Genomic DNA, 140063 nt, shown 5'->3' with positions numbered 1-140063 from the left:
GGAAATACTGACACTTTTAAATATATCTTAAATTAAAGCTTATGTAATATACTTTAATGTGAAAAAAAAAAATTTGACCTCTGGATTTGTCTTCATGGTAAAAATGACTACCGTATGCAAAAATATGCTATTTTTGTGTTAAAATTCTGGGTTTTGTATTTTATTTTATTTTAAAATACCTGACAAGGGGAGTACAGATTTTCATAAATATTATATAAATTAAAATTGATATAGTATAGATAGTTAAACTTATTTAAATATGTTTGTTTCTTTTAAGTCGAGAAAAATAACTTTGAAATTTGAACTAGCTTAAATAGCCAATTTTTCAACCGCCGGAAGCAACGTACGGTTGCCGAGTTGGTAAAATTTATGTTTTACACGCTTGGGGTACGAGGTTCCTATCCGCTTGTGGCAATGAATTTTTTGCATTTTTTCTTAATTCTTTTTAAGTTAGTATAAATTTTAACTCGTTTGATTTTTATCACATTTAGATTCAATAACTTCAATAAAGATCAAGGATCCCATCACTTTAGTCGCCCCTTGCAAGAAGAAATTTCTTATTCGTATTAAAATTATTTTACTATATTTTAAGTTTTCGCTTCGATGCAAAGCCGAGAAGATATTTTTTTGTGACTATCATTTATTTTCTCTGCTCTAACTTGACCTACTTTTTTCAACAATACGTCAAATTACTACAATTCGTATCTAGTTGAAGATATTACTCTCAAAAATTGAAAAAAAAATTTTAATTTATCAATTAAACAGTTAGTTATTCCATGTTCTCCATAAAGACAATTAAAATCATTAATTTCTAATGTTTTCAAATTATTTATTGACGAATTAAGTTTGATATGATAGGTTTCAACTACAAAATTAAATCATTTTACTTTGTAATTTAATCATTTTTTTACTCTATTTGTGTGTGCTACTACTAGACTATAATATTACAAATTTTTTTATAACATGATGCTATATAAAACATTTCTAAAAAAAANTGTTGCTATATAAATCATTTCTAAAAAAAATGATTGTTTTTTCTCCTGAATTAACAATTGATTTTTACAAATATAATCAAATTTTATAATACGCTCAATTGAGTAAATCTTTTTAACTTTGTTTTGATTGGTTCATTTAGTTAAAGTAAATCATTAAAATTAATTAAAATCTCAATATTTCAATTGTAGAATCTTTTCAAACAACAAAAGTTACTAGGAAATTATTACTATAACTTCTATTTAGGTATCTATTAACATAAAAACGCAAAAAAATATTGAGCTTTTCTGATAAATTTACAATAAATAGTAATTATAAAACTTTCTGACTGCATATTGATCTTAACGATACAATTTTTTTAATTGTCATAAAATTTTCTATTTAATTATGTCAATGTCAAACTTACCAATTGAGCTAAAAGTTATGGTAAAATAAATTATTTTTTTTTATTATAAACATTTACAACAATCTACTTTAAACGATTAAAAAAATAATTAAATATGTCATTTTCCTTATTTTTAACTTATTAATAATCAAATTAATATTAAATATATATTAAATATTATATCAAATCAGTATTAATTTAAAACAATTTTTTTTGTTCTTAATTATTTTTTTTTATATGTAAAAACTATTTTTTAATAATATTAAAACTTAGAAGTTATAGAAAAAGTCTAATTGCACATTTTAAAACATCGCGAAAAGTTGATTTAGAATAGTATATTTTTGTTTCTGATGGAAGTTCCTTGTAGTCCAGTGTATAAAACTTATAACTTTGTTAACTGTTAAACTTTATCAAAAATGACCAAATCAGTATATTTTTTTTTTATTTAGATGCATGTCTTTATCTATAATTTGTTTTTTTTTTTTATAAATCTAACCCTTTACCCNCTTTACCTGCCCACAAGAGGGATTTCAAAATAAAAACTTTTTTTTTTTAGTTAAAGTAAATCATTAAAATTAATTCAGTTCTGGATATTTCAATTGTAGAATTTTTTTAAATACCAAAAGTTACTTTGAAATNGAAGCTTTGTGTGAATCGCTGATATTTTGTGGTAGGCAATCTATTGCTTTGCGAGGTCATGACGAATCTACAGATTCGAAGAATAGAGGAAAATTTTTGGAGCTTATGAAGCTTCGTTCTATAGATAACTATGTAATAAAAAAATTCTTCATGAATAATCAAAAAAAAACGGTAGCACAGTGGGGTCGAGGCACAGTGTAGACAAAGCATAAATGGGACAAGTATAGATGATATTTGACAGTGATTAAAGTCACTATCATAAGAAACGCTTCGATGCAAATCTGTAGATAGTGTTTTATTTAGAGAAATTGGTGGATTATTCTANGATAGTGTTTCATTTAGAGAAATTGGTGGATTATTCCAAAAGCAACATCAACTCTTATTTCTTTAATTATATCCTGATTAGTAGTTCTTTGATTTTAAAATATAATATATGAATAAATACTAATTATAATTATTAAATTTAGTATGAAATTGATATTCAATAATTTAATATTGTAATTTAAACGGAGAAATCATAAAAATAATAAAGAAGTTGTATTTTGCTTTATTTTTACATGTATAAAAATTTAATTTTTTGATACAATAATTATCAATAAAAACTGTTTGTTACTATAAATAAATGCACTGAACTACAAGGAACTTTCATCAGTAACAAAAATATACCATTCTAAATCAACTTTTCGCGATGTTTTCAAATCTGCAATTAGACTTTTTCTATCACTTCTAAGTTTTAATATTATTAAAAATTAGTATTTACATATAAAAAATTCGCATCGAAGCTAAAAAATTGGCTATTTAAGCTAACTCAAATTTAAAAATTACTTTTTCGACTTTAAAAAAGTAAAAAAAATTTAATAAGTTTAATTTCTTATGTCATATGAACTTTATTCTATGTCAATTAAATTAAATAATATTCATGAAAGTCAATACANGTCAATGAAATTATATAATATTCATGAAAGTCAGTTTATTCCCCTAATAAAATATTTTAAAATAAAATAAAATACAAAACCTAGAATTTTAATAGAAAAATAGCATATTTTTGAATACGGTAGCCATTTGCGCATAGAAGATAGGTCGTCGGGACAAATTTTTTTATTTTTATTTTATAGTACATGAAATAAGCTTTAATTTGATATATGTTTAAAAGACGCAGTATTTCCGGAACATTTTCAAAAATTAAGTTGAAAAAGTTAGTTTTTGTAAAAAAGTTGCTATTTTAAATCCCCCCCGTGAGCAGAATAAGTGTTAGATTTTCAAAAAAAAATGATATCAAATGAAAGAAAATTACCTAAGGTTTCAATATAAAGAAATATTATTTTGATTAGTTAATATTTGAAAAAGTTATGGCAGTTTTAAGTACAAAAAACATCGTTATAAAAGGTGATTTTTATCGCAAATATTACATTTTTTTTATAATTTCGACAGCCATTTGCACATAGAAGATAAGGTGTCGGGACAAATTTTTTTTTTTCATTTTATAGTACATAAAATAAGCTTTAATTTGATATATGTTTAAAAGACGCAGTATTTCCGGAACATTTTCAAAAATTAAGTTGAAAAAGTTAGTTTTTGTAAAAAAGTTAAGTAATATATGAATAAATACTAAGTATAGTTTTTAAATTTAGTATGAAATTGATATTTAATAATTTAATATTGTAATTTAAACGGAAAAATTATAAAAATAACANATTGTAATTTAAACGGAGAAATTATAAAAATAATAAAGAAGTTATATTTTGCTTTACTTTTACGTGTATAAAAATTTAAAGGGCTTGATACAATAATTATCAATAAAAACTGTTTATTACTATAAATTAATGCACTAGACTTCAAGGAACTTTCATCAGAAACAAAAATATACTTTTCTAAATCAAATTTTCGCGTTGTTTTCAAATCTGCAATTAGACTTTATCTATCAGTTCTATTTTTTTATATTATTACTAATTACATATAAAATAATAATAAAAAGAAAAAAAAATTGTTTTCAAATTATTACTGATTTGATTTTTAATATGTTAAAAATAATCAGTCCAAATTTTCAATTTTAACCTATTTTTTTGGTTCTTTAAAGTTGATGAAAAATTTTTGATAAAGATTTATGAAAGTTTATAGTAAAATAAATTGAATATATTACCATAACTTTTAGCTCAATTACAAGTTTAAAATTGACATCTAGGCCAGTCAACAAAGGAAAAATTTCTTAAAAAATTCCCAACCAAATTTTGTTTTAGTAATAGTTGAATTAAAATATGTATAATTACATACTAATAGTCCTCATTGATTGAAATTGAGCTTTTTTTTTTACAGCCTCGCAAAAGTTCAAAATTATGAGCTTTTTTAATTTTCTCAAAAAATATTTAACTTACAAAAAAAAGTTTCGTACAAAAGTTGTTTAAAAGACAATTATAAACAAAAAAATTATCTTATATTTTTTCATTTAAACAAATATTTTTCGAGTTACATTACATTTAATATGAGTACTAAAATTTATATTCCATTTTTTTCATTTTACGGTTACTTTTTATCATGTTATACTTACATTAGACACAATGTTATAAATGCATATGTGTGTATGTGTGAGTTTATTTATTTATAGTATCATTTAAGTGTAGTGTATATTAAGATACAACCGATAGATTAGGTAATTGATTTGACACTATATTGTTTAAACCCAACTAAATGCTAAATTGTACATTTCCAAACAACAATCATATTATGTCAATTGCCACCGGAATTTCTGGTAATCTTTTTCTTTTTCTTTGCCTTAATCCCAACTACTTGGGGTCGGGCACCCTTATCCTAAGCTACCACTTGACACGATCTCCCACATCTTCTACGCTCACATCAGCTGTCCTCAAATCGCATTCAATAGCATCCCTCCATCTCTTTTTTGGTCTTCCTCTATCTCTTCTTCCTTCAACATTCATTTCTATAACTGTTCTTACAGCTTTCGATTCTTCTTTCCTCATACCATGACTAAACAATCTAAGTCTATTTTCTGTCATCTTATCCACGATTGACGCAACACCTATACTTCCTCTTATATGCTCGTTCCTTATCCTATCTTCTCTAGTCACTCCACTCATCCAACTAAGCATTCTCATCTCTGCTACACTTATTCTCTGCTCTACTTTCTTATCAACCGCCCAACACTATGAACCATACATCATAGCTGGCCTCACAATTTCATACTAAATTTAAAAACTATAATTAGTATTTATTCATATATTATATTTTAAAATCAAAGAACTACTAATCAGGATATAATTAAAGAAATAAGAGTTCATGTTGCTTTTAAAATATTTCACCAATTTCTCTAAAGGAAACACTATCTACAGATTTGCATCGAAGCGTTTCTTATGATAGTGATTTTAATCACTGTCAGATATCATCTATACTTGTCCCATCTATGCCTCGTCCACACTGTGCCTCGATTCCACTGTGCTACCGTTTTTTTATTTGACCCTGATTACTAGGTTTTACTACACTTATGAGGGTCTGGGGTAACACATACATGATAACATAGTCCAGTAAACACATATAGTCTATGGTACGTCATTTTTAGGTTTTCATAGATCTATTGATAGATCTTTCACGTCTACAATCAATTTCTAGCCGTGTATTAGACATCTTATGGATATTAATATTTAACGTCTTCCTAGCGTATGCAATGTATCTTATAGATTATTATAGATATCTACGAATAAAGTACCCTTATTGGAAATTAAGAGATTCTAAAGGGAGTGTGACCCTAGAAACGCTTAGTATTTATAAACATGCTAACCTATAATAAAAATTAATTTTTTTTAATCATGCAGTTTTTAAATGTAGTATTTTTATGAATTATTACAACGATGAGGCAAAATTAACGATTATCATTTTTACTATATATGAGTTTGTATATCTATTATATGAAAGTTGGTCTACTTCAAATAGACGGAATAAAGACGAAGAAAAAGAAGACTGTATATGAAAGTCAAAAAAAGTATGATTTATATGTAGAAATTATTTTTAGCTAAATTTCAAATTATTCTTTTTCTTATCTCGGTGGCATATCAAATGACATAATTTCTAGCATTATATCAAGAATAGTGTTAAATTATTTTATTTTATACTTTAAAATTATACTTAACTTATAAAACATTATATATTTTTATTCATTAATAATATAATAGCAAATGTATATAAATTATAATAATAAAAAGTAATTGATGTCAAACAATATTAATTTGAAAATTTAATGTATTAATGACTAAAATTTAACAATTTTGTATATTGATTGTTATAATAATTATTCATATATAGTAAGAACTGCATGGACCTCTTGAAAATCTTGTTACAATAATACATTATCTGACAGATTTAATGTCTGAATAAGATAGCCAAGTTTAATAAAATTCATAATTTTATAAAAAGTATAGAAATGTTTTGTAGTCTATTTAAACCATTTTAAGAGTAAAGAAATATTTAAGGAAGAATCTTAAAGTAGTAAATATTTATCATCTAGATGCTGGACTTACGTTGAGTGATAATTTCAAAATGTTAGTACTGCGTGGAACTCTAACTTGCATAATATTGGTACGTCAATATAATTATAATTTTTAATATATATCGGTAACAATAATACAAAATTGTGTAATGAAAATTGCTAAAAAATAATATTTTACAATTTATTTTTTTATTCTCAATCTATTTTTAAAAAACGGTAGCACAGTGGGGTCGAGGCACAGTGTAGACAAGGTATAGATGGGATAAGTATACATGATATTTGACAGTGATTAAAATCACTATCATAAGAAACGCTTCGATATCAAACGAAAGGAAATTACCTAAGGTTTCAATATAAAAAAACATTATTTTGATTTGTTAATATTTAAGTTATGACAGTTTTATGTACAAAAAACATTTTTATAGAAGGTTATTTTAATCGCAAATATTACATTTTTTTTTTAATTTTGACAGCAATTTGCCCATGGTAGATAAGGTGTCGGGACAAATTTTTTTTTTTATTTTATAGTACATAAAATAAGCTTTAATTTTATATATTTTTAAAGGACGCAGTATTTCCGGGACATTTTCAAAAGTTTAGTTGAAAAAGATCTATGTTTTTTACAATATTTCAAGTTTTGAACGCCCCCTATTAATGGGGAAATTGTCCAATTTTAATAAAAAGTATGTCAAATGAAATATGTACTTATAATTTATTTAGAAAAAAAAAATTTGTGCTGATAATTACATTTTTCGAATAGTTATAGCACATTTAAGTTGAAAATCGAAAATTTTAACACAAAATTAGCGTTTTTTAACTACGGCAGCCGTTTACATGCAGAAGATAAAGTGTCGGGACAAATTTCCTTTTTTTATTTTATAGTAAAATAAAATAAAATAAGCTTTAATTTGATATATGTTTAAAGGACGCAGTATTTACGAAACATTTTCAAAAATTGAGTTGAAAAAGTTATTTTTTGTAAAAAAGTTACTATTTTAAATCCCCCCAGTGAGCAGGTTAAGTGTTAGATTTTCAAAAAAATGATATCAAATGAAAGGGAAATATCTAAGATTTTAGTATAAAAAAAATTATGTTGATTTGTTTATTTTTGAAAATGTTATGGAAGTTTTAAGAAAAAAAGTGAAAAAAATGACAAAATTTATCGATTTTTAAATTTGTAATTTTTGCTGGGAACGAGGGAAAATTTTTCAATTTTTAAGGGTAATGTCTTCAATTAGATACGACTTGTGATCTTTTGGTTTTGGTTTTGGTGATGTTATATTTACTAATTTATGATATTACTTTATAGTTTCAATAAAAATGAATAAATAGCCAAATTTGTATTTATTTGCATACATAAAACAAAATAAAATATACACAAAATAGTGTTGATGTAATTTTTTTATTTAATTACTTCTATAAATAACAAACCCCAAAAAATTTAATATTGTACAATATTTTGTGAAAATATTTAACCTATAATAACTCTAAGAATTATTAATGAGCAAATTTGAATCATTTTGAATTCAATATTATTTATAATATAATATATAATTTTCAATATTATGAACAAGACCTTATTTTTTTAAAAAATCTGTTCAATACCTTTTTGTTAATTTATTACTAATAGTTAGCTATAAATAGCTAACATGCACCAAATTACGTTTACTATTCCATTTTATTTATAATGTACCATTTTAACGATACTATTACAGAAAAGTAACTTTTAACAGATGTATTTAATATATATACTTAGACTCTGAAAATATGTTTTACATAGACATTTACCCATACTTCAATCGCTAAGTGAATAGAATAGTATCTTAAGTATTCATTAATAAATCTATGAAAAATAATACATCGGCAAATATTCTTTTTAAAGTAAATTTACTGAAACTTTTAATATTTATTAGTTTGAAATTGATTAAATAGTGCTATTGATACTGTTAACACTATCTGCTATTTTCAAAATCTTACAATAATATAGTTTTATAAAAAAAGTTGACAAAATTTATCATAACATATTAATGTATGAGTTCTCTAGTCAGAATTCAAGGAGACTTACTTTAAATACATCTCATAGCTATTAACGGATACCTCCTTTAATATTTATATGAAAAATTAGTATAGTAATATGAAATTCTCAAAATGGTATAGATAATAATACCCTTAACTCTCTATCGCATCTATTCATTATGCTCAATTTGAAGTAAATTATGTTCTTTCTTATTTAAAATACTTTTGTAAAAATAAAATATATCTATCAAAGTTTCTTTAATAGATGTTGCTAATTAATCATTTTTTAAACTAATTTAATGTTGTACTTTGTAATAATCTGATTAGTGTGAGAACAAATTAGGTAAGATTGGTTTCATTAAGTTACTAAAAATGATAGTTTTGAATTCTATAAAATGATTTCAGTATTATAACAAGCTTGTATCTAAAATGACAAATATTTGTATCAACTCGTGGGAAATAAAAACGATGATAATATGTTTTTCCATCTACCCTACTTTGTTAAATACTATAAAAATTATAAAATACGACATTATTGAAAATTTGAATTGCAAATCACTTATTTGGTACAGCTCACAATGTGACCATATTATTAATCAATTTAAGCTCTTTATTTAAGACAAACGTTGGAAAAAAACAATTATTGAATACTTATATTAATTAAATATTAACGTTTCGTTAAGATATCCATATATGCCAATTGAAATAATTATAAATCTGAAGATCTAAGTTTTGTTGATTTGTATTTTAATGTTTATCGACCTTGTATGGCAAGTTAATTCTATTTGTAATTTAAGTGTATGTCTTTAAAACAAGCGTTTTTATAGTACATATCCATGTTGTACTTCATAAGGTAATGTTGTAATAGACCTTGAGTCACAAAATATGTGAAAGTGTAAGACATGTCTTTCTTTAACACTAAAAGTTGCTAATTAATCATTTTTTAAACTACTTTAATGTTGTACTTCTAACTATCATTAAAAATTGTACATACATTCTATTAACAGCAATATTATTAATATTAGAAATTAACTAATATTAAAAAGTTCTAAAAATCATGTTTAGCATAAACATTTTTTATTCTATGACAATAGTAAAAAAAATATAAAAATGTACAATTAAATAGTTCAGTAATAACATATATAGTATAGTTCATATAGTTTCATAGTTAAATAATACATCGAATTTATTCAAAGTAAATTCAGTCTTTAAATATTTGGTTATATGGTGCTCGCTGGAAAAATTGCTTGGAAACACCTGTAAAAGCAGCAGCAAAAGCAGTTTCAAAGTTGGGTTGCAATTCTCCTAAGATTTCTTTCCAATTATCATTTAAGAATGTATTCATATTGGCGCCTATAAAAAAACATTTATGAATACACTGTAAGAAATGTTTAAACAATTCTTGCGTTTTGATATACTTTATATATTTTAAAATATACTTAAATTTTACAAACAAATAATGTAAGTTTGACATAATGTATTATAAATTTGTACACAAGTATAACATTTTTATCACTATTTTCCTTTACATTGTATGCGTTAAAAACTTCCAGTACGTTTATGTAAAAATTCAGACATTTTTTTTAAGAGTGTAATAATCTAACAAGATTTTTTATTCTTGTTTTACCTAAAACTTTATCTCCTTTGAATAGATTGTCTAACTTCAGGCGCATAAGTGTTGTTGAAAATCGGAATACTAAATCTGTGATTTCTAAGTACACTTGTCCATTTTTCGTTATAGTTTTAAGATAAATATTAATTTTAGCTTTGAAATTTTCTGTAAATCACATTATTTTTGGTTATAAATTAGGTACTTAAAATGTGTAGCGTGTTACGTGTCGCAAAATTAAAAATTGAGTTAATCTCAGAAAGATGTTTTAGGTAGCCTAATAACATATATAACATATCAGGAGAAAATGTGTAAAGGATGTCCCAGTAGACATTTTAAACTTAGATTTCAGAAAATAATGAATAACTCAAAATCAACTTGACACTTACCACGATATCATTTCAAGTCTTTAAGTAATGAATATTAACTTTTAAAACATATTTACCAAGAACAATTTTACTTAAACCATTTCCAGTAATAGGTAGTATAATTACTTTGCCTTTAATGTCATAATTGCCATCTAAAACCATTGGTTTATCAAAATTAATATCTAATGTGATATTGAATTTATCCAAATCGACACTATTGACATATTATTTCGTAAATACAAAATCATAAATACTTCAATAATTTAAAAATCAAATAATAATTACTTGACATTTTGAATTTTAGCAGTTCCTATATTAGATATATCTAAATCCTTAAAGTTTAATTTAATACTAACAGGTCCAGAACCTTGATCAATACCTAATGATGAAATTCTAAGAGGATCTACAGAGATTAAACCAAGACTAGGAACACCTGAAAGAATAGACAAATTACACTATAAAAATAACATTTATTTTTCATTAAAAAAACTAGAAGTAAAACAAAGTTATAAAAAATATTGAATTATTCTAAAATGCAAATTTATTAAAAAAAAATCGTTAAAAATACATATAAAAAACCCAGCACAATAGGGTCGCGGGACAGTGGTGACGTGGCAGTTGGATAAAGTATAATGATATCTGACAGTGATTAAAATCACTATCATAAAAAACGCTTCGATGCAAATCTTTCGATAGTGTTTAATTTAAAAAAATTGATGGATTATTCCAAAAGCTACAGATCTCCTATTTCCTTATTTATATCTTGATTACAAGTTTTATGATTTATAAGTGTAATATATGAATATAAATATATAAAAAGGGGAAATGATGTTATTTAAAAAAAAGTATGTCGAATGAAAGAGGGATATAAATATTATTTCTCATAAAAAAATTGTGTTGATCCATACACTTTTCAATAAGTTATAGCATAATAAAATTAAAAATGTAAAATATAAAATCGAGAATTTTCATACAAAAATAGCAATCCGGTAGCCATTTTAATCGTGAAGACTAAATAAAGTTCGAAATTTTTTTTTTCCATAATAAATTATATTACATTAGCTTTAATTTAAGATAAAAGTGTCAGTATTTCTAGAACACTTTCAAAAGTTAAGTTGACAAAATTGTTATTTGTGCGCAGGTAATGGGTCAAATTTATAAAAAAAATATATAAAATGATAGGTAAATACCTGATGAAAATAAATTATATTGACTCAGTCATTTTTAAAAAAGTAATGACAGTTTTAAGTAAAAAAAATTGAAAAATTTTCAAGAATTAGCAATTTTTAAATTTGTAATTTTTTTGGAAATTTCCTCTATTTACGGGGAACGAGGGAAATTTTTTCAATTTTTGAGGGTATTGTCTTCGACAAGATACGATTTGTGTTCTTTTGACGTATCGTTTAAAGAAATCGGTTCTGTTAGAGCTGAGAAAAAGTGGTAACAAACAAAAAAAAAAACACATCATAGTAAAATTAATACCTTCTTAGCTTCTCATCGAAGCTAAAAACAATGTTTTTCATTTCGTAATGTTAATTTTGTTCTTTTCATATTTGAAATAAAAAGAAATATGCACAATAATATAGCTAATAAATGATAAATACTACTCATCAATGTGTACAATTTAGGGGAGAGAGTCGCACATTAGTCTTATTTGAATAACTCCTAAAATTATCAAAAAAAAAATTCAAAATCGAGATAGTATATAACACGTATAAAATCTTGATTTTGAATTTTTTATTTTGTGTAACTTACTGTTAAACAAAACTCACTTAAATTGTTTCAATTATAGTGTACTATTCATAACTCATTAGCTATATTATTATGAATTTTTTTTTCATTTCAATTTTGAAAATAAAAAGTATAAGTTTGAAAATACAACATTGTCTCCTAATAATCAACACTTGCCTTTAACTAAATGAGGTAGAGCACTTTGAAGAGAATCTTTAACACATTCGTTGAATTTTGGATCACTTTTCTTACATTGTACAAATCCTTTAGCTAAAATAAAAAAAAACAAAAGATTAGTTATTTAATTTTCTAATACAAGTACAGAATGTTCGTAAAAGAATCTGCCTTATTACATAAAACTGTATTAATATTAAACAAGTTTAACAATATAGGTAGAAATTGGATGTACTAGCCCATCCAAAATCTAGAAAAACTATACATATTATTGTATTTAAATGAACTTATAAAAAGGAAAATTAGAAAAACTCTACCTCTACTCTACTTATCAATTAAAAATCTAATTATGTAGGAGGTATTGTTTCATGTTTTTTTACGATACAGTTGCTAATATATTTTGAGGTAGCTAACCTCATGTTAAACAATGTTTCCATTAATATAGAGAGTTTACAATGACATTTCTTTATTGAGCTTCCATTCCGTTGTTTCATTATTAAATTAGTTATCGAGAAAATTTTTTTCTTGGACTAAAAAATTTCAATTATTGTAATCACACCGTTAAAGTTTTAAATTTATTTTTGTTCTCATAATACATTGCTAAAAATTATTTATCAGTTTTTGAAAAATGCTACGGAATTATACTTGGAAATTTTGTTTCATTAATTTTTGTTAAAAGTATAATATTTTTACTAAGATATTTTAGTCTGTACATGGTTTATAAAAACAGCTATTGTATAAAAAAAATTGTGCACAATTCGGTAGTACTTTTCAAGACGATTAAAAATTTAAATAGATTATCGAAATTTTAAAACTCTAATTAAATCGAATTAAATTTAATTAAAGTGACATTTTTAGTCAAAACTAAAATAATATTTGTTCATTTAACGATTTACCTAACAAATCTTAATTAGTAAAAAAGAAGATAAATTGCCCAACCTTGAGAATTGGCACACTGTGTGTTGAAATTTTCATTTCTATTACATTAAGCATAGTTTTGCATTAAAAAATACTTTATGTAAGTGTTCAGACCACTTTCAAATTAAATAATGAATTTAATATAATATATTTTATTCATAAAAATAAACATTTTGAACATTTTACTATGTAATAATAATTTGATAGTATAGCTATAGTTTAATTTAGTTAAAAACACAGTTTGATGTAAACATACATAAAACTTAATTAGATTTTTTGATTTAATATAGCTTTATTTACCTCAAAAAATATTATAAAAAGCGAAATTTTCATATGAATTAGCTATTATTTAGAATTCAATGTTAGGGAAAATTAAGTCTTTCGCATTATTACATTTTTTATGAATATTCAAATTTATAAATAAAAATTAAGGAATACTTATAAATTATTAAATTATTTTTAAATCCATATTTTAAATGTGTATAAAATAATAGATTTAAATAATTTTTTTTTACACATTTTCTTTTCCATTAACTATTTCCCTTCATTAACTATCCGCAACTTACTCTCTTCTTTAAAGAAGTTTCTTAACCTTTTAATTTGTTTCAGGCAATTAATTTACCAAATATTTACGTAACCATTGGCTTTATATTCCTACAACTATTTTAAGAGTTATAAAAATATTTCAATACATGTTTATTCATACATTATTGTTGCTCAATTTTTTATATGATATCAATAATTTAATAATTTAATGCAATATAATTTATAAATATTGTAATAAATAAATAATGAATACATATTTTTGTTAAATGCTTTTATTGTTTTCTAAGTATTTATATAAAAGATATTATTTTATTATTTCATTAAAATATTTAAAAATTTTATTCTATACACATTGTCTAATTTTTCAATTAACTCATACAAAACAAATATTAGCTTATCATATTATTACTTAAAATTTTTAATTGTTTGGTCACAACATACTTTTTTGTCTAAAAGGTTTCAAAAAATTCGGATGAGCTAAATCTTTTCCTGTTCATTGACATTGACTTTAAAAATATTTATATTTATTGAAATTCTACATGATTTTTCATTTATTAATATTTTACTTAAAATATGATGTAAGAACAAGTTTGTTTCATTTATTATGAATAAATACAGGTCTACTAAGATTTTCGAGGTGCATAATATCTACCGGTTAGTATCGTACACAAAAATAGTTAACTTCAATTAATCATTTATGTTTAATCAGAGCACCTTTAATACACAAATAAAATCTAATAAAATTATATTTTGGTATTGAGTATAATTTTTGTTAGTCAAAAGTAGTTAATTTAACTATTTCTTAATTTTATCTATTATTCTACATTATAATTTTAATTTACATGTATATTTCGAGTAAAAATATATATTAATTAGAAAAAGAGAAAAATTTGCTTCCGTATCAAATAACTATCGTTTAAGTTTCTTCAAATTTACTTATTTGTAATTTTTTTTTTTCATTTAAGTGTAATTTCCTGTTTTTTTTAACCTTTGAAGCGTATTCCATCTTAACATAAAAGTTCTGACGCGATTGCAATATCAATTTTGGAATTCAAAATATTTGGGATAACATCTGTATATAAGACGTTCGTATCAAGATACGGTAACTATAAACTAGATTCGTTCGGATGGAATAGTCAATATTGCCAAAGTATGGGTCATTGCAAACGACCTTCTGTAAAAAGTGAACACTAAAATACTTATTAAAAAGCGTCCAACAAGTAAAACATTACCAATTTTATTTAAATAAATGAACCAAAGAGCAATACTCAAATTTAAATGAGCCTAAATTAAATTGGCTTCCTTGTTATAATAAATTTATTTATCGAATTAAATTTCTTAAATAATTGAAATGTTTTTAATCATTTAAATTATCTATATAATTATTTGACAATTCTAGAATTAACTAATCAAAATGTTTAAACTGTCAATTGTTTTCGAATGAATGATATATATTTTTTAAAAGTATTTAAATGTATAGAATTATCAAAGTTTATATTTTAATTTTAGAACTCCATGGTATTTAATAAATTAATCTTATAAATATTTAAGATGTATCATTAATAACAAAAACTAAATTTTCTTTATTAATGATTTGTAGTTATATAAAACCAATTTAAATGTAAAAACGTCAACATGATTTCAAAATAAAATGGTTACTATTTTAACGATATATTTATTTTAATCTATTTATTATATCTAAGATATTTATATATATTTTAACTAAACCATATAATGTTGCCATATATATTTAGAAGAACTTACGCAATTTGAATGTTGAGGGTGCAGCAAAAGCAACACTGGAAATGCATACTAGATAGCAAGTGATCTTTAAAGTATCGATAATCATTTTTGTCTTATTTGAAATTACTGAATAAATGTCCTTTGGTAGCGAAAACTCAAACGTTGAGCTATGAATGATACAATGGACAGACAAACATTGACCATACGACTTGAGTGATGCGCTTTATTTATTTGATTTAATGAAGTATTACGCCCCTCTTCAGTAATATTATTCAATGCACGAGATCTTCATGGTCAACGCACAAGTGACCATTGACAAGTTGGATATAATATGCTCACCGGACTCATTAAGTCGAAAAAATACATGATATTAACTTTTTTTTTATAATTAACCTTGGACATTTTGTCTCATTCGTCAAATATGCCTAGACAATAGTAAATATTTTGTTATTTATTTATGATTAAGGACAATAAACAACGTTTAAATGCTTATAATATGAATTGCAATTCAATTAAATGTTTTGCGTCAGTAATTTCTCGTTTCATCAATACCCAAGTAATTATTACACGGAAATATTGGGCAGATTATTAGACTAGTATTTTTTTAATACAGATGGTTCGGTAGTTGTTAGTAATGAATTTTTCTTGAGGGTTTAAGAAGAATCTCGAGAAACTTCGTCACCATGGCCATTAATTGTTAGCTCTTATAAGAGCTAACAACTAATGTGTTGTCACACTCAATAGTCAATAATTTTAAATTAGGATTATGGAAATTATATAGCTTTTGTTAATTTATAGATAAATACAACTTTTAATTTATCCAATGAAATGAAGTATTTGAGAAATATTAATCATCTAGTTTCAAATATAAAACATTTTCATCTATTTTTTATAATAATAACGTTCCGGGCTGAAAGATTAGTTATGAACAAAAAATTATCAAAAATGTTATTCACAAAACGCTTATAATATATACTGAAATGAACCAAGTTTAATAATTTTCTTATGTTATGAAAAATGTTACAGACAGAGTCTGTAATTAATTAATATTTATTATTTAAGAATTAAAGTAAATAACCAAACCTTGTAATTAGTATTTTCATATAGAATTTAACAACCATATATAAATAACAAATTATTAAATAAGTAAAAGAATCCTAATAAATTTATGCTACTACTCTAAATTACATATTAATATTTTTTTTACGAACAATGAACATGTGCGTTTTGCGGGGGATATAAGGATAGATGCCCTCTAGTTTTTAGTTTTAGATTTTGTTATTAAAAAGGTCAATAATGTTGTATAGTTTGGTAATAAAGTAACTGCTTATGTTCTCAGGTTTTTGTAGTCTATTGTGCTCACCCCATACTGAATTTTATGATAAAAACTCGTTCATCATCGAAGTATAATTAGTTTAGCTTTATGGTCTATGGTGTTTTCACATTTATTTTTATAGGATTCTTTAATTATATCCCTACTTTCACAAGATAATTCTGAATATTTGCAGTTTGGTCAGCAACAATACCAGTAGGTATTGTTGATTATTTGGTATTATGACTCCTAATTCTGTTTGTTGACTTCACATTAATCTTTTTCATAGTTTATGATTCATCATAAATTGTTTCATTGTTAGTATGGTTCATCATTAATGTCCCACCACTAACATGGTTTATCATTAGATATCTCATTTCTAGCATCAAGTTTTTAAATAATCCAACGGTTTTCTAAAGAGCTTCGCTATTTTAATATTTATGTTTGTACAGGTTTTCTTTAATTAATTCAATGTGATAAGGTTATATACTCTATGGTGCACCCGGTGCCAAATATCAACGTCACCTTTTGATATAATACCCCCCAGACAAGTTTTTCACACTTAATATTAAGGATTGGGGGCCCTATATAAGAGGTATTACTATTTTAATAAGTGGATTTTTTTGGGAGGCAGGAGGTTAAATCTTGGCCTTTTTTTAAAGTTAGGGTGCTCTCAAAAAACACTTTTGTCTGTAAGACTATTTACTTTGAGAAAATAACAATTTTTAGATTTTTCCCTTTACTTACACTAAAAATCTACCCTTTAAGCTAAATTTTACGTTTATATTTTGAAATGATTTAATATAAAGATCTAAGACCTAATAACAAGGTTTTAAGCTACTATAGCCTAATTTATATTTAAAATTCAAAGCTCTATCTTAAGAGGAAACTGATATATGGGTATTATAAAACCGGGGAAATTGTTTTGTGTAAAGATATACTAATATTACAAGAGCTTTGTTCTTTACATTGCCGCGCCCTCAAATGTTAGTTTTTAACTTAAATAACTGCAGATAACAACATTTTTCGTTATGTTTTTATTAATGATGGGCATTTTCAAATATTTTAAACTATCAAATATTTTTATTATTCGAATATTTTTTGAATGACTATTGAATAGTTCGATAGTTATTATTCGATATTTTTCATCACTAGTTTTGATTTGTGTTTGAATATGACGAAGTTACTTACATTATATATATATATAATATATATATTCATCGTTAATTAAAACCAAAGTTTAACAGTTATAATAGGATAATAATCACTGTGAAATATTCAAATAAATGATTACAATCGGGACATATTTTCATTTCCATTTTTAACTTGTGCATGAAGTTCCTTAAACTTCCTGGAATAATTAATGCCTTATAAAAAATAAACTTCAAATGTCTTAATAAGAAAAACAATCACAGTTGCATTGTCGAGACAAGTATAGATGATATCTGACAATGATTAAAATTACTATCACAAAATACGCTTCGATGCGAATTCGTTAATTTTTTTGTTGACATAGTGTATTTTAAAGTCAAATAATTCATAGAAAAATTATCGTCCAGAAGTTTTTATTTTTGAACATAAAGTATTCTTAAAAATATTTAATTTGATATAGGTTACGGTTTGTCAGACATACAGGAAACATTTTCAAAAATTGAAATTAAAGTAATTTTTATGTAAAGATTGCGAATATTTTTACGTTGATAGCTAATTCTCAAATAGAGCAATTTTCGGACAAAAGTGTTTTTAATATTGTATATTTGTACACTTCAAAGGCTTTATATTTATATAGGTTAAAAATGGGTAGATTTTGGAAAAATTAAAAAATTTGTGTTAGAAATAAATTTTTTTTCTTGAGTGGATGGTTTTTTTAAATTATTTCTGTGTTTAGTTTTTTGTATTAGCTTTATATAAAAAGTATACCAAAAAAAAGCTTGTAATTTCTAGTATTTCATTTAAATTTCATTAAGATCAGTATTTTTAAAAAAGTTATGAAATTTTTAAAATATAGAAAATACCATTTTTAAGATAGCGTAATTTATAGACTTTTTTTTTTTATTTTTAAAATTGAAATTTTCGATTACAATTTGTTTAAATAAATGAAAAATTGAATCTTTTACGAATAGACTAACGATATCGCTGAGAATTTTTATGAACAAAAACAAACACACGCACCATCACAAAATCAATATTTTTTTTTAGCTTGGTATAAAAATTCAAATAAAATCTCATTCATATTTTAATTAAATAAGTTATTAATACAATATTGGCAAACTGAGAGGTTATATCCGATATCTCAGTGCCATTTCATTATAAACCAAACCACTTATTTCAATAACTAGTAATTTCATTAATCTACACAAATATTTTAAGCTTTACAATAAGAAATTAAATACTTATAAAATATTTAACAGATGATATAATTTCACTATTATCATTAATTTTTTTAATTTACCATACATATTCGTAATAGTATTTGAACAGATATTTAAATAGGACACTTACATTGTTTAATATTATAATTTAAAATAACAAATTAACTAAAAAAAAAAATAATAAATAGTAATCAATGCCAAAGTGTTCTCTATTGGATACGATCAAACGTGTATGGCATCGATATTAATTAAGTGTAAGTAATTTTCTATAATATGAAATTAAATATACAGAACGATGCATTTATCAAACCTCAATTAATCGTAAAGTAAATATAATATAAAAAAAAGAAATTTGAATTTTTTGTAGTTACTTATATTTCTTGAATTATCAGTTATTAATTACTTTTCAGAATTATCCCCTATAGGGATGTTAAATTATTTTTTGTAATGGTAACAGACGCATTTATAATTAATTTATAAAGTAGGAAATAATTTAATTAAAAAAATGTTTATAACAACTTTTGTACTTGTACTATGGAATTTATAAACATTTTTATGCTTTGGTGGAAGGAGTGCGGCTGAAAATTTTCTAATGATTGAAATATTCATATCCGCGCTTTTCTAGCAGTATAGATTTAAAAGTTGTTATTATTTCCGAAGTACTAGTCTGAAATTTGTTGACAATCCGCCATTTTTTTGATTGTCTATTTTTTAAGTTAGTTAAATATCAGAAATCAGTTCAGATCTTAGAAATATGGCTCTATCCGACTCGAAAATAAATTAAGCTTAATCCAATTTATTCAAAAAATAGATGCATACGATCTAATATTAATGACCCGATCAATTTTAAATTGGTCCAACGGCTCAACACATGTGATTAATATTATAAAATAGCACAAATTATTGACAGGGATAAATTCAGATTGGTTCGGATTAACCAGTCACGACTGATCTCTGTTAAATAAGTATATTACTATTAAAAATAATAAAGTTGACATCCCAATAAGTTGTAAAAGACATTGCTAAAAAGTAACTAATAACTGATAAATCAAGATATACAATATATAGTCTGATATAACATTTTTCTTAAATATTGTATTTATGTTACGTTTAATTAAGTGTGTCATAATAAAAGAATCATTCTGTATACAATTAATACAATAATAATAATAATAATAATACAATGAGTCACCATTCTAGTCATAGACAGGAAACAAAATAAATGTTCTATATTCTAGTTATAAATTCTTGAAATAAACTTGAGTTTAAAAACATATTATATAAAATGATCAGTAAGTAAAATATATTTATTAATTATTTATAATAAAATAAGTTTATTATTTATAGGTTTGTTGTAAACAAACCTAATACGTGGGACTTTGTTAAACCAGTTGATTTTTTTTGTATTTAATTAATAGTGTGTGAATTATAACATTGATTTATAATAAAAACAACTTTACTACTAATACAATCCAGAACGAATTTATACTCATTTACACAAAATTGAATATCTATGTAGATCCTGATTAAAGAGATAGGAGAGGAATACAGGTCATATAAATTTAAAGATCCAACTTAAAAGTTTACTAGCCTATCAAGATACATTTTTAATAAAAATTACGTTTATCACATTATCATAGAAGCAATATTTTATTGAAATGAAGGTTGATCACAAGCAAAGACTTATTATTCTTTTAAATAAACATATTTGAACTTGGTATGTTTTATGAGTTATACGTGACCAAATACATATATAGGATTATTGAATAGTATGCTAGTGGTAAATTTAACTACATGCAGGTCTCTTTCCTTAATAATTAATGATCGGGTGAACAAAAAGGGGATATGTTTATTACATGTTTACGATTTATTTATCATAAAATTAATACTATTTAAACTATGAAAAATTAAATCAATGTTACAATTATTACGAGTACTTAACATTCGACTGATGCGCTCATTTTGTACATTTTCAATTATGGCTACTAGTTCTAAATGCGATGTATTCTATAAAATGCTATCATACTCTAATATAAAACGCAATGAATTACAGTGTAATATTTTAATAATAGTTCATATTACGTTTTAGTAACGTTTAAACTATATTTCACCAATAAATTAAGACGGTTGTTGAACTGCTGAATTTATGAATTTTGAGAATAATAAAAGGCACAAATATCTTTCTTGAAGAACACCAGAAGCAGCAAAAACCTCAAAAGATTATGTATTTTTGATTTTAACTTGCTGTGTATTGTTTCATAAATAGGATTTAATCCAAGATAGTAAAGGATATTGAATATCATAAAATTTAAGCTTTTGTATTAGTAAATGTTATCATTAACTTTGTCAAATTATTTTTTCTAGTCAGAATAAATTACATATACTTTCATCAATTTTTTGGAATTTTTTCCAAAATAAATATCAGATCTGTTTTGTTTAAAATCTGTTTTATAGTCTCTCAAAATGTCCTCTGTCCATGGCATAATTTAGTTTAATATACACTTTAGTAGAACTTTTCAAGTAACTTTTAATAGAGCGATACCTTTGAGGTTATCATATAACTGCTTATTGTTCTTTTTTTTTGTATAGTATAAATCAGTGCTTTTCCTCGATCCTTTGGGAATACTTCTTTTACTTATATTCATTTTATTAGTTTAGTGACAAAATCTAACAAAAATTGGATACCATACTTTTAAGTAATTCTTAAGGTTATTTAGATTTTTTATTTGTTTCTAAATTTCTAGCTTTAATATCATAAACCAGGTTATTTCTTTCCCAATTGATTTTGATATAGCATTATATCATTTTCCACATCTGTTCCACTTCTTTACTGACATACTTTTTCGCATCACTCATAATTTTTCTTGTATATATTTTTGGAATCTTTAACTTCCACTGATTTTTTAAGGTTTTTATTATGTAGTAATGCATATAAGAATTGCTATTGTAAAACTTATAACTTAAAACTATAATCGATGTTAACAATTTTTTGATTACTGCAAAACCACTGTCGGCTCGTCTTCTTTCGTCACATACACTAAAAAATATCGTTGTATTACTCATTTGCATTGAACCCTATAATTAAATATTTATAGAAAATTAAATGTTATTTTAACCTTTAAAGAACAGCTTTTTAACACTATTGAATCTTTAAAATCAAAAAATACCATTTGAAAAACAATAAAATACATCTTAATAAATAATATTTACATACATACATTTCGTTTTTATTTAATTAAACTTTTTTATTTGAAAAATGTGATATTATTTTATGTAATCTTAATGTTCAATATTAATTGTTAAATTTTAATCTTTCATGTGCTCTATATTCAATTTTGAAATACACAGGACAACAAATTCTTTGGATTTTTAATTATGATTTTAAATTTGGTTTCAGATTTTTTTATCACATCTAATTTTTGAGATACTAATTAGTAATTAAGTAATAATTATAATTTATTAATTATAATTAAACAATTAAGTCATTATATAAAACTCAAAAATACATTGTTTTAATTTTTCTAATATACGTAGTTCAATGATTTAAAAAAGTTAGTATACATTTTGGGGCTTATCCGTTAAGTTCAAGCGTTTGTATAAACTAATGAATTAAGTTTGATAAACATTTTCCAGAAAAAAACTGAACATTCGATTATAATTATTTTTGGATAAATTTCATAATTATGGAATTGCTATCAATAGACAGATAATATTACAGGTATTTATATTTGTTAGTTCTACAAATTGGTAAATATTGTTCATTTATTGTAATACGTGTAGTGGATTTACAATTGTAATTCATATTCTTAAAAGTTGAATTTATTGTGATAGTTTTTAACTATGGGCCATAAGTAATTAGATCTGAGTTATCTCAAATGTCGAGTAGTATTTTGTCATTGTTTTGTAGTGCTGTGGGTATGCAAAATTATATTACATGACGATACTGCTAAAATTTAAATATCTGATGTTAATTATTAAAAATATATGCAAAGAGATAATAAAATACTTTTCAATTTTTATCTTTTTATTCAAAATTCATAATAATTAAGGGTTTTTATTTAAGGAACATTTATTGTTCGACAATTACACCAGTTACACTACAAAATTGTTATGAACTACTGTAATTTTTTGCTTACAATAATTTGAGTTTATCCATGCGTGTGATATGTGATTAATGGCGTTAACAAAGCATGCCCTAAACAAAGTATTAAATAGAATATTATGAAGGAAACTTTCAATATATCTTACATGTTGTTATATTTCTACAAAGAAAATAAAATAAAATTATGATATGCAATTCACATTAAATGCCAATAGCTTATTATTGTTTCAAACTTTTTTCATTTTTAAAATTATTTTATATTTTAGCTTCGATGCGAAGCTGAGAAGGTATTAATTCTACTATGATGTGTTTTTTTTTTTTTTTTTTTATGTCTGTTGCCACTTTTTCTCAGCTCTCACTGGACCGATTTCTTTCAAAAATACGTCAAAAGATCACAAATCGTATCTAGTTGGAGACATTACCCTTAAAATTTGAAAAAAATTCCCTCGTTTCCCGAAAATGGGGGAAAATCCAAAAAAATTACAAATTTAAAAATCGACAAATTTTGTCATTTTTTTCACTTTTTTTTCTTAAAACTTCCATAACTTTTTCAAAAATCAACAAATCAACATAATTTTTTTTTATACTAAATCCTTAGATATTTTCCTTTCGTTTGATATCATTTTTTTGAAAATCTATCACTTAACTTGCTCATTGGGAGGGATTTAAAATAGCAACTTTTTTACAAAAATTAACTTTTCAACTTAATTTTTGAAAATGTTCCGGAAATACTGCGTCCTTTAAACATATATCAAATTAAAGCTTATTTTATGTACTATAAAATGAAAAACAAAATTTGTCTCGACGACCTATCTTCTATGCGCAAAAGGCCACCGTATTCAAAAATATGCTATTTTAACAAATTTTTTTTTTATAAATTAAACACTATCTACAGATTTGCATCGAGGCGTTTTTTATGATAGTGATTTTAATCACTGTCAGATATCATCTATACTGGACCCAACTATGTCAAGACCCCACTGTGCTGGGTTTTTGTTGACATGATATCTTACTAATAAAATGTTTCACTGCTGACAAGAAATTTTATTTGATACTAAAATTGTCTGCTAAATAATTTTAAGAATAAAATCCTATTATTTTTTTATCCATTTAGTTAAACATTTTTTTTAATTAAAATTTTTTCTGAAAGACGACCATTAATCTAAAATTTTTAGATCTATAAAAAGGTTTAACTTGACGGACAAGCCCTTCATTTTACACAAATCTTTTTTGACGTCATCAAATTATAGAAGAAAAGTTAAAAATATATATTTTTTTCAGTTTTTATAATGATTTAATTCTTTAAATAATTATTAATTAATAATTATTTTAAATACTAGATGTGATAGAAAAAAACTGAAGTCAGATTCGAAATCGATGTCAGAATATACTTAAATACAATAGACTATGTAAAATGGCTATGTAATTATATAATCAAACCGTAGTCGAATTTTCTTAGTATTTTGTCGGTCGTCAGTACAATGATCACCAAACTATTGTACTGAGCGCAGTAGCACAGTGAGCAACATTGTGTTTGAATATCAGAGTTTAGAACCTTAGTTTTTTATAGATATATTCTTTCATAAAATTTAAATCCGGTTCTTAAAAATAAAGGTTCGAGCCCCAATTGATAAGAGTTAATATAATGGAATTCTTACAGGGGGTATATTGGAGATAGTACCCCGTGAAGAAAATAAATATATGGTAAAGAAACATTCAAGTGTGGTAAAAAATGTATGTTTTATATAGCCACCACGAAAAATTCTATGAACGTTTCTGACTAAGGATTATGTCTTAGAAAGGGTGAGTGATATATGTTAGACATTTTTTTTACTATTCTCTCAAAAACTTTACCATATATTTATTTTCATAATAGAGGAAGCTCTATTCCATATATATTTTTATAATAACATTCCCATCCAAAGTGTTTTATATGAAATTAATAAGGAAAGATGGAAAGAGGATTGTGCGCTCCTTTAAAATTAAAAAAAAAACATTTATATTAGTACTTAAAAATATTTTTTAAAGAGAACAGTAAATGAAATTTAACCTCAATAGACATTTTTTTTCTAGAAAGGGATGGTAAAAAAATTTAATGATACGATTCAAGTATTGTACGAATTGTTAAAAAAATGGTTTTGGTTGATTTTTCTGAAAATAAAAATATTTAGTCCAGATTTGTATGTAAGTACTAAAAAGATATTAGTTTAGAATCAAACAGTTTTTTAAGTTTTGTTCCAGTCTAAATAGTGATAAATATTTCTGTAAATACTGTTTTATTATTGTTTAGCTAGTACGAATACTAATTAACAAAAAATTCTTACGACAGCATAATAAATGATCTCTTCAATTTTTTTTATGACCAGAATCATTTTTTCTAATTATTACATTTTTTATATATGCAATATATATAAACAGTAGGTTCATTAAATACATTATTTGTAATAGTAAAAACTAAAAATAATAAATAAATTATATATATTCTATTATATACAGATTAAAAGTTTGATCAAATTGATTAAAGGACATAGATTATAAAACGTTATTTATTTTTAAAGTAGGTAAAATTGAATATAATAATTTTAAAATATCATATAAAACATTCAAACAATAAAAAAAAAGTAGAATATATATAAATACAATCTTATGGGGAGGATATGTATAAGGAAATTTTTCGTATATATATATTTTTTAATATTGTCTGAAATTGTGTGCTGGAATTTGATTTTAGCAATTTTAGGTCTACATAATAATTGTGACTATGTTATTTCGTTATGCCTAGCTCTATCTAGTGTGTTAATAGTGAAATGAAAAGAGAAAAATATTCGGGATGATTATAATCATTATTTACGTATTTTTCATCACCAGATTGTACCACAAAAAAACATATGATATTAATTAAAAGGATTTTTATGTTTAGTATCCTCTATCAATATAACATAGAAATAGGTGTAGATATTTAATATTAATAGTGGTGAATCTAGAGGTATATTACACCAATCGAGATCTTCCCTTAGAAAAATTTTACATGATAATTACAGCAGGGACATTGTAATAATTACATTTGTTTGGATTAATAACAATTAGCTATATCGTTTTCACCGTATCAAATACCAATTTTTTTACACATTCAGAAATTTAAAAAATAGGTCTCATAATTGCATACTGTGAAATGACCCTTTTTAAAAAGGTCAAGATCTATACTTGATAGTACAGTTTTATTTATGTAAAACTCATAAGGTTATTAGTAATTTAAATTAAAAATATTATTTAAAAAAATATTAATGCAAAACAAACAAATATTAAAAATACTTAATTCTAGAAGTTAAAAAAATATTTTAATATAGAGTGTATGCGTATTTTCGAACAATGTTATCATACTCAGCCCTAAACACATACTGAAAACCAATAATACTTTTTGTTAGTTAGTTATTTGTTTTAAAATTGTTTAAACTACATATTTTCATGACAACTATTTTTACCACAATAACTATAAAGTTTGTATAATCAAGTTATAGACATAATACTAAGTAACCCTCGATAAATTTCAGGTCCCTGCCGAACAAATTACACTGTTTAATGTCAATTGGGTCGCATTCTATGTCTAGACTTTTACAATGAGCCATAACCTTCTATGTAATCAATGTTTTAAAGTAAAAATTCTTGTGAGAAAATAAATCAGATAAGATACTTTGGCTATTGGACATCGCTGTTCGATTATTTATACTACACAAGTGAACAATAACCGATTACACAAGTAAAATGTAATGTAGTTACTTTAAGGTGTGCACTTAAATGTGAAAAGTAAAAAATATTTAGTAACATCACGTCGATTTTACTTTTTAAAAGCACTTGTAATTTTGGTTTACCCGTATAATAAAAAATTAAAATATACATAATATGTAGATATTAGTTGTTTTTTAAACCATTACTTATTCAATCTTTTTCAGATTTTAATGTTAACTAAAACATAAACTGAATTTAAAAAATAATATGAAAGAAAATATTTTACATTTCACTGTTGTATGAACAGTTATGCATTTATTATTATTTAAAATATGAGTGTAGATGTAAATATAAGAGTCAATGTTAACCGAGCTACAATATTCTTTGACTGTTGTCAAATGACAGAAAACATGTGTACATAATTATTTAGTAATAGGTTTTGCTCTAAAGAAATAAAGTTTCCAATATTTTTTTATAATTTTTATATATGATGTGTTGTAAATGCATTAATAAGTTTAATTATTTAAACAAATAAAACTAATCCCATTTTTAAAAAACGTGCGCCATTATGAAAAGTACAAAAAGCAAACAAATACAAGTCAAAACAACAAATTAAACATTTACTTTGAATTAAACATATTTTATTTCATATATATATTATCTATAACACATTTATATTATATTTTTGAAAACTTAGGTGTAATGGCTGTTAGAAAATCTGAAACTTAGGAAAAACTATGCTAGAAGACTGGAGATATCAAACCCAGATCTTTCGCTATCCAGGCGAAAGTTTTCCACTAAGCTACCCAGCGGTCATACCTAATCCTTAACTCCCGACCTTATTCAGTGGTTGATAACATATCTAAGATAAATTTTGTTTTTAACAAGCTCGTATAACTTAATGTTAGATTGTGGCAGATGACTTCTCGACTTCACCTATAAAAACATCCCAATTTTACAAAAATGTTATATTCACTTGTATCTAACATATACATTAATTCTGTTACTGTATTGAACATTGTAAATCATATACTAAATAGTATACAGTATTTACAATGTATAAAACTTGTATGGTATCAACATGCAGATTTCAGAGAGGAAATATTAATGATATATACCTCACGGGATGTGTTGCGATGTTTGTGTACAGGTACATAACGGCAGACAATGAGAATTATAATTATGATAATTATTAGTACAAAATAAAAGCCTAAAACTATTCAGTGATTTCCAAGGTGAATGATGATCTGAAAAGATATGCATATTCTAATAAAGTTTAAAACACTACGGGAGTACAACAAAAAAACTACATGAGATGGAAAGATTGCGTAACAAACTAGATAAGAGACAAATGAACTGACAGTTGGCTATATTAGCAGGTAATTAACCGTTAAAGTCCAAAAAGTTAGATAATCCCTAGGATAAAAAATAGTATTGTTACAATAACCAGGGTATCGTGTGCAAATTTACTAATTTTTCAAATGCGCTCTCTAATTTTCTTTTTACTAAATAATACAATAACAGTTCACAGAATGTACACGTATAGTCATTTAGTCGGTTACAATTTCTCTATTTTCATTTTTATGGTATTTCACGAAACAAAAGTATTGCTAGCATATGGCGCATGTAAATACTAATTACGTTATTTTAGTAATTTTTTAAAAGTGTTTAATAGAGATATTTACTTAAAATTAAATTGATAACCATAATTTAAAATTTTAGGGTGTATCTGTATCATTGATTTTGAAAATGAATTATCCGACGGCTATTAACAAGTGACACAAGTAATATGATTTATGTCTATACTCGAACGTGATCCAAATTGTCTGCAAGGAATAATAATTTATTCTTAGTCACAAAAGTATATTTTTAAGAAAATTAAATTGTCCTTATTTTATATTTACATTAGAGTTCATATATAAAAATTTGAATATTTCAAATAAATTAAATGTTTGTTGAGTATTTTATGAGAAAAAATTAATGTTTTTATCACCCCAATAAGCTTACTTTAATATTTAATTTTGTATTTCGAGTAATATTTTTCAGAGGATCTTTATTTTATCTTGAATTATTCGTTTTCTATTTGATTTTTCTTTTTGACATCATAAAACTTTCAAGTCAATTTAGTTTGGAGGCACTTGCCGAGTACATTATCAATCATTTTGGTTACTGCAGCACAATGCTATTTCATGTGTCCAGTCGGCTGTACTTGGGTACTTCTGAAAACCGTAATAATAATCGATTAGCGTAATACATATTTTTGGACAATCTCATAGCACTGACAAAAAACCAACAATCGGACGGAGTATCAGTCCTTCGTCGTCGATATCATTGTATTGAAAACAATAAACATAATTGACGTGTAAGGTCGCCGAGCGTTATACTTGGGGTTCCATTATCACATGTTTTTGGAGGGAAAACACGCCATCTTAGTTCTTGACCTCGGCAGTCTTACCAGTGTTTACTAGTGTTCAAAAACACGAGTGTATAAAAATACCTCCTCTCTCTTTTTCCCTTGGCAGTTAATTTGATGTACGAAATTCTAGGAGCTCGCGAGACGGTCGGAACGCCGCCACATAGATGACCTACAACGACAGCGACACAAACACGAACCTGTAGATAACGACCGAGAATATAATTTTATGATGATGTCGATGGTAATCGAACGACAAGTGCGGTGGCGGTGGCAGTTACCATATGTTCGTGTGGTATCTGCAGGAGTAGTGGTGGGATTGTCGAGTAGAAAACGCGGACCAACCGGTTGCGCGACGTTGCCGGGTCGTGCGCCCAGCGACGTTTTCGACCGTAACGCGTTTACCGGCGTGCCGGGGACGTCCTCCTACCCGTCCGGCACAGTGCGTGTGTGAAACGTTGTATCTCTCTCGTTCTCACTAACCACCGCCGCCGAAGTCTCTCGTCCTCCTCCACCGACAACATCACTGTGTTATTATTATGATACCTGTGTGCCGTGCGCGTTTGCCTGTTGCGGTGTGCGGAGAGCGTGCGCGCTCAGTACGGTAACGTGGCATCCCCGTGATAGGTACTCGCCGACCCGGTGCTCCGTCAGAGAAGTGTTTTGAATTTTTTTTTTGCTCCCCAACGGGTCAATTGTTATACACATCTCGTACGTCGTGCGGTGTTTTATTAGTGCAGTGCTCTGCCCGTTGGTAAATCGTTAAATAAATTTTTCGCTTTGGGTAAAGTGGTGGCATTAGTGCGGGCGAACGGTGTTATTTTGGCGCGTCGAGTGTGACATCAAGTGTTTTCCCCGTAGGAATTCGCTTACCTAGTGTCGTGGATCGTGTACCAAAGTACTGTGACGATGAAGAACCTTCAGTGTTGATAATATTATCAATATAGTGTTATTAAGAAGTATCACGCGTTACGCGCCGCATCGGTGTCAATAACCGACAAGTGGGACACCGGCCGCGCGCGTCGTCCAGCAAAGAAGTTTCTCCTTTTAAACGGATAACCGTCTCGGAGGAGAAAGACGCAGCTCACATTCTACGGACGCCGTTTGCGTGTACCGGTCTGCTAAACGGTCAGTTGAAACAAAATGTTTAATTGGTTTAACTGCTAGTTCGCAGAGCACCTGCAGCTTAACGAGGTATGACCCTGGGCCGGCGGTAGACCGGTAATTTCCCTTAAATTTGTCGACCACATTTTAAGAGATATCAATGACCGTCTGGCATGTCACCGATAACATCGTCATTTGTTAATACTTTTCATGGCTATAGAGAAATTCACTGACAATATTAAAGAAACGCCGAAAGAGTGTCCTATTATAGTTGGCGAAATATTTTCTACTGTAACCATAACTACCGCTTGCTTTATACATATTATGATATTGTGTGTGCACGTTTATATGAGAGGAGAGTATGTATACAATGACATTATTGTCACGATGTCATAGCGATGTAAAATTAGTCTTACTCTTCTAGAAAATAGTTGTATGAAATTCCATAGCGCTAGGTATCTGACAGACATTATCACAAGCGAATTTGTCTATCAAAAGAAATTCTAGAGATGAAATCTGTCAAATTACTAAAAATACTGCCGCATATTGTTTGGATATTTTGAGAAGTAGTTGAATTTATCGCTATCACCACTATCAGTCTGTCTGTTGAATTTTGTCAACTATAATTTCTTTGACGGTTATAATAATCGTTCTTTGGAATTATTAGTCTATTATTGGATTATCATATAGAATGTAATCGTTGATTAAGCTTATCTACTTATACTACTTGTTATTAGTCAATACAAAATTTTACTGACTTTTTTTTTTGTATCTTTTTTTTTACGATTTCAATATTTAGTGAAAAACATTACTATAATTCCATTAAAAACAGCTAAACACATTTTTTAGCAAATTTTTCTGTTCTTTAATCCATCTTAGGCTAGATTTTTGTGTCCGAGAAAAAAATGGTACATAATTAAAAAAAAATATAGGTTTTGAATATTAATCTAGTTACAAGATATCTACGATAGATAGTAGTGAATTCGCTGTATTGATGAATTAAACCGACATCGGAGTACGTATGTGTCATGACGTGTTTATGAAAAAATTAATTGTTGTGAAAATATTTTATTTGTAATGTAATTATTATTTGTATGACTCATACGGCTTTACGTTACCGCAGCTACCCTGACGCGGTTAGTGGTTTGTACCCATAACTATTATTATATACCTTTTTTTACAGTATGTACATAAAAACTTATGAAAAGGGTGACCGTTTTAGGTACTCAGTATAACCTTTACTGACCGAACGTTCAAATGCACGCACACAATCGTTTTTGTTGTCAATACACACAAAGAGAGTTCTTTTTTAACGGTTTTTTTTTCATTTCACTTTTTTTTTAACAATTTTTGCGTTCTCCAAAAGCTGAATCCATTGTCTTGTTCGCATATTGCGTAAGATTTTCTTTTGTGGGTAAATAACTGCTTGAACTTTATGCGGAGGTCTATAAGTATTTATTGTTTTCAGTGCTTTACGAAGGACCACTTTACCATGTTAGCTTTCAGAAGGTGACTATACCTGCAGAAAGCTAACATTTTTCAGAATAAAACAGCTTCTTCATATCAAACAGATAAATGCGATTTAGAGTTCGATGTTAATCTCTCGTTGCTATGAAGAAGTAATAATCTATTTCTTTCACGTCTCATATTTTCCCAGATAAATATTTCACGTTGTATTAACAACAGTTATATTCCACCGAAAAATGATATTTATGTATTACATTTCCATAATATTATTTGTTTAATTCTGATTTATGTTTAAAACTATTGTAACACCACATTGTACCCTTAAGACGTTTTTTTACTATTTAATCTTTTTCATCGGCTCACCTGTTTTGCTGCGTACCACCAACGTCTTTCATATGTTAATTTCGACTTATTACAACAAGGGTAGTCAATTACACAAGAAATTATTATCATATAACATAATAGTTTATATCTTTAGCGCTAATATATAACGCTTATTATTATATTTTTAAAAACATTTTTTTAGAATCCAGGGCGTGTCTCGAGTTTTTTAGCCCCTTTATTCGTGTTTGCGTGCCAGGAAGTCATCAACTCGTATTGATTGTGTCCATTGGGTTACCGCCACTAGTATTGAAGTTAACCTAAAATTTCTACATTCACCTCGATGTCCTCTGTTGAACACCCCTGTTATTTTTTGAGTAACCCGAGGGCGTAACACGCTTCATGAGTGGTTTTATATAATAATTCCCTGACCTTGTTTTTATAAATATTTTTAATTTGTTTTTGTCTTCATTTGCATTGTCTATAATCAAAAAAAAAAAAAAAAAAAAACGTCCTAAATAATGGACTCGATTGTGTAAGGTTATTTATACGTCAGATTTTTGCGTTTCATTCGCGTAAATGTTACCCCATTTTACAGTCTCCCCTTATCGAAGCCCATTATTACTAACCCCCTCTAAATAATGTATGTGATACGATCGGCAGTGTAGCACATGTACGATATACCTCAGGATGATTTACAGGTTGTGCTGTAATGCATATTATTGATATTATTATGGTAGCTAAACTATTAAGGTGTCTTAAATTCCGCCTACTGTCTATTATTATCTAATATATGTATCTCACCCCAAAGCTATAAATTAAATCGAATGCGTATTAACAATACGTTGTTAAACCAATTGTTGGTCGCATGCCACACGTCATGCTTACTCGATTATTTACATATATTTTTCAAATTGTGTAGAACTTATGTAAATTAATCGACACTAAATTTTTTCTCCGAATTCTTCTAGGAACGTGTAATTATAAAAGGCGCTCGTAGAAAGTAAAATGAATTTCTTATTTTTTTAAATGTTCACCAAAAACTTGTTTTAAAAATATGTCATATACGAGACGACTAGAAACCGCGTTCACAAAATGGCACCTACTTTTCATAATAAACTTATTTTTAATCCATTTATTTATTTTTAGTTGAACATATTATTACTTACATTGTACGACACGTTTGTTTCGTTAGAGAAGTATTTGATCACGAAAAATGTAATTTCCAGTCAGCCTAAAACTTGTTTACTTTTAATAAATATCATTATGAAGTTTTTATCTTAGCGAATTAGTCTTCACGACGCAGTTAAAATCAAGTTGCCAAGTTAATTTAATTGAAAAATATATTTTTCGTTGTACTCAGTACTTTTTAAATTATTGGTTTAACGAAAAATTACTATTAAATTACATCCGTCGTTAACTCATCGGTTTAAATTATTCTGGTCCAACTAGTGAAATATCAATGGTACTATTTTATCTGCGCTACAAAACACCATATTGATTTTTTATAAATAGACATGACTTGAATTTAACCACTGACCTGTAATACAAGGTACAGATATATTATACTTGGCGCACAAGGAATGTTATATAGTCGACTCCGAAAAAAAAAAAAATACAAATGAGTTAGTACGCTAACCAAGACTACTTTATTAAAAAAAAAATATAACTATAAAAATCACCTCGGGCTTCTCCTGTGCTAAAGCACCACACCAGACGGACACATACCGGCTTATCAATCATAGGCCAACTACGTAGGTTATCATAGATGTTGACATAACAGGAATTAATGAATGTTTGTTGGGATAAACATTTGAGTTCACAATTTTATACATTTTTTGCGCGTAGAATACAATGCCATAATAGCCAAGGTAAACATTTTTTACTTACATCCAGACAACTAAATAAAATTAAAAAACTTGATGTAACATACAAATTATGTATTATTTCATTGATGAGTGTGCCAAAGTTTTAATTATATATTATTACTTCCTGATTAACTGAGTTTTTTTATTTTTGCATGATTTTGGGCGTTATAAAAAAAATTAATCGTTGAATATTGCAAATTATGTTTTAACAAAATATTGTATTTGTGCCAATGATATACTTGATGATGATGCCTTACATTGAGAATGTCATGTTTTTCTATTCCTAGAGTGACACGTTCAGACCAAGAGTGCCATTCAGTTTACCTGTATTTTAAATTTGTTACAATATCAGTTTTGTTAGGGTTTGTTATAACTCAAAGTTTTACTTCAAATCGTTATCATGTGTCTCGAAAGAATTGGTAAAACTAGAAAAGTTTTTTCTGTTAGTTCTAATTTTCTTTATTGAATGTGTAACATAAACCTTTTTTTAAATTTATTTGTTTAACCTTTTTCTGTAGTGTTGTGTCTAGTGTGTATTTTATGTGTTACTTTCTGTCTACCCTATTTTCCCACACCATTCTGAGATTTTACTTATATATATATATACATATATTAGGGATAGTAACAATATTTGAAGATTGGTTAATTATACAATTATTTTGTCATAAAGAAACATGGAACAAAACCTTTTCTGGTGCAGTAATAGTTTCTTTACATTATTTTGTTATTCACAAAATATTTACATTTAAAATTATTTATGCTAAGTTTCTACAAATACTTTTAATGGTTAAAATAAACTTACTTACTTACGGATTTTTTGTTCATAATTAACTAAATTTATGTATCATTATTTAAAATAATAATAGTAATCGTTAATTTCTAATTTTAACTAACTACAAAAATACATATTTTTAAAAAATAATGAAATAAAATTAAACATCGTATTTAAAAATGAAATTTTTGTAAAATAAATATTACGATCAAACGTTTCTTAACTTATTTAATTGATGAAATGAGTGTATTGTAGTGTTTATGTTTTTATTTCCTTCAAGACGTGTTAGTAGTATATGATTTTTTTTTTTTTTTGCATGCTTGATTGGTAACCATGATTATTGATTAAATAGAATAACTGGTTTCTTTACATTGATTTTTTACGGTTCCTTTTTTTGTTCTCTCTTCAATTAAATAGCAACTATCTTAATATAATTCAGTTCGACATATTTTGTTTCTTTTATGATCTCACAATATTCAGTGTAAATGTTTAGTGATCCCATACCATGTTCTAGCTTATCTAATTGTTTTAATGTTTTACATTTCATTTTCTTCGATATTTTATCTTCAAAGACTTTAGTAGACATTTTGAAGTGTACCGTAAACTTGAAATAGTACATTGATGTAATTACTTAATGGACAAATCTGTAATGGGTTAACTTAAAATCACCTTAAACAAATCAACTTAAAATGATTTGTCACTGTTTTGTATCATGTTTGTTTGATGAACGAATTTTCTTCTTCGGCAGGGAAATAGTGTAGTAGATTTTTTTAAATATGGCTATTAATTTAGAAATACCAGTTGCGATTAATCGTTACGTTTAATGTTTTTGATTAGAGAATCGATTGCTGCTTTCATTGGTCGTTAGATTTTAATGAGAAGTTCGTTTTATCGAGAATCGTTATATTTGAGAGTAAAAATAATATGGTCATAGTAATAACAAACGAGTGACGACTGGTCATACACATAGGAATTCGCAGGGCTAAATAATAAATCATTTCGTGTACACAGTCACATGTATCATGTGTGTACATACTGTTACAGTACTTAAGGCATACACGTGTACATGTAGATACGAACGTGAATAATGATGGCCGCAAACGCGCGTGGGTGGACTTAGGAACGGTAGCAGTGTGTTAAGTTTTAAGGGAACAAATGTTGGAGAAAAACGACCTAGGTCGACGCGTGTCACTATCGCGTCAGATGTCAATGATTAGTATAAAAAATTGAATACCCATCCAATAATCTCATGTGTGAAAAATGTCGCGACTATTGTTGTTGTACTAACCCGTGTTGGTGCGACTGAAAACGCGTGCCATGCGTGTAAAAAACTAAAAAACCGTTGTTATATTTTCGTGAAACTCTTGTACGCGTAAACTATTTTTTACTGTGTAAAGAATCCAGTACGATTATCCGATTGGAGGCCACACTGTGTTCGCGATCGTGTAATCTATAGATTGTTTGTATTTCAATGACCACTATTTTCTGTATGTGTAAGAGGAGTGGAACTGTTGAATGTGAATTTCCAATCCTACTCTGTTAGAAGCCGCCTTGCCCGTTCGCTCTGTGTGTAATTGACATTCTCTACCGGTCGACCTTGGCATTTGCTGGGCCCCCGTCACATTTACTATTATTGTCTGCGGCCTCATTCCGCACGAAACTTTACCCGACTGAAATCATCGCCATGTATCCTCAGATTCTTCGGTGCTGACTTGTAGAGTTTGCGAGCCGTATTGGATACATAGCGTACTTGCATGGGGCCGAACTGGTTAATTAGTAATTTGACTAGACGTTCCTAGTACAACAACAACGACCGGTATCTCCTCGGTTGTTGTTAAGTGATTTATTTTAATGTGCCCACCATCGAGTTGTGTATACAACAAAGCTCCGATTTTATAATTTAATTCGAGTTTCTGGTACAATATGGACTGTATTAAACGCCTCATTAATTATTCGATAAGCTACCCACAAACATCATAATATGGTAATAACACACAGATAAATACATACACATATACATGTTATAACAATGTCCCATTATGTTTCCTGTACATATGTATTAGTGCTGCGTACAACCTACTGCTTGGTCTTCATTCATATTTTTTTATTTATTATCATTGCAGCACACGAGTAATCCTTTCAAAAATCGGTTAATACACATTTTTTGAAACCGCCAGATACGCACTGTATTGTTTCGGTCTGGTTTATAGTTATAACACGTGAACGAGTCGAATATAATGAAAAAAGTATGTAAATTTCTTATTAACAATGACAATTTTAGAATATAGTCCCAGATTAATGTTAATTTGAAATTTCCTGTAAAGTGTTTCACTATGCTTAATAAAACCTTGTCGCCATTTATATTCGAAACAAGTAAAAAAACTTTTACTTCAAATTTCAGTACGAAATTAAAACTTTTTTGGAAGGTATTTTAACTAGTTTCCGAATTAGTTGGAAAAAACAATATGCTTATTGAGCTAACAAAGCCCAACACTTTGTGAAAAAAAAAAAAAAGAAACATTTAACTTAAAGATTTAACACTTTCACTTTTCCTTTTGTTATTTTTCTCGGTAATCCCTTAGAATACCCCTCGGGAGACTCCGCTTTGCATCGAAAACGCTATTTCAGATTACTCACTGACCTTTGCCGTTAAGCTCTATTGTCATATAGTGTGCGCATTAAAAAAAACATGACTATACTCGATCAATTATTGCAGGACTCCAACGGTAGCTATGCCGTTATGTTTTTTCTACGCCGATCACGTGGGGCGTCAAGAATGTGATGACTTTGAAATGAAAATCGCGTTGCCGACAGATTATAAAAAACATGCGCTCTGTGCAGTTTGTACTCCGGATAGATTGTACTCGTATTTGCGCATTATTTAAACTAATCATTTATTATTCTTAACTCGTAACGCCACGTGTTTATTTTCAACGTTGTTTTGGTCTTTTCCATTTTTTTTTTTTTTTGGAAGATTTTTGAATTTGTCATGACGAAATTGTACGTGAGACAGTAAGCTGCATGTTCCACGTGGTCTTTAGCGATATCTTTTTCTCTATCGTTTCGGTCTTTTGTCATCACTCCGGCAACTGTTATATTTCTTGTTGAGATCTCCTTACTGGATACTATCTGACTTGGATCCAATTATTGACATTTATATATTTATCATTGCATATGTACAGGTCAATAAACAGAATGTTTGTCTATACCCAAATTTCTTTTTGTAATCCGTACAAAATTAAATTCAACCTTTATGAAGTACGCCCATGTAGTTCAAATGTCAATACACATCCATTTGCCTTTCTTAGATCGTATTATTCTTAATAACCTTTTTTCTTTTGTCTGGATGTTACTTTTGCGCTGAATTTATCTAAGAAAAATGTTTATTCACATGGATTAGAAATAATTGTTAACGAAAATTTTCAAACGCAATTTCGATGTACATTGAAAAAAAAAGTTCTCCTGAGAAATGTTAACCACAATGAAATCCTCATTGTGAATAAACAAATATCATACTACAGTTAGTGTCAGTATAAAAGATGTGTTGCAATTAAATAGAACAAGGTTGTTGTAGCACTTTGGCGCGAGACAATTATCAAAATCCGTCTGGATTCGTGAAAATTATCTCAACAATTCTACTATCTAGATTTTTTTTGCCGTTTAATAATAATTATTGTCATTATACACCAAGTTTAAACGTATAATAGCAAAATCATGATTCCGTGATTATTAGTTGCGTTATAAAACGTGTTCGTATAATGCATTTAAAAAAAATACGAGTGGTAACGATTGCTGACGCAGTCGTCGCTTATACCAAGTAAAAAATATAGATGTTTGATAAAAATATTAAAGCGGTGGTGGAATTAATGTAATGGATAATTTTAAGCCGTCCGCGGTATTAATGTCGATTCCGTTGAATGACGTCTCTGTTAAGGTTCTCTAAGGACACAGAGGTGAAATGGATTTTAAATCGTATTCGAATTAAATACTCACAAGTTGAATCTGTTTCAACGAAATTTTACTAGTCAGTAGTCGCGTCCTTAGTATTTATATTTAACTGAACATTTTCTTTAGAATTTCTAAACCTGCCACAGTACTGTCAGTTATTTTTACAAACGATTTGGCTTTTGTAATTACAGAATATCGAGCGCTGGGAAAAATTAACCTCTCGGATACGATTGAATGTAATGACACTAATTAGTTATCAACTCAACAAAGTGAATTCGTGTTTAAACATTTAAACCATAAATAGTTAATAGATTCCTATTTAATTATGTAATAATTTCATATTTGTCAATAAATTAAGATTATATTGCTCTAAATAATATTCGCTTGAAACATCTTATTAACTTTAAGGTTTTACATAAATTCAAATGGCGAATTCTCGAGAAGTCACGTTATTGTAATAAAACAATATCTGTTTAAAACAGATCAGAGATTCACTCATCTTCTAATTATTTTAGTTTCCCTTGTTCTTGGATGGTGTTTGGTTAGCTGATTAATTTTGTAGCTTTGAATTAGAATAATTAACTGTGTTCAATATTCTAGAATATTAAAAAATAGAATATATATTCATTCGATATTGTTACGTATCGTTAACAGATTAGAGTAAATAAATTACTACACAAATAAATAAAAGGTGTTAAACTTTTAACTATCTGAATTTCATCATTTTTAGAATAGTACTTTTTAGTAGTCGTTATTTAATTTTTATTTTTTGGTAATGAAATCCATTTTAGATTTTGGTTTCATAATTATACTTTGAGCAAAACATTCGAACAATAGCTTGACTTGGCCTTGACAACCTGTATAGATATTTGATGTTAGTAAAAGAAATAGAGTTAATGAGTCTACCTATAATCTAAGGTGAAATTATGCTTAATTGGTGTTCAACAAATAAATGGAATACGAGATCCTATTTAAATAATTGTGCTTTGCTTTTTTGTTTCTCAAGGTAATATAAAATTAATATGAAAATCCCTTCGTTAGTTATATTTTGTTTATTTCTCAATCTCTAGAGTATTGAAGTTGGTTAATGTTTTATCTTATTTGATAATTAAAAAAAAAACAGTTCGCCAATATCAAATTATATAATTATTCTATTACTTTTTCTGTAATTATTAAAAGTTAAACTAATGTTAAAATTAGGACCATTTTTTCAATAAATTAATAATCAACAAATAGAACTTGCTTAACTCATCTGCATCAGACAGTGTATCCGCTATTTAAACTTGTGTCGGTTTGGTTGATTAACATGAATATAGTTCTTTATTTACTACTATTTTATGGTGGCAATGAATAATATTTTGACTGCATTGCCATGTTTTTATTATAAATTATCAATGGCGATTAATTAAACCTGCGGGGCATTACAGAACACGTCGTCCAATTCCATTTTACTGCATCCAAACAATTAGCAGTCGTGATACGCATAAAGAAATTCCAAAAACAACTGTTTGATTTCACTTGTTGCACTAGAAATAATAAAAAAAAACTGTTAACGATGCTAATTGTTAATTTGTTTTTAGGGAGTAAGTTTACTCATTAAAACTATTTTACTGAATAATAGTAATATGTTTCGATTAGTGTTTTTTATTGTATTGTATGTTTATTATTATTATTATTATTATAATCGTCAGTGATTAACGCCGAGTTGTAAAATTAATTTTATTATTTAAATTCGTATTCATTGTTTGTTGTGTCTTTTTAAATGGTTAACACTACTTTAATATCTCAGCCGTTAGGCCTAAGTACTGTTCGAGTGCTTTTCAAAAGCACTTGAATAATAAAACAAAGAGTATTCAACAACAAAACAGTGTAAAATGTATAATTCTATTTCAATTATCTTTTATCGGTTTAAGAATTTAATCAAACTGTATGTAAATTAATCTATTAAACTTGACACATGACAGTATTCCAGCATAACATTGGTAAATGTATATTTTATTTGTTGAAGAATTTTCGTTATTCCAATATAGAAATGACTGAGTGCAGAGTACATATTTTTTTTTTTTATCTTGTAATCGTATTGATTTCTTGATATAGTTGTGTGTGTACATATTATATAGGTAATCGTGATGCCGAAACTTTAGAAATATGTGTCTGTTTGAGTGTTTTCCAATATAGTATATTGTTATGTATATTATACTTTAAGACAACATTTTATTTATGAAAGAATTGCCTTTTAGTCATATTTTATCATTCATATATTTTCTCTTATATTTTATAGAATGTAGAATGACACATACAGGTAATTCTTTTTAATTAATCAAAAAATGAAAATAATATTGAGATATTTTTTTTGTCTCTTTAGGTATATGTTATTTTTAATTTATCAATCATAAAGTATTTTTTATGTTTATCCTTTATACTTTATAAAGGTGTCAACTTTATTTTTTTAAACGACGACATACATTATTAACTAGCGTATTTAATAGATAATGATATAATTAAGAAAATTTCTGATCGATAACAGCTTTTGGACCAGCATTTCAGAAGTTTTTGACACATTAAACCGAAGTGGGACTAAGAGTACGGCCAGGAAACGACGAATAATGATAACAATAATAAAATAATAATGATAACAACACCTCGCGTCTTGCCGATCACATAAAATGTCAATAACTTGAACCGAAATACTAGTCCAAAAGTTATTGTCGACGACTATATATTATTTATATTTTTAGACATATTAAAAGGTAAATGATAAATTATTTGTATTCATAATAAATGAAATCATGGTGTATTATTGAATGATATTACTGTGTGGGTAGGTGATTTTAAACGTTAATAATTCATCGCAAATGTAATTTCTGAATGTAAAAAAAACGCAGCTACTAGTTTTTGAATTGATCAATTAAGCTAAAAAACACGAGAACGTAATTCGCTAAGATGCAGTTATTTAAATTTCATCATTATCATTTTAAACGTCTGTCTTAATATTCAAAATAACATAATATGATAATTGTTTTTGTTACGAGAAAATCAATTTTACAGCATGTTCAATTGCTTCTTATATATAGTTCAGCATTTTTTTAATTAAGACGTGATTTGTCAAGGATTTTCTGGCGATGAAATCATTTGTATTGACTTGATTGTTCGATAGAATTTCTTTTCTGTGAGAACGCCAAAGAAATGTTTTTTGATGTATGCCCTCTGGTCTTGTGGTTGCGCTCGTATTAAAAAATTATTTATTTTTTTGTACCCATAAGCTGCTAAAGAAACTATTCGACAGTGGTGATCTTGTAAACTCGTCATGTTAATTGTATAAACGTTAATGCTATTTTTGTACTAAAATTCTTTAATTCTCAACCAAAAGTAGTTTCTATCTGAAATGTCAAAGTTTTCGTTTTCATGACGCTAATACGCAAATTAACGAGCACTTTCAAAACTAACGAAACGCTCATTACATTTTATTGAATTATAACGGAGTGGTTAAAGTAACACCCAACAACAGTATGATGACGATTGTTGACCAACATTGTTATTTTTATTGGTTTTAGTCACGAGGTCGACGATTAATTGTCGTAACCTAAGCCTACGCGCTTGCCACGTACAGTGAGCATTGTGCTTCAGAAACTTTTTGTTTTTATTACTCTTAACAACTATATTAACAGGTACTTGACTTCTCGCTTTCTCTTTAATGCCTGCCGGATTTTTTTTTTTACTTTTATTTGTTCTCTGCCGAGTGTCTTCAATTATTTAGTTTGTCGGCGAGTACTGTGTAATTAATTATAATGTTATCGTAATGGCTAAGTAATCAAATAGCTGTTAAAGATTCCTCGGACCGTTTAGCCGGATAGTTTTTCGGCGTTGAGTGATTAGAAAGCAACGAAGGGTAACAGCGAAATGACAACCTAAGAGAAAAAAGTGAAAACTATTAGTAGGTCGTTTTTTATCGCTTTGTTTTTATCGATACCAATTTTATCAAGACTTGTGTGTAACCAATGACTAACATTATAATGAAATTATCATTTGTTTTTCGACCGATTCCCAGCCCAATTATTCATGCAGACATTTTTTTTAACAATATGAGATATCCGCTTTACCTGTTACCATATAATAACGAGCTAGTGATCATACGTGTCTTCCTATTCTCGTTTGTTCATTACCACCGAGTACGTGTCGTCGAGAGTTTAAAAAATATGAAACACATTTCCGGGTAATGACATAGTTTAATTGTTTCGATAATACTGCTGAAATTAGATTGCGCATAAAAAAACAATCTAACGATAATAAGGTTGTCTATGTTTGTTGTACACTGTCCGCGGCGGTAGTATTGCTCAGACTCTAAACGGCGTTGCAGATCGAGCAACGTGTAATTAACGTCCGAGAGTGTTAACTAATTATTATTATTGTTGTTAAGTACTTTGTGGGTGTCAACAGTTTGACGGCATTCGACACAACGCTAATTGGGTGTCCGCAGTAGGTTTTCCTTTTGCCACCTCTAGTTCCGCCTGACGATTTCTACACAATTTATTTTGCGTCCGGTACCGCCTCCCTCAGAATCAACTACAGGACTCGTTAATAATTTCATTGTTGTTATTATTCCATGGTAAAATATACGGGCCTTTGGCCAACTTGGCTCCGGTTCAGTACGTTTAATATTAATGTCATTTAACGACTTTGCCGTATAATAACGCATGTACATTGCACGGCGCTCACGATAAGGGGCGGTCAATCAATTTGGTTTATGACGCGTAAAAATAACAAGACCCGCTCTGTACTTTTTGAAAACATTTATATCGTGTGAAATAATCATTTTTTATCTGTTTCAGGAGTCATGAAGTGACAACACTCTCGGGCCTGAATGGAATGAAGGAATCCACAGGCTTATTCGGCGACCCGGTAAGTGTTTTACGATATTCATTTTCTATTCTCTGACGCCCAAATACATTTTATCACTTTTTCGGCATTTCCTGCGAGGCGGCAGTTAGATTTTGTTCAACTCCGGTAATCGCCATTAACAATGTTGAATCGCACTAAACTGGTTTTTCAGTTAAAATACTATAAAAAAAAAAAAAAAAAATACTCTCACAAAAAACTGGTTTATTAACATTATTTTCCCGCCAATACCTTTGATACACATATTATTTCAAACATGAGTGTGTGATGGTCCTGTCGTTTTTAAATTGGTCAATGTTTTGTTTTTTATCTTATACGCCTTTCACACCTATTAAGGTACGCGCATAATCTATAATCGTAGAGGTCCAACGATATAAGAGAAAAAAATCCCTAGTCCTGAAACTTTACGAATAAAATGTTTTTGAAATTTACTTCGAACACAGGAGTAGTTAAAAAAAAATAAATCATAGTAAAAGAGTGGAATGATAAGTAAAATGGCCTATTGACATTTTTCAAGCGTTGGGAAAATGTTGTCAACTACTTAGCATCTTTGATTTACCTATAAAATAAAACTTTAATTTGTATAAGTATATTTTTATCGACCCATGTAATTAAATATATAAAAGCAATAAAATGTCAAGTTTTAAATGGAACTTGCATCTATTCATTGACTTTGGTTTACCTGTAATTACTATATTTCAGTGGAATGATGTATTGATTTTACCCAGTAAAACAACGTGCGGTTATAAATAATATTTATGTAGTAAATTATGTTATTCACAGCGGCATTCCTATTAGTTGGCAGCTATTGAAATTGCTTCAGCAATCACAATGGCAATTAAAAAGCGAATTTCATCAGTGAGCACCGTAGACATTCGGTTCTACATGCAAATACGATTTTTTTAATTTAAAGGTTATCTCGAATTTTATTTAATTGGTCAACGTTGTGCGTATTGTTTTATTGGAGGTAAAAAAAAAACACGATAACGCAGAAACACGAGACATACCGTGTGAAATTCTACCGATGNGCAAATACGATTTTTTTAATTTAAAGGTTATCTCGAATTTTATTTAATTGGTCAACGTTGTGCGTATTGTTTTATTGGAGGTCAAAAAAAAACACGATAACGCAGAAACACGAGACATACCGTGTGAAATTCTACCGATGGCGGCGCCTATTTTTCTAATTTTTTACTCATCCGACCTAATTTTGGTGCACCGTTTTATTATTCACGTGAATACGGTTCATTTTTTTCGAAACCAACTGACGTGTTGCGTCTCGGACACAACTCTCTTTCCGTTGACTTGCCACTTGCTCTCCATGCGACACGCACGTTCACTTTTTGCCCCTCTTTGTCAACGTTCTACAAGGAAAAAAATGCACCTGCGTTGTGTTTCGCCGTTCAAACAATCATAATCAAGCGGTCGTTTTGTATTGGCAATAAATTCATCATCGCATTAATTTGGGCTGAACTCGACCGCGGTTCTGTTTCACATACCAGTGATTATCCGGTGTATTGTACAGGTATAGTTCGACTTCTTCCGAAGTACACGATCGTGCAGTCCGAATGAAACTCTGGTCGGTGTGTATTGTTTGGATACGTTTAATTCCGTCGGTGTTATTACCGAGAGGGGAAATTCGTGAACCGAATCAACGAACGCCGCGTGTGTGTTGTCTTCAACAATACCACCCCCACCGCCACCATCACCACACCGGAAAATAGACAATATCATCGCGGACCAAGCGTTAATTACTCCCCTTCCCCCTCCCCTATTACGATTAATTTACTCGTGCGCGCATCCTTGTTTCGTCGCTCCAAGGAAAAACCACCGCAAATACCAACACTCGAGTAAACATAATATTATAATTTGAAAAACAGTGTTCTCGGAGAAAACCGGCAATTACCCACGTCGTGGGTCAATCTCATTGGAATCGTTTGTATTACTAACTCGTAGTGCACGTTTCCCGAATCTCGTCTGCTGTGTACACCAGTTATAAAAAACACCGTCTCCCGGAAACCTACACGGAATATGATGTGTACAACGAGTTTTCGGGCAACCGTTCAAAACGTGCGTAGTTTATGTTACCTGAACACTGTTGGCGCATATTGTAGTGGAGAAAGATGAGTAGATACGACTTTTTCCTTAATCGCTCAGTATCCGTGTGAATTTCTTAATGGTCCAACTCTCGTTCAACACACAACGACTATTGTTTACTGTTAGTTTATACCTTTTATCTCGTAGTATCGCCTTGAAAATAACTTCGGGTGCCGCCGTTCGCGCCAAGACGAGTCTGTCGATAATAACGTTTTTTAATCGAAACAATGAATCGCGTGTCATCCGCCAACTAGTCGAAATCGCTCTTTTGTGCTCGGCACACTATGACAGCGTGTTGGCTGTGCCGGTAAGTTTCATTGTTTAGTAATTATCTATCGGAAACGTGACGTTTTGCAAAATAATCTGCCCATAATTTCCCCCCTCCCAAATATAAACAAACGATGATCTGTACTGGGTGTATGTTTTTAGATAATTGCGAAACGTTTCCGCGAAATCAAGAACATTTCCAAGACCATTCGTGATGGCAGTAGTAACATGTGTTTTTTTTTTTCGTTGTAATTGCCCTTGAACAATGGAAAAAGCGTACGCGAGGAGGGCGTTTAGTCGGCGGCCGACTCGGTGTTTTCAAGTGTTCCCAAACTTATATTTATTACTGTTGTGTGTTTAACCAGCGTCGCCGTATAACAATATAAATTGTATTGTGTTGGACAAATTGGACAGAAGAACGTGTACGGAGTAGTTTCGCTTTGTTTGGGCTAATTGAGTTTTTAACCGAAAAGTACATTGACCCCCCGCGTTTTTGTGCCCGTTCGCGTCTCTCGTGTAATATTTCATATGTCCTTATTGTTGCGCTTTTCGAATAATGTGTTTCAAAAAGCAATTATTAGGTAAATGGAAACGTGATGTACGCGCTTTGCTCTGTATCGGAAGACTTGTCCTCCCACGCGGCGCTGTTCGACCTGACAAGTCGGGCCACGACAGTCATAAATCATTTGTCGATACGAACGCCGTTAATTGTGATTTATCGCAAAAACATACATAATATATTTGAAAAAATTATAATAAACACAATAAGTCGTGTGCCAATTTAACGGGTTGACCGATGATTTTTTTTGTTTATTCGCTGGGCGATTGTGTTTTTTAACGAGGGGTGGTCACCCAACAGCCTAAAACACAATACACACGGCGATGCGAGTGGACCGCATTACGAAAACGAGTTAAAAACGTCCGTGGCCTTGGATAATGATAATATATATATATATAGGGTGTTGAGTAAGTTAGGAAACAGTTAAATTGTTACAAACAATGAGTACAATAGAAATTCGTTTCCTTATTTACTGAACACTCTGTATATACACACACCATTTGCATGTTATCCGACCAAAGAAGCGAAATCAAGAATGGGATTGTTGTGACGAAATTATTAACGAATTTACCGATTTCGTATAGTTTTTTTTAAGTATAAACAACTCGATGAAATAGTTTGCCGGTGAGTGTTGGACGTGGAAAAAATAAATAAATAGTCGTCGCCAGGAACCAGTATTTTATTGGTATATGAATGACTCGCCGGTAGTCACGAAATTCACTATGCATAGCCGTCGGTGGTTTTGCCCGTTTTTTAATGTGTTTTTCTGGTGGATTTCCGAGAATAATATATTTTTATTATGGTAGATTTTTATTTCTAGACTGCCGCCTCCGAGTTTGACAGGAATATTAGGAGTGAATGTAATATTTCATATTGGAAACTTTTTATGGCGGTTGGTTTCGGTGTTGGGGGCCCCTATGGAGAATCCGTCAAACGAAGAAATCCATAGAGTCGTTCTCTCGGTAACTGGGCTGTTTCGAAAGAAATAATTAATCGCTGCGGTTTTGCCAAGTCGAAAGTCCACACGATCTGTTGTGTATGGAAAAATAACAATAAAACAGTCGTTGAACTTGCGACAAGCCGGTGGCGTTTGATTTATAATGCCAACAGGCAATGATAATAATTATAATAGACGCGTTTGAATGAATTACACGGTCGTCAGGTGTGTGACGACCTCTCCTCCGGTAACCGTAACAGTTCATACGGTTGTCGAAGAGGAGAGACGCACCGCAGTCTATGGTATTTGTCGTTTTTGCTTAATTTCCTACCGTTTGCTGGTTCGGTCGTGTTGCGGCTCTCAGCAATAATAACGTCGTGTACGTCGAGGTCCGACTCCGCCCAAATGTGTGTCGATTAAATGATTTTCGTTGATTTTTTACCCGGCGCTACGGCGGTTTCTCGTCAGTAAAAAAACATCTTTACACCCAACTCATTATCATAAACAGCGGACGAGGCGCCTTGTCCGTTGTGATTCCGTGTAGTATTTGCACAGTGCCTTCTGTGTTTTCCGTCGGGCGCGTTCAATTATCGGATTCCGTGCACACTAATAGCGTTTAGATGTTTTTTTAGGAATCGGTGCATCCAAATCACAGTGATCGAGTCGTTTTTAACTCTCCAAATAACGTCTCGTGTGTCCAGTGCCGCTCGAGCAACGCGACGGCGTTGTAAATTTGCAATATTTTACTGTAATCGGCGCAAGACAACAAGTTACTGTACAATTCTAATAAATTGCCGACTACGCAAATTATCGCCACGTGTTGTTCGATATTTTTTTTTTACAAAATCATGTCGGTACTCGGTGAAATTTTACAGAAAATCGTACGTTGTGTCGAGGCGCTCGGTATTGCCGTGGAAAATGTTTTTTTTATTGAAAAAGTATAGTCTTGAAATAAAATTAAAAGAGTTCTATGAGGTCAAGGCCGTGTCGAACACGTTTTTTTGTTTTCGTGAAATCGCTACTCCGTTCCACAGGCACCGCAATAACAACAGGCGGTTAAAAAATAACTATTATCTTTTAGTTGTCTTAACACGGTTATTATTGATACGGACGTTATTTTATCACTCGCTGGAGTGTCCAGTGCTGTTCGGTTAATTTTACCAGACAGCGTAAGTGACCATTAAACACACTTTTCGGCCAATAATTACATAGAAACACACACAGTCCATTGAAACGGCCTAACGGATCTTTACTCGCTAATCAAATGGTTAACGAGCACATCAGACAGGTCGCGGTACTGTTACGAAAAGCCGCCGATAGGTTCTCATGCGTCACAATGGTTTCGCCCGCACAGATTTCGGTCGGTGCGATACTTCTGACGCATAGTATTTTTCTACGCTTTTACCGGTGCAACGAATTGCCGGCCGTTATGATCTCCAGTACGGGTCGCCGCATTGCCGAGGAAATGTAGGTAACCAAAGTACACGGTGGCCATGGCGATGTCCTCTGAGCGGACCGGTAGGACGCGCGAAAAGGGTAGAACCGGTTGTGGGGTAATCTGTTATGTATACAAACAGTACACCGTCGCGTTGGACGCGGTGCGGCCGTCGACTAGCCATTCGCGTCCTCCAACCTTGCTCTACAGATGACCCTCGTCCGCGCGCGCACATTCTTGCCGGATTATTGGAATTCCACACACCTGTACGCCCTACCCGTCGTAATACGCGGCGGTGGTGGGGAGTAACTCAGTCTGTTCTCCGTCCGCCGTCGCGGTCGTGGTCGTCGTCATCGTCGGCGGGAATTTTCGAAGCGGTGGTGGTGGCGGCGGCGGCGGCAGCAACGTACACGGCGGACAGTACAATCCATAGTCGTGCGTCGCGTACCGGTTATCCGACGTGCGCGTGTGTGTGTGTGTTCATTCGTATGTGTTTTTGCGCGCGTTCGTTTTGCTCGGTGGTCTCAGCAAAATCATATTTTTAAATATTATCGAGTACGTGACTTGATGACACCGCTGTGTGGTTTACGACGCGTCGAACGTGTTTTTGAAAAGTGATTTTCGCGTGTGTGTGTTTGAATGCCGTCGCCGCCGACGGTCGTCCGTCGACGGTTAGCGGTCAGTGCGTACCGCGAACCGCCGCCGTCGATACCGCTGTTCGGTTCAAAAGTCCGGCGATGGGCATATTCCGCTGTCCGTTGATCAGGTTCAGCCAACGTCGATCAGGCGGCGGTGGTGACGGCAGACGTTCGTCGCGACAACAGCTGCCGGAGGTAAGCACGACCGTGCGGACACAACCGTCGTCTCCGTCACCGCCGCTGAACCTGTCGCATCAACGGCCACAGACGTCGCCGACAGTGGCGCAGAGCGTCGCGTCTAATCAGCAACATCACGTTTGCCGCACCTTCGGACGGATCGCGCCAAAAGTCAGTATTTTTTTTTAATATTTCTAGAGGCTAAATAAGTCCAAACTCAATACGTGATTAGCATTGACGCGTTCGTATCAGTAAACCCTAAAAAATTGTACACGGCCCGGGTAGGATTTGACGTCGTAAGTAATATAACATTCGAAAACGGATTTCTAATAAACATGGACGACATAAACGAGTGAAAAAGCGTTTTTTTTTCTTTTTCCGTCGACCATAAAGAAGTTCTTTCAACGGGGTAATCCTCGTAGGAACATAAGACGCGGTAAAAAAACATTACAACGAATCTCATTGATATGCGTTTTTATATCAACACACCGAATACTTCCGGGTGTGGCCTCTGATGATAATAGTTGTCGTTCGATGAGAATCGCTGATTTTCCCGGAGCGCTACTCAAGTAATAAATAATTGATCGAACGCAGTCATTATTGGCACACACAGTTACGGTCATAAGATTTCGCGTAACGCGTTAGTTTTGGTGCGAAAAGAAGAAGGGGAGGGTCAGAACGCATGGAGTGCATTCTTATTAAATATTCGGAGAAATATAAAACACATTAAGTGTTTTGTACGGGCGATTGGTCGCGGCCACGTTTTTGGAATTCGAATGTGTTTTACGGGGCTTGTAATTGGAATTCGGGTGGACGTTTTATTTTTTTTATGACCGGAGCACTTAACGTGGGCTACCGGGAGAGGGTTGACGCGCATATAAAAATGGTGCAAAAATAAATTCCACGTAAAATACACGCAGCCAATTATCTTTTAATATCTGTTAATAATTCAATTTTATTCAAATTTATTCTCGAAAAAAATAACAACAGGTTATTATGTGCGACACAGTGAAATTTTAATCCGATCGAAAAAATCTATAATGGAAATTTCAAGTAAAAATTTACTTGTCAGCCTTATGCTTTAGGCGGAGCGGCGGTGACACATGAACCGCATTCGTTTTGGGCGTCGGAAAAAAAATCATTATTTTGATAATATCAAACGCATTCGAGTTATCTCAGCGGTTAGGTATTTCGGGCACCGGTTGTGATTACATTTGTTCTATTTGCAATGAATAATTAACGTTATTCAAGGCGATCCGAGTACAAACTGAGTGACGATTGTTTTTTTTTTCGCTCGGCTAACAACATCTCGTACACTAACTACTACTATTATTATTATTATTATTATTATTATTAAATAAGGCGGTGTGTTTACCTGTGCGCACAACACGCACTAGGATTGGAATTTCACGTTACTCTCCAGCACCTCCACCTGATACCGGCGGGTCTTGCCCACCCCGTGCCGCGGTCCGTTTAAATAATATCCCACACAATGTACTTGGGCCCTAAACCTGTTTCAACACGTGGTCTCTTAGCCGGCGACCATATGAGCCGCCTTTCCGTAGCGGTTATTTTTCCACTGAATCGCGCGACCGACCTTTTTATTTCCCCTACTACTCTACTCTCGGGATTCGATTTTTTTTTTTTTTCACCGATTTTGGCGCCACCACCCGACCCACCGGAACCGTTTTCTCCATTATGAAATAGCCAACCGATCCGAACACTCGGCGCGTTGCTGCGACGCCGCCGGAAACAGATTTATTGTTTTCATTTTACAGTTGTTCACACGACCCGGTGGGCTTTGGAAATTCAAATATATCATTATACGCAGTCACCGGCCATGACCGTTTAACGTCAGTGTTGTGCTTGCATTGCGTCATTGTAATGTATCATTTAAAAGTATCATTCATAATTCGTTCATGAAATGTCACCGTGTACTGGTTTTCTGTGGTGTAGATAATGGAAAAACAGGTAGCCAGTTTCTTATGTTGGTCGACCGAGAAATGTTACCTGAACTATACCAATTAGAATGTAACGTATAATACACATTAGCACTGTAAATAGATGCGTTTGTTTTTTCAGAACTACAAGCCAACCGAATTTTTACCGCTCAACAATTAGCACTAAAAGAGCGTGTGTCCTATTCTATTGTCGTGTTTTCTGTCGGAATAAATATTGTCACAATTGTATTTCGTAGTTATCTCTTGTTAAACCTCTTTCTTTTCACCTCCCCATAACGAAGGCGATTAGAAAATATTGCTTGTACTTTTTTCCCTTTTGATAACCGATTTCACCGGAAGTGACTGTATTATTTGAAAATGAATAAATCAATGCTATTTGATATTTATACGTACAATATTGCCACAAGTACACGCGGCCTTAGGATCTAGAAAAGAAAGCGCGACTCGTATTCATCTTCGCATACGATTAGTTTTTGCTATTGTTCTCTTTGTAAGCGTTTTCGTTTTGACGACCACTGCGATTATAAAGCGCTAACAGGCAGGACGACACCTAATGGTTTCCAACGCATGTTCTCGGAAATTGTGTGTACATACTTAATTGCCAACGTTAATTTTGTACTGCAAAACATATGTGTTTGCGCACGTCACGAGGCTCATCAAAGGCCAAATTAGTTGGCGTTTTCGAAATCATCGCCGTTCATTAAACCAACGTGGAGTCCAGTCGATTTCTTAGAAATTCTTCAAGAGCACTCGTATGATATAATTTTATTTGAGTTCAAATGTTTTTACATTTTTTTTTTTTTTTGTCTTCTCATCCATTTGTTTTCAGTTGAATAAATCGGTTTTTTTTTTTTTTTTTTTACAACAGTCGACATTAATCGAATTGTGAACTTTGAAGTCTCGACCCGAAAAAATGTATTGACAAAATAACCAAACATTGTTTTATAATAAAATAAAACGATCGGTTGGGCAGAAAGGATTGTCGCCATTTGAGTTGCAATTTTTTTGGCTGCCCAACAATTTTTTTAATTGGTTTTTCCACTTCCTTCCTTTTCGTGCACCGTTGTTCCGTTTAAACAATAAACAACACGGTCGTCTGTCACGGGGCACTTCCGGTTACAATGCAGTCCGAAATATCGGTCGGTCATTAATCAGACCGGAAACAGTTTTCACACCCGGCGAATTGACCAAATGAGCCGATCCACAACGAAACGAAATCGTTCGGAGGACGAGTCTTGAAATTGAAACTTAAAAACTTGAAAATTAGCCTTTTAGTGAACGAAAAGTCATTGGAATGCGTTTTTATTTTTTTTTTTTTGATGTTTTAGAATAATAAACAACTGTCGTTCATGTGCTATAAAACGTAAGCGACTTGAATAAAGTCGAAACGAACGATTTCAGAAAACATTTAGAACAATATTAAACGGCCATGTCGCCTAGTTAAGTTCAATTTGTATTCGGTGAAAAAAAAAACGGTTACTAGGGAAAAGTAGAGGAGCAACGATCACACCCATAACTGCAGTCGTGCACAGTTTGTGCTGCTCTGGGAATATTAATTCTTAATCAATCGCATAGTTTGAATAAAACATAAGCACTCGACGGTATTGGTCACGACCGACGTGCACACGAGTGTTGGTTTGTCTAATTTTTCACGTGTGTCTTGGTGGGCCATCTCGCAGTAATCGTCATTCCGTTTTCCGTAATTAATTACAACATGTTGTGAGTAACATGTTTTCTTCCCGGCAACGTCGTCTGTGCAGCCTCACGAGTTACTTCCGGCAGTCGCCTCTACTTTTTAACGCCAATTAACATTAGATATACCGAGCGCGGATTTCCATCACGTTCGGTCGAATTAATTAGCGATTTCTCCTAACGGCGGAGAAAATCGTGTCAAAGCCAAATCTGAGCTCGTCTCCGAGCCGACGGCCGAATCGTTCGTTTTTAATTACTTGTTACGATTTTCAGCTCGTAAATTATCTCCTCTGCGACTGCACAGCGCCGAGCCGTTTAATCCGACCCGGAGCTTAGCCGATGGAAAATATATAAAAAAAAAATCGTTCGCTCGTAATCCGAGTGGAACGTCGAAATGTATTGAGATATTAATATTCCGACGAGAGCGATTGCCGCCGCCGTCTACGTGAAACGACGGGGCTCCTTGAGGCGGTCATTTTTTAAATGTGCTAATTAATTAGATTAATTAATTTCAATAGGGAGCGATCGTCAACGCGGATGACGTTGGGACAGTGCACGGAAAGCATATTAATGAAACGGAGTGGCGCTTATTTTTAGTGTCGTCGTTGTGAGCGGAGGTGGTGTTGTTGACATTTACAAGTGGACAAAATTAGACGCGCCGCCTTCGTGCCCTCCATACTTATGATTAGCTCTTCTTCGAGGCAGCATCACTTGCACAGTGTATCTTTCCGTCGTAAGCGACCCGTCGGTGCCCACCAAGTTTTTTATCCGCTCCGTTTGCGAGATAGCGCATTGTCAACTCGTCTCTTTGAAACGCCTTTAATTTATTTCCGCGTAAAACACAAGACTTACTACGGTCCGAGTTTACAATTTATCATTACCGGTGTTCTGTAATCCCTTTTGAACGGCTTTTTAAATCCCTGCCCCGGTTTGGTGAACGCTGCCTGTTGTATATCGTCGTCATGGCCGGCTAGGAAGTTGTCCATTGTTCAATATATATATATATATATTTTCCATTATATTAGTTTAAATTGTAAAACAAAAGAGAGTATTTTATTTCAAAACTATTATGTCCCATGGTCTGTGTCTGCCGGATACATGAGATTACCAACTACAGCCGACGAGCGTTATACATTTTTTTAATTCTCTCGGGACCAGATAACGTTCGGCATATTTGTTGTGTCGATGTTCAATGTTTTTAGCGGCACTCGTCTACCATTGCGTTTTTTATTATCGATTATAGATCTTTGAATAAATCCCAACAGTTACTCTGTTGTTCGAGGCTTTAGGCACAGACAGACGCCCACTCGAAATCCAATGGCACGGACTAAGTATCAATAACAATTAAATTTTTCTAATGGACTCGTAGCGATATTTTCCAGCAACCGTGTTATTAGTTTTTTTAATGTAAATACGACTGGACCGTTTGTAATAAGTGCGGACAAAAGTCTCTGCCCGTTCGATTGGGTTTTTTAATTGAACGGCACGGCGGTCGAATTATCGATAGGTTTTCATCGTTGGCGCCATCAAAATGTCGTGTGCGGCAATGGCTGAATCGCTGGCAGCAGAAGTCGGTCGGATGAAGCGCACGCTGAAATGGTCCGGTTACAAACACGTGAGTTACTCGACAAACGGTAAAAAAAGGGACTGGAAAAACTGGGTAGAAGATTAATTTATTGTCGAGAAAGTTTATGACACGGACATAATGAATTTTTATGGTGGCGAAACATCGGCCAGGCGGCAATTGGTTTTGCTTTGCCTAATTATTTACGACGACGACGGTGGCAATTACTTTTTTGTTGTTGTGTGCAACTTCCACTCGGTTTTCTTTTCGAGTTTATTAATTTTGAATAACAGCGCTCGGAAAACTACCATGCCGGGCAAGCACATTATCATCCGATGGACCGGCCGGCGCTAGTCGCACAAACAAAAAACGATTAGCAATAAAAATAAACGACCTTTTATGATAATCGCCGCTAACGTGTGTCGTTTCCGTTTGTCGCACTAGTAATAACGCCGGCGTAATTAATTAATTATTTTATTCATTGCGCTCGCAAATTAATTATTAATAAGCGGACATTTGACGGTATCCGAACTGCGGATATTCTTTTTGTCAAAGGTCGCAACGCGCGTCACGTTGTTTAATGAACGTGGGGCCGAATCGAGCTCAGCCCGTCGAGGTCGTTTTGGTGTTATTTTATTCATCGACCGTGTAATTTTTATTTTTCGTATTGTGCGTTACCGGACGGGTTATTTTTGTTTGCACAAAAACGTCGTTTTCATAGTTCGTGTTTTACGGTCGTTCGGTCGTTGCGTTTATTTATTTTTTAATTACCGCGCGCGTATGATGAGAGCGCGTTGCCAACGTTTTGTACACATGTCTCGTCAGTTAATCTTGTATTTTTTTCATCGTAAAACCCAACCGATAATATTTCGCTACTGCTGTTTGTCGTCGTTATTGGCAATAGTTATTTTCAACGCGCTCATAAAAATCTGTCTCGTTTTACCAACTCCGTGTAAACTGACCTGCATATCAAAAAGTGCAACTTTACTCATTCCGTTAAATCACCGCACTCTTAAACTCACATCAGTTTTCCGGTACTCGACGTTTATCTTCGCTGGCAGCTGTTGACTTGCAACGCCTTCGGAAGAAAAACCGTTCCCATTGTGGTGTCGTTCATAAGTCAGTTTAAACACTACTCGGCGCCCGTTAAATAGATAATGACATTGTCGTTAGGTTATTATGTGAGACATAAATTCAATCGGTCTGATTTGAACTTCTGAACTTCTTTAGCAGCTTAAGAGCGCCGATTGAGAGTCTTATGCAAATAAAACCGAGTTGCCAGTAATTAATGATTATTATTCCATTTTTATTAAATACTCTATAGCGAGCTCGCCTTTTCGGCAAGTAATTCACCAGAAAGTTTAAATGCGGCCGAGGAAAATCGACGAATAATGGAAAAAAGTAAACTTTTTTTTTTTTTTCGGACACTTACCGTCGAGTATCATCTCGACTCGTGATGAAACGGAATTATGACGAAATTGCAGTCGGCCCGTCACGGTTGACAATTTTTATCGCGTGTACTGCTCAGTTTTGAGTGCGTACGACGAATTTTCGAGCACGCAAAGTGTGTTTTTTTTTATGAATTTTCATACCGCCCCTTACGGCAACGATAGGCCCACGGGAAGCGGAGGTCATACGCGGCTAAGCGGATTAATTGATAATGCTATTGCCGTGTGTCTGGATAAAAAACACGAGACCGTGAAACGAATAGGCCGTTTGCGCAGAGAAGACGGTCGGGGGCTAGACGTTCGATAAGCTTACTCGCATCTGTAATAACAATAATAATAAGAGCGTAGGCAATTGAACGGGGTCATAGTTTAATTTGTTATTAGGTTTCAAGTGGGGAGCCGGTTAAAAAGAACACGAAACCGCCATTAGATGTACTGGAAACGGATTTCGCAATGAACTTAAAACGAAAAATCCGGCGGCCAGGTTTCGAAAAATATATTCTCTTGTTTTTTTATCGTCGTGTAGTGATTTGAAATTGCAGTTACCAATATATTACAAGATGTTTTTATGTGCCGCCATAACTCACGAACGACTTTAATGGAGACGCTACGACTTTATGCCGACCGTATCTAACCTGAAATAAAAGTTTATACTCGCGCTGCCAACCAACGCGATTGCTCGAAGCATTTTTTTGTCACTCGTAACGCGCGGCAGACGTCACGTACGCGACGGTCGGCATTTTTTTCATGTAAAGTATACCCCAAAGGCAGGCGGCCACTATTAGTGTCAACACACAAACTCATAAGTGTTGATGCGCATCGGCAATGTTGCCGACGACTAGGATTGAGTTTTTTTCCGGTTTCATAAATGCCTGTCGCCTTCTGTGTAGCGTTGCATAACCCTTTCTAGGATTGCGACATGACAATGTCGTGTAGCATATGAGCTTGTGGGTGCGCCGCCGTCATCGTTGATTTCTGCTGAAGCCAAACGTGCGTTGCCCTCATCTCCTACGCGTCTAGTGTGACACATGCACCGTACAACAGATATTCCATTACAATATACAATGGACATTAAAAAAAATGCCGGATACAATTCCGTAGCAACCCGAGTAGGTTTGTTTGTTTGGAATTCATCGGGCGCACGCCCTAACACATAAACATTTCATGTCTGTTTTTTTATTCATCTCTTCTCATGCACACCGGACGAATCTTTGATGTTGTTATTGTGTCAGTGTTCCACCGATATTTACATGTTGTCGGTGACGTTATTAACGTTCAACCGATTCCGTTTCCAGATGACTTCTATAGACTGAACTGTTTCTAAACGATACAAATGACTTACACGAATAGAGTAAAAAATACAAGACAATTAGCCGGTTCTAGAGATTTTGATTTTATTATGTTTCTGTCGCATATTGAGTCCAAATAGTCTCCCGGAGTTGGGCTGTACTTTTAAGTATTGTTTGAAAGAGTTTGCCCGTGACAATTTTCCCGCGTTCAGTGCATTTTCAATGGAATTCGCTCTTATGCACTTTTAAAAATAACTTTGTTTTGCGCTGACAACGTCTGTCGTTTTAAATGTTTTCCCGTGTAATATTGTTATAATTCATTTTAGGCGTCGTTTGAGAATGTCTTCGCATAGAACACCTCTCACGCTGCTTTGTGGTGCCGGATGTTGGGCAGAAACTTCCTCCGAGTTGGAAATGGAATTTACCGTACAGCCGATGGGATTAATGACAATTTAAGTCGGCGGCTCAGCTAAATGCAATAAAATTCATTTGTTAGTTTTTGCATAGACCGTTTCATCTTCACTCGTGTTGCGAACTTACCCCACTCTCGCTATACGCAGGCATCTCGTGTTTTTAATTGTTTTGTCAATTACATCATAATCGTCCGTATTTTTATTTTATTTGTACAATGTTTTTAATTGCTGTAAAGTGAATCTACAATTGTTGTGGCCGTATGATACAGGGCAATTGTGGTGTTTTTTAGTATCGTGTAATAGGTATTTATCTAACGGCAACATTATCTTTTAATTACTTTTTGTTGTTTATGAATTTTAAAGTCGTTAAAAACGTATATCCATGTTACGTTTGGTTGATTATTTTAATTACCAAATACTCGAACGAAAATTAATGACATGGCAGTACCTTTGGTATTTGATGATTTATGTACGACCCTTCATTTATCTTTATTAGCTGCCAAAGTTTAAATCGGATAAACTCGCTCATAAACGATGTGTTCTCTGCGTCGCCGTTTGATATTTTATGGTTTACTTAAAAATAAGAACACGGCGTTTTTACTGTTATTAAATATTGTTACACGTCCTACTTGTAGAAGAGAAACCGACTGATGATGAATACACATTACTACATACTTACAGTTCATTGATGGGAACATGTCTTGTGCACCCAGAGCCGAAAACATTCACAATTGTAGGACGTTATTAGTTGGCATGACAGAATTCCACCTTGGGGCTAACAATTGATTACTCACACATGACATAATATACTTGTCTTTTATGTTTTCACAGTCAGAACAATCACTTTCGATCTTGAGCATTCTCCCAATACCGCATTTTCACTGAGTTTACTGTGATTAGTCGAATATATAAATTTCAAAATAAAACACTTTATACAATTCGAACTGTTGTTTTATACGCGGCCGCCATTCTCATTTGGTATTCTTTTTGGCCGGCCCAAATATTTTAATCTCGGTTTGTTCTTCTGCGTAGATATGTTATAAATTACACTCCCAATGGGTAATAAAATTTAATTAAAACCCGTGTAGCATCTATGACGGACAAATATAGATGAGACGAGCCGTAGGTGTAGGATGTTTGGCGAATTCCTAAGTCAAATAATGCGCGTAGGAACTGAACGGGGTATATAAAATGTCGTAGAGACGGAAAAACAATGAGAAAATTCCAGTGAAACAAAATATCATGTATAACGTGTCATGCAGGGAAGAAAAAGTACAGAAATGTCGCATTTATTAATTAATTGCAGAGTATTAATGGGAGACGTTAAACGTTTTGCCATACTGAATAAATTTTATTCGGTCGTACAACTATTATCATTTATTACTAAAAACTTTTTTGGGTATTGAAACTTAATAGTATGTTATCGCACAATATCTTGAAATATTTAAATAGATATGTGTCCATATACTAATATGTTTTATTTCGATTGTTTTTCAGGTATGTATTATCATTGTGAAGTTTATATATAATCGAGCAATATCGGAAATCCGTAAGTTGTTAGTTTTAAGTGAATTCGATCCATGAAAATCATTTTTATATAAACAACTACTATAAAAAAAAAAAAAACGAGCAAAACCGCAACAATTTATATATTTGACATATTGTTATTGGCATTTAATTGTAAAAGGCACGTGCACATATGTGACTGGCGGTCAGCACTCGCGTTGGCACCTCATTTTCGTTCGAGTCCCTCTTCGGCGATTGCGTAATAAATGCCTGTTATTCTTTTCCAATACACGCCATGTTGTGTATTGAGTTACACGGTATTATGCCTCCCCCTTTTGCACCACCCCTAAGGAAACCATATCGAACTTTGTTATCACGTGTCGTCTCTCGTGAGCTTTTGTCACGGCACTACGTTTATAGAAACTCGTTAGGTTTCCGTCATGATTAGCGTTGGTCGCCTATTGTTTATGGTCTTAATTTAATTGTCAGTCGTTTGCGTCGTGTACGTTTAATAGGCAAAGGTCAAAAAGCCGTGTCGTCGTTTCTGCACTTGCACATTATTGGCGCCGCCTACGTTACACATTTTACTCTGCAACACGTCCCGAATAGTTGGTTTTTTTAAATCATAATTGATTTTAATTAGTAACCGTACAGTGACGTGCTGCGAGGACGTTGCACCCGCGTAATATGATGCTGTTGTGCGCCTGTGTTCTACTCATACGAGTTATGTTTTAATGGAGAAACGTGACTCGATGGCAATTGTACTTTTTTACTCGGTGCCTCTGACGCACTGTACAATAGCGTCGTACGTTTTGACGATTTTTAGCGCTTCAGCGATCTGCTCACCGAGGAGAGCGTATGAAACTGTCGTTGTTGTTCGCCGATCCAATCCCGTTAAACTTTAATAAGACCTCCTTTGTCCATTGTTTTGCGCGTTTGTTTTTTGAAGAAACTTTCAGCTCCGGGAAAACTCTCCTCCTGTCGATGGCAGTCTTGTCTCACCTGCCGCCTGTGCGTTTCTATTCGGCGCACGTGGTACATCAATTAATCTGCCGTGCCGTGTCAAAACGTGTAACGTGCCGCCCTTATTAATTGGCCAGTGCACGCACATAAATTATTATTGTTCTCATCGAGTAAAACAACGTTTGTCCGACCGCCTGAGATACCATTAATTGTATGGGGCCGAATGGGATTTAGTACATTGGCTTCCGTCGTTCATGTTCACGGTAAACGAGTAAAAATTGAAGCGAAATGGATAGTAAGAATGTGCTGTTATTCTGCACGACGAAACAATGCAGCAATCAAAAACAACGGTGGCATTGCGTTTGATTTAATTTGTTAATAATGCCTACTGCTGGGGGAGGGGAGAGGGATATAAAAAAACTCGTTACCATAATATTGTTTTGTCGTTAACTTCGATATTGTCGATAAACGCTATTGCCAGCGGTAATAACAATAACAATTAAACACATTGTGCTAATGTCGATATTTTCTGAAATGGCGATAAGTATATTATTACGGTCTGATAAGAATGGAAGGAGGTTTGTTGTGAACCGTTGAGTATTTCGGTGGTGCATAATTTCTACACGTCGCTTGTGTATTATTGTTGTGCGTATCGGTTTCCACAATCGTTTTAATATTATTACTATTATGTTTGCTCAAAGATAAACGTCGAACACATCATTACCATAACACGGTCGGTTAAGTTTTATGGTATTCATGAGTAGTGTAATGGCATCATCATTTATGCGATTCCTCTGCGTTTGCTGCCTTACCATAATGAATAAACGAACGACTTTTTTTTTTCTACAGTAGGACTGCGTATGAAATTCACTTATGACACTATGAAAAAAATACTCGACAATTAACCGATTGCTCGAAAAACTGTTATCGCTAAAGACGCGTATGACTTGGTGAGCGGCGGCCGTTTATTTGACCGCATCGACCGATTGGTAATAATTCTGTTGTGTTTTGGGTAGAGTAGATAAAAAGAAATTGTTTTTCAATGGGACTCACCAAAAATGATTACACATACATAGAAAAACGGGGCGTATTAATTTTGCACGTTAAATAATGTAACTATAAGTGTTTTTTTTTTGTTACAATCTACACTAGAGTCGAGTAACGAAATTTTTTATCGATTTGTGTGTTATTCTCCAGTGACTTTTGACAGTGTGTAATTTCTCTTGAAATGCGTGTGACTTCGGACGGAAGTTGAACGCACGTGCACATGGAGATAGTACCTACGGGCTAAGGTCGTTAGTTATTCTGTCGAAAAAATAATGTGACGTCTACATAAAAAGAGACTCGAGGGAAGAAATTGTGGCTTAAGCGTCGGGAACAATCAGTTTAAGGGTGACGTTTTCTGGACTGTTGTCTGTGTGTGTGTGTGTGTCGATAAGTACGTTTTAAGGATGTATAGGGAAGCGACCGCGGAGATAAGAAGAAGAAGATAAATGATAATGATGGCGACGTATATAAGCGTAAAAAGAGTATAGTCTACCAGTGGGAGAGGGGGACGCTGAAATTTATTTTCTATCGACATACGTTCTATGTCCACTTGTCTAGTTTGCCCGTTGAACTTTTTTTTATGTAACAGTGTTATAATCTCGAGAATAGAGTCGTGAAGATTTGGCTTGTCACAATAGACGTAAATTAACGATTTAGAAAATGGCATTAGACCGGAGAAATTAATGTATTTACGGCCGTGTTCACAATAGAATTATTTAGAAAATTCCAATTGAAATGTATTCTATAAACTCTCGCTGACTATCTATTACCAGATTTTCCCAACAGATTAATGAATTATAGAGAAAATAGGTCGTCCCGAGTTTTCTACGAAACTACACAACTGTTGTTGTTATGTATGAAATCATTTTTATTTCTATTTGTACCGGCGGATTGTGAATTATTGATGTTGTTGTTATACCTTGTTTGGACAAATTGCACCGAGATGATTTAAGTTGGGTCATATTTTATTCTCATTATTTATTCAGTACAATTTTATTATTTTTCATGTTTCTTTCAGAGTAAACCATTAATTGAGAATATTTATAGTTATGTCCGACGTTTGGAATATTTCCAAATTCCACGTACGACTGGTGATGACAACTTTAGTCTTGAAGTGTTGAATAATGTTTATAGGTTTAAAACGTCATTGATTGCAAGCGAAAACAAAAATAAACACACGTTTTATAGATAATACATTATTAACTCTTTACATTGTTATGTTTAAGTTTTCATTCGGAAGTTTGCTCATCCGATTTGTCGAGGAGTTAAAAGCGTTTTGGTTTTTCATCTGTTTTAATAATAGTAATACTATTAGATTAAAGTGTACGTTATTAACATTAACTAAAAAAAAAACTGAAACCGTTCTGGAACCATGCTTACTTAAAATTTAAATATCGTTTTCTCTTTTTTTTTTCAAAAAAAAAACAATAGACTCTCAATGAGTATCAATGATATCCTCGCAGTTCAATTACGTTTGCTTGTATCGATATTGTATGTAAAATCGACTGTTGTGCAACTATAACTGGTACTCTAAACTGAATTCTGTTAGATTTTACGGTTCCATGAACACTGAGAATATGTTAAAAAGCCGTTCGTTTTCCGTTATTTTCTTTTGCGGCTAATTGAGATGCATGTTTAATGTACTGGGTAGAGAATCTGGACTGGTGTTATCCGTAAGGTTAAATGGGCTTCCTGATGAACGACCCCGGTGAGTGTTCTTATCTAGTCGCCGACTGTGTACATTGGGTCGTGTTTTCTAGACGTACAACTGTCGTCATTACTGTTGTTATTAGCAGGCGTGTATAATATTTTTTACTCTGGGGAAACACTGTCTTACGTCATGAACTATGCAATATCATATAAACGCTCGACTAACCCTTAGACCACGTTGAGAACGCGCCGACGGCGGCAGTGGTAGCGACTAACGTCAAGCACTGTCAGTGTCGCGCCGACCGTATACACGAGAGCAAGCGGTCCGCCATCCAAACACTTTTTGCTCCGCAACGTCCGAACATCGTGATTTTTTTTTTTTACGTTCGTTAAGTGCTGTGTATTGTTCTCGTGTGCATCTCGAAATGGGAAAAATCGCATGCAACCGCAACCGATCGGTTTCTACGGTCCGGCAGTCTGGTCACTATGCAGCCCTCACTCGGTCTGAGATATTGACGCGTATCACGAAAATGGTTGGCATTTATTATTGATATTAATTTTTTTTATCGGCTCGACCATATGTATATGTTCGAGTCAAAAAATATACACTTTAAATGTGTTAAGCAATCGGATTCATAACTTTGTTATAGGATTAACCGGTTATCACAAAGAAATCTGTGGAAAATGCGCCTGCTCGAATTGTAAATTAAATTTTCATCGTTATGATTCGTGTCGCATTAAAAAAACGAGTAGTTTTTCTACCGTAAATCATAAATTTTCATTCCGGTGCGCGTGACGTTAAGTCGACTTAAATTGGATTACTTTGTAATAATGAATCGTGTTTCGGATGGCCATTAAATTTTATCTTTTATAATAAAAACGGTTTTCTTTTTATGCTGTTGTCGTAGTGCGCGTTGGACAAAACAAATTTTAATTAGATCTTCATTGGCCCGCCGGGTGCTATTGTAAATTTAGTAAAAACACTTTCGAGAGCACTTTTTCTTTAGACAAGTTGACGGGATTGGAATGACGTTATAAATTTGCCACGATGGGATTTCGGCGAGTGTACGCCTAGAGATTTGCCCGAGTTCATAGCACGTAGTAGTTTCGTATCGCTTTGCAAACGACTTTTTTTCGGTGTTCCGGTGGTTTTCGGCTCAAAACTTTTGCCCCTCTTGTCGCGCCTAGTCTACGTACGTGTTTTGCCCGACCTGTCCAATTTACCGGCACACATTCGATCGAAAACGGACCGAACGTGTACTACCTCAGCAACACAACAAATCTCCTATTTTCCGTAAACGTATTGCCGCCGCCGCCGCCGTTTTTATTTACGCACTCTCCTCTCGGTCAGATTTTTCTTGCTAACAGAAAATAAAGTAGCTGCCATTTAACTCCTCCAAAGCGTTCGCCTATTCAATAATAGATAATAATCGATACGCGGTGATAAAACGAATAGACGGATAGGTCTCCTCCGAAACCTTAGAGTACTACACACTGTTTGGTGTTGTACACCGTATCGCGTTTGGAAGCGCATAAAAAATCGGTCCGCCACAAAGTCGCCGTGCGCATATTAACATTTGAACTATGCCGTTGGACAATTTGTGAGATAGTTTGCGTCCAAAGATGACTCCCACATGGACGGAATTACAATAATAATGAACTGCGTTGTGCTAGACCGACTACAAGTGCGAGAGACAAAAACACGACTTGGAGAGTCGGTTTTTAACAAGGCGTTTTTCGATAGGCAATTCCGGTACACTCCGGTATTTGTTCGTCGGCAAGTTTGTATATACTCGGCTGAATTTTGTTTTTCATATAATCAATCGATCCTTACTTTGACCTTGTGCCGCCGACGTTTTTAATTAACCACCTGTTATTGTTCTTCGTCGGGCGCTGGAAAAGTTTCCCCCCAAGTTTTGATTGACATAAGATATGTGCAATCGATTTTGTGCGTCAAAAGTAGAACGATTTTTTTCATTTACCAACAACGCGGTTACACGATGCCGTTATGTAAAATTATCCCGAAAGGAAATTTAAAACACCCAGATGGTTACCCAATCTGGTGATTTTCCCGTCTTTACGAGATTGACCGTAACTGGAACAAATAATGTCGACGGCGGCGGCCGAAGTGACTAATTCACCATTGGCATTCTCGACAAGAACGTTTCCCTGTCGACGATTTCCACGGTTTTTTTCTTGCACAACCAGCTCACTTCCCCCGGCCCACATTCTTATTGTGTATTCGGCTTAATTAAAAATCTTTTTCGACTCATCGCCGTCGTGCTTTTCAAATGTAAACTGACGCTCACATACACAGACGTTGAAAGTGCCGTATAATTTATTTCCGCTCTATCCCGCGAGTGCTTCCCCTCGAGTACTCACGGCGCCGTTTACTAAGAATCGAAAACCTTTTCGCAGTCGGCTGCCCCGAAATAATATATACGTGTGCCTTCTCCAGTTTCGGAGAGAGAGAGAGAGAGGTAATCAACTGCTGCGAGAAAATACTTATACTTTTCTGCAAACTGAATTTTCGAGGGACAAGAAAATCCGCTAAATTTTTTTTTCAATAGTTACAATGGGAAAATTTGCCCATCGTCTCGGTATTTTTATAATTTTTTATTCTCTCTTTGACTTTTGGCAAAATGATTTCGATATTACGATAAAGCGGCAAGTTGTCAAATGTAATGTTAAATCCTCCAGGCCGCCCTCGGTAAACGATATATTTTTTCTCATTGGAGTATTGTGACTGCGTTAACAGATTTTAAACAAAAAGTGCGTCCACCGACACCACCTTTCCTGGGGCCTCGCATATTTAATACTAATGACGCGTTGAAATATTACAGTGTCGATTACATTTTTTACAAATGGAAGTTACCTACGGCTATATTAATTTTTCTGTCTCGGTACGATGACAGATGACGTCTGCGTTCAAACGCCTCATTAGGCATCGCTAATTATCCATTCATTGAATTGTATTGCAATTGTGTATTAAATTGCTATAGTTAGTTTTAATAAAGTGATAAATACGCTGCATAAACGTGAAATTTTTTGTTCATTCATATGGGAATTTAAGTAATTTTCGTTTATTCTCTAAAGTTTGGCCTCGACATGGCTTGAATACGTTTAAATTATCGATCTATTCAATGATAAGACACGCCTATACTGCTGTCTAATAATATCGTTCCCTTTACTTGTCGCCTTATTCTCTATATAAGAGAATAGAATAAAAAATGTGTTCGTGTAGGTCGATTTATTTTTTTGTTTCCGACCTTTAAGATACTGTCGTGAGCAATAAGTTAGTAGACAATTTTTATAGTTAATGTTCAACGGATATTGCCGATGAAAAGACGCCTATACCGCTATAGAAATGCATTATTTTAGAACGCCATAGAAACGAATGGTAAAACAAAACGTTACCATCTTTTCTACCGTTTACTTTTATTTGTCTATACGTTCTAATATCAGTATATAACAATCATTTCTAGTACAAAATGTATACTTATTTTTTTATATGGCTATCTCGCGATTGCTTTATATGCCGAGTGTATGTATAGTAAGTATTCATTTTCACGTCACTCGGGTGGCCAATTGGAAACAACTTTGAGCTATTCGCCAAAAATGGATCCATACGACTCCATTGAAACTCAAAAAATAAACCGTTTATTTAAAAAAAAAAGTAATCGGAATCATAACACAATTCAAATGGTCTTATAAACGTTATGTAGACAATTTTCCTTTATTTCTGTTTGTAGTTTCAGAAGAATATAAATGAGAACGAATGTTTTCAATTAATGCTCTAGAAATATGCAAAGTCAATTTAGTAATGATGTCCATACAAGATAAAACCACTTTTAAATCTGATGCTTACTATTGTCTGTGTAAACAACTTGTACATTATTCAAGAGTCAGAAGTGTAGGTTGCCATTGCGAGTGTTGGGATCACGGAGAATATTAATCGCACCCGGAAAGCATCTCGCCTTACTATCTGATTAATAACGGGCTGAGTCCGATTGAATTTTCCGGATTGTTAACAAGAACCACTGAATCGGAATCGTAGTGTTTTGCCCCTTCGGCCGAAATCGTTTTCATTGAATGATTCGCCATATTTATTCGTTTTTTCTCCGATAGCTTCAGTTTTTCGGGCAAACGATTCAATTGATTATTTTCGTCGCGTTTGGTCTCTCGTAAAGAGGACTTGTGTTGTAAAATGTGAACCGACGCAAAAGAAATCGCTCGAGAGGCATAAGCAATAGTAGTTTTCAACGACCTATGGTCACGACTGTAAACGGAAGATAATAACCGTATGCGTTGGTCAGTGAAAAAAAACCATGTGATGTAAAACGGCGTGTGTGGTAAATGGGACTGCGACGTCGAGCTTATGAAAAAAGTCGGTCGACATCGAAACAATAATAATACGCTGCCCCGAAAACCTTTAGCTTCAGACTCAGTTCGACATTAGTAATTGAGGAATTGTGTTTTTCTACCTCGTGTTTTCCAAGTTTGTCGTTTATCGATTTCTCAAGTTTCTTCCAAGTAGACATTAATCCTATGGAGGGGTACTAATTCGGGATTGACACAGCATCCGTTTGTTTGAAAAACTCATTGGTAATTTGAAATAGGTTTTTTTAAGATTTAACTCCAAAAAATTACTACCATACGACATTGAACTGAATAATAATAAGGAGAACTTCCATATTATTGTTATTAAAGAGTAAAACGGTATCGTTTGTAAAACTTATTACCTAAAGTATTAAGATTGATAAATCTATTAAAGTGTGTATTGAATAGTAAAGGTCTTCAGATGGATAACATTTTGAGGTATGGCGGAAATAAATTATTATTTATTTTACTCTATACATAATTAATTCTTATGTTCTATCACTTAAGTACGACTCGGTTAATTTTAAAGAAATTACCGCATAATGTAATTTAATTATTGAAACGTTAATCATTACAAAATCAAGTTGTTTTAATTTTAAGACTATTTCTGTTTAGTGACTTATAATTAAAATAAATTGGACTGGAATACAATGATGTTCCGCCAAGACTAGACTGTTAAATATTCTTGAGAGTTCCATACGTCACTAAAAAATCCATTAACCGCACTGGATTATGTTCAGATGATACTTAACGATTCACAAGGCTGTCCTTATCATAACAATAGCGTTATTTTAGATTTGGTTTTACCTACTGCAGTATATCTATTGGCAAAACGTCCAATGTCTCTTGTTATTCCACGTTCAAAATCGTTTCGAAAATATCTTAAACTTAATTGCTTTTTCTGACTTGGTTGTTTTCTCAATAAACGTGGTTTTGTTTATTTTTCTTGAATACTGGCCACGCCAGTGATCGTGTTTTGACTGCTTAACAAGACGAAAAAACGGTAAATCCCATACATGAATTTCCATCTGCTTATAAAAGCCCATTTTTTTCTAATAATCAATCGCAGACCTACAAAAACAATACGAGTTTTGGGTATTGAAATATTGCTGGAAAAAGATTTCTTTCTAAATAATGAAAATTAACACACAATAAAAATCATGTTATCGTTTGAAATCTATTTTGATAGGTTGTCTGTGTCATTCACAGTGATCGACTCCCCGTCGATTAGTTCTATTGGTTGCAATAAGTAACAACGACGATTTTTTTACTTTCATTCGACATGACAAATAAGTCATACGTCGATTGTTGTATTAATGAAATTACTATTGACTTACTACGGAAATTCGACCACTTTGATTTGTACTGTAATTTCCTTTAAAATTCAATTACTATTTGGCAATCAATAGCAAACGTCAGCACAAGTAATTGGAAAAATAATAATAATAATAACTAACGAATTTCTACTAGTTTTTATAGAGTTATTAATTTTTGTTGTTACTTGGGATATCCGCAAAAGTCGGTCGCTGTACCGAACTGGATAAGAACTCGCCGTTTTTATCATTTAATCAGTGTCGGTTGCTGACGGGCAGGATAAGGAGATCGAAATCTATGACTACTAGGCCTCGGGGAAAAGACTGATAGTTTTTTGTTGACACGTTCCTGTACGCTCGTCTGTGTGGGTTTGTTTAACTCTCTCGAGTCGTAAACATTTGCCCTCTGTTTTACGATCGAGTCGTTTAGTTCAGTACTCATAATATATATTACTGTGAAATGCTACCGCTTGGTTTTACACAGTGGAGGTACTATTGCGTTTGGGTTAATTGTGTGTGTGGGCCAACTGTTACTTTGCCATCTTTGTCGTCCAGTTAATCTAGTCCGGCAATAATTGTTTTATCGTTTCCCTTTGCCGCCGACGGATGTGTTTAATTTTTGCAGCCCATTCGGTTATTGCTGTCCGGCGTTAGTAATTCTCACGGCTACATCTTCACACACGACCACCGTGCAAACGTTATTTAATTAGTTCTGTTGAAATTCTACCGAAAGTGTAAGCACCGAGCGGACAGATAAAACGAATTTCATCGTTTTTATTATCCGCGCGCAACAGCTCGGCCGCCTTTTTTCTACATAAAGACAAATATGATATTTTTTGTTCGAGGCGAGAGTTACACAAAATCATTGTTATTTTTCTACTTGTACGCTAAATAATTAACTTTTTCCCCGACGTTATTTTTAATAGAGCAACACTCGCGTATGGGGCGAGTTGGTTTTATTAAAAAATTAATCTCCTTGTTTATTTCACGCGGCTCTCGATTTTTAATAAGCTACCACTGGGACAAATGGTACAGCCGCTCTGCTACGGGCGAGGTTCGCATATCCGTACAGCCTGCGGTAGGGTCATCGTGTTAACGTCATCAAGCGAATGAAAAACGAATTTATCATTGAGTTATAGAACTACTTTGAGTGTTCTAGAAGGTTACCGAAAACATACATTATTCATTTTACATATTTTTACGATAAAAAATTCAAATGACATTTTTACTTTGTTTTTCTGTTCGACACCTGACTGAAATCCGATTTTTTTCATGCGTTTCATTATCGCGATGCTGCTTCTGATGACTGTTTAATTATTCTGCTTAATTAGTTCGGCCAACAAATTTGTTAACAATCTGCGCATTCGCAGTTCGAGTATTTTTTTTTTAATTTTATTTTAGATTACCGTGTGTTTTCAACACGCGCGCGCCTATTATAATTGATAGGTTATTTATTATATTCTAAGAAATCAATAATTTAGTTGATTTCTTAGGTGGAATCCGTTTCAAGCTTTTAAATTATACTTATACGCCCAAAACGGCCGTATAAATATGATTTAACATTTGTTGTGACAAAGTCTGTTCATTGCAAACGCACATAAAATACACACCTATAACCTTTGATGTTGAATATTTTTACATCGAATACAAAAACGTTAGTATTTACTTTAACGATTGATTTTTACAGTTTTTATATAACACGTGTATCATGTTGTTTTATATTGTTTACATATTTTTTTAATTAAATAAACACAAATGTTTTAAGTGAGCGAAAATAGCTCTGTTTTTTTAGCTAATACGTTTGTATTAGCTAAAATTATTTCTCATTGTAATCAGGAATCTTATAGAACTGAATTAAAAATATATTCTCCTTCACAATAGTAGTGTTTTATTTATAAATTACGTATCTCATAGTACTACTAATTGACATTCTCAATTAGTACTTAGGATATAAATAATAATATTTTAAATAAATTAATATAGCTCTTTTTTTTTAATAAAACTTAAGCGTTCACTTTTTTACTATAAAAATTTGATTCAACATAAATGTTGATTCCAACGGTTGTGCTTTAAATTACAATCGCTAAATAAGTATGAAAATAAAAATTAAAACGCTAAAAAAAATTGAGGTAAAATCCTGTCAGTTGATATTAAAATTTGCTAGCGTATTTTTTTACTTTAGATGTTTAAGATGTGTATATATATATATATTTAGGTGCATTCTATACATTTTTTAAGCGCAGAAAAATACCGAGATAATACAAGATTATTCATATTGCTCTATCGAATGTATTGTAAGAGTATTATGTAATTTTGTAATCTTTCTTTTCGACGAGAAATATTTTTTAACTCAATGAAAAATGTATGCATTACTTGGGAAAGTCTGTGACGAGAAATGTGTTGTGCATCAACACGCTCTTTTTTTTTTTTTTTTGTTCAGGTTTTAAGAATTATCTCTCCGTTATTTCCACCTCAGAATATTGATCGTTCTTTTAGCTTTATCGCTCCAGTTAGTTTACCGTCTTCTCCGCAGATTCCATTTTCCCTGTGAGCTATGGCGGCTCGCCGTCAAAAGTGCCATGAAGGTTTTATATGGATTTATTATTTGCCACATTTCTGTGTACTAAACTATTACACTGACCAAATGACATAGGAAAATGATGAAGCCTAATGCTCGTCTCTTACATTACAGACAATTTGTTGTAATGTTCCTGGAGTTTTTAGTATCCTCTTTTACGTTTTACCTTTTTACATTACTGCTGTCATTGTTAGTCTGTTTTTTTTTTGAGGTTTTAAATTTGGACGCTCAGACTTGGTACTCGTACACATTTTGTTAGGATATATTTATACTATGAGTCATTGCTTCAATAAGTATTATTTTTTTCTTATTAACATTGTTATCACTCTGTGGGTTATAAAAAAATCAATGGCTTGAATTCTCGAACCTTATAAACGATAGTTACTACTTGAAGGTGTACTAAGTACTTTTATTGAGCATCTATTGTTTAAGCGAATAAGATATTCACTTTTAAATATATACGTAATTTATACTTTGCATACCATCCAAGTTACGTATTTCGACTTTGACGTTTTATGAGCAATAACTTTTTTTTTTTTTTTTTTTTTGGAAGCAAAGTTGATAAAAATGATCAACAATAACAAAAGTCTAAAAGTGTTATGATTTTAACGCTTAAGTTGAACATTCCATTTTTGAACATTGCATTATATCACATTACTTATCATAAATTTTCGACTACTTTATTGCTACAAGTCTCATAAAATGGATTGAAAAATTTGTACCATAAAGTTTTCATTTCAACGGAAATATCCGTGGGAGGATTATTTCTAAATGTGGATCAGATATAAAATGTGAATGAGTAATGTGAATCTGTGATGAAATTCGCACCAAAACGAACTACTCCTTTCGGATTATTATGAAGGTAAAAGACGGTAGTGAGCAGATAAAACAAATTGAAAATTAAAATAAGAAATTCCGCTTCAAGGGGAAACAAGTTTTTTAATCATTTCTGTTTATTTTTATTTGTTTCAGGCTTAACGTGTAATTAGGGTTATTATTTCCGTTGCTTCAACACCGAAAGGTGTGTTTAGTAAAATTTAATTTGATTTACAACGTTACACACACACTCAGTTAAACTTTCGTTCAAGCCATTGGTTCACACGTGATTTGTCTGAGAACTGTTTTATATGAATAAAATATTAGCTTAAGGCACTTGCTTTACTGTAAAGAAGATAACGCATTTTTGTAGTAGTTGACAAATTCTGTCGTTTGTACATTTCCGTGAAACCTTTGAACAGTAAACTGTACAACAAATTTAATTTGCGAGTCATACAAAAGAGTATTTTTTAAATATGAATAACAATTTTATTAGTAAATCACTTTTTCCTCAAATAAATAACGATTTATTTAGAACTTGATGCTGAGAAGAAAAAAAAAGTAAAGACTATTAGCTGTCGTACAATATTACGTTTGTATTGCGCGAAATGATTTCGAGTTGTAAACATTTCATGGAAAATTATGTTGAAAGTTGAGTTTTATTTCCTAACTCGATCGTTTTTTTTTTCGATGTCCAATCGCCTTAGAAGGTATCGATAAATTGATTTTTTTTATATTTGAAATAACGTTGAAGTGTATGACTTGGGTAAAATCGAAAATTCTAATGGAAACTAATGTGTTTGAAAATAATTGTATGGAATAGTATTGGAAATGAAAGTATTTTTAGTAACGTATAAACGCGATATTTGTAAAGTTTAAATTTGGGAAAATCTCTAGATAATTGTTATGATTTTACTGAAGCATTAATTATTCTATCGAAAAATTTTGCTAGCCTATTATGTATGACAGTTTTAAATGAGAAAACCCTGTAACGGTCGTAGGTAAAGAAGAAAAGAGCACTGTAAAAATAGTTAATTGTTTATTGCTAGTTGAAACATTTTCTAACAGAATAAACTGTGTGGGCGTATCAAACGTTTATTTTAATCGAATGAATATCTCCGGTAAAAACTCTCATTTTCCTGTATACATCAACTGTTTTTCGAGGAAATTAAATTATACATATATACTTAGTTCATTAACTAGCTGTGGGGTCTTTTTATTCGACGTCACCAACTTGGTTCAGTTCGCTTTCCCTTTTACCTCGTAATCAGACCGTGAAAAGCGCGAACGCGATCTACGGCCGACATTAATCAATCACACTACTTAAAACCCCATGACGTCTATACAGACAACATTTCCAAAAACCTGTCATTTGTGAGGTGGCCGGTCATTAATGCTTAACCACTTTGGCACAGGTGTTTACTTCCGTTTTCCTCTATAAATGTATTGCGTATAAAAAAAAAAAATAAAACTCTCATTTAATTTACTCTCATCATGTGAAAACAGTGTTGGTTGTTTCTTAAATGTACTATTTAGATAAATTAAATCAAATGAATATTAAGAAAATAAATATTGGACAGAAGGGGCATATTTTCATTATTTGTTTTAGGTAACATTTAATGCTCTTCTCAAGTTTTAGAAAATTGTCTCGACCTAGTCAATTTTTATTCGTTTCACGCAATGAACAATTTCTCTCAATTAAACTTAGTTGTTTTTTATGGATTTTTGAGTCCGGCTAAATTAAACAGATTGAGAATAATTTTCAAACCTTTTGTAGAGTTCAGGTGACACACTAACTTTGTGTATATCATGAATCAAGTTTTTGCCTTTATTTTGTTTAACGATACCAAATAGCAATTATACTTTTTAATTTTACTGCGATGCAAATTTTCTGCTTTTATACACCTACTCAAACAATCTTTATTTTTTGCTTTTATGAATGAAGTTTTTTTTTTCGCTTTATTAAAATACTATCTCTCGAACCGATCTCTGAAAAAGATACTTTAATTACTGTCGAGATTTTTCCAACATCAAAATCATATAGTCTTTCAAAACTGATAAGTGCGGTAAACGTAAATAACAGCGCAGTAGGAGTTCTTTAATTTACCACTCGAACGTCCTCGCTAAAAAACAAGTTTAGATACAAAGTCGCAAAAATTACTGAATACACAATCGTAATGTATTTTTTTTTTTTTGATACGCTTCAATTTCGTATGCTTAGTTTCTACCGAGTGTTATGTTGTTGGCGAGTTTTGATAATTATGTATAGTTCACCGTGTTGACATTAACGTAGTATTCAATTTAATCACTGCGTCTGAATTATTCAGGTCAAATAGACTTGATTTTTTTTTTGTTTTTGAAACCCGTTTTTCAAAGTTGTTTGCAATTCTACAATAGTCATTGTCAAAGTGAGCGACCATCCAATAAAGTTTGGGGGGTCGCCCATTCAAATTCGTTTAGAACTACTAATGTTTAGTTAAATAAAATATTAGATATAATTGAAATATTTTAGAAATAACTTGTATGATTTTTTTTAAGCGTTTATTAATTTTATATTTTTAATTTCAGTTACCGACGTCCGGGGAAGGTACAGAGCTGACGGTCCGGGAGCTGGAAGAGATGGCGTGTCGACAACAGCACCAGATCGAATCTCAGAGACAATTACTAGCAGCCAAAGAACAAAGGCTGAGGTACCTAAAACAACATGACACCAAACATCATCAGGTGGCGGCAGAACACGAGCGTCTCCGGCGGCTAAGGGACAGAGTCGAAGCACAAGAGCAGAAACTCCGAAAGCTTCGAGCTCTTAGGGGTCAAGTCGATCAGACGAAACTCAACAACGTCACGCTTAGTAAGTAGTATAAATAATAATAAGTTTTATTACATTAAGTGTGCTGTACTGGTGTTTTTTAATTATTCGACTGTGGTTAGAAGGAGGGACTACGTGTAAAAGTTATATTTAGCCGTATTGTTATTACACAGAGAATGTTGATTGGCTGTTCAACTTTACAGTTTTTAATCTAAAACCCTTTTCATTATGAAATTGAAAACATTATTTGAATCGCCCAACTTTATTAAACTCATCCTTTCTATTCATTTAATAATCCCTTTTCAAACAAAAGGTTAAAATTGAGTTTATATATTTTCTGGGATTAAAACTGTATTGATTATAAATGTTCTTAGTTAGGCGCACACAAGTATAATTTATATACAATAATTGTTTTTCAATCCTCTTAGTAGATAATAACATGTTTTGTACCGTCCTTGTTTGTCGCATACAATTCTAATTGTATTTGAATAGTTTTCTCTAAAAAAAAAAAAAACGGTAAATTTTATCAACGTCATTCTTCATTAAATTATGGGCGTTGAGTGGTGAGTATCTAATAATAGTATACGTCCTAACATGACCTCAAAGTGAAATTACTGAATAAAACAGTTGATCAACTGATGATACTAAGCACAACATACAAAGAACACAATGTGATTAAATTTCTTGATTTTTGTGTACATGCTTAGCGAACATTACTCTCATTGTAATATTTGCCGCACAGATAGAATGTGTTTATTTTGATATTGGAGATTCTCAATTTTCTATTAAAGACTTTCTAAGATTTCGGCGTATTGATTGAAATGCCAGTACAGCTAATTTGATACAGACATTGTATAAAACATCGTAACAAGCTGCTCATGTCTCAGATGTATCTATAAACAATTTTCTTCTGTTTTGAAGAGAGAACTTATTGCGCACAAACAGTGTACACGTTTTGTTCAACTCTTTATGAAACATTGACCGATTCCCAATAAAATTTATCCTCAGAAATGTTTGCCCTTCTCGAATACTTCCACAGGTCTTACTAAATTGTTAGTCCTCCGGTCAATGGGTTCCGTCTTCTCGTGTCACAAAATAACAGTTGTTTTTTCCTTTCGGAGAAAATATTAAATTAAACTACCGCAAAAACTAAGTTCGATCACACGTTACTTCGGAACATGTACGCGTAACTCCCAAGAGGCCGAGATTTTCTCCTAGACATAATGTGATATCATTCTTTCTATCCTTTGTTTTGAAAACCTATCGGTTCCATTTCCCTTGGCAACTCGCGACGCCCACGCGGAAATTTCGTACACATAATGTCTGGCCCCTACAGTGGATCATTAGTATTAGTGTTTGAAAATAGCTTTTGCGTGATGTACTGTTATTGTTAACCCTTTGCATGCTATCAAAATTCGACGGAAAAGTTAAACCGACCCGACTTGTAAAACGATCGCGTGACGTAATTTTAATGTATTTGTGCTGATTCGAGTGCGGTAAAAATTCTAAAAACTGTTTTGCGGTAACGTCTAAAACAATACATCCCTAAAGTTTCCATTTTGCAGAGCATATTCACAGCCGTGTGCAAATTAACAGTGTTATACCAACTTTTCTATGTAACGTGTAGGCGAGTGTGTATAATATGATTGTCGGAAAACCTCTCGCCTTTTTGTAAGACGTGTCACTGTCAAATCGGAATCTGAATTTCGTTGCCTTTTGTTGTGGCGAGTTTCGGATAAAAGTTCTCTCTTGTGTTGTTGCCGAATCTACTGCAACAACAATAAACTCCAAAAACAAACACGACCGATAACACACATGACGAAAACCGTTTTTATGGGATTCCTTTTGAATTCGTATTACCAATCATTACAACACCTTCTATTTGTAGACCTTTCGGCAAAACGATATTTTAATAATATTTACACTTAAAGTCTCGAAAACGTCAAAAAAAAACCGCGTATTTAGCACAACATTAATTAGACATGCGATTGACTACATGTTATTGTTACTAACACCAGACCCTTTTTAATTTTAACATTATTTAATGAGTAACAATTTATGTCTTTGCATAACAATTATCATATTGAAAAGTTTATAAATTTGCTTTATCCACATTTGTCACATTAATGTACACATACTAGTATATGTATATATTTTTTTTATTTCTATTTCTCATTTGTTTTTTTAATCTAAATAGGTATACATTTTTAATTAATCTTGAAGTTGTTAATTATTTACTATTTCCATAGTTGGTATTCAACATTAATGGTGAAAATATTCACTGACATTTTCTTGTGTTGCATATTAAAGAATTCATGTTTTTTATTTAGTCTTCTTTTTTGTGTTTACCATAAAATAGGGTTACTCTGTACCCTTAAATTTCGCCATAACGTTTCACTAAAATATAAGTGTCTACTGTAGTGTAAGTAACAAACTACGAGAGAAGTTTTTGGTATAAAATTACTAGGCATAATTTGTGAAAAGTTTGCAATGACAAATCAAAGCGTCTATTCTCCACATTTTTTATACTACGCGCTTTTTTCTTGGTACAATGTCATATTTAAGGTGTAAAGCAGCCTATTTTACGGTAGTAAGCATTACTGTCATTTTATAATATTTACTTTGAAATTTATTATTTGTCGTTTCGAGCATTATTGTGCATCTGATCTTTAATAATCCATGTGGTTACCGTTATTTTTGTTTCATAACAAACACGACGTGACTCAAACAAAAAATGATAGCACTAGTATGTCTTCTATAATGCGTATAATAATCCTTATAACACGTATAAAATATCACAAACTTATCGTTTTTTAGAACTTTTTTACTTGTATACAAGATGATTCTGTTATTATAGATCACTTAATCGAAAAATTAAAAATAATATTTTTTTTAGTTACATATATTTCTCGATTTATCAATCATGAAGTATTTATCAAGTTCATCCCGTATCACTTGTAAGGGTGTCAACTGTAATTTTTTTTTTTTTAATAGGATCATGTATAAATAACTAGTTTATTTATTAGCCAATAATATAATTAAGAAAATGATTGGTCAATAACAACGTTTGGATTAGTATTTCAGAAGTTATTGACGTTTTTATACTTTGGCGGGGGGAGAAGTAGGGCCGAGAAATGTTTAGAAAAGACTTCCGACTCGCTCGGTACAGTTAGTGTAGTATCATTACAATTTTTTTTTTATTTGAAAATAATTCACTTATGTATTATTATTCAAATATTGATGTACATAAGTTGTGTAATATAAATAAAATTTTGCTAGCGATTTCCTATGTTAATTTCTTATTGAAAAGATACTGATAGCGTCGTATGTATAGAATAAAAGTTAATTTTTTAATTATACAAAATATATAAATAGTGATCATATACTATATTATTATTTAACAAGACTTGAAATGATTATGAATAATCAATTATTTTGTATAACGCTTTGACATTTTTATAATTTCTCATATCACCGCTTCATCGTTCTAATAAATTATTATTTAATAATTTAATTACTAAATTATTACTTAATTAGGTTTTGAATAAAATCAGACTTGTAAAATGAATGAAAATTCATCTTTGTCTCAGCTAAGTCTATTTAAAACTGAGTGAATTTTGATTTTTTGAATAACAGAATTATGATATCTCATGTGTGTATTATACAGTGTTATTGTATGGCGGTGTTTTATTATTGTAGAAGATGTTTTTTTTTCTAATAGACTTTGCGGTACCCAAAAGAGTACTCGTCCAGAGGGTTAAATAAATGCGGTGGAAGACAGCTATTCGTAGTATTGAGCACGTTCTCCGTGACTAAACCATATTTTTACGGTCCTCTTTTTTTCGCCCTTCTTCGGAAATGGTTTTGGATCTGAAAAAAATACGTGTGTGCGCGAAAAGAACGCAGCAAATCCACTTGATAGAAATAGGCAACGAAAGCACTTATATCAACCTTACATCAGGAAATGGCAAAATGCACAAAAAAAAGTCATTCTCGGCATTTCGACCGTTTTCAAAAATACGCGTACCGTACTGAGAAATTACAAAACAACTTTTATAGGTCAACATAAGACAAAATAATATCTGTTTCTAACTTTCTGCTTAAATTGTTTTTAATTGCTGTTATTTGTTTATATAGACGTACTTTCATATAATTATTTTATATCGCTTTAAATCTTGTATGCAGTATAAATTAAAAAATGTACCCCGTGTACTTTGCCGGCGCAAAAATACCGCTAAACATTATTTATTCAGACTTTACACGGGAAACTCCCCCGCTTGTTTATCGTTTCGACATTAAACGGAGTCTGTTAGATTGCCGCTAAGAGAAAATTAAGACGTCTTAACGGTTCTTTAGGAATAGGGAAGAACGACTTAAAATTTGTATACAGTCTTACGGGTTAATCTTATTAGAATAAATTATTCATTAAAATAATTAGTCCAAAATAACACTTATTTTTCATTTATTTACAAAATTAATTAAAACATATATGCTCTTGACGTTAATTTTTACTCGAGTTTAATATGAAAATTATCATCAACTCAAACACAACGAAGAAGCCTGACATAGGCCGCCTTGCTATTAGTAGTTGAAAATATCCTCCGGAATTTTTATGAAACAAACGACGACTGCATATTTGAATGGTAAAAATATTTTCATGTTTTTAAACGTTTAAAGAATTCTCGTGCCATCGTCATTAACCTATTTTTATCTTTGCCGTATTGCAATTAACAACTTAAAGAAAGGGCCGATTTAATATTAACAGGTATTTTTCAGACGGTCGCACATAGAATAATTAATCAAAATTAATGATCCCAGTTTTGTTGTGTGGCTTGGTCATTTATAAATTACTAACTGTTAAAAGCAGACCTGTAAACTTTGCAAAGTAATATAAATAGGTTCAAATACTTAACAGTTGTGTGTACTATTTCTTGCATGTCATAACAAACTCATCAAAAGATTTTATAAGTCATGTAATGATTCCTAAAAACTTTCTAACATGTAATCATTAAAGCTGTAATAAGTGTAGTTGTAATTATTTATATCTTTTAAGACATTGTTGTCTTTCTCTTCGCTAATACTTGTACTATTAATTTTTTACGCCATCTAAAATGGATAATGTTTCCAAGATATTAATGTTTAGTTTACTAACTACATAGAAAATATTTTTTTAAGTTATTGTTAATATAGAGAAAAGATAATTATACGGCCTGATTGATATATTGTTGACCACTAGATTTCTTTTAAAATAATACAAATTTTAAGGATTTTTTTTTTATATTACTTAAAATAAGAAACATCACTCTGGCGCGTTTATTTCACACACAAGTAAAAAAAACGCCCATTAATCCAAAATACCGGTTCAAATATTGTTTTCGACTAGTCATTTTCTTAGTTTGATCATTTTATTATATTTAAACTAGTAAAATATGTTTGTGATCATTCAAAAGAATGTAGTCCTTACCCTTGTGAGGGATGGACCTAAAAGTATTTTATACAAAATAATTCATTTTATAAATTGAGCAAAAAAGTGTACTATACGAAGCAAACAAAATTATGCATAATTGTTTTAGAAGAATTTAACAATAAATCACTCTGAATAATTAATAGAACTATTTTATATAGTTGGCCCGATTATAAAATCGTCTGGAATTACTAAATAAATGTAGTTTTTTCTTTTTGCGTATAACGATTAAAATATTTAATTATAAATTAAATAAATAAATAATAATTTTTTCTGTCATAGTTCAAAATAAAAACCCACGTATGGAGAACCAAATAGGTGATTATATTCGTGTTTGATTTTCAAAGCGCTTTTTTAACCAGAATTGAGGCGGGCGTGTGTTATTATATACTAAAATATATACACTCCAGTTGACAAGTGTTTATCATAAGTACGTCGGGGTATGATACCACTGTTGAATAAATGAACATCTAAAAAAACAACCACGTGACGATGTTACTACTAAGAACGATTTTTCGGTTTACGTGGCCCGTATAATTTTTTGCTAGAAGGTAATTCTCACTTAAGAAGAAATGGGGCAAACAAATTTAATTCCCATAACGACAGCGTTGCGTGACACTTCAGTTTTTAGGCCTTAGCTATGATTTATCATACTCTTACGGGTTTGTTTTTAAGTCAGTAAAACATACGCTAAAATAATTTGTTTACTTTAAGAATTTGGATTCAAGTTGAATAATTTTTTTAATGTAAATTTATTTTGAACTTTTCGTAGCGTAGCATATTTTTCAAAGAAAACCTCTCAGATCTAACCTTCTAAAATCCTGACTGCTGCTTGTACAAGCGATAATGTTTATTTACAAATGTCTTCAGCCATCTATGGTAGTTTTTATATATTTTAAGCAGGATTAAGTTTGTTTTCTTTATAGCTATATTCATTTATCGTTGGATATAAGACCTTTCCGAGATTTGATAGCGGACAAAATTTTCCGCGACCTAGTTAAATGTTATTTACTCTTTACACCTTTATAGAAGGTCCATCACACAGAAAAACCTCCCAAAACAAAAGCATAAATGAATAATTATTAGTGGTAGTGTTATAACTTAACACAGCAGACCCATAAAAGGTCATGATTTATTCATTTGAATATAAAGCAAGTAACTTTTTTGTTTGACCAACTTAATTAAAATGTATGCTCATTTAAAATTATGTGTCTTCATTTTATTTTTATTTTATTATTATAGATAACAATGAGGGTTTATTTTATTATTATGTATAATTCATTGTGTCCCTTAATAGTACGGGTGTTAGAAATTAGAGATCCCTATACCCTTATAATGAAGTTAAAAGGCTCTGTGCAGGACACTGGTTATTTGTGTAAGACTAATGAATTTGTATAAGAATATAATAGACATGAAATAATACAAATCCACGTTTTAAAAAGTTTATCTATTTGTAAGATATTATAAACTAAACTCAGATTTATCATCTCTGTCATTTGATATTCTAACTAGCAGCTCATCTAATATTTTATGTATTCCAATTCATTGTTTTGTAAAATAAAAATAAAACGAATTTTAAGAGCATTTATATTTTATGTCTTTGTTCTGCAATAGCCAGTTTTATCATATATGAAATTTCTTGAATAGGAAATGTATACCTGTGAAATTACAACTTTCGGTATATAACAGGATTTTTGTTTGCGATTCATTATTTATCAAAAGCAACATTTTTACAGAAAATTTGAATGTACTTACACTTTTTGAAAGCATATATAAATATATATATTACGTTACAACTAATGGTCTTTGTCTTCACAAATGTTAAATGATTGTTTCCGACTAGTGTCCAGGGGTATTATCCTTAAACCATAGTACTGGGACCTATTTGAAAATAACAAACTCTTGGGAATGATTTGGAGAATCGTCATAAATAATCGGATACCATATATTAGTGTACGTATATATATATATATATATATATATATAATATGTCTATAATTCATCATGGGAATATTGTGTTCCATCATGAAGAATATTACACGCCATTTGAACATGATATCCAAACAATGCGTTTCTCATAAAAATGCAATGCGAATCCTGTACTTTTTCGTTTTAAAATAACGCTTTATGCTTATTGGAAAACTTTAAGAGATAGAGAATACTGAAAAATTCTTATTTAACGCTCCGGCGATCCCGAGTATTTAAACGGATTTTTTAACGTATATAAAAACCTATCCCATATTTTACATTGTCAAGTATTATGTCACGATCCATTTGGCCTTAAACATAATTGATTGTCAATAATGGATGCACGAATAAATACAAATTATAGAATAGGTCGTTTAATTTAACATTTATATGATGTGTAAAAAATATATCTACTTATAAGTATTTTAAAATTCAATTTTTTTTTTAAATATTTTTCATATTGTTATTTCAACGATAACTGTAATGATAACAATTTTAATCCGGAGCAGTTAGTTTGAATCTCGAACTATCTATTAAATGTTTTGATGCGTATAAATTCTTAGAAAATAATTTTTTGTAAAAAAAAATAACGGTTATTAATATTTGACCTCGTTTTATGATATTTTACACCACCTTATTTTTCTCTTGTATTTTCATCGTCCGTTGAGTAGTTTTCTATGGAGAAAACAACGCAATATTCATCTTGTATTAGTTTGTTGAACTGTAATTTCTATAATTTATTATAAATTTTCATTCTGCATTCTAAACAAAATTATTCACTAAGTTAAGACAAACCGAACATTAACACATTACTTTAACAATAACATCGTTGAGCCTTCTTGTAGTGAAATGTTACACTAACAATTTATAACTGTCGTTCAAAGTTTAGGTTTATAAAGCTTATTCAAAATTATTTTAACGCTATTAAGCTTAAAACACTAATAATTTGTAATATTTTGTGCGATATCATAATTAAATTAAATATAATGAATAAATAAAAAGTACTAATAACGAGTGTCGAATGTTTGTTTCATATTGTCTTTTAATAAAAAAATAAATTTTGCTTTTTATTCAATTATTTCCCGCGCGATGTAAATTCCATTCACAAATTTCATTAGCTGTAATTTAGTTATTTCATTATTAATATGACAAGATGGCAATTATTTGTGAAAAATTAAATTATCAATAATTGTTTTACTAACCAAGTAGTAAAAACAAGAATTACTACATTGTCATGTAAAATATAAACAAGCTGATGTTATATTTTCATGTTTTCAATATTTTTATTTTCCACGGTGTTTTATCAATTTAATTTCTGTAATTAATATCTAGCTTCAAGAGATTTAATCCTTTCAAAATCCTTAATAGACTTATACGTACCACGTATCGGCTGTCATCAATATTGCCGACTGACAACGATACCATTATAATGTTCATCATTAACCCATTTGCTTAATTGGTAACTCCGCGAAACTCGCTGTATTTCTCTTAATAATAATCCTTTATATTACAACCTGTATTATGCTTTTAATGCGCCAAGTTTCACCGGAAGTAGAAAAATGTATATTTTATCTTTTAAGTGTAATCATTAATCATTCTCAATTTAAACTTTTTCGTACTGAGGAGAAACAATTAACTGTTGTACCCTAAAGGACTTTAACGAAAAATACAATTTTTTTTTGCTGTTCATTGTACATAAATGGAATTTTAGTTTCGTGCAAATTTCTGTTTGTTAATTAGAGAATTCCGGTATTTAGTAAACACCAAATAAACTATTTTGAACACCGCCGCTATTTTAATCAATATTATCCCTAGCTGTCGTCTGCTATGCAGTAGGCCAAACGCAATTTGTTAAGCTACGTCATGTACTGAATTTATAGCCGTTTTTTTGACAACGTTCTTGCAACTATGGAAATCATTTTCTAACGGAATTAGTTTCATTATATATTCTGTAAGATACTGCGATTTTTCGCCTTTGTTAATATTTTTACTGTAAGCATGAGTTTGTTTACATGAATGTATGTTTCTACGGTGTAACAGTGTGTTGTATTAGATAGCAGGAATCCCAAATGATAATTTAACTCTATGGAATTGTTTCTCTAAAAAATATTATTCATCTATAAAAACGCCTATTAAATTATTTTACCGACTAAAATATAATAGTGTACGATAATAATTTTAGATATTTTTATTTTTTAGCTTCTGATTTAGAATCTATTCGAGCACTGTTCAATGAAAAAGAAAAAGAACTGACCGTAGCTGTAGCTAAAGTAGATGAGTTAACTAGGCAGCTGGAAGATGTACAAAAAGGTCGTGGAGGGCAGTCTCAACAAACGTCACCAGCTTCCATGGAGCTGGACAAACTTAGAGCCGAGTTGTTGGTAAGTTCAAATTTGATGTACTGAATGTTGAAAAAGACATTAAAAAAAATCTTGTGTTTTTAGTATCGAAATAAATTGGGTGAACAGCAAACAGCTAGACTGGTTCAACAACGAGAAGTCTTATCCAAAAGACAAGAGGAAATGGCATCGATTGACCGAAGGATATCGGAATTGCAAGCTAGATTACACAGGAAGAGATTACTTAACCAACAGTTAGCCAATCAAATCCAAGCAAACAAACCTGCACATAATAATAGGTCAGTAGTAATGTAGATCACTAGTAGCGATATTAATGGGGTATAATTTAATTCTGGGTACGTGGAGAATACTGAACGTTTAATGAATATTGATGCGTCTTACAAACATACCTCTCCAATTGTCAATAGCAGTCTAATTTCTCGTTAATTTTAATGTATATTCAACATCCGAGTTCCTTTGATTTTTAATAGACTCTGTACTTTGTAAACAACACATCTGAACTCTAATGTTTCTAAATTAGCTTGAATTTTAATCGAACTAATGGATTATGAACTGATATGTGTTATTTTAGTATTAATTAATTGTACAGTAATTATGATATTTAAACGACATTATTCTAAAAAAGATTAAGTCATATTTTCAAATAAATTTTTTGAATTTTTATTAAATTATGTGTTATTTTCGAAACGAAAATATGACTTAATTTAAAATTATTATAATTAACTTTTTTCACGATTTCAAGAACGCCATAATTTATAAAAATAATTATTATAATTGCCATATTTATTAAACAAAATGTAATTTTTTAGAAATAATTTTTTCAACTATATTTTATGTTCACCTTTATATAGATAAATAATATTTAATATCTCTTTATATTTATTAATTTTTTATTGATAATTAATAGATCCCTGGGTGGAAAGCAGATGATGCCGCTGTGCGATGGAAAAATTAGTGGTGGTAACGTTGCAGCTGTTGAGCCTTTTAATCATGTACCGGGCCCCTTAAACAAGAACTCTCAACTTCGAAAGTCCGAAGACAATATTCTAAGTCATGCGACGGGTTATCCAGGTGTAGCTAGACCTGAACAAAAGCCATTGTCTCAACAACCGTTACCCGTTCTCAAGCAAGGTCCTGAACCCTATCAACAATATCAGTCTAAACCGGCACACGAAGTGTATAAAATTGAACAACAAACAATTAATGGCAATCAAAGCGATCCAATGTACTTTGGTAAGTTTGATCCCAAGTACCAAACATTACCATACAACACAAAGTTCTCACCGTTAGCAAATTACAATGGTAACAACCAACCAATGCAGCCGCAACAGCATTATCAACAACAACAACAACAATATCATTATCAACAGCAGCAGCAATGGTACGGTCAGCATAATGACGAAATGTCAGATGAAAATAGAGACCTAGTCAATAATAACGGTTACGGAGACCAAAAAGTCAACGGCACCGCCCATAATAAAAAATCTCCAGTTATATCTGGTCAAGTCATGACCAACTTGGGACAAAATTTGCAAATGCAAAGTTCTAGCCGACCTATCAATGCTCAAGTTTACCACACAAAACCTCTATCGTCAACCAATCTAGTGGCGGCACCTAGGTAATGTATTACTTTTATATTTCTAATACTTTGAAAATTCTTTGTAAAAAAAAAAGTTATCTAATGTATGTATAATTTTTTTTTAAGGCCTCCAAACTACTCGATGCATCCTCAAGTTTTGAACTCTAGAAGCCAACCTGTGGGTGGATCAAACTTAAATAATCATCAGGTACGGTAGATCTTTAAGTTATACGAGTAATATTTTCATTATTAAGAAATATACTATTTTTAGTATTATTTTTTGTTGTATACAAATGTTTAATTTTATTTAGTGCTTTTAGTATATTTTTTTTTAATGCACATAGTGGCTGTTGAGTATTTTTTTTCTAATTAGAGTAATAAACACTTTTAGAAACCAACTAGTAGTGTGTCACCTATTTATCAAACCTCTTCAACCAAGGTACAACCGGTGCAGCCTCAAGTAATGAACTCGATGGGTGCTAATCAAACGACGGTCAGAGAACTGAAGTCAATTGAATCCAATAACGATCGACCACCCAGTCCATCGACGATCGGTAAGCCCGCATTGCCTCCCAAACCTCCACCGCCATCTGTTGGAATCAAAACGTCCACCCCTCCCCCGCCGCCTAGGCAGAGTGCTTATCAACTACACCAGCAGCAACCACAGTACCATCAACCGGTAACGGATAACAACCAACCGATACTGACAACAGTAGATGAAGGTCGGTCATACTTTACGGCGGACTCCTCTAGTGGTAAACCACTAAATTTAATATCCAAAGATCTGACTTCACCACCATCACGGATACCCAATGGAGTAATCAAATCTGGTTTTGGAAATTCTGTTGACTCTTCCGAGTCGGATAACTCCTCTAGTTCAGCCTCTGTGAAATCGTCTAATTTTAGTAACATCAAGTAAGTTAAGCGGTGAGAACCCATTAGTCATTCATCGTTTTTAATTTTTTTGTTTTTTTATCATAGGAATGGCAATCATCTCTTAGACAGCGTGCGGCAGATGAATATATCGTCGAAATCGTCACCTCCGCCTTCTGCGGCATCCACAATCATCACTGATGTAAATAGCAACAAAGAACAATTACCAGCCCTTACTGATAAACTGCGGTTGCCTTTGCTCAACGGTCGTACTTCAGCCTATCCGATATCATCAACCGACATTATAAACGGCAATGTGGACATCAAAAACAAACCGTCACCAACGTCAAGTACTCTTGAAAATAATAACCAAAAGAACATCGACGAAACCGATAGAGTGGCAGTAAGTGTAGCCCAACGAATCGACGAATTAGAGACTCGATTCGGCGGTGGAAATGGAGGAGGTCTAAACAATTGCGGAGGTGGATCTTCTTCGACCGACGACAACAGTACCAGTAATCACAGTTCCTCGTCACCTGATTCAGGGCAAGACTCTGGCAGGGATGATGTCATCTCTTGTGAGTAGATTCCAATGTACTTACATTAATATCAAACAAATGTTTTAATAACAATATTTATAAGCGTCATTTTAACTTGTTTAAAACTAAAAACAGTAGGTTTTTGACGTATTTCATTGTTTTCTATATAGATTATCGATTACATTTTTTCTTGAAAATTTAATCAACACAGTGAACTTATATATTTTTCAAATTCAATTACTGAAAACGATTATTAGGAAATATGGCACGGCTTAAATGAAACGCCGTTTAAATTGTGTCAATTCTAAAGGAAGATTTGATAATAAAAACCGCAGTTTTCCCTTTAATGGGACCCCTTAACTATGTATAGTTTTTACTTCCTTTGAAATCTCATTTAAAGCACATAAAAATAAAAAAAAAAACCCAATGGCGGCGTTACTTGACTTAGAATTCGTATTTTTTTTTTTTGACTTTCGAAAAGCCAATTCAAAACTTATTTAAGTGTTATGTGAACGAAAAGAATAATCAAAAACTATGTTGTGTGTTTAGTCGAACTAAACACAAGTGAAATAGATAAGAGTTATTCTGTGCCTCTAATGGAATTACATTTTGTTTTATTCAGTGCATGTCTTTTACGAAGTTTTCTATTTCTATTAAATCAAATCAAAGTAAATACTTTTACCGATTGGAAATGTTCCTTTGATCTTCTTTTATTTAATCAATAAATTCAATATTAATTAATAATCAATGCTGTTGAAACAATAATGTCGTCGCGTTACAAACTTGAGTTTAATTGACGTGGTGGTGTATCTTAGAAATTCATTAGACTAGGAAAATCTCTTTGTAGTCGAAACGACGGGGTAAGGTGTTGCAACAATGTGATATATTGTTCAACTTTTCGACAATAACAAAACTGACTAATGTACCGCACAAGAAAAAGTTAAATATAACATAAAAGTTTTGACGGAATAACCGAACAAATAGAGTTGTTAATAATAATAATAATTGAGATGGCGCGACGCCGGTAGTAGTAATTCCTAACTTAATTGTAATTTGTGCACATTTTCCGGCCAAATAAAGTTCACTTGTCAAACGAAGTTAATTGTTTTCGTTTGTTTGTTTTTACAGTGGAATGCAGGAACAGGTTAGTGATGCGGAAAAAGGGTAACCTAAAGGAATCGGGTGGCAGCGTAGGCCATAAGCGGAGAGTGTCGTTTGATCCGTTGGCATTACTGTTGGACGCTTCGCTTGAAGGTGAACTCGAACTGGTCATGCGAACGGCCGAACAAGTATGGGCGAAAACTTTTCAAAGGCACTAAAGCAAAAAAAAAAAAAAACAATAATAAAAATCATTTGTTTTATTGCAGGTGGGAAATCCCAGTGCGGCAAATGACGAAGGAATAACTGCGCTACACAATGCCATATGCGCCGGCCATATAGACATTGTTAAGTTTTTAGTTAAGTTTGGCTGTGATGTAAATGCTCAAGACTCAGACGGATGGTGAGTATTGTTTTCCCGTTGAAATGTTTTTCGTGATTTTTTTCATCTTAAAAAATAACAATTTGATTCAGATGAGCGTGTTAATCTATCATTAGATTGTGATTTTTATTTTCATTTACATTCAATCAATTTTCTGTCCATGTCGTTTATTTTCTATTAATATGTAAATTAAATAACGAAAAATGTTAATATTAAGGAGAGACAGAGATAACTGTTGTTCGGTTTTTTTTTTTTTAATTTTATCGCAATTCAAAAACGTCGTCGCCCCAAATGCTGCATAACGTTAGGCATAAATTTCTTAACTTGAAATGATTTGCGGTACAATCGTTTTGTAGATTATCGTTTTACATTTGTATTAATTTCCATTTCGTCTGTAGACGCTTTTTTATTCGAATTGATTTCGTTCGTAATAAATAAAATATACGAGTCTACTAAGCGGTGCTTATAATCGCGTTAGAGTTTTGACTTACCTTGGGCGATCATAATGTGATTTTACACTTTGTCAATTTTTTTTTATTTATTATTCGCGCACTCGAAAAATCAGTAGCTAGAAAAACTACCGAGATTTTCTATCTCGCGCGAATTTAAAAAAGTATCGATTTGAAACAAAACAGCGTTCAAGTGAAAAAGCGACAAAATTACAAGGGCCGGGGGGGGGGGACACCAACAGCGCCGAACACACAAATAGTTGATAATTGTCCGTTTTTTTTTTNCGTTTTTTTTTTTTTTTTTTTAGGACTCCGTTGCACTGCGCCGCCAGTTGTAATAACCTGTCGATGGTTCGTTTCTTGGTGGAACACGGCGCCTGTATATTTGCTACCACGTTGTCCGATCAGGAGACGGCAGCGGAAAAGTGCGAAGAGGACGAAGAGGGTTTTGACGGGTGTTCCGAATTTCTGTACAGTGCGTATGACACGGACGGTGTCCTCGGAGAGTAGACATTTCACGTTTTCCTTTGTTTTCCATTAGGTGTTCAAGAAAAACTGGGCATAATGAACAACGGCGTGGTGTATGCCGTTTTCGGGTACGAGGCCCACAACCAAGACGAACTGTCGTTCGGCGACGGCGACCGGATTGTCGTGTTGCGCAAAGGTGACGACAACGAACGGGAGTGGTGGTGGTCGAGGATCGACGACCGCGAAGGATACGTGCCCCGAAACCTTCTGGGGGTAAGTAGTAGTGTTGTAGTGTATTAACGTTAATTAAAAAACGAACAAATTCGTTTTGTGTGTGTTTAATTACTCAAACTCTGGTTGCGTTTCAGCAGACCGCGTCTTTTTCGGCTTTCAAGATCAACAGAGTACGATTTGTTTGCTAAACGACAGATAATGTTTCTCACTCGGCGGGGGGCTCGTTTTTTGTCTGATGCACATCGCGGCGTTCATTTCATCATTTTCCAAACATTTCTCCCCACACTCTATTACATTTCGATATTCTATGAAAAATAACCCGCTAGTGTATTGCACTTGTATTCGCGCTCTCTTTTTATCGCGTCTTGGGTTCACAGTATTTACACTGACTCGATACGTCGAGAACGTATTATATGTTAATAAAAACCTTTTATTTTCATCCCTTAATAAAACCCATGTTTGTTGTTCAATCTGCCGACTGTACTCGACATTCCACTGTTCGTACACGGTTTCTCTATACAGCTCATAACTAATCACATTAACTGTCTTTTTCGTTCGGTTGGAAATGTTCAGTGAATCGTGTGTAATTTGCACGAGAAAAAAAGTTCATTTTAGTTTTTTAACCGAAACAAATTATTACCATTCGTTTTATATACAGAGCGATCGGTTTATCATCAGCAAAGTGAAAAATAATTATCATTTCTTTTAGTTGCCCATTTATTATTTGATTCATCGGCTAATAATTACTTTTTAGAACTTAAAACTTACAGAGGTACCGAGTTAATTTGTTTAAATGGCAACGTGTACATATTTAACTAGCTTATAATATAGGAAATAATCTAATCAAGAAAATTATTGGTCGACAACAACGTGTTTTACATTAAAATTTCAGAACGTACAGTTGACGTTTTATATTTTGGCGGGACGAACAGTGAGGTGGTGAGATGGCTAGTAGTGATAAAAAAAAAAACCACACCCCCTTCTCACCTCCAGTCTATAATTTAAATTGTTGTTAACTTCTGATGTACTGACCAACCAGTCATTTTCTTGTTTACATTATATATTTGCTCTAAGAAAACTCAAAATATTCGCTTCCCTCTCATCAAAACATTTATTTCTACAGTGTGTTATCTATTTAGTGAAACCCTTCGGATACAATTATGTATTTGTCGTTGTTCTAAATCAGAGACTAGAGCCACAGTTTTTTATATTTATTGTACGAACCGTGGAAAACCTTTACTTTTAAACATTCTGTTCCATTACTGATATTTTTGAAAACAAAAATTCCCATTCCGGATCGGCTTTTAAATATAAAAAGGGTTCCGATTCGAGAATCAGTTTTTTAAGTTCTATTCCAGTCCCCGTCACCGATGTATTTTTCATTTATTTTGAAATGCAAAGAAAGCAATTGGAAATCTATTAATTTTACTTTACGTCGTCGTCGTTATTATTTATTAAAAAAGTTTACTCGTGATCATTATACTCTTGAAATTACTTTCATTATTATTCTGTTGTATATCGCGGTGTTTGATGTTCATAGAATTCTTGTGAATAAAAATATTAGTTTTTGTTGGCGTCACGAGTTTTAAATATTTCATCCTTAAACTTAAAGTGCTTAACTTTCATTTGTTATTTTGTTGTTATTAATTTAAATATTTTTTTGCCTTCGGAGTAATGACCGAGATAAAATAATAAATGGTATGTTTTATAGTTGGCGAGAAACTTTTTTTTTTTTTTTTTTTAAACTTGTAAAAAACTATTCTAATTATTGAACTACTGTAATATATATATATTATTAAATCTGTCACGAACTACTTGATCTATTTTAAAATACTGTATTGTTTTTTCAGTTGTATCCCAGGGTGATCAGTGGTAAAAAATCAACAGTATCAACGGTGGCAGAATGACAATCCATCGACGGTTGGACGACAGTGATAACAGCGCTGGGACTAAGGAAAGACTTGATTGATCATTTTTCGTTGACCCAAGTCGCAACGACCTCATCAGCATATCACCAGATATCATTATTATCTTTCTTTTTTTAATGCTAGACTTTTTCTCATATCTACTTTTCATTTTGAACTATTGTTTAAAATTTTTTGAAAATTCATTTATTTATTTATTTATTTCTCAATATGAATATTATTTTTGTTGTAATTAAGACCAAAGTTTATTTATGCGTTTTTGACCATGACAAATTTTATGATTAAATTATCGCGCGTCTTTATAAGAGATTTTTATTTTACATTAACAGTTAAGTGCACGCGAAAAATATGTTTCGCATCGGTACATAGTTTTTAAAACGAATAATACGGCAAAAAAATGCTTTGTCCAATTTAGGGCAAAACAAGACCCTTTGAGACACAAAAAATTGTATTTTTATCTAAGCGTTTCTACATTTGTACTTGTAAACATTCACACACACACACACATGTATACATATTCTTAAAAGACATCATCATTGTACCATAACGTTTTAACTTGAAGAGATTATCGTTTTCTTAGAATGAAAAAATGTGATGTATAAAAATAGTGTAAAACGTACATTTCTTTTCTTTGTTGTTTATCCAATATTATTGTTATTAAAATAAATTTTTATTATTTTACTCTGTCTCGGGTTCATTAATCGCAGCCCAAAAATTGCCAATACACGACTATTGATTATCTGTCGAGGTAAGTCGTTCGAGTTAAGTTTGCAGCCGGCGAATAACTATAAAATAACTTATTGTTTTCTCGACGTTTGACATACGAGAGATTACGAAATAAGCAAAAACAATTTGCCGGTATTAAATCCATGTGGAGTACTTGAAGTTGAATTATTTATTTTTGCATCTGATAGCAGAGAGCGTTCGGATGTTTTGTTACCTTAAAAATATACTCTTGGGGTTACACGAGACGTCGTGTCTCGCTACATAGTTACTTTTATTTTGAAACATAAACGGTGGGAATTTCACACAGGAGCCACGACCATATCGTATAATAACATATTCGAGTAGATACGCCGAAAGGAATTTGTGTGCAGCAAACATTGTGTGGCGGCGACGTACCGTTTAAGTAACACACAACAGGAGAAAAAATTGACATACCTCAACGATCCTTAAGTACGACGACCATCAGAAGATATTGCGACCCTAAATATTGTCGCTGTTTTGGTCTTATTGTTGTACTGCTTGTATAAAAAGAGAGTTATTATTATGCACGAAGACGAACAGCTACCGATAACCGAGAATGGGGTTGCACCGTGTTGGGTTTTATGACCAACAATGGTTGCGTTTTTTTTTTAATGCGTGTCTATCAATTTTTTTATGTTCTACAAAAATACGGCGGCGTTGCTGCTCCTAAAGCAATTTTTTAATACGCGTTTTCTTGCTGTAGACAGACTGTTGAACAAAATAAATACAAATATCTTCATTACATTATTTAAAAGTTGTTCAAAAACAGGTCGATATTATTCATTATGAACACCGACAAGAAAATAGTTAAAAATAATCACTACCCGAAAAGAGATTTTATATCATCCAAGTAGTTGTTTCAGATGAATAATGACTGAAAATTCCGTTTGAACAAAGACTATTAAAGTCAAAATATTATTTTACGAAAAGAAATATTTGTACCTATTTTATTGTTGCACTTTAAACAATCCTCCGAAACATGATTTAGTTCCTTTTTCCGCCGTACTGCTAAAAAGCAACGCAATACGACATCCAATTTAAAAAAATCACTTGTAAAATTGTCATTCATTTGAGAAATGCGAACGTCGACTTAAAACAAATACGAATTATATTAAATTAGCACAATTGGTTGTCTGAAATTGTTCCAAAGATTTTCTTAAGAAATTATAAATGCCTTTACACTTCATTTACTTAGAAATAATGTCTTCCGTTTCTCTTGCAGTCTTATACCTATAAAATGTATTATGTTCTCAACATTCATTTTTCAATTACTTTATGTTATATAAATGACTAATGAGAATAGAGTTCAGATAATCTTATTATCAGATTTAGTCGTTGACGATTTGTTTCTTAAATTATATTGTAAGTTTATACAGATAATATCAAACTTGAATTTCATAAAAAAATCTTATTATAAAAAGTATGAAAATACGACGCCACGTCGGATTTATAAATACATGTTTTCCAATAACTTTATTTCAATAATAATAATAATAATAAGCAGGACTCGTATGTTTTGTATTTACATGTTTTTTTGCTACATAGATAAACAAACATGCTAACAAATATTTTCTACAACAACAGTAATAAAACGGTTTATATTGCAATTTTTTGCTTATTATTGGCGTATGGCGCAACTTATTTATATATTTGAGTTAATCGCGTATATTATTTTCTATAAACTCGGTAAAATCGACAGGTGTCAGAGAATCTATACAAATGATAATGTAATTAAAGGCCTTATAATTTATTGAATTCTTTTCTGAAAATATTTACAAGTTCTTAGTATACTCGTGTTTGACTGTAAAGAATACATGAGTAATAAAATGAAAATAACGTTATGGCACAATTGCTACCGCTAAAATATCGATGCATATTTTTTATTCCAAAAAAAAACATGAATATTTCCATCATACAAATTTTAATGCAAATTTCTGAAATTTTTTATTAACATTTTGTCAATTTTTAGTGCACGAGTCCTAATAATAAGTGTCATATTATTATGATTTCATTGTATAATTTTTGTACTTAAAGCTCGAGGACAGCAAAGAAAAGTTATAGTTTTTAGACAACAAACAAAATGGTAAATTTGTCTTTTAAGTTTTTTACTTTCACTAAATTTAAAAAAAATACCTTCATATACCTTAGGACATACATTTTTATACAATACAGTGGCTGATAAATAGTATACCATTTATTTAAAAAAAATATTTATATTTAAATAACTATTTATAAAATAATTTACCACCCAGCGGTAATATTTTGTAAAGAAATTATTTTTCAACATTTTATACTTATGATTTAATAATTTTCACCTTTTTTTTCTCCTAAATCTCCTATTCGTTTATAACAGTTTTTTTTTTAATGCAAAATTTAGCATTCTACATTGTGTTTTGTTTAGGTACATTTGATACCCAACTTTAATAGTCTACGTTATGTTTGTAGAAAAAATACGCTACATGAACTTTGAGAAAGCCCCTCCTCATCAACTTCATGGTAAGTGGATTGTAACCGGACACAGGATAGTCACGAATTTGACAAGGGTTATAAACGATACCAAATATTTTGTACATTTATGTCATAAAAATAAAACAATAAAAACTGTAAGAATTTTCACATTAGTCATTTCACTTACTTTACAACTGCGTCGCACGTGTATTACATTAACGCCGCGCATTATACGAAATACTCAATAGATTCTACGAGATAAATCAGTGGGACTATTTAGTTTAAAAAAACACAGTTGTCTCGGAGATATAATATATCTCCGAGACAACTGTGTTTTGCAACACGATGTGGCAATACATTTTAATTTATCTGATTGTAAATTAAGAATCCAAAATAAAAAAACACATCTATACAATTAAAATATTTCATTTAAATAAATACATTGAACAGTTTTCGATAAATGGATATTTATTTGGCGAATTTAAATTTCACTTACATGATGTGAAAAGTATCCTGAATTGGATTAATTTCAAAAAATAGTTTAATCCCAAATGGGTAATTCTATCGAAAACTTTGGAGCCGATTACGTTATTTTATAAGGGCATAACAAATATTTGTAGGTTCGCAGACTTTATTGAACTAATTAATTATTGAATTGTACACACGCATTTATAAGAAACACTAAATTTCCATTTAAATGATAATATTTATTAGTTTGTTGCTTTTGTAAATAAACTATTAGCAGTTGATTAGCTAAATAAAAATGATTTTTCACTCGATTGGGCAGATTATAAAAGATAGAAAGAGGCTCACGACTTCCTAACCTCGTTTTTTTTTATTCGATAAAGCGTTTAACTAGCTGAATTTGGGACAATCAAGATCAAAACTGGCAACGCGTCGTTATTTTATCAAACTGACATTTTCCATTACATTCAGTGTTTTTAAATATAACATTTCTGTTGGGAATTGAATGGTTGAACAAGTATTTAACTTCATTTGCATTCCTTTCTTTTGAAATGTAAAATGTACGAGAAGAATTTATACAAAGGTAATGTTAAAAAGGCTTGATATATTGGATTTCTAGTTTCATCCAGGACTTCGTTTGTTGAAAGGTAGTTAATCAGGAATTCAAAAAGTCTACATTACAAAATACTGACTAATGTTTGTATATTTCTCATACGATAGAAAATTTTAGATTATATGAAGTTTGGATCGTCAGTTTTTTTTCCGAGATCCATCACACTTCGTATTCTAACTAGTGTAAAAATGATCTCAACGAAAATGTAGACTGTAATACCTAACAACTCAAAGTTAAAATTAGATTGTTATATTTTTAATGAAAATCATTGACCATTATCAAAAATTATTATAAATATCAAAAATAAAGAGCAATCCACCACAATTGGTAGAGTTGGGACAAGTATAAATGATATCCAACAATGATTAACATCACTATCATAATACGCTTCTGTGTGGATCTGTTAAAATTCACTATAATTTATATATTTGTAATTTTACAATGTGCAAACTTTGCCTTAAATATAACAGAAAACTTGTTAAAAATTTTTTAAATAATACATCAAGAAACTCATTACTATATAGTAGTATTTAAATAGGAGTGCGATATTGCTAAATTCATAATATAATTAAAATATTGGTATGGTTTATTAAAGTCCATTATTGCCAAATTAATTACGCAAACTATTTATCAAAAATTAACCATATGAATACTACAAAGTGATAAACAATATCAATAACTTATGGAAATTTCTGCTTCAGCGATCATTTTCTTACAATAGATAATATATAATACATAAATCATTGAAACGATTTTTTTTTCTCAAAATAACTTACGTTTAAAACATTTTTAGGTTTTAGTGTTCCTGACATAGCAGAACATTTTCAAAAATTCAAATTTAAGTATTACAGAGAATTTTTATGGAAAGACATAAAAAAAAACGTACCATATAATATCAATACCTTCTCAGTTTTGAAGCTAAAAATATTTAGCAAAAATATCATCAACAAATTCACACAAACTTGAGTCCAATAAAAGTGATTTAAAAAAAATTATAATTGCATATAAAATTACAATCTACTTAAGTTAATACGTAAATTATGCTAAATAACTTAGAATGATTGGATTTTCATTTTTTTTTTCTAACGTAAATACTTAATATTATTTAAGACACAATAATTATTTTCCAAGATGAGGCAAATATTTTTATTTCAATGCGAACATTTTAAAATTTTAAGTAAAATGATCATAAAAAACATCTTCTTTAATTAGGCTACAGCATTTATACATATGGAATATTATATGTAATATTTTATTGAATTACACACATTGAATGTAACACTCTATATATATATATAAAATTCTACTGTGTTTTTACTTATGATATGCTTCTATATTAAAATGCACTTATCAAACAACTATATTACTTCAAGTTTGTACTTATCGATAATTTATATAAAAAATCGATTTCCAGAAACTAACCATTAATTATAAACGGTAAAAGTGAATAAAAGTTAATAAAAATTAACAAAATTTCAATGAAAACTTATCTATAAAGTTATCAGTTTTGCTGAACTAAATTTCTTGATTATTACTTTATATAATAACAAAATAATGCTAGTTAAATACGTTATCTTCAAAATTTGGAAATAATATTCTCTTACTAACTACTAATATGGTAATCTAAGAACAACACTAAAAAATTGAACACTTCATCGTATAAATAAATTGAATCCTTAGAAGAATATTCTAATTTTTCATGAAGGTTTTTTGATAACTGTATAAATACATAAATATTGAAGTTCCTTATTTTAATAGAATTACTTTAAATCGATTCAATGAAAATAGTTGTTGAGTACTTGTAAGTATTTATTTTATCTAGCTCAGATATTTGAAGTCCTCTATTTTATATATTATCAATAATTGTGAAATACTATTTGTAATAAGTACCTCATGCTTATTCAAGGTCAATAATCATAACTATATATAATAACAACACTTTTCATAAAATAAGTCAAATAAAATAATTTGATTTACTAGTAGAAAGTAACAAAACATTTTAATATTGACAAAGCTAAACTTAAGAAAATTTCGTTAATTTTATGTAAGTAAAAATAGTAATAGTGTAAATGAACTCCGAGGATATATAAATTTTTTTTGAGTTCTGAGAAGATCTAACACCTCAATTAAAAAAAAAAATAGAAATATTTTCGTAGTTGATCATTTTATATAAACAACAAATGCTTGAATTTTAAAGAAAGTTAGAAGATATTCTTATACAGTAAAAGTCATTTTTATTTTTCATTTTATTTATCGACAGAGATCCTTATTTCTATTATAACGTTTAAGGCCATTTATATTCAAAGTGTATTCATATTTATTATCACCTTACTATGAATATTTTCGATCGGACAGTTTCTATTATCATAAATGCATCAATCGTTTTTATCTATACAAAGACCCATTAAAATTCAAATACTTTTGGTTGCTTATTAAACGCAGTCTATATTGAAAAATATGTATCACCAGATCAAACATCGATGTGATAAGTAATGTGTTTTTAATTTATTGATGTTAATAACAAACTGTGCTAAATTCAACAAATATTAATTTAATAAAATCAATATTTTCAACTATGAAACTAATATCCTTTTCAAACAAATGACTGATATAAAAATAGTTTATCGTATTTGGTTGTGTTTATTTATAAAACCAATACATGAAAAATACATCACAATAACTATAGAAAAAATAATTTCAACCAACATTAAAAAAGTTATATACAAAATCATAACAAGAAAGCATTATACGATTTAGACTTTGTATCAAAATGCTTTTAATATAATACTTAATAATAATTTCAGATAAAACTAAACCCAAATCAAATTTGTAAATCAAATGATGACAAAATCAAAGTTAGGTACTAAAATTAAAATACAAGGATGATTAAAAACCCGATTAAATCATACATAAAAATCGTTGAAAGTTAAAATGTTTTGATGGAAACAGCTGCCGTCCTAAGATAAAGTATACTTTTGTTGAGCTTAATACAGCACCGCCGTCGCCTTATTTCAAGAAGAGTTTATCTTATTATTTATCATATTCGCATCAGTCAAAAGATAATGTTATTATAGTATAATTATGTATATTATACAGAACATACTATAAAATAATTGTATCACTAATACACGGACACTACAGTAAAAATTTGGCCTTAATAAAACAATATTTATATAGTAATGACTTATAATAATTTTTTTTTCTATAAATAATGATAACAATGATGTAGGTCCATTGATATGTGATAATGATGTGTGCTGAAAAATCCATCGATGGTTAAAATCTAATTTTCCATCCGATGAAGTTCAATAGAAACACACAAAAAATAAAAGAAAGTTCAGGAAGACTGTAAAAAAATAAAAAAACATTAAATCGCATCTAGATTTTAGATGTAAAACAAATGTTAATCATTTTTATGACACTTGCCATCATATTTGAGAACCTGCATTGGTAAATGTGATCAAATACAAAATAACAGCACCCGTTAATATTCCAATATTCTGTAACAGTAATCCTAAGTACGCGGAATTTTTACTCTCTGTCAGATTCTCGTCAATCATACTCTTCATTTCAGGAGTCTGTAAAATTCAACAAAAATTAAATATGCTGATGTTACACATTCTTATAATACAATAAGCATAATGATTGTTAAGATTATTTTTATTGTAACGCTGCAAGTTCACAGATTTGTACAAAGAAATAATTAAACTCGGTACAGATACACTGCCAGGCGTTGATCATATTCAGTCTCAATCTATTTACCAATATTTCTAGAACCTTTAAATTGCATCGATAAATCTCCGCTTCTATTTTTTCCAAAAATTATAACACATAAATCTAAGCAAACCCTTAAAAATATATTTTTTATTATGTTGAGTTCTGATAACTTAATATAATATAAGTCAATTGACGTCTAATAGAATTAAAAGTAACCTATTTACTAGATTAATTTTGTTTAAATTTGTTTAAAGTAATTTTTAACAAAATAAAAATATATTTTTCAATTTCCTAATAATAATACTAATAACAATAACTAAAATAAATAACCCTTATTTATTTTTATTACAATCTATCTGACTGTAACAGCTTTACACTACTTTTTTTTTTAATATAATTCGTAGTAATGAATTTGTTAAGAATTCGTTTATTTGTCAACATTTTATTTCAATAAGGAGTTTTGTTGTTAGACGAATAGAAATTAAGTAGAAATTGCTCTTGTTACTATTCTTTAATACATTTTCTACTTTTGTAATGACCCTATAAAAAAGACTAATAGATACTAAACGCTTAAATAGCTACAGCACTGAAATCGAAAATAATATTATTTCTAAATAAGCTAACTATACAGGATGATTGAATTTTCTTTGGCTTATCTAAGTAGTATATATTTCTCGAATTATAAATTGTTAAATGCTTTTCCGTCCAAGTTCTTTCATAAGGTTACCAATTTAATTGTTTAAATGGTCACATATATCTTTAACTAGTTCATGTAATAGAAAATGATCTCATTATAAGCAAATGACTGTTCTTTAACAACTATTGAACCAATATTTCATGATTTATAAATATTTTATACCTGAGCGGAATGAGATCACGGAATAGAATTGCTTGAAATGGTAAAAATAACTAACTCGCTCCTTTCCCCCAGTCTAAATTCAAAATGTTAATAATATTTCTATTGTATGAACTAGTATGTTGACATTAAAAACATTTAAGTTGGTATCTATTATAAGAAATAAACCTCAAAAATATTTAGTCACTTATAAATCAATAAATAAATAATACTATACAAAATAAAATAAAATTTTTATTATTTTAGGAGAAATTTAGAGATCAGCGATAAATTAATCACCTTGTATAGTCATAAGCTATATTCATTAAATACAATACATTTATTATAAACCTTTAGCTATTGTTTTTAATGATAATATTAAAATTAGTTGTCGATTCCTAATTTTTTTACCTCAGAGAGAAATGACTTAGATCAATTTTACAGAAAGGGAAATTTGACGTTTAATGTAGGTAACATAGTTGTCATTGAATAAATGAGGTTTATATATGAATTTTTTTAATTTATTAAATTTTTCTTCTGAATGGTCGATCATAAACCCATCCACTCCCCGTATCAACAATAAAAAAATAAGATATCACATTTCAAGATCATTTAAAAAATTGCCTTAAATAAATCTGCATTAAGTATATTAATATTTATTTTATAACCCTCGTGAAAGAATAAACGTATAAACGTAAAAAAAAAAAACATGAACAAATGTATTTTATAACAAATACAAACACTTAGCTAACTTAATGTGACAGAATGAAAGCGGAAAATGATTTTGATATTAAGCTATTAAGCTAAGAAGAAGATGAGATAAATAAAAAAACATTACTTAGAGGTAAATTATGGAGAGTATAGTGACTATAAAAATTGTTGCACAGATTAAGGAGTTGAGAATAAAAAAAAGTCATCTCGCATACGTTATACATAATTTTTTTGTAATTAAATATGTAAACTAGTACATAAAAACTTATCGTAGACAACTTTAAAAAGATTTATTTTGAAATCAAAATAATCAATTTTTAAATTGGTTTATATTTAGTTGAGTTGAATTTGAGTTTTATTGTAGAAGTTTATATGTGTAGAAAAAAAATATGTCGAAAATTGTTAGGAAAAACTTGCAAGTTAAAAATTTCCAAAGAAGTATTTCAACAAAACTATTCTAAAAAGCACGTCTAGTATAATCTGAGATAATAATGGAAATTTACATTTTAAAAATCAATATTATAAAATAATAATAAAATTGTAGAATCTCTTATATACACGTTTCGGTATAAAATTGTTGAGAAATGAGAAAAGTATTTTTCGTGCTTATAAGTAATTATTATTCATAATATATTCAAAATTATTATTGACCATAAATATATAAATGAAATTATTACCAAAAACAGTCATTATAACCGAAACTCTGTTTTATAATCTAAATAGCATAGTTGTTAAGTTCAAAGTACAATTTATTAAAAAATGAAATAATAAACAAATGTCTTATGTAAGATAAATTCTATATTATCAAGTGTCAATTGATTTTTTAATCTATGCCATCACGACAACACGTCTGTCCATCCATTATTCTTTGAGTTTTAATAACATAAAAGCTCGCTATTGAAAGTGTTAACAATGATATTTAAGTTTGGTATAATAATTACACGAGGGAATAAACGAATGTTGATTATTTTTTAATAACAAAGCCGGGGGGGGGGTTTTGTTATTAACCACCACACATAGATAATTATTTCAATGTCATTAAATAGTTTATATTTTTAATGCGTACGCCTTAGTAATTTATTATAATAAAGAGTAATTACATTAATACAACTTTTTATTGGATATCGGATGTGTTAATTTTTCTTTGAAACATTATTTTATTTTGAAATTAATTCAAATTAAAATAACCATTTTCAATGATATTGTACGCATATTCTTATGGTTTTAATGCTACTAGTTCTTCATTATTAACGGGTTAATGCAACACTTATTAGAATATAAAGAGGCTATTTACCTCATTTGTATTATAATTATCGTAAATTATTGGCAGGGTTGACTTCTGTGTTATCACTTAAGAAACTCTACACACATACGCGAAGAAGCCATTCGACTAACAGAATGATGTAAACGGGTACAAATTAGTTTTGCGTACAAGCTATTTACATTTTATACGATGCAATTTATTCAAGAACGTTTATGTGCGTTATTACGAACACGGCTTTGTTATTGTTTAGTAAGCAAACCATCGAGAAGGAAAATCAGCCGCTTTTATATTTGTAAAAAACCTCTCATATTATACCGTATTCTTGTGTTAATGCAAAGTGTTGAAGTATTGCACGCTGCTTTTTATTGTGCTTACATAACACAACACGGGCTCTTACGCAACGGGTTAAATTAATTTTATGAATCTTGTTGGCTTCGAAAGCGTCGAGAGCAAGTAATTAGAAAATTAAAAGAAAAAATTATTACGCATGCATTTCTTATCTTAAATTTATATAGACTATAAATAATTTATTCAGTAAAAACTTTGTTAAATTCAATTGATATTTATTTGAATTTAACGATGGGCAAGTATTAAGTAATAGTAATTTTTTCGTGTTTAATATTACAAAAGTAAACAATATTGATTTTTATTTTAATATTTAGGAGTTTTCTACTCGGAAACATTTCAATCAAATTATAATAATAATTACACAATTTATATTTATGAAGTTTATATGAATCACTGGAGCGGAAACTGTCGTATAATAATCATAAAAAAAACAAATACTGAGAATTATAGTGCAGATTCAATTTTTCATTTTAATTTGTTTTTATTTCAATTGAAATATGTCTGAAATACATCAATTGCTAAACCCGCAACAACTATTGATATCGGATAAAATTATAGAAGTTAAAATGTAATAATGAACGACTACAATTTTCAATGTTTATATAGCGATTTAAAAGATAAAGATAATAATATTTACAAAAGATAAAATTAAAAGCAGTCCATGAATTTCTAAGTAAACTTAAACCTTATTATTGATATTTAAAAAAAAAAAAGCACAGTGGGATGCCGCATAGTTGGGACAGGTATGGATGATATCTGACAGTGATTTAAAATCAGTATCATAAAAAACGCTTCGATGCAAATCTGTAGATAGTAATTCATTTTTAGAATGGATTATTTAATTACTTTAAATACAACATGAACTCCTATTTCCTTATCTATATCCTGATTATATGATAGGTCGTCAGAATAATTTTTTTTTTAATTATAGTTTATAACATAGGCTTTAATTTAACATATGTTTACAGAACGCAGTATTTCCGGAACATTTTATAAAAGTTTAGTTGAAAAAATTTGTTATTTTGAATTCCTTATGGCCAGGTAAATTGTCAGATTTTCATTAATAAAAATAAATTATATTGACTTGGTCATTTTGAAAAAAGTAATGACAGTTATAAGTAAAAAAAATTGACAAAATGTCGAAAATTAGCGATTTTTAAAATTGTATTTGTTTTGGATGTTTCTCCCATTTACAAGTAACGAGGGAAATTTTTTCAATTTTTAAGAGCGATATCTTCAACTAGATACGATTTGTAAACTTTAAACATATCATTGATAAAAATCGGTCAGGTGAGAGCTGATAAATAATGTGACAGGTAAAAAAAAAAAATCTTATCAGTTCCTAATACCTTCTCAGCTTTGCATCGAAGCTAAAAATTAAGAATAGATAAATTGTACCAATGTTTTAAGAATATGCTAAAATAACGACGCATCACAATTTAATGATTTTTAGTAAGTAGAAGTGTCAAGATAACTCGATATGGAACAAAAAGAAACTCCAATTAAATTATTTTAGAGTCATATTAACCTAAACAATGATTAGATTTTTATTTCCATTTATTTGAGTATGTCTTATTAATGTAAGAATAAATGCCTTGTATTTAAGACTATGTACAAAAAATTTAACAGATATAACAAATGTTTCTTCGTTGAAAATATTTGAATTATAGTGTATATCTTATAAAATACAATTCAATCCCGAATATATGGACATAAAATCTATAATAGGTTAAAATCAAATCAAGAGAATACTAAACTAAAAGGCAGTTAAAAGAAATAACGTCAAAACATTAAATCTCAAAACCTCATATAGACAAGTTGTTAGGGGGAAGTAGGGATTTACATTAAAATCTTTACCTGCATCCTTTTTTATCTGAAAACGGATCAGATAGTGTTTTGTTTATTTCAAAACATTAGTTTCTATTCAGCGAACTTTTATTCGAATTAAAGCTTTCGATTTTTACCCACATCTACTTATTATAATAGGATTTTGGAGCATACCAAAAAAAATCATCATAATAAAAATAATGATAATAAAATCAATCCAATAGGAAAATAATAAACTTTTCTAAGGCTTAGTTGATGTTTTCAAGTATCTACTGAAATGATCTTACACAACTTTTAGGAGAATTTTAGGGAAAACTTGTTAAATTACAATGAAAAGTTCTTGAGCAACGATTATTAATTTCACTTGCATTGTTTTAACTGTTTTTATGAAGTTGAGATTGAAAACATTTGGAGTTATTTCAATAATATTTACAAAAAAATATATTCCAATAGTATTGTAAATAATTCCGGTTTACGAATTTAAATATTAATTAAAATCACGAGAATTTACTGTACTGTTAATACAATAAGTATAATTGACCTTTTAGTATATCTATTTGCAGCACAATAAAAGAGATAATAATTTATTTTTAATTTAAAAATGCTAATATTTAAAAAAAAAATTATCTATCTTAAGAATAACGCTTGATAGAACAATTTATTTAGTCAAGTTAAAATTATCAATAAGTTCACACCGATTAACTTGACATTACTAAAGAAATTTGTACATAAGAAAACAAACTCGAAAGCTTTGGTTTATTATTTAATAGTTAAAAATTATTTAAATCATCTTTTTGAGATGTTATTATTCCGTTTGATCTTTTATATTGAAAAACTTCCGTTAAAATTGCATCTATAAAATCAATAACTTAGATTTATGTTCATTCGAGTCATAATATAACAATCTCTACACTGGCACTAAATTATATAATATATTCATAATTTAATATTCATTATAAACTATTTTTTTTTTTTTTGCAGTAATAATTTTTGTAGAGGTTTTCGTTATAAATACCTATTAAACAGCAAAACTCCAGGAATATTAAATATCGCTTAATGATACAAAACAGTTTTTTTATACCAAAAAAACTGCATTATAAATCCATTACAAACTCATTTTCATTTTTATTAAAATCTTTTTTTAATAAATGACTAGTTAATACATAACTTTATAGTAGCGTTATTCTAGTTTCATTCTAAGTTTTTATTTAATTTAGATAAAAAATGAAAAAAGCCAACTTAACACTAAAAATTTATCAAATTATAGAAGAAGTTAAACGGCTCTGTTTACATGCGATTTCAATTGTTTTGTTATTCACTTCATATCTACGCATTTCCGTATGCATGTATGTATCTAATTGTTTTTTAATAAAGTCGATATTTGTTTTGAAATTATTTCCATTAATACATATCATCACGTAGAATAATATAGTAGGTGACATAATCTGTGTGCTCTTCAATGTCAAATGTGTAACTACTTCCAAACGATAGTAGAATATAATAAGCTAACAAAATGTTATTGAGAAAACAAACATATTGGTTTGGTTCACATTTTCTTCGCTGCGTACAACGTAGACATAAAAAATCTTAAGTATATAGTAAAACGTATTTAATACTTAAATATTCTTTATTCAAAATTTACTTCAGATAATAAATAAATTAATGAATATTTCAATAAATACTATTCGTTTAGCTTCTATCGTACATTATATCAAAAGTAATTAATGCACTAGATTACCTTTTAATTACCAATAACAAATATACAACTAATATTTTTAATTAATAAATAATAATAAAAATATTTTTATATATTAGCCTTATCTCATTAAAAAAATAGTGGCTACGCTACTGACCCTTAAACTAAATCAATCTCAATCAATCAGCTTTTACGTAAAAAACATAATTGATTTTACAAAAATACTGGGTTTAATTACAACTTCAAGATAAATACTACAAGCATAATTATTATTGTTATTATAAGCGTGATAATAAAATAGATATGTACCACTAGTGATACATCTCGTATTGGTATACACTCCACTATTTAATATATTTAGTGAATTAGTAGCGCCATTCACTAAATATATTAAAATTGTCGTCCTTAATAATTACTTATCCTAATTTATTATTAACTCATCAAAATATTTTGTACAAAAATCCTAAAAATGGCTATTTTCAAATTAAAAAAAAAAAATTACTGTGAAATGATTATTTGATCAAAATATAATGGACTTGTCATATCTTCATGACTTATTCTGTATTATATTTTTTTAACTGTAACGTGTTAAATGATGAGATTAAAATTAACAATAATGTGCACGCAGATGATAAATTTGTATGTAACAAGTTGGTTTTATTATTAGTTTAATTACCTTATCAATCACTTTTACGCAGCCTTTTACGTTAAAAAAAAATAACATAACAATATTGACTTATTATGAAATGACACTAACCAGATGTGATAAAGTAATGAACAGGAACAATCCACCGGCAAAAGAGAACACAAAACCCGAATATTCCATGTTGCCTAAGGATATACCAATAACCATTCCGACAAAAGCTGTACATGCAGACAAGAAATTGAAACATAGTGCGCGCCGAAACGACAAACCAGACTGAATGAGTATAGCAAAATCTCCTTATGATATCAATAACAAAATATAATTAATTTTAATTTTAGTGAAACAAAAAATGTTGTGACACCTATTCTTACCTATTTCGTGGGGAAATTCCTCACAAGCTATTGCCATTGATATAGATATACCGGTTAACACATTTTCTGAAAAAGCTGCTCCTATTGACATTCCATCTATTATATTATGTAGACTGTCACCAAATAACACCAGTAGAGCCAAAGGCGATATTGGCAATTTGTCATCCTAAAAATAATTGTTTGTTCCAAAAAGAGTTGATAATTTTTTTTTTTTAAGGAATTAAAAATGTTTGCATTTACAATCGTTTTGATCATTTTATGACTGTGACCGTGACCATGGTTGTGTGTTGTTAACATTTTTATTTCGGTTACAGTACCACCATTGGCGATCGGAACATGGGTTCCCATTTCATCGTCTGCCACCTATAAAAATATTCTATTCATGTTGATGTAAATACTACAGAGCATTATTGACAATTTTTTTTGAGAAACCATAAATTACCTTTTGGTTATCTTTGTGGAAAAAAATTGATGCCAATATTTCCAGATTATACAACCCCCAAAAGCTAATCCACATTATCACAGCAGTTATTCGAAAATGAGGAAAAGAATCTGAAATTTTGAATGCCTAAAAATAATAACTATGATGAAACAACTTTTTGTTCAAGTACCTCATAAAATAAAAACTTCATTCTAATAGCTGATAAGATTAAACAATTTTCCATTATTTTATTGAATAATGATTAATATTCTAAGTTTGACTATGTAAATAAAATAAGGTTATTTAAATGTTAAATATTACAGACAGAAGTCTTAATCACAAAAAGTTAACGTTAGAAAAAAAAAAGTTTACTTAATGGTGGACAAAACTTATATCAGCAATCAAATAAGTCCGATGAGGGCTATTTTTTTTTTTTTTTGAAAAAACAATTTTTTATAACATTTAGATAGATAAAAAAATAGAACTAATATTACTAGAGCCCAAAACTGTCGGAACCTAAGTGAGAAACATGCATAATTGAAACTAGTAAAAATTTATATTTGACAGTAGTTCAAATAGCTTTAATAAAACGCTTCGATGCAAATGTTCATGAATATACTTTTGAGAAATTGAAAGGGGTTTAGTAATGGACTAAGCCACAGGTAGTAGGAAAAATACCCGGTAAGCTATTACTTGTGTTTTTATATACTATAAGTATATCAGTGCATGAACCTTAATTTTGAGGTCCGGTCCAATTATCTATAGAAAAACCTTGGATCTGCTTGACCAAAAACATTGACAATGTTTGGCTTATTCCCCAAATCCAGCTTATTAGTTAGCTCATTTTTAGCTTTAACCCTCTACGTCCTCGCATTTCTTTTAAGCAACATTAGAAAAAAGTTGTTTTTATCGTTGTAATGAATTAAATACTATACTACAATTTACACTAAATATTTATTTATACTAATATTATTGAACAGTGGTACCAACACTAAAATACGTAGCGCAAATAGCATAACAAAACTGGGATGAAAATAATTTTTAAAAATATTTTAGAAAAAAATTGAAACAAACTAATAAAATTATTATTGCTGATTATTTACACTAGGAAAAGTTATATTTAAAAGATTTTTTTTTCTGCAATATTTCTCTAACAATATCCAATCATAATTCGGGACTTGCCCATGGAATTTTCAGGAGACTAAATCTAATTATATCACCCCTTAAAAATGTTTTGATAAAAATATTGCTTTTCTTAATTTTTGGGTGGGCTAAATTCTAAACTAGGGAGAAAGTTTATTTTCCCAAGCCATTTCTCTACGTATATTACATACATATATACATATATATAGAGTGACTTAGAGTATAGATTTTCGTCGTATTTGCCTCTAGTTCGCCGCTGGTAAGATTGTATTAAATTTAGAGAGAGGTTTGAATTTTTTAAATATGCCATAATTTACATATTGATTATATTTTACTTAATGAAATAATGACGTAGTACAATATTCTGCGCTATTTTTATTAAATATATAAAATACAATTTTGACTTTTTTTTTATTAAATAAATTACATAATCTTCAATTAGAAATATATTAGAAACTTCGGCACATTGTTAAATATTGAATTACATGATATATTACTCTATAGGGATGGTTTGGAGAGGCGAATATTAATATTAAAGAACAAAACCTACAAATATTGTCGACATACGGTAGAATGAGAAAGACTTTTTTATTCTTATATTGGTAATTATAATTTATATGATATTTTATATTCTTTGTTTGCATTTTAAAATTATTATCATAAGTTTGATCAAAGTTCCAATGATAAGAAAAAAAGTGTTAAAATAAAATTCATACTTATTCAAAATAAAATTTTCTCTTAAATGGATTTATTTGGTTGTCGTTTCGAGTTAAACAATAACATACCTCTGGTATTAATTGAAAAATTGCTGTACTCGATAATGATCCTGTCGCTAAACCTAAAAGTATTCTCATTACAAAGCTCTTTTTTCTTGGATCGTTAAGAAGAGGCCAAAATAGTGCTCCGATTAATCCAGACAAACTTATGACACTTACGGCTATGAAACCACCGATCCATGCTAGATGAAAAAAATGTATATTATTCTTTTTAATATGTATTTTTGAGATCAATTTGTAGATTATTAATTACAATGATAAACATTTTGCTTCGCGTTGCGTAAATCATTAAATTCTTAGTTACCTTCTGCAGTTGTCGATCTTTTTGTATGGTATAAGTGCTCCGTACTTACAGACAACGAAGAAGTTCTTGTCAAGTTACCATTGTTATAACTGATGAACTCCGTTGAACAAAAATTCGAATTAGTATCATTATTACACTAAATAGAATAAAAAATAAACGATTTAAACTCTATGCGTGAACTTAAAATAAATCAAATCTTAATAGTAAAAAATTTAAATAAATAGTTTAAATTTGAATCTTTTTTTTTAAAATATTTAAAATATTTGACACCTACTTAAACATATTTTAATATTTTTTTAAAAAATAAGGTCCAATTTTTTTTTTTTTTTTGGAGTGTGTGAAAGTATTTTAGGAAAAAAACGTTATAGATTTTACAATTTTTGAGTGTTATAAACTTTAAAGAACTTTTTTGAATTACTAAATAAACCTTTTTCTGTATATGTATCAAAAAAAAAAAAATACTGATTATAATATTAAATATTTATTCTATTCTTCCTTGTAACAATGTTTGTGTATAATATCATATATTGTTGAAGATATCTAATTTAAATCATGAAATTTAAACAATAGATTTTGAATGAATGAAAATAATGTAAATAATGTAAAAAAATATAAAAGCTATTTAAATCCATCAACTACTCCTTTTTACTTACAATACACACATAGATTAATACACATAAACAATATAAACAAATGCCATAAGTAAAATAAGCCTTTAATCAGTTTTATACAAATAAAATAGCAGTAGGTAAGTATAATAAGCATTGATAATAACAGTAGAGTACTTTCATTCACTGCCGATAACGTTTAAAAACATAGAAATAAATTTGAATATTTACTTTATAAAATATTTAGGTGTCTAATATTATGACAATACTAATTCACCGTAAGTATAACTCTACGGCTGAAAATAAATGTATACAATAAAGCCATGTCAACCGAATTAATGCAAGGAATTTATTTTTAATATGTTTGATGTGAGGTTTATTTAATATAAATTTATATCCATGTTTTTAAATAATGTAAATCATATTCAACGATCATCAACAATATTATACAGAAATTATACACATGAAATTTTTTTTTTTAGTTCATCACTTAGCAACAAAAATATAAACATGAATTTTGTTGGTTGTTATTTTTATATTCTGATATGTTACAACTTATAACATATTCTGGATAACACATATGTGATTTTAAAAATATTAAAGCCGTACCGCATTCAATGGGAACCACAATAGCTATGCCTTCCCATTGACAGCAATATTCATCTCTATAATGAAGTCATCATATCTCCTTAGCTTTTATCCCAACTATTTGGGGTCGGCTCTACCTAACGATTTGACAGTTAATATACACAGGCTGTCAACTTAACGCAACAACCTCACTATGGCTAAGGGAGTCAGTGGGTAGTGTTAAAGTTCACGTATGGTCACCCATCGGGAAACCAACAGCAAACAGCGCAGTTAAACATTAGCACTAAAACGACGATTGATTAATTTACTACGCAACACCATGCCCCACTTATAAAATAAGGTGATTACAAAAAAAAAGGTTTAAAATTAGCATTTTTTAAACTATGCTTCCCTCCTATTAAGAAATTCAGAATGAATCGCTTTATTAAGATATAAATTAATTTGATAGTTTATAATTATAATTTGATTTAAAACATATGCAAAGTTTAAAAAGTATATTTCAAAAACAGTTCTGCTAATAGTCAAAAGTATTAGTATAATAGTACGAAAAGAATTTAGTAAATGATAACAACTCGACAAACATGTAAAAAAATTGTTTGGATTTTTTTAACTATTTATATTATATTGCATAGAATATGAGTAATTTAAAATTAAAATAACCAAATTGTTTAAAATAATTTTCAATAAATTACATTAAAGTAATTATATAAATGTTAGTTTTATATTACAACTTATCATCTATTCATATCTAGACATATTGTTAGTTAAATTTTATTTTTGTAGTTAAATCTACTGATGTGCATGCGTATGTACAACTTTCAATAAGATACTATTATTTGTTAGATATTGTAAACACGTGTACCTAGAGTTTTTACTTAAGAACAACTCAAAAACACTGACATAAAATATTCGGGGAAACTTAAGTAGCACACTAAATTATACTTTTAAACATTTATGCTATAATCTTAAACGGGTAATTATACAGGAAATTTAGTGGCAGCACTTTCCATAGAACCTTGAAACTTATAAAAGTAATTATTAGTTTATAATATTAAAAATACCTTGAAAATCATGCTGAAAATTTACGATAAAAAATAATTTAGTATAACAAAAAGGTGACAGTTGCTATTGATGTACAAATTTAAACATTCTCTGTAAAACATTCTTAGGTGTAGCGAATATCGCTTGCTAGGTCTAAAATATATTTTCGCGATAAAAAAGAACATGATATATTCTGTTCAATTTTTTAATAAATTTAGAATACAAATGAATGTAAATAAGTATTGTTAGAGAAGTATATTTTGTTGATTTTCCATTTACATTATAATATTAATAAAATTAATAAATCTATCACATTATTTATTTAGAAATTAAGTTTAACGTAGTAAACACATAGACAATGATATGCGTTATACACTAATAATAAATCAAGTCTTCATTGTTTGTTCTGATGGATCCAATCTAACTTAAGATAGTTAATAATGTTGACCAGCTTTTTCCAATTGTAGACATAAAATATAGGCATATTAGTGACAAAGTGGAAATCGAGCATTGTATACATAGGATAGACACAACTAGAAAAAGAGCATAAGGGACTAAACCCCAGACGAGGAATTAGCCCCCCCAAAAATGGAGGTAATTTAACATAATGTTATACAGAAAAAACTTAGGTTGGTAGAAAATTAATTTAATACTTCAACAATTTTTTTCTAGTAGCGCCAATGATACATTTGTCAAAACCAATTATGCCGAGTCTTCTTCTTCCTCGCCTCAATCCCAACTTTTAGGTTCGGCCACCCTTATCCTAAACTTCCACTTGACATAATCTCCCACATCAACTACGCTCACATCAGCTGTCCTCATATCGTATTCAATAACATCCCTCCATCTCTTTTTTGTTCTTCCTCTACCTCTTCTTCCTTCAACATTATTTCTATAACTGTTCTTACAGCTTCCGATTCTTCTCTCCTCATAACATGACCAAACCATCTAAGTCTATTTTCTCTCATCTTATCCACGATTGACGCTAAACCTATACTTTCTCTTATATGTTCGTTCCTCAGCCTATCTTCTCTAGTCACTCCACTAATTCATCTAAGAATTCATATCTCTGCTACACTCATTCTATGCTCTATTTTTTTGTCAACCACACAACATTATGAACCATACATCATAGCTAGTTTCACTACAGTTTTGTAGAATTTACCTTTTAGCCTTATTGGAATTTTTTTATCGCATAAAACGCCAGACGCTTCTCTTCACTTCAATCACTCGCACTTAATCCTGTGTTTTACATCCTCGTCAATACCACCGCTCTTTTGCATAACTGACCCTAAATACTTAATAAAACTTTCCACCTCTCCAATCACGTCCTCGCCAATTGTCACTGATCTCCTCATTTCACCTACCTCGTGTTCTCCTTTGTCAAACTAGTACTCTATATACTCTGTCTTACTTCTACTTATTCTTAAACCCTTTTTTTCAAGAGCTGATCTCCACACCTCTAGCCATTGATTGATTTCTTCCCTATTTTCTCCTATTAACACTCTATCGTCAGCAAACAACATGCACCACGATACTACTCCTGGTATTTCTCTAGTAATTTCATCCATCACTATAGAGAATAAGTAAGGTCTTAATACACTCCTACACTTACCCGAAAACTTTCTGTTACTCCACCTATGCTTTTTACCCTGGTACAAGTGCTATCGTACATATCTTCTATTATATTAATGTACCCCTTCGGTATTCCTTTTCTCTTTAATGCCCTATTTTAAAACCTCACTCGGTACTCTATCATATGCTTTCTCCAAATCTATAAATACCATACACAGCTTTTTCTTCTTTTCCCTAAACTTTTCTGTTTGTTGCCTCACACAAAATACTGGTTTTTAGATACCGACGTTTCATTTCTTATTCTCTTATCTATTCCTTTTTCCAAATTTTCATACTATGATTTATAAGCTTTATGTCTCTATAATTTCCACACTACTATATGTCACCTTTATCTCTAAATACCAGCACCACAATACTATTCCTCCATTCATTTGGAATTTTCCCTTCTAATAAGATTTTATTTAAAAATTCCTTTAACCACCTTATGCCAACACCGCCTAATATTTTTCATACTTCTACTGGCACTTCATCTAGTCCTACTGCTTTATTCTTTTTCACAGCCTCCCATACCTCTTTCTCACTAATTAAATCTACCAGTCCCTCATTCCACGAGATATCCTCTAATGTCTCTTTTGGATACTCCTCATTCAGTAATTTTTCAAAATATTCTTTCCACCTTTTTTCACATCGTCATCACTCGAGAGTACACTTTTATCAACACTTTTTATGCACCTTATATAATGATAATCTTTAGACCTTTTTTCTCTTACTTTTGCAAGTCTATAGATTTCTTTCTCGTCTTCCTTTGTTCCTAGTTTATCATACAACTTATCATATCTCTTAAACTTCACCTTACTGCATACTTGGCTTATTTTCAGAAGTGTTTATACTCTGTCCAATATTCTCTCTTATTGTTCTTCTGCCATAATTTGAACTGTTTTTCCTTAATCTCTATGATTTTCTGAATGTCCTTATCCCACCGTCAGGTTTCCTTGTTTCCAGGCATTTTACTCCTACTCTCACCAACAATCTCCTTTGCAGTATTCTTTACACAACTAGCAAATCTATTCCACACATCATTTATGTCTCCCCCGACATTCCACACCGTCCTTTCATTTACAGTCTTTACAAACTCTTTTTTATTTTCTCCTTTCAATTTCCACCACCAGATTTTTCTACCGTGTTCCTTCTGTTTTTGTATATTCTCTTCCCAGTACACCACAACTCCATTACCATCAGTCTATGTTGAGTAATTATACTCTCGCCTGGTATAACTTAACAATCTTTTACTCGCTTTACGCTATCTCTCTTCCACATAAAATAATTAATCTGTAATCTATTCCTACCAATCTTATAAGTTATATAATGTTCTTCCCTCTTTCTAAAATATGTATTAACCACAGCAAGATCATACCATACTGCGAAATCCAGGATTCTTTCTCCAGCCTCATTCTTTGTACTAAAATCATACCCTCCATGTACTCTTTCATATCCTCTCCTCTCATTACCTACATATTCATTCATATCTCCGCCTCTATCACCGCATTCTTATTGCCAGGTACCCTTGGCATCACCTCATCCATCTCTCTCCAAAACACTTCCTTGTCTATTTTATCACATCCTACTCGTAATGCTTAGACACTTATTACAATCAGCACTTTTTCCTCGAATATCAATTTTATGACTATAATTCTGTCACTTTTCCTAGCTACTTCTAATACTTTACTTTTCATCTCCTTATCCATTATTATCCCCACACCATTCTTTGTACTAGAAATTTTTAATGTTTTTTTAATGCAAGCTGAGTAATTTTTTTTTAATTTAACCAATGAAAAATAAATTTTATAATAATATTTTTCAAATGCTAGTCGCATTGAAAATTACGTGAGACTTATTCCCTCAACACTTAACTGTTAACTAGTTACTTTTAATATCACACTTTTGTATTCTGATGATAGCCCTGACTACTTAAATTGAAAAATAAACTAAATAACCCAATATTGGGTATATGATTAGCACTAACAAATTTCTCTACTTGGACGGATAATTGATTTCTATTGAAAAATGTAAAAAATCTGATACATTTTTAATCTAAAGTTCATTTTACCCAAATCAGTTTTGGTGTTAAATACAGTGACGGGGTATTTTATTACATATCGTTTTATCAACTTTGCCCATAACATAGATATTAAAAAATAGTACACTAATTAAATTAAATTTTTAATATTGTCAAGCAGTAAAAAAAACAAAACCTACAACCCTTGTCTTTTGAACTAAATCTGTTTCTGCCTACCATAGACAAATAAATTTTAATATCTTAATCTAAAAATAAATTTTATAAAAATGTTGAGATTGATTATATGATTTGATTTATTTTTTATCATTCCACATTATCTGCTTTGATTAAATATTACTTAAATTAATATAATAAATTTTATAGAATCTACTAATCATTAACACATTAAGTAATCCATAGTTGTTGTGATTATCTAATCGAATTCATAAATTAATTAATGTTTTACCATTTTTAAAAAATATAAAATAAATAAAAAAATGTTTAATAACATACTATATGAAAATAGCAACAAAAATGCTCAATAGAGTACATTAAAAAAGTGTAGTTGCATATTGTTACTAGGTTGTCTAAAATTTCAAATTTCTTTACTTCTATAAATCAGTGAATTCAAAATGGGAGCAATAGGTACAGTTACTTTGGTTTTTTAATAGCCCATATTAATTTCTAGCTTATAATATTATATAATTTCATAGACGAGGTAATTAATACAATATCAATACAATGAATTATTATAAGATACTTCTATCTGGTTCCTCAATATTGGCATAAATTAAATACTTATAAAAGAGAGAAAATGAGATTTTTAAAGGAGAATATGGTAGTACCCTAATTGTTGGGAAATTTTTTTTTTTTTTACTTCAACGTCATTGAACTATATATCATGATGATCATATTAAAGAAATCTTTTTGTTTATAAATTTACCCAATCGAGTTTTATCCATTAAAAAAATATTAATACAATTACAATAAATAAATAACCGATAAACCGTTGGAAAAATAAATTTTAACATGTAATAAATGTGAAGTATAACATGGCTTTATGGAAATTTCTAACTTTCATCAATCCAGCATATTTTAATTTTAAGACACATAAATACGAAACACGGTATCATTTATCTGTATCAAAATAGAAAAACAATAGTGTAGATTTACTTACTTTTGTCTGTGCTATACAAAGTTGAAGATTATTAGTTTCGAGATCACCGCATAACGGAGTTGAAGTAGAGAGTTTTTTCCAGCAGTTTTCTGGCTCAGACGATACAAGAATAGTGAAACTGATGACCACAGACAACACTAATTTGATTGACATTTTTATACACTTAAAACTTTTATAACTTAACCAACTTAATAATAAAGTATAAAAGAACTAAGACTAAAACGAAAAACGTAGAAAAACTTAAAAATTATTCGAAGCAGTATTTTGCTAGAAATGCCATTAAACTGTTATAAACAGTCTGTTGACTGCTTTCTAGGTAATAGGACATAACGAACTACTGATCGAATGGTGTGTCTACGTTTTATTAGTATAAGAATGTTACTAGAGTGTTAAGATATCAGCTCCGGGTTCGAAGTCCCGATAAGAATAATTGAATAATGCGACATAATCATTTAACTATTATTAAACTGTACATAAACAATAATAAAACGGTAAGAAATTCTACAGTAAACAAAAACAGAATGTCAAGTAAATTCTTAATCTGAGAGACACCATTTAAATGTTATAAATATTTATTAAAACAGATCAATTTTTCCTACCCTTTTATCTATTATTCATTTAATACAAAAAAAAATAATAATTTAAAGTCAAGTGGCTTGTTTTTAATGCATTATCTAAAAATAATGTACATAAATTGCTTATAACTCATTTAAAAAATATTTCTACGCAAAGAAATTTAAAACAGGATTAAATTATTTTTCATCAAAATGACTTCTTAATATTTCATACAAATAAAGAGTTAGAATTTATTCCTAAAGGTTCATATTTTCCTCAATGGACCTTGTTTTTCATATTTTTAGCTTAGATGCGAAACTGAGAAGGTATTCATTTTACTATGATGTTTTTTTTTATTTTTGAGTGTCTATTGCCACTTTTTCTCAACTCTCACTGAACCGATTTCTTTCAATGATACGTTAAAACATCACAAATCGCATCTAGTTGATGACATTGTCCTTAAAAATTGAAAAAAAATCCTTCATTCCCATAAATGGGGGAAATATCCAAAACAAATACAATTTTAAAAATCGCTAATTTTCGACATTTTTTCAATTTTTTTTACTTATAACTGTCATTACTTTTTTAAAAATGACCAAGTCAATATAATTTATTTTTATCAGGTATTTACCTATCATTTTGTATATTTTTTATATAAATTTGACCCTTTACCTGCGCACAAGGGTGGATTCAAAATGACAACTTTTTCAACTTAATTTTTGAAAGTGTTCCGAAAATACTAATACTTTTATATATATATATATATATATATATATTAAATTAAAGCTCATGTAATATACTTTAATATGAAAAAAAAAATGTCGGACTTTATTTTGTTTTCATGGTGAAAACAGACATCAAATTTAAAAAAAAAATACGATTTTTGTTAAAATTATTAAATATTAATTTCATACCATATTTAAATGCTATGATAAATATTTATTCATATATTACACTTATAAATCATAAAACTTGTAATCAGAATATAAATAAGAAAATAGGAGATCATGTTGCTTTTGGAATAATCCATAATGTTTTTAGAATTTAACACTATCTACTGATTTGCAACGAAGCGTTTTTGATAGTGATTTAATCACTGTTAGATATCATCTATACTGGACCCAACTATATTACGTCCTTACTGTGCTGGGTTTTGTTTTTGGTTTTTGAGTTTTTCTAACGAAATATTTCACTGAACACTAGTTAAAATTAAATCCCGTATATACCAAACCCAACCCAACTCAATCAAAGGCAACTAAAATAGAACTATTTTTGGGGTGGAAAAATTTTAACTTTTTAAATTTTTAGTAACTAAACCCACTTATTTGCACCTATGCGTACCCAGGGACATTTCTTTCTGAAAGTAAAATTAACAAAGTCAAAGAATGTCGAGTACACTAAGCAGTTACTAAAATAGAACTCCTCTTTGGTGTTAGGTTAAGTATAAAAAAATAATATATGTATCTATTAAAAATAAGCAATTACTAGTTGACATATCAACATGAACCCTAAAATTTTTGATCCTAAGCAGTTTAGGCTAAAATATGTCCCTTAGAATGTCATCTTCTTAGTTAAACCAATAAATATTTATTAGCTACGGGCTCCAAGATATCAACAAAAAACAATTTTTTTATTATTAAACATAAATAATAAAAAATATACGTTTAACTTAATATAATAATGCAAAAATAGTTTTAAAGTGCTACTATAATAATATTGGTTCGATTACTTTTAATAACAGTAATTGTAACAAAAACTAAAAGGTTCTCCTAAGGAAATCGTAAACACTGTGATAATTGATAATTATATACTGAGAAAAAAAAAAAAAAAAAAACAGCACAAGGGAGTCATATCATAGTTGAGACAAGTATAGATAATATCTAACAGTGATTAAAATCACTATCATAAAAAACATATTGATGAAATATGAGGATAGTGTTTAATTTTTAGAAGGAAATTATTCCAAAAACATAACCAACTCCTTTACTTTTACAACTATTACTTTAATTATAACCTGATTTTTATGATTAATAAGTAAAGTTATAAATCATAGTCTTATAATGATTTATTTAGTCTTATTATAGTAATTAAATTTAGTATGAAATTGAAATTCAATAATTTATTTCAATAATTTTTACAAATAAATTGTAAAAATAAAAATAGAAAGTTCTATTATTCTGATCCTTGTTAGTTAATTATAATTTAAAATATGAAAATGAAAAATCCTGTTTGACCTAAAATATGGACAAAATAATTAGAATAACAAAGTCGTATTTAATAATAGCAATTGTATCAAAAGTTTAAAAGTTGTCAATTATATCTGTTCCACTGTGTACAATAGTGCTAATGTATATAATTTCAAAAATACATTTTATGTTTGTATTGTATAATTTAACGTCATTATTTTTAACAAAATTAATTTACACTGTTAATTCAATAGGGGGTATCACAAAAAATATGATTTTGATATTTTGATTTAGCTGAATTCAGTTTATTATTCTTTATATAATAACGCAATCTCTATAGATAAAAATTGATAAGAATATTATTTTAAAAATTAAATTTAAAAAATTGCATTTAAAAGTTAAAATTTAAAAATTACAATTTAATTCTTATAGGAGTCAAAACTTTGAAGGAGATTATTTTAAAATTTAATTTTTATTTTTTTGTATAGTTTTAAGAGTTATTTAAATATAACCAAGGTACAACATTTTTCTATATATGTACATAAAAACCACTTTTATATTTATGTTTAATATTTTATTTATTATTATGAATTTTAGTATTTTTTCATTTAACAAAACATTTTAAGGATATAATAATGATAAATTTCTAATAAGATTTAATTAATTACACATTTTTTACTCTAAAATAAGTAATAAAATACAAACTATTCAATTATTTTTTTTATCACTAGGATTTAAATTTAATTCACTAAGAGGCTTTTCTAATAAAGCATCAAGATCGTTTTCTTCTCGAAGAATAAAGAAGTAAACCATAAATACTAATAAACTTATTGTCACTATGTGAGGCTCATACCATGGTCCAAACTCTGCCTTACTACCAATTCGCGAGTGTGAAGCTCTCCATTCATAAGCAGGACTAGCAGTATACTTTACTGGTTTATTTAGTTCAGTATCAATATCATCATTGGTTTTTGCATAAAAACGACATAGATTTGGTGATATAAATTTGCTCCTTCTAAAAAAAAAAGTAATTTCTTGATTAATTAAGGACTAAATAAGTTAAAAACTAAATTATTTATTTATTCATTTATATATATATGTGTGTGTGTGTGTGTGTGTGTGTGTAAGTACTCTAAATATAATATTTACCTGTTATTAATCAAGCTTCCAGCATTTGGAGAAGCAAAAATTCTCCAAAAATGTTTCTGCAACATTATTTTAAACATTCACAGACAAAACATTAAATACGTAATTATTGTTAATAATATTAATCTATTTTGTACTTCTAAAATGCAATCAAAACAAAGTTTTTAATATACTATGATCTCAAAACGTCTTCTATTTTATCAGTCTGTCCTACCGTTATCATATAACATATGTTTTTTAGCTCTGCAATTGAAGATATCATATACTTATTCCGCCATCTTTCAATTAAATATTGAAAATTCCAATTCATATTTTTTTTTCATATTACTAGGTGAAACTTTTAATTTAATCAAATCAGAAGTTAAATTTTATTAATATTATAACTAAAAAATGCACTCTATATAAAAAATAATAGTATTCAAAATATTGATCTCTAATAATAGGACAAAATATCATTGATGTTAGACCAAATTTGACTTTATTATTTCACTAAATGTATTTTCATAATCATTGGCGCTGGAACCGGAGGGCGATGGGGGGGGTAGTTGCACCTTGATCAAAATACTATGGGGGAAAGTATCATTATGCCCCCCAATAGAATTTGACAAAAAAAAATTAACACAATTTAATTTAATTAAAAATTAAAAAAACACCTTATAAGGTGTTTTAAAATAAAAATTGAATACAAAATAGCATGGTTTTTAATTACGGCAGCCATTTACATAAAGAAGATAAGTCGTTGGGACAATTTTTTTCTTTAAAATTTATAGTACGTATTATAAGCTTTAATTTGTTATATGTTTCAAGGACGCAGTATTTCCGAAACATTTTCAAAATTTAAGTTGAAAAAGTTGAGTTTTGTAAAAAAGTTATTATTTTAAATCCCCTCTTGTGAGCAGGTAAAGGATCAGATTTTCAAAAATATTAAATTAAATAAGAGAGAATTACTTAAGGTTTTAATATAAAAAAAGATTTGTTCATTTTTCTATAAGTTATGACAATTTTTAGAAAAAAAAAATGACGAAATTTACTGAAATTAAAAATCATAATTTTTTGAGGGATTTTCACCATTTACGGGAAACGAGGAAAAATTTTATAATTTTTGAGGGTAATGTCTTCAACTAGATATGATTTGTAATCTTTTAATGTATTGTTGAGAAAAATCGGTCCAGTGAGAGCTAAAAAAAAGTATTGGCAAACACACAAAAAAAAAAAATTAAAAAGTAAAAAAACACATCATGATAAAGTTAATATTTTCTCAGCTTCAAATAAAAGCTAATAATTATTAAGAGTAAAAATTAAATTATCGGATTTTTTTTATAAGATCACTAAAATCCACCAAAAAATAGCTTAACTCGCTTTTTAGCTTAGTAATAACCAAGGGGACAGAATCATTAAATATTTGCCTCCCATTTAAAAAATAGTTCCGGCACTTCTGAATCATTATGAATCATAATTAATTAATTTTGTTGTGATTGTCACATCAAACACTTAACTCATACTAGATAAATTGTATCTAATTTTTAGATATCATTATTTACCGTTTAACAATTTTCATCCAAAATCGTCTTAAGTTTCATTCAAAATAAATAAAGTACTCAGTACATATAAAAATAATGTGAACATTGATAATTTTTTTTAACAAATTAATTTTAATCTGCTTTTAATTTTAGATAAATAAATAGATTCAATTCATTCAACTTATACAAACAAATTATTTAATTTGTCAAATTTTAATTATAATAACATAAACTCTAGACTGCACATAACATAAGACTTTTCAATTATAATTTAAATATAGAATATCTAATCATACATTACAATAATGATAAAAAGAACTTAATTATTATTATTTAATATTAATGTCAAAGACGCGCATTTAAATTTGAAATAAACAAAATGGTTACTTTATGTTAACTAACTTTTGGTTTTTACTTAGCAAAATAATATCTACTTTCAAAAAATAATTGAGTTTTTAATACAATTGTTTGTAACTATTTTAATACACTTAGATTTTAACTTTAATATAAATTTTAACTCGGTCGTTAACTTGCAAATTGATTTCCCATTTGCTAAAACTAAAAACAGCTGTTACATAATGAAATACGGCAGTGATAACAAAAATAAAGAGAGAACTATAAAGAGAGAGAAATAACCAGTCTCCTCCTACTCCGCTACTCCTTTGTCACACAAAGAGGAAGAAGAGAAGTCAACAAATAATCAACAATCAACATGGCCGCTACGATTTACTGTCGTTGTGCTGGATCGACTGGACAATGTTGAATTTTATCATGACCGATTATTGTTGATTGATTGTGATCAGTTGAATACACTTGTCGAGTGCACCAATTACTAGGTGTTTTAGATGATCATCTAGTGATGGAACTCAGGGTAGGTAATAAATACCGGCTGGGGCGTAAGATCGGCAGTGGATCATTCGGTGATATATACTTGGGTAAGTTTTAAAATTTGCACGCTTCTATGACGTACCAGCAACTATGTATTCATTTTACAATAATTCTTTTACTTTACTTTTTTTTTTTGTATTTATTAGTGGAATACATCATGTGCTTTCGTTATGTGTCAATTATAACCACAGAAATAATCGCGATTCGATAATTATACCATCGTGGTTTTATATATAATACATCGTTTTTATTAAAAGATATACTTAATGATTTCTTAAATAAAGAAAATATTTTGTTTATTTTAAAATGCTTATTACTTTAATTAATTTGAATGAATGATCAATGTGTCAAAATATTTTTCTTATGAATATTACTTCAAAATAATATTTGATCTTCTCGTAAAAAATATTATGGTGTTATAAAGTTTTATTTTCAATAAATTAAATTTATTTATTTATTTAAAATAAATTCATTTTTTATTTAAAAAACCTAATTTTATAAAAGTATTTTGAATTATTTTATTATAATAATCTAACTGAATAAATTATTTATTTAATTAGAAAATTATTTGACCTGTTTAGAACATTTAACTATTTTTGATAAAATGGTTTTTTTTCATAAATTTAGGTACAAATATTTCAACTGGAGAAGAAGTAGCAATCAAATTAGAATGTATCAAAACAAGGCATCCTCAATTGCATATAGAATCCAAAATTTACAAAATGCTCTCAAGAGCACGTAAGTTCACAAAAAATAAACTTATTGTTACTATATTTTTTTTATCAATTTATATGAATTTAGCTGGGATACCTATTATAAAATGGTGTGGTTCAGAAGGTGACTACAATGTTATGGTTATGGAGTTACTTGGCCCTTCCCTAGAAGATTTATTTAACTTTTGTTCTAGAAGATTTTCTATTAAAACAGTTCTATTATTAGCTGATCAACTGGTAATTATCTTACTATTTTTTAAAATAACTTATTATTTATATTAATATATACCTACTTCTTAAAACCTTAGTTGGATAGAATAGAATATATTCACAGTAAAAACTTCATACACAGGGATATCAAACCAGACAATTTTTTAATGGGGTTAGGTAAACGAGGTAATTTGGTTTACATAATTGATTTTGGTTTGGCCAAAAAATACTGTGACAGTAGGACAAATGAACATATAATGTATCGAGAAAATAAAAATCTCACTGGCACTGCCCGTTATGCTTCCATTAACACACATTTGGGTATAGGTATGTAAAAAAATTTTGCTAAAGATTTTGTTTTCCTTCTAAAAATTTTTTTTATTTATATCAGAGCAAAGTCGACGTGATGATCTCGAATCTCTTGGTTATGTATTAATGTATTTCAATCGTGGTTCTTTACCTTGGCAAGGTTTAAAAGCTGCTACAAAACGTCAGAAATATGAACGAATTAGTGAAAAGAAAATTGTGACATCATTTGAAGACTTGTGTAAAGGCTATCCAAGTAATTATATTTATTTAATTAAAACCCTATGATACTTATATTGAGTGTGTAATTTGGTATATTGACTGACTAGTTGTCGTTGTTGTAAAGAATCTAGTGCCACTATAGGCTCTTAGTCAATGACTAATATGGAAAATATTTTTATATATTAAATATTAACATATATATAGTTTAAAGACCTTGATTTCAGTATGTATTTATATACAACAGTATTACATTTTTTTATTTATATAGTAGTTAATCAATATTTTTTATCTCTTTTGATCAATATTAGCTTTATTTTATGCCATAGAGCAAATATATAAAAAGTGTTTCAAAATTTGTGAGGTAAATATTCTTATGTTAATATTAATTCCAAATTTAATCATTTTTTAAAAGATAATTAATAATTTTTAAAACTGAACTTCATTTGTAAATAATTAATTTATTAAAATAATGTAAAAGAAGCAAAACCTTACTGTATAATGTATAAATAAAACGGAACTACTACTTTATAAAAATATAAAAATTTCTTTTGCTCTCTTATACTAACCCATTTTATTAATTTAAAATTTTTTAAATTGTGATTTATTTGTATTTTTTTCATGTTTCATTTATGTAACGATTTTTTTGTTCTAAGAGTTTTATTAAATTTTTAATCATTTACTTGATGATGGTGCACCACTGAAACTAGTATTTATACATACTTTTAGGTATAACTTTATTTTAAACTATTTCATTATTTAATAAATTATTTATACTAAAAAAAATGTAAAAATATATTATGAATTATATTGATTTCAATAACTACTTATGAAAAAGATGTACATAAAAATATAAATATCTAAACATTTATTTGATACATTGCCATAATTCAATTTAAAAAAACAAATAATTAAAAATAAAAATTGAGTATTATATTGATTATTTATTGAGGTCGCAAGTATGGTCTATCATTTAAAGTATTACTGTACGTATATATTTAATACTACACTTGTTAGAGTATAATTGTTTTCAAAATTGCTGATATTTTACTTAAAACTATAATAATATGGAATCTTAATCAGATTTAAGAAAAACAACTTTATGAACATCTAGGGACCTTTATATTATTTCATGAGAAATATTTCTTTTTTCTCATTGATAGGATATTTGAGAAATGTGTACTCAATAAATTTTTATTTTAGATGAATTTTTAACTTACCTGTTATACTGTCGTGCATTGCGATTTACTGAAAAACCAGATTTTTCCTATTTAAGACAGTTATTTAGACAATTATTCCATCGTCAAGGATTTACATATGATTATATATTTGATTGGAACATGTTGAAATTTGTAAGTACAAAAGCATATTTGTTAATGTTATTAGTTTAACGACAATAGTTGGTATAGAAAAATGTAAAATTAGACTTAATATAAGTATTGATTTTTAAAATAAAATGATGCTTTTGATTTAATAAAATTACTATTATTTGACTTGTAGTTACTTAATTTAATAACTCTATTTACAGGGTGCTAATGGTACCAGATATACTGGATCTGATGATCAAAAAAATGCTTCGCATCAAGATAGACGTGCTATACAAGATGGTAGCTCTCCTACTACCAATGTTGTACCATTAAGCAGCCGAGCCCAGGCTGATCAGAGTGGTATTAAAAATTTTTTGTCCAAAGTACCTTTAGTTCCAGATAATTGTTCAGGTATGAAATTTTTTATTGGAATCCTTTTAAAATATCTTATTATTCTATTATGTTTTTGTCAATTTTTCATATAAGTCCAATTTAAAACATATTATATTAAGTTAGTATACTCATGATTATGTTCATTTAACTTATTTTCAAAAAAATTTTACCATAGGTGTTATTCAACCATTACAATCAAGATTACGTTATAGTGCTGATCCTGGGTCTGCAAGACCAGTTAGAACTCAAACACGCAGTTCAAATATGGCTACTCCAGATTCACCTTCTACTACACAACCTCTGCAAACCAAGTCAGTATTTGTGAGCAGACGCAATCGCCATCAAACCTAAATTAACAATTTCCTATAATATTTATTCTGTAACACCATCTAACATTATAAATACTCAATTTCTTAAAATTGAAGTATATTCAATTAATTCTAGCCTGTTTATTGCCACCTTCAAAATAATTAAACATTATTTTCTTAAAAATATTGATATTTGCAAATGATTTGATTGGTTTACATCTTCAAAATCCATCTTATCAAAAATAAATGAATTACAACAATATACTCGTATAACTAAAATAGGAGTATCATAAAAAAAAAAATTACTTTGGTAAAAATAAAAAATAAATGATCTCTTTGTAAAAGTATTTTTTCTTACGAAATGCATGCTTAAATTATAGTCCCCTTCCATTTACTAAAAATAAGAATAATTCTCTTACGTGTTTTACTTTTTATTAATTGGTGATTGTTCTATTGTTTTCATTGAAATCTTTCAGTAGTTAACACTATTCTTTGTTTTATAATTTTAGTTATATTTTATGTATTGATATGAGGTTTATCCATAATTAATATATAAAAGTTTTTCTAATATTGCTTAACACAGTAATCTACTTTTCTTCAAAAAGATAAGTCATAATAAATTTAGTTCCTGAATCACAATTTTTTCTTTTTAGTTCATTGTATAAGTATTCATGTGTACCTATCATATTTATTTAACTATTTATAAAATTTTGAAACAAAAAAGTATAAGATCTTTTCTTTTATTTGTTTTGGAAGTGTCTCCGGTCCAATTCCACCAGCGTAAGCCCCAAATCGGGTCAAAACACTGGACAAATTGCCAACTATACATCAACATAATAATTACCTATGATTGAATGAAATTGTGTAAATAACCTAGCCGATGTTTTAGATTTTTTTAACTAAGATTTATAATTAAGAGTTTTGTATATCATAAAAAATTAAATCTAACAAATATTTGAAAAAAAAAAATTTGGGGAAAATATATTGTAAGTATATTGTGATACAAGAATAATTGATAAAATCCAACAAATTATGTAAAGATCATAGCACTATTTCTAACAAAATTATATTGATTTTCTTAAATAAATGCAATGAATAATTAATTGATCAAATAATTACTCAAATAATTTTAATCAAATTTTTTTTTTCATTATTATTATTTACCACTATAATACATTTTTACTTGAGAAAAGAGTTAATTTATATACGTAAACTCTTAATGTTTCAGTTTGTTAATTACAACTAAACAGCTTAAACATTTTATTTGATTTTGAGTATATTTGAAAAGTAGAATTTAATTATAAACAATGAATATTCATTAATGAAAGAAACTTAATAATTTATTTTGTATAATTGATCTGTATTTAATTTTTGTATAATATATAATAATTATGGTTAATAATAATGAATTTGCATTCGGGATAAAAACAGGTTGATCTCTACATAAATATGTAAAGGCATTTTATATTCTTAATAAATATTATATTGATTTTTATGGTGCTTAAGCCCATAATTCTCCTATATAATTTAGGGTAAATCATTGACTGATTGTAGAGTTTTTTTTATAAAATTGTATATTTTATTGATAAATATATATTATGCAATTCATCCCATGATTTACCCTATTTATAAATTCAATAATAATAAATTCTTTAAAATCTTCTAAAAGATACGAATTAATTTAATTTAACAGTGGTTTTAAATGTTAAATATTTTCATTTTGTTTTTAAATTTGTGATCTAATATTGGTTTGTATAATTTGTGCAATTTATTTATATCTATGTATTTAATGTTCTACAAATTTAAATTTCTAGATGTTAAATAACCAACTGAAATTATCTGTAATGTTGTTAATTTTTATTATTATTTTATTATCTTCAAATATATCTTTTTACTTTCTGTACTGTGGTAAGATCTATAAAATCTAATTAATGAGTTATTTTATTAATTACCAATTAAGTTTAACTTGTACTACTTCTTCCAGCACTTATGAGGTTAATAAATTGGTTAAAAAAAATGTGAACAATATTTAAAGGTTTTTATTGGGTATATTGGGTCATAATGTTGATTTAAATTGTTTCTTCATAATATAATTTTTAAGTATTTGAAGTCTTGTGGATGGAAAACATATCAAAAAGGTGTATGTGATCTATAAAATTTTATTAAATATGTATGTTATAATGTTTCAACCAAATTTAAAGAACTCAAATTATTTTGTCAACTTTTATGTATTGTACATTCATTCACTTGACAATTTTATTATAAAAAAAAGTACAGATTTTTATAGTATCATGCTGGTTCTTAAAAGTTGATGCTTTGTGATGTATAAAATTTCTTTATTTAATTGTAAAATAGATATTATCTTGTATTTTTGTAAATTAATTTTTAACCATTAGGATAGTATAACAGTGTTTGAAATTTTATTATACTACAAGTTAATAATTATTGAGTTCATAATTCGAATTTTCAATTCTTAATTATTAGTTAACTAAGAAAATTGCTTCAATGTAGTTTCTTACGATTCGTTTCTATTTATATTGATCCAAGATACCTATAATTTGTTAGCTAAGCTCATTTCCAAGATTGAATTGTATATTACAAATTGTATTGTAATTTTGTAAATAGATTGTAATTAGAGACTTTTTTAATTTTTAACTCTGAAACAAATTTTATATTATACATTGCATTATAAATATAAGTACCACATTATAGCCTAAATTTTTTTTATTATTATTTTTATATTCTTAATATAATTCACAGCTAAATTTCTGAAAAGTTAGTATTTAGAGAATACAATTATCAAAATTCCAAATGATTTAATTATGTTTGGATAATATTCTAACATTAACATTAAATTATAAATCTAACAAATTTTAAAGAATTTAGTCGTTTTTTGACAGCATTATCTATTTAGATATTTTTCAATTAAATTCTAAATATATATTTAAAATATTACAGTAGTGTTTTATCTCCTTAGAAATTACTGGCTTTTATTTAGTGTAACCTTTGGTTCACCAAAATTTTACTACCATATACGCAGTTTTCATTTCTACTAAAAATAACTTAATCATTAAAGTGTAAACGTGTTTTAAGCAAACACTCATAATTTCCCGTACATTATAGAAAATAACTTAATAAGCAATTATTCCCGCAGAATTAATGTATCTTTTTATGATTGTTATGTAAAAACATAATAAGTTATGCATTATTGTTAATCTATTTTTATCTCGCACAACTCATTTTTTAATGAATTAAATCGTGACCAAAATACAATAGACTATTCTGACTGAAGGACATACTCGTCTTATAATGTTCTACGTATTGCCTGATTAGGGCGTAACTTTTATTGACTTAGTGATGCATACTCATATAGAATAATATGAAACCATCGTTTGGTTTATAATAATCTTAAATGGGTATTACCATTGAGGTAATCTTACTTATATTTCATTGATTGAAATAGCTCTTACGAATAATTAGTATTATTTGAAATTTTTTATGTTAATGTTTATAAAAATTGATTTTCTAAATCATTAGATTTAAAATGCATTGCCAGAATGAAAACTAACAAGTAAATAATACAAATTAAATGAATTTCAAACATTTTAGAGCTTATATTATAAGATAATAGAAACAAAATGCTAGTTAAGTCTAACCTTTACTTAAGGGAAAACTCACCGGAATAATATTCGTAGGTTTGTGATAAATTATTAAAAAATCACTCAAACTAATATTTGTTTTGCATTTATGAAAATAATTTGGTTAAATTTTAAAAAATTAAATGATCCAAGTACAGATTTAGGCAGTATTGTAGACCAAAAAAATTGAGTAACCTATTTTCAAATTATCATTTATTATACGCTTTATACAATCCAGTCAACATACTATATTCATAGTCACACATTCTATAGTACTTACTTTTTTATTATTTTAAAATAACAAATTAATAAATATAACCATAGCAATATTTTTTTTTAATTTGCTCAAAAAATTACAAAAATTACTATTTATTCTCGAATTGACAAAATACAACCCCTTAATACCTATTTTTGTGCAATTGATTATTTATACTTGATCCATAAGTAATCCAGGAAGACATTGTATATTATACAATTTAACACATATATTGTGTTATATAACATTATATAGCATGGTCAGAAGTTAGGAACAGATTTCTATTGTTCTTATTGTAACAACTGACCTGTACCTTACTTACTGAACACTCTGTATAGTAATATCTTTGCTCATATCATTAAATGATATCATAACCTTTTTTTAAGCAATATTATTACTTTCTAAAATTTATATATAATTTTAATTTACTTTGTTACAGTTAGTGAATTATTCACAATAGCGTGAAAATTGTATACACTTTTTTATAGACTTAATTAAAATTAAAAATCAAAAGGATCAACACGATCTTTACTTAAAAATAACATAGTATTTTTAATCAAATTATTAAAAGTTTTCTTTAAAATTTAAAATTAATAAGCCCAAATTTTACAAAAAGGCACTTGCAAAAAGTTGGAAAGTAATATTAGTACTTACCTCAAATCTAATTATTTTTATGTTAACTATATATTGAAATTTAAATGCATTACATAGTAAACTGAAGTTCACTCTAAAAATCATAGATTTCTAATAAATATAAAATTTTCGTATTAGATTGGTCTCAATATATATAGCTTACCACCTGATTTAGTTCTGACGCCACTACTAATTCAGTAAACTAATATTAATTTTCTATTTTTAAAATAATTTTATACATTTAACTAGTCAATTAGTAATTCAGAGAAAAATAATGTTTTAAAGATTTAAAATGGCTCTAAAACTACTTTGATAAAATGGCTAAAACCCTAGATGTCATATCTCAGTATAAAGATACAATCAAGTATGTTTATAAAATTTCTCAATCTTTCTCCTCTCATCTTTAATTAGAAAAAAGTTAAATACATTTATTTTTCAAAATCTATTTATAAAGCTATTTTTGTTTGGATAACAACTTAAGGATAAATTAATTATTGAGTTATAAACATCTTAATACAAAGTAGGTATTGTAGCAGTGGTGGAGTGCACATTCATTAGTACGAACTATACTTATCCGCGCAACATATAAACTCATTGTACATCATTAAGTACTTCTTTAAGTTTTTATCGACCCATAAAAATTGTTGGTAAAATATAATTAATAATGTCTATTTTGAAATTTCGAAAAAAATTTTAAAAAATAACTGTTTTTTCTATTAGATACAAATAATAAAAAACATACTTAAAATGCAGTTAAAAACTAAAAAAGTTATTAAAAAATAGTTATGTAATATTCGCTTAATCAAATTATTTAAGATTTCATGGTTAAAATATTTTTCTAATAGTTTATGCATCAGACTACATTAAAATCATATTTTTTTATTAATAAAATATTAAATAAATGAATTTTTTTTCAAAATAGTCGTTTTTAGAGTGTATTTTATAAAAATATTTTAATGGGTTAATAATAACTTTAGGACGAATAATTATTGCGTTACAAGCATTTTAATATATAGAGATGATATGTACACCTAAGAGTCCTACGCAGTGGCGTATTTAGAGGGGGCACTTGCCCCCCCTACCTACCATTAACTGAGACATGTAAATATTTTATCAAGCAATGTAATAATGTATAATATCATTAGAAAAAGTTATTTTCTGGTTATCGATAATAACATAGATTTATGAAATGTTAGTCGATATAGTTGTCTTGTGGAGAAAAATTTGACGTCCGCACAGTTTTCCCCTTAATGTTATCACCTATTTCTGAAGCGTTTTTACGTAGTGATACACACTGTATAAGAAAAAATGTTATTAATTAAACTGAATTCAAAACAAATAACAAATTAAAAAAAAAAAAAATTTTAAATATATGTTTAATATGTGTTAACAAAAGTTATGAGCAAAAAAAAAGTCATTTTATGGTACTTTATTCATGAACATTTTTTGTGCCCCCCCTCATTATACATTTTTAAATACGCCACTGGTGCTACATATATAAAACGCGGATGAGTACAGTTCGTACTGATATATATTTATAAAGCATTCTCCAACCCACATACCCACTCTATATATTAGAATATACATTATACATTATATATTAGAATTTATGTATATATCAATAAATACTCGTCACAGGGGGCAATTTCAGATTATACTAGACTGGTGCAAAGTTTTGATCGGTCGAACATTTAACAAATACACTTGTTTCGCTTGCAATAAATCCCACATAATATAACTACTACACTAATTTTATATTTAAAAAAACATTTTCAAAAAAATGGCTATGTGACTTCTTTTTTAAATAATTTTAACGAAAATAAAATATAACTTCTTAACGATTATGCTAGTTTGAAAAATGGAGATTATAATGAAAGAAACAATAAAATAAAAAACAAATATTTTGATGTATTATATCAAAAGTTGACTAAAATATTTAAAAAATAGAGTCAAATTTGAATTCATCAATTTCAAACATTTTTTGATCAACTTTTTTTTTACTTAAGAGTAGAAATTTTGATTATATTAAACGTGTTCTATTAAAATTACGTTTAAAAATAGTGTGCAGCTATGACTTGTACTGAAAATTTAGATTGAGATAATACTCAAATGACACCCCTGACTAGTTCTAAATTTTTTTATAAGAAAATCTCTAAAAACGGATAATTTGAAATTTAAGAAACATAAAACTTAATTTTTTTTTATTATTAAAAACAAATAATAACAGAGTTATGAAAGTTTTAAGTAAAAAAAAAACCAGCACAGTGAAGTCACGGCATAGTGAGGACGTGGCATAGTTGGGTCAAGTACAGATAAATCTGACAGTGATTAAAAACTCTATCATAAAAAATACTCCTTGTGAGCAAGTTAAGGGTCAGATTTGTGATCTTTTGACGTATCGTTAAAAAAATCGTTCCAATGAGACCTGTATATGTATAAAATTATACAGGGTGTTCAGTAAGTCAGGAAACGGGTTTCTATTGTTCTCATTGTTTGTAACAATGAGAACAATAGAAACCCGTTTCCTGACTTACTGAACACCCTGTATAATGTGAGTACCTGTTATGGGTACACACATAATAACTTATTTTATTAAAACATTTTATGGGGACAATAATCGTCCCCAACCTTCTTTACAAGCATATACCTAGTTCATTGTATTACCCACTCTATATAACAATTTTATATTCTAAAAAACCTTTAATAAATTTGACAGACATATTTATTCAAAATTGTTGTCAGTAATAGCTAAAATTCTACAAGGACCACCAGTGCCATCTAATAACTTTATCGGTTGAATAATCAGTTTAAATCCTTTCGGGGGCAGTGAAGTTCCATTTAATGCCACGTTTTCCAAATTGTAAATATTAGCTTTGGAAATAATTCTATGAAAGCTTAATGTCTTAGAATTTCCAGGATCTACACTGGGGCAATCAACACCAACGCCGTAGACTCTACCAGTATCAATAATCCATTGGGCTGCTTCAGATGATAACCCTGGAAATCTGTAAATTGTTATAGTTTAACATTATTCAAAAAAATGTCTTTGAGTAATAAAATTTTCAAAAAAATTATATTTTTTTACGATCAAAAAATGTATTTGCTCTCCCTTAAAATTTAGAGTAGCATCTAATGTGAAATAGAACAAAAAGGTCCACCAAATTTTTATTGAGAAAATCTCTTACCTAGATTAAATGGTACTTAAGTATAATTTAAATCTTACGTTAGTTCATATGTTTTTGATAATTATCAACAAGTAAAAAACTTAATATCCAGTTTCCTTATTCAAAATTCTTAATAAAAAACCCCTAGATTGAGAAACTCATGGAGATTTTTTCGGTAGCTTGTCTAAACAAACCGGCCCTGACCGCACCTATGATTAATTTAATTTAAATTTTTACCTCATATTTGAATTTTCACTACTATAATATTTCAGACGATTTCCAAAGTTGTGTGACCATCCAAAGTTAATCAATATCACAGATCGATTGGGAATCAAACCATAAGTTTTTTCCCATTCAATTAAGTGATGAGCAGTTAAAACAAAGTCAGCATTTCCATTAACTTCTTGGCTGACATTAATATGTACACCTAAAGTAAAAATATATATTATGTACATTATGTAAAAAATGAACTTAAATGTCATTTTATGAAATATACATTTCATATGCAAACTGTTACTAAAACAGTTTCAACGTTTAATCCAAGTTGGTTACGTATATATACTTCAGTTAATTCGTGTAAGTCAAGATGCGTTTAAATTCTGAAAATAATTCTAACTACAGTGTCGCAAAATCATGCCTTGATATAATACTTTAAACGTTTTCTCATCATTAATATTTATAATACTATCTGGATTTATAAAATTATAATATTATAAATTTCTTTATATTAGAATTATAACGAACGATTTTTTAGGTTCTTAAAAGTATCAATTATATTCCTTTTTAGGACCAAAAAATCTTGAAATATGCTTTTTATTTAATCTATTTATGCATATTTTCATAATAACCGTAATGTGGACTTTTTTATTTATAAACGTGTATTCATTCAAATAATCTTTATGACATGTATTATATGACCTGTATTGAACTAAACAAAAATAATGGTTCGTTTTTTACAATATATATAGATATATAAATACAATACTGATAATATAGTTAACATAATTATGATCACTACTGTTTCAGTACTCAGCCAAAGCTTGATAAAAATCCATAGAGTTCGAATAAGCCAATTCTGGAGATTTTGTAATACCAATACTAAGCCAGTATTGAATTAATACATAGACAAGATTTAATTCAGTATTACGTCAATATGAGCTAGCCAACTGACAACTGTTAGAACTGCATCCGTAAATGACACTGGTATTTTACAGAAATGACTACTTAAAACAAAATTTTAAATGACACCCCTGATTTAGATCCCCTAAATTATTTATTGTTCTACCATATGCCAGCATTAGTACTTACCTTCAACAATTTGTCGTTCTAATGGAATATCACCCAACTTCCATCCTTTTTTGTTAAAATGGTAAGGTGCATCAATATGAGTTCCGCAATGTTCAGACAAAGAAAATTTTTCTGTAGTATACCATGTTCCATCTTCGTGATTTCCTTCTTCTATTACATCAAAAATATTGAAAAATTCATTAGGTTCCCAACAATTTGTTATGTTGTGCCTGTATCCATGACTGAGATCTAATACCACACTACTTGATTCTTTAGCAATAAAAACCAATACAAAGGAAAATAAAAAAACAAAAATACTCTCCATAATTTTTTTTTAAAACTTATTCTTAATTTGAATTGCCTGTAAGTCAACTGCTTACATTTTCACAAAATATTACTATATTATTTTATCTATAAATTTATTAGCTAATACAGTGAACTTTGAATCATTGACCCTAAGAGTTCATTACATTATCGCATTTTAATCTCAATTTTAATATCAAAGATATTAACAAATATCGTTGGTAAATAATGTGTATAAAACTTTCTAAATAGTTTATTTATATATAAGACTTATATATATATATTATTTCTCACAAAGAGAAAGTTTCAGTTTATAAGGACTTTGAAAACAAATTAATTACAGCATTAGTTCTAAATATTATTGAATCAAAATATAAATATTATGTTTTATATTATCAATATAGACGGATTAATATGCACTTGTACATTTTTTTTAGCAACTTTGAAGTTTGTACTACTTAGTTTGACTTTGTCCTAAAGTTGTTATCAATCCGTTCAAATTAAAAAAAAAAATGACTCCTTAAAATTAAAAAAAAAATAATATTTTATTTGTTAGTCATATTCAAAAAAAAATACACATTAAAAATTCAGTCTAAGAAGGCAATAATAAATTTTGAAAAAATGATAAGTATATCAAAAGTTATAAGCATTGTTTTTAGGTCTGAGAAACTTTGTATATATTACTACAATTATAAATGTTAAATGTTCATGTAAGCTACTTTAATCATAAAGAACAATTTAAATACACGCATGGCCTTAATATGATAAAACCCCTATGCTTTAAAATTAGGTTTTATAGTTAATAGTTTTTGATAAGTTGATATTGCTTTAATTTATTTTCTTTTTTAATAATTTACAATTAGTGAATAGTGTAGTGTTTTGTATATCTAATATTTTTACAGTGTAGTTAATATTATAATCATAATATTATCGTAAAATTAAACTTCATACAATAATTCGTATAAATACATAAAAAAAATGCAATTTCTATAAAAAATATCCAATGTTTTGTTTTAATTTTTAATGTATCACTTTGTTTTGATTAACTTAATATTGACCTATTTCTATAAAATACATTGATACGAAGAAAATGATTTTAACTATTCCATATTTGCAAATATAATGAATATTTTTGAAAACTTCATTTGTTTTACATATTTATGTCCTAGTTATGTTTCTATGTAACGTTTATGATATTTTATAACTAGTATGAAAAGTATAAATTACTGTTCATCTACTATATAGTAGACATATAGTAATTAATATCAAGTATTACTTATATTAATTGGTATTTAATTAACGAAATAAATAATATCCGTTAAACTGTTAATTAGTTGTTTAAATATATGATTTTTAACTGTATAATTTGTTTTCATTTTATAATTTCACAGAATATTGAATCTTCAATTACATGCTCTCAATGACTCATAAAAGATTTTTTAAATAGCATATACATACAAAAAATTATCGCACACCTTCGAGAAAAAAAATGAAATCTGGTTGGAGATAATGAGGACGTTCAGAAAATCATAGAGAGTAAGAAAATCAGTCCAAAAAATCCCAGAAGAGCAAAATGGGAGAAAATTAGATGGACTAAAAACGCTTGTGTACAGAAGCCAAATGTGCGGTAAGACGAAGTTTAAGAGATATGTTGAGTAGTATAATAGGCTAGGAACAATAGAAGGTGCAAAGAAGTCTATAGACTTGTAAAAGTAAGAGAAAAACGGTCTAAATATTATCACAATGTAAGGTGTAGAAAAAGTGATTATAAAAGGATGCTAACAAGTCATGATGACGAGAAGAAAATGTGGAAAAAGTATTTTGAAAAAATATTAAATGAGAAGTATCCAAAAGAGACATTAGAGGATATCTCATGGAACGAGAGACTAGTAGATTTAATTTGTGAGAAAGAGGTATGGGAGGCTGTGGCATCAATGAAAAAGAATAAAGCAGTAGGACCAGATGAAGTGCCAGTAGAAGTATGGAAAATATTAGGCGGTGTTGGCATAAGGTGGTTGAAGGAACTTTTAAATAAAATCTTATTAGAAGGGAAAATTCTAAATAAATGGAGGAATAGTATTGCGGTATCCATATTTAAAGGCAAAGGAAACATACAGGAGTTTGGTAATTATAAAAGCTTATGAAGTCATAGGACGAAAATTTGAAAAAAGATAATAGATAAAAGAATAAGAGGATAAACGTCAGTAATAAAGAACCAGTTTGGTTTTTTGCTAGGAAAGTCAATGATGAGGCCAGTTTTTTGTATGAGACAACTAATAGAAAAATATAGGATAAAATGAAAAAGCTGTGTATGGTATTTATAGATTTGGAGAAAGTCTATGATAGAGTACCAAGAGATGTTTCAAGTGGACATTAATGAGAAAAGGAAAAAGAAAAAGTGTAGGTGGAGAAATATAAGATTTTAGGGTAAGATCAGGAATGCACCAAGGTTCTACTTAAAGCCCTTATTTATTTTCAATAGTGATGTATGAAATTACTAGAGAAATTTGTAACTAAAATGTTATGTAGTCAGACAAATTTTTTAAGCAAATAAATAAATGGTGTTTACCTGAAATTTTATTGAAATTGAAAAAAGTATTGTAGTTGATAAAATAAATTAACAGAATTATTTTTATTTTTTTATTAAATAAGTGTTTCGTGATAAAATAATCACCGTTTATAAATATATGTATATAATTTATTATATTTCAGGAATAAAACTATACGAATCCAACCTTTTGGTGTCTTAATGACCTAATTCGTGATTTTAGCTTCGATGCGAAGCTGAGAAGGTATTGGTTTTACTATGATGTGTTTTTTTTTTTTTTTTTTTTTTTTTTTTTTTTTTTTTTTTTTTT

The 140063-nt window shown here is 29.7% G+C and overlaps 6 protein-coding genes and 1 long non-coding RNA gene across 16 annotated transcripts; 2 read left to right on the top strand and 5 right to left on the bottom strand.

The window, feature by feature from the left end:
• Positions 1 to 9589: 9589 nt before the first annotated feature.
• LOC126905628 (protein takeout-like) lies at positions 9590 to 15848 on the bottom strand. Its single transcript, XM_050685521.1, has 6 exons — positions 15639 to 15848; positions 12414 to 12506; positions 10791 to 10938; positions 10583 to 10719; positions 10156 to 10305; positions 9590 to 9881 (listed from the first exon to the last, which is right to left on the bottom strand). The coding sequence occupies exons 1-6, from the start codon at positions 15721 to 15723 to the stop codon at positions 9730 to 9732; spliced, it is 765 nt and encodes a 254-aa protein (XP_050541478.1). The 5' UTR covers positions 15724 to 15848; the 3' UTR covers positions 9590 to 9729.
• Positions 15849 to 27717: 11869 nt separating this feature from the next.
• On the bottom strand, positions 27718 to 35010 carry LOC126905629 (uncharacterized). Its single transcript, XR_007704066.1, has 4 exons — positions 33604 to 35010; positions 29137 to 29348; positions 28815 to 28955; positions 27718 to 28065 (listed from the first exon to the last, which is right to left on the bottom strand). It is a non-coding gene; the product is annotated as an uncharacterized LOC126905629 (long non-coding RNA).
• Positions 30106 to 93477, top strand: LOC126905627 (apoptosis-stimulating of p53 protein 1). Of its 9 annotated transcripts, none has more exons than XM_050685516.1 (14): positions 30106 to 30670; positions 43852 to 43921; positions 75217 to 75499; positions 85089 to 85270; positions 85334 to 85527; positions 86157 to 86867; positions 86955 to 87036; positions 87220 to 87743; positions 87810 to 88279; positions 89369 to 89529; positions 89608 to 89741; positions 90478 to 90644; positions 90711 to 90910; positions 92722 to 93477. In XM_050685516.1, exons 2-14 carry the CDS (start codon positions 43889 to 43891, stop codon positions 92776 to 92778), a joined length of 3198 nt encoding a protein of 1065 aa, XP_050541473.1. In that variant the 5' UTR covers positions 30106 to 30670; positions 43852 to 43888; the 3' UTR covers positions 92779 to 93477. The 9 variants fall into 9 exon arrangements, with proteins under 9 accessions (XP_050541473.1, XP_050541474.1, XP_050541468.1 ...); XM_050685517.1 differs by having other exon boundaries at positions 30106 to 30736; XM_050685511.1 differs by lacking the exon at positions 30106 to 30670 and adding an exon at positions 30805 to 31005.
• A 6255-nt stretch (positions 93478 to 99732) lies between these two features.
• LOC126906180 (metal cation symporter ZIP8-like) lies at positions 99733 to 118650 on the bottom strand. Its single transcript, XM_050686529.1, has 9 exons — positions 118174 to 118650; positions 111129 to 111264; positions 110834 to 111006; positions 108927 to 109052; positions 108725 to 108847; positions 108485 to 108650; positions 108225 to 108409; positions 100496 to 100647; positions 99733 to 100415 (listed from the first exon to the last, which is right to left on the bottom strand). Exons 1-8 carry the CDS (start codon positions 118324 to 118326, stop codon positions 100498 to 100500), a joined length of 1212 nt encoding a protein of 403 aa, XP_050542486.1. The 5' UTR covers positions 118327 to 118650; the 3' UTR covers positions 99733 to 100415; positions 100496 to 100497.
• A 2854-nt stretch (positions 118651 to 121504) lies between these two features.
• On the bottom strand, positions 121505 to 122263 carry LOC126906181 (uncharacterized). The gene is made up of 2 exons (XM_050686531.1): positions 122064 to 122263; positions 121505 to 121929 (listed from the first exon to the last, which is right to left on the bottom strand). The coding sequence occupies exons 1-2, from the start codon at positions 122138 to 122140 to the stop codon at positions 121623 to 121625; spliced, it is 384 nt and encodes a 127-aa protein (XP_050542488.1). The 5' UTR covers positions 122141 to 122263; the 3' UTR covers positions 121505 to 121622.
• A 1987-nt stretch (positions 122264 to 124250) lies between these two features.
• Positions 124251 to 129852, top strand: LOC126906179 (casein kinase I-like). Of its 2 annotated transcripts, XM_050686528.1 has the most exons (9): positions 124253 to 124515; positions 125096 to 125206; positions 125270 to 125418; positions 125490 to 125718; positions 125783 to 125953; positions 127120 to 127268; positions 127445 to 127634; positions 127792 to 127927; positions 128681 to 129852. In XM_050686528.1, exons 1-9 carry the CDS (start codon positions 124440 to 124442, stop codon positions 128706 to 128708), a joined length of 1239 nt encoding a protein of 412 aa, XP_050542485.1. In that variant the 5' UTR covers positions 124253 to 124439; the 3' UTR covers positions 128709 to 129852. The 2 variants fall into 2 exon arrangements, with proteins under 2 accessions (XP_050542484.1, XP_050542485.1); XM_050686527.1 differs by lacking the exon at positions 128681 to 129852 and having other exon boundaries at positions 124251 to 124515; positions 127792 to 128563.
• A 5267-nt stretch (positions 129853 to 135119) lies between these two features.
• Positions 135120 to 137308, bottom strand: LOC126904520 (isatin hydrolase-like). Its single transcript, XM_050683608.1, has 3 exons — positions 136924 to 137308; positions 135853 to 136042; positions 135120 to 135456 (listed from the first exon to the last, which is right to left on the bottom strand). The coding sequence occupies exons 1-3, from the start codon at positions 137225 to 137227 to the stop codon at positions 135174 to 135176; spliced, it is 777 nt and encodes a 258-aa protein (XP_050539565.1). The 5' UTR covers positions 137228 to 137308; the 3' UTR covers positions 135120 to 135173.
• Positions 137309 to 140063: the final 2755 nt, after the last annotated feature.

This window comes from Daktulosphaira vitifoliae, unplaced genomic scaffold (assembly GCF_025091365.1).
Source record: "Daktulosphaira vitifoliae isolate Bord-2020 unplaced genomic scaffold, ASM2509136v1 Scaffold_4, whole genome shotgun sequence".
Taxonomy (NCBI): Eukaryota; Metazoa; Arthropoda; class Insecta; order Hemiptera; family Phylloxeridae; genus Daktulosphaira; species Daktulosphaira vitifoliae.
Note: the sequence above shows the minus strand (reverse complement) of the source record. Positions and strands in the feature narration are given on the sequence as shown.

Coding starts and splice junctions, on each gene's coding strand:
- LOC126905628 (XM_050685521.1), bottom strand. CDS start 15,723: ATGATTATCGATACTTTAAAGATCACTTGCTATCTAGTATGCATTTCC. Junction 12,507..15,638: donor ACCCTCAACATTCAAATTGC/GTAAGTTCTTCT, acceptor TTTTTATTTTAG/CTAAAGGATTTGTACAATGT. Junction 10,720..10,790: donor GCTAAAATTCAAAATGTCAA/GTAATTATTATT, acceptor ATATGTCAATAG/TGTCGATTTGGATAAATTCA.
- LOC126906179 (XM_050686527.1), top strand. CDS start 124,440: ATGGAACTCAGGGTAGGTAATAAATACCGGCTGGGGCGTAAGATCGGC. Junction 125,719..125,782: donor TAACACACATTTGGGTATAG/GTATGTAAAAAA, acceptor TATTTATATCAG/AGCAAAGTCGACGTGATGAT. Junction 127,635..127,791: donor AGTTCCAGATAATTGTTCAG/GTATGAAATTTT, acceptor ATTTTACCATAG/GTGTTATTCAACCATTACAA.
- LOC126906180 (XM_050686529.1), bottom strand. CDS start 118,326: ATGTCAATCAAATTAGTGTTGTCTGTGGTCATCAGTTTCACTATTCTT. Junction 111,265..118,173: donor TTTGTATAGCACAGACAAAA/GTAAGTAAATCT, acceptor TATTCTATTTAG/TGTAATAATGATACTAATTC. Junction 100,648..108,224: donor TCATTACTTTATCACATCTG/GTTAGTGTCATT, acceptor TGAATTTTACAG/ACTCCTGAAATGAAGAGTAT.
- LOC126905627 (XM_050685510.1), top strand. CDS start 49,951: ATGGGCATATTCCGCTGTCCGTTGATCAGGTTCAGCCAACGTCGATCA. Junction 75,500..85,088: donor ACTCAACAACGTCACGCTTA/GTAAGTAGTATA, acceptor TTTATTTTTTAG/CTTCTGATTTAGAATCTATT. Junction 89,742..90,477: donor GCTCAAGACTCAGACGGATG/GTGAGTATTGTT, acceptor TTTTTTTTTTAG/GACTCCGTTGCACTGCGCCG.
- LOC126906181 (XM_050686531.1), bottom strand. CDS start 122,140: ATGTTTAAAATAATGTTGCAGAAACATTTTTGGAGAATTTTTGCTTCT. Junction 121,930..122,063: donor GGAAGCTTGATTAATAACAG/GTAAATATTATA, acceptor TTTTTTTTTTAG/AAGGAGCAAATTTATATCAC.
- LOC126904520 (XM_050683608.1), bottom strand. CDS start 137,227: ATGGAGAGTATTTTTGTTTTTTTATTTTCCTTTGTATTGGTTTTTATT. Junction 136,043..136,923: donor AGAACGACAAATTGTTGAAG/GTAAGTACTAAT, acceptor TTTTTACTTTAG/GTGTACATATTAATGTCAGC. Junction 135,457..135,852: donor AGTGAAAATTCAAATATGAG/GTAAAAATTTAA, acceptor AACAATTTACAG/ATTTCCAGGGTTATCATCTG.